Here is a 144,179-nt window from a genome sequence, read left to right on the forward strand (position 1 = left end):
ATTACAATGTTTAAAAGACATTTGGATAGATACATGAATAGGAAAAGTTGGAGGCACATGGATCAGGAACACGCAGGTGGGACCAGTTTAGTTTCGGCTTATGTTCAGCATGGACTGATTGGACCGAAGGGTCTGTTTCCGTGCTGTATGACTATATGACTGTATATTACATAGCCTTGACAGATAAGGATAATTTAAAGAGATTTGACATGTTCTTTAGGAGCAAAAGAGCAATTAGGGAGAGAATAAGGCCCCTTAAAGATCAACGAGGCCATCTCTATGTGGAACTACAGGAAATGGAAGAGCTACTAAATGAATATTTTGCATCAGTATTTACTGTGAAGTCTAAGGAACTCAGGGAAATAAATACAGATGTTTTGAAAGCAATCCACATAACAGAAGAGGAGTGTTGGAGGTCTTAAAAAAAATTAAATGGAGATAAATCTCAGGGATCTGAATGAATCATATCCCAAGACATTGTGGGAAGCTAGGGAAAAAACTCTGGGGCCCCTAGCAGAGATATTGTATCATCTACAGTCACAGGTGAGGTGCTGGAGAACTGGAGGGTGGCTAATGTTGTGCCAGAAAGGCTATAAGTAGAAACCGGGCAACTATAGAAGCCTGAGGCTGATATCAGTCTTGGGCAATCTGTTGGAGGGGATTTTGAGAAACAGGATCTACATGCCATTGGAGAGGCAAGGATTGATTAGGGATGGTTAGCATGGCTTTGCACATAGGAAATCCTGGGGGCTGCCGCATCCACACCTCCCCCTCACCTCCTTCTAAGGCCCCAAAGGAGCCTTTCACATCTGTCAGAGATTAACCTGCACTTCCACACATGTCATTTACTGTATCCATTGCTCCTGATGTGATCTCCTCTGTCACTGGGGAGACAGAGCACTACTTTTGGAACGCTTTGGAGAACATCTCCAAGACACACGCATGAAGCAGCCACTGCCCCGTGCTGAACGCTTTAACTCCCCTTCCCACTCCCTCAAGGACATGCAGCTCCTGGGCCTCCTCCATCGCCAAACCCTTACTGCCCACCATCTGGAGGAAGAAAACCTCATCTTCCTCATGGGGACCCTCCAACCACATGGGATCAATGTGGATTTCACCAGTTTCCTCATTTCCCCTCCCCCCACCTTATCACAGATTGAACCTTTCAACTTGACACCACCCTCTTGACCTATCCTACCTGTCCATCTTCCTTCCCACCTATCTGCTCCACCCTCCTCTCCGACCTATCACCATCACACCTTTATCTACCTATTGCACTCTTAGCTACCTTCCCCACAGCCCCACACCCATCCCATTTATCTCTCAGCCTTCTTGGCCCACAAGCCTCATCCCTGATGAAAGGCTCATACCCGAAATGTCGATTCTCCTGCTCCACAGATGTTGCCTGACCTGCTGTGCTTTTCCAGCGCTACGCTCTCGATGTGGGAAATCCTGCCACACAACTTGATTGAGTTTTTTGAGAATGTAATCAAAAAGATAGTTGAGGGCAGAGTTGTAGATGTTGTGTATATGAACTTTAGTAAAGTCTTTGACAAGATTCCGCATGTTAGACTGGTTAATAAAGTTAGGTCACATGGATTCTGGGTAATCCAAGATGGGAAAAACATCTGGCTGTAATAGCTGCTCCTTTTTTGAGGTATTTTAGGTGATTTCCTCAAATTCCAGGAGCAGCAACTACTGTTTTATATGCTGTTGCATTGTTTTGGAACTTTGGAAAAAGAAAGTCAAAACAACAACAGTTTTAAAAGGGAGAAGAACAGACAAAGGAAGCACATGGTGAGGTTGGTTCAGGAGGGAGGAAGGGAGAAAGAAACTGACACCACAGTGTACCTGCATAGTACTGCCTTTGCTGTTTGAATTCATGTATTGCTGGACATCGGAGTGCGTCTGGGAAAATTAACAAACAGTGAAATTCACAACTGATCTTGGAGAAACTGTTTGGGCGAAGTTCATAGCACAGAATCAGATAAGTTAATTGTTTTAAGTGGCCTACCGAAAGTCTGTAGTACTGAGTAGAGTGGGTTCTTTCTTGATTATATGTTTTTTGAGATATGTCTCTTGATTAAACTTAAAATATAAGCCATAACTAGTAATCTAACCTGGGGCAGTGTTTTGTAGAGGAATAAGACGGTGTTATTTTCTGGGTCTGTAGATTGTGAAGGAGCAAAAATACCTTTAGTAGGGTGATATGTGCTTCTTGTCAGATGTGGGAGTTTAAAGAGAGTTTAAGGGTTACTGCAGATTATATCTGCAATAAATGCTGTTGGTTGCAAATCTTATCAGATCGAATGGATCAGTAGGAGAGACAGAAGCAATGAGGAATTTGCAACAGCAACAGTATGTGATGGATGGCAGGTATAGGAAGGGGGAAAGTCTCAGATATAGTCACATAAGTGGGTTAACTCCAGGAAAGGTAAGAGAGGTAGGCACCTAGTGCAGGTGTGTTCTGTGGCTATACCCATTTCAAACAAGTAAGTTTGGAAAATGTAGGGGGTGATGGATACTCAGGGGAACGTAGCACAAACAGCCAAGTTTTGGGTATTGTGACTGGCCCTAATGCAATGAGGGATACGTCGGATTCCAAGAGATCAATTGTATTAGGGGATTCTCTAGTCCGAGTTACAGACAGATGATTCTGTGGCCAGCAGCGAAAAATCAGAATGGTGTGTTGCTTCCCTGGTGCCAGGATCAAGGATGTCTCAGAGAGGGTGCAGAATGTTCTCAAGGGGGAGAAGGGCCAGCAAGAGGTCATTGTCCACATTGGAACCAACGACATAGGAAGGGAAAAGGTTACAATTTTGAAGGGTGATTACAGAGAGTTAGGCAGGAATTTAAAAAGGAGGTCCTCGTGAGTAGTAATATCTGGAATGCTCCCAGTGCTACAAGCTAGTGAGGGCAGAAATAGGAAGATAGAGCAGGTGAATGCATGGCTGAAAAGCTGGTATATGGGAGAAGGATTCACATTTTTGGATTATTGGAATCTCTTTTGGGGTAGAAGTGACCTGGACAAGAGGGACGGTTTGCACCTAAATTGGAAGGGGACTAATATACTGGCAGGGAGATTTGCTAGAGCTGCTTGGGAGGATTTAAACTTGTAAGGTGGGGGGGGGGGGGGGGGGGGGGGCGGGTGAGGGGAAACGACCCAGGGAGACTGTGAGGACAGAGGTCAATTTGCGACTGGTACAGTTGAGAATAGAAGAGAGTCAAACAGTCAGGGCAGGCAGGGACAAGGTAGGACGAATAAATTAAACTGCATTTAATTCAATGCAAGGGGAGAAAGTGAGGTCTGCAGATGCTGGAGATCAGAGCTGAAAATGTGTTGCTGGAACAGCGCAGCAAGTCAGGCAGCATCCAGGGAACAGGAGAATCGACGTTTCGGGCATAAGCCTGAAGAAGGGCTTATGCCCGAAACGTCGATTCTCCTGTTCCCTGGATGCTGCCTGATTTGCTGCACTGTTCCAGCAACACATTCAATGCAAGGGGCCTAACAGGGAAGGCAGATGAACTCAGGGCATGGTTAGGAACATGGGACTGGGATATCAGAGCAATTACAGAAACATGGCTCAGGGATGGGGAGGATTGGCAGTTTAATGCTCCAGGATACAAATGCTACAGGAAGGATAGAAAGAGAGGCAAGAGAGGAGGGGGAGTAGCGTTTTTGATAAAGGATAGCATTACAGCAGTGCAGAGGGAGGATATTCCTGGAAATACATCCAGGGAAGTTATTTGAGTGGAACTGAGAAATAAGAAACGAACGATCACCTTATTGGGATTGTAATATACACCCCCTAATAGTCAGTGGGAAATTGAGAAACAAACTTGTAAGGAGATCTCAGCTATCTGTAAGAATAATAGGGTGGTTATGGTAAGGGATTTTAACTTTTCTGATTCAGTATGTGGATGTACCCACTAGAGAAGGTGCAAAACTTGACCTACTCTTGGGAAATAAGGCAGGGTAGGTGACTGAGGTGTCAGTGGCGGAGCACTTTGGGGCCAACAACCATAAATCTATTAGATTTAAAATAGTGATGGAAAAGGATAGACCAGATCTAAAAGTTGAAGTTCGAAATTGGAGAAAGGCCAAATTTGACGGTTATAGGCAAGAACTTTCAAAAGCTGATTGGGGGCAGATGTTCACAGGTAAAGGGATGGCTGGAAAATGGGAAGCCTTCAGGAATGAGATTATGAGAATCCAGAGAATGTATATTCCTGTTAGGGTGAAAGGAAAGGCTGGTAGGTATAGGGAATGCTGGTTGACTAAAGAAATTGAGGGTTTGGTTAAGAAAAAGAAGGAAGCATATGTCAGGAATAGAATCTAAGTGAATCCTTAGAAGAGTATAAAGGCAGTAGGAGTATACTTAAGAGGGAAATCAGAAGGGCAAAAAGGGGACATGAGATAGCTTTGGCAAATAGAATTTAGGAGAATCCAAAGGGTTTTTATAAATACATTAAGGACAAAAGGGTAACTAGGGAGAGAATAGGGCCCCTCAAAAATCAGCAAGGTGGCCTTTATGTGAAGCCGCAGAAAATGGGGGAGATACTAAATGAGTATTTTGCATCAGTATTTACTGTGGAAAAGGATATGGAAGATATAACTGTAAGGAAATAGATGGTGACGTCTTGCAAAATGTCTATATTACAGAGGAGGAAGTGCTGGATGTCTTGAAACAAATAAAGGTGGATAAATCCCCAGGACCTGATCAGGTTTACCCTAGAACTCTGTGGGAAGCTAGAGAAGTGATTGGTGGGCCCCTTGCTGAGATATTTGTATCATCAATAGTCACAGGTGAGGTGCCGGAAGACTGGAAGTTGGCTAACGTGGTGCCACTGTTTAAGAAGGGTGGTAAGGACAAGCCAGGAAACTATAGATCAGTGAGCCTGACGTCGGTGTTGGGCACGTTGTTGGAGGGAATCCTGAGGGACAGGATGTACATGTATTTGGAAAGGCAAGGTCTGCTTAGGGATAGTCAACATGACTTTGTGCTTGGAAAATCATGTCTCACAAACTTGATTGAGTTTTTTGAAGAAGTAACAAAGAGAATTGATGAGGGCAGAGCGGTAGATCTGATCTATATGGACTTCAGTAAGGTGTTCGACAAGGTTCCCCATGGGAGACTGATTAGCAAGGTTAGATCTCATGGAATAAAGGGAGAACTAGCCATTTAGATACAGAACTGGTTCAAAGGTAGAAGACAGAGAGTGGTGGTGGAGGGTTGTTTTTCAGACTAGAGGCCTGTGACCAGTGGAGTACCCTCTACTTTTTGTCATTTACATAAATGATTTGGATGCGAGCATAAGAGGTACAGTTAGTAAGTTTGCAGATTACACCAAAATTGGAGATGTAGTGGACAGCGAAGAAGGTTACCTCAGATTACAACAGGATCTTGACCAGATGGGCCAACGGGCTGAGAAGTGGCAGGTAGAGTTTAATTCAGATAAATGTGAGGTGCTGCATTTTGGGAAAGCAAATCTTAGCAGGACTTATATCCTAGGGACTGTTGCTGAACAAAGAGACCTTGGAGTGCAGGTTCATAGCTCTTTGAAAGTGGAGTCGCAGGTAGACAGGATAGTGAAGAAGGCATTTGGTATGATTTCCTTTATTGGTCAGAGTATTGAGTACAGGAGTTGGGAGGTCATGTTGCAGCTGTACAGGACATTGGTTAGGCCACTGTTGGAATATTGTGTGCAATCCTGGTCTTCTTCCTATCGGAAAGGTGTTGTGAAACCTGAAAGGGTTCAGAAAAGATTTACAAGGATGTTGCCAGGGTTGGAGGATTTTAGCCATAGGAAGAGGCTGACTAGGCTGTGGCTGTTTTCCCTGGAGCGAAGGTTGAGAGGTAACCTTATAGAGGTTTATAAAATCATGAAGGGCATGGATAGGATAAATAGACAAAGTCTTTTCCCTGTGCTGGGGGGAGTCCAGAACTAGAGGGCATAGATTTAGGGTGAGAGGGGAAAGATCTAAGAGACTTAAGGGACAACTTTTTCACAGAGGGTGGTATATGTGTATGGAATGAGCTGCCAGAGGAAGTGGTGGAGGCTGGTACAATTGTAACATTTAAAAGGCATTTGGATGAGTATATGATTAGGAAGGGTTTGGAGGGATATGGGCCAGGTGCTGGCAGGTAGGACTAGATTGGGTTGGGATATCTGGTCAGCATGGACGGGTTGGGCCGAAGGATCTGTTTCCATGTAGTACATGTCTATGACTCTATGATTCAGGGAAAGCTTGTCAATTGGATGCAAAAATGACTTGATGGTAGGAGACAGAAGATAGTGGGTGAGACTTGTTTTTCAGATTGCAGGCCACTGACCAGGAGTGTTCTGCAAGGATTGCCACTGGTCCACAGTTGTTTGTCATTTATGCAAATGACTTGAATAAGAACTTGGGAGGAATAGTTAATAAATTCACAGATGACACCAAAATTGGTGGTAGAGTAGACAGAAATGAATGTTATCTAAGATTACAACGTGATCTTGATTCATTTGACCAGTGAACTGAAAGTGGCAGATGGGGTTTAATTTGGATAAATTATATTTGTATTGGATATTAGGATTGCATTTTGGTAAGATGACAAGGGCAGGACTTATCCAGTTAATGCTTGGGCCCTGAGTAATGTTGTCGAACAGAGAGAGACCTAGGGGTTCAGGCATTTAGTTCCTTGAAGGTTGTGTCACAGGTAAACAGGATGATTAGCACACTTGCCTTCATTGCTCACACCATTAAGTAGAGGAGTTGGGACATCATGTTGAGTTGGTGAGGCCAATCCTAGAGCACCGCACACAGCTCCAACCACCCTGCCACAGGAAGGACACTGTCAAACTGGAGAGGATTCAGAAAAGACCCACAAAGGTGGTATTAAGACTGGAGGATTCAAGTTATACGGAGAAGCTGGATAGAACACAGAGCACAGAGAAGTACAGCACAGGAACAGGCCCTTTGGCCCTCCACACCTGTGCCAATCATCATGCCCCAACTAAACAAAAAAACAAATTTTCTGCCCTTAATAGTTATGTATCCCTCTATTCCCTCCCCATTCATGTAACCACTCAGATGCCTCTTAGATGTCACCAACTTGCCTGTTCCACCACCTCAGCTGGCAGTGCATTCCAAGTCCCTACCATTGTCTGCATAAAAAACTTCCCTTGCACATCTCCCTTAAACTTTTCCCCTCTCACCTTGAACCTGTGCTCCCTCATAATTGAAACTTCAACCCTGGGAAAAAGCCTCTGACTATCCACCCTATCCATGTCTCTCATAATTTTGTAGACTTCTATCAAGTCTCCTCTCGGCTGCCATCTTTCCAGTGAATACAATCCTAGTCTTTTTAACCTTTCCTCATAGCCAATACCCTCGAGACCAGGTAATATCCTGGTGAACCTCCTCTGCACTCTCTCCAAAGTTTCCATGTCCTTCTGGTAATGTGGCAACCAAAACGGTACACAATACTCCAAACACTCTCTCTGGGGACTCCAAGTTTGGGCCCATCCAAAATACCGGATTAACCTGAGTCCAGGTTCCATGACTTTTCTACCTCTGAGACAGGCTGTAGTCCCAGCGGTGGCCATCATCGGCTGATGGCACTCTAAGGTAGGACTACTTCCCATCTGGACATAAGGATCCCATTCTGAATCACTCAAAGCTACTCTCTGTGTAATATTGTTGCAGGCAGCCAACTTTTCAGTCAGTTCTTTGATCATTGAATTTCTAGTTGGTTGGTGGACCATGCAAGGAAACAATTTACATCTAAAATTTATCCTCTTTTCCCCTCAGGTGGATGTAAAAGATCCAGTGGCGCTATTTTGGCAAAGAGTAGCGAAGTTTTTCTGACACCCAGACATCATTTATTCATAAACTCAACATATGTCAACAAAAGTTTAGTTCCTCATTACTGCGTTGCTGCATACAAATCAACTTGTGAATGAACAGAAGAATGGGAGTCATTCGCAACCTAGAGACTGCCTGTACTAGGGCTAAAAGTTTAAGATCATAAAATAGGCTGTTATTCCCGTGACTACAGAAGATTAAGAGGAGAATTCTTTGATGTATTTAAGATGATTAATTGAGTTGGTATTGAAGATAGAAAGAAACTATTATTAGTGGTGAGAGAGTCCAGAATGAGTGGACATACGGATGGATAAAGTTACGATATGAATCAGCCATGAACTGTTTTAATGCCAGAATATGTTCAACGGGCTGAATAATTTACTCCTGATTCTATGATACCAGTTCAAAAATTACTTAATTGACTGAAAGATATCTTGGGACATATTGATGTCATAACTGAATTGAATTAGCTTAATCGTCACATACCGAAATGAGTACAGTGAAAGTGTGCAAGTTGCTGCTTATGGTGCTTATGGTACAGCTTTTTTCAGTACAGTTCATGGAAAAATAAAGAAGTTAAGACAAATGTCCAGCATTGCAGATTTAGGAATAAATTATAAAATAGATTTTAAAAAGTACAGAAAAATGGTCCTCCCACCCAGTTCATGTTGACATCTAGCCTTCCTGAGAGCCTACCCCACTAGCTACCTGACGAAGGAGCAGTGGTCTGAAAGCTAGTACTTCCAAACAAACCTGTTGGACTATAACCTGGTGTTACGTGATTTTTAAATATATTTAATACCACTGAAATAAAACAATGGACTTTTATTCATATAAACTTAATAATAACTGAAGCAATCCACTTGCTACCTAACCCGCCAGCAACCAGGCAGTTGGGATTAAATTCCTAACCATGTGAATGGTTCACAGACACCCGAAAGTATGCCATTTCCCAGATTCTCTGGGTTTTCATGTCAAGGGTGAAATCTCTACTTGTCATTTTGATCAAAAAATGCAATAAGGTGCATGCTGAGACTTCTCATTTCCTCATTCGATTGGGTACCTGCTATTGAATTGGATGCCAATATCCCAATTGAGATGGTACTCAATGGCATGTAGCTAGCTGGCATTTAGGAATGGCATGGTTTTCTGTCATGTCAAGTAAGAGTAGTGATTGCAGGATTTTTGTTTTAAAATTGTAATTTGATTCTCTTCCACAGAATGCTGATTGCATGGGAGTTTTGTTGGAGAGGGTGTTCATCAGGTGTTTGGGCAACCCAGTGTCATAGAGTCATAGAGTTATATAGCACAGAAACAGACCCTTCGGTTTAACTAGATATCCTAAACTGATCTTGTCCCATCCTTTCTATTCATGTAGCAGATGCCTTTTAAATATTGTAATTGTACTCACCTCCACCACCACCTCTGGTAGTCCATTCCACACAAGCACCACCTTCTGCATGAAAAACTGGCCCCTTAGATCCCCCTAAATCTCTCCCCACTCATCACAAACATCTGCCCTGTAGTTTAGGACTCCCCTACCCTGGGAAAAGTATCTTGGCTATTCACCCAATACATGCCTCTCATGATTTTTCAACCCCGACAAGGTCACTCCCTCCCCCTCCCCAGCCTCTGACACCCAAGCCCACCCACCCCTTCCCCACGGCCCAAACACTCAAAGCCCAGCAACGTCCCCACAAATCCTCTCTAAACGTCAAGTCCAACATCCTTCCCACAGCAAGGAGACCAGAACCGAACACAACACCCCAAAAGCAGCCTCACCAATGCTTTGCACAGCTGCAACACGATGTCCCAACTCTCACACTTAACGCACTGACCCCCAATGAAGGGAGCACCGGTCTGCTCCACTAATAGGACAGATGACATCACATGCATACCCAATGCCACATGCGGCCACCTCCTCCATGAAAACCAAAGAACAAACCTCTAGCCCAATAGGAACCCCCACATCCCAGGACACTCCAACCTGAAGTGCAGTCACTGCTACAATGCAGAAAACATGAAAGCAACCCTGCTCAAAGCAACAACAAGACAATCCCTCTCCCTACCGATGTTGGCCAAGGGATAAATATTTGCCTGGGTGTTTCACATATCGATTAACTAATGCTGGGGAGTGAGGTACAGACTGGAATCTAATTGAGGAGTTTGGGATGTTTATAAATAAAATCACAGATAGTCCCGAGGGCACAGCTTTAGAGTAAAAGGAAACTTTTTAGAATGGAGATAAGGAAAAACTTCTCCAGCCAGAGTAGTGAATTTATGGCATTCATTGCCACAGAAGGCTGTGGGTATATTGAAGACAGAGATAGGTAGATTCTTGAGTATCAAGGGGATCAAGGGTTATGGGGAGAAAGCAGGAGAATGGGGTTGAGAAACTTATTAGGCATGGTTGAATGGCTTGCAGGCTCTTTGGGATGAATGGTTTAATTTCTGCTCCTATGTCTTGTGGCCCAATTCAAAAATGAGCCTAACCACATGAGATTCAACTGCTGTGCATGGAGATTTACATTTGTTCTGAAAGATGGGAGAAACAGGCAGGCGCTCACATAGTGACCAACACTCAGGAAAGGACAGAAGGATATGTGGGAGAGAAACAGGCAGGCGCTCACATAGTGACCAACACTCAGGAAAGGACAGAAGGATATGTGGGAGAGAAACAGGCAGGCGCTCACATAGTGACCAACACTCAGGAAAGGACAGAAGGATATGTGGGAGAGAATTAGGCAAGCGCTCACGTAGAGACCAACACTCAGGAAAGGAACAGAAGGATATGTGGAGTTCCAAATGGCACCAGATCAAGGCAGTCTTAGATTTAAACAGAGACTCAGCAAAGATAGCTTGGAGAATAAAATGGAAAGAGGATAAATCACAGGAAGTTAACCTGCTCATTCAGGTAGCATTTAGGAGGACAAATGCTGAATTCCAGATTTTACCAAATTAAAAATCACACAACACCAGATTATAGTCCAACTGGTTTATTTGGAAGTGTTAGTTTTCAGAGTGCTCTTGTTGGACTATAACTTGGTGTTGTGTGATTTTTAACTTTGTCCACCCCAGTCCAACACTGGTACCTCCACATCACAGATTTTACTAGGTATTAATGTGGGATAGTGAGGAAAAGCTATCAGATTACTGAAAGTATGCACTGACAAGTTAAAACTGACCTGCAATTAATTTCTGTTTGCTCAATGCAATGCCAAACTTGTATAGTCCTTTATGATGAAGTCATAAACCGCACTACTTGAAGGACACTACCTGCAGACTTTGAACATTGTCCCCCTCTTGTTGTCCCCTTTCACTGAATATATAAATTTGAATAATTTGAACCCACAGTAGATCAGTGTGGAATTTGATAAACATCACATTTTAGCATGAGGCCTAGCCACACACATTCACATTGTGCAACAGATTTTGATTCTGAACAAAGCCTTGTGTTTACAGTATTCAAATCTTTCAGATGTTTGAAGCTTGCAAAGGTAAGGCATGATTTGGAGACGCCGGTGTTGGACTGGGGTGTACAAAGTTAAAAATCACACAATACCAGGTTATAGTCCAATAGGTTTATTTGGAAGCACTAGCTTTCAGTGCATTGCTCCTTCATCAGGTGGTTGTGGAGTATAAGATTGTATGACACAGAATTTATAGCAAAAGTTTACAGCGTGATGTAACTGAAATTATATATTGAAGAAGACCCAGATTGTTTGTTAAGTCTTTCATCTTTTAGAATGACCATGTTGGTTTCAGTTCTTACATATGTAAATCACAAAACCTTTTTTAAAAGTTACATTCTCAAGTGCACTTTAACAATTAGATATTGAAGGTGGTAGCTCCCTGTGAGGTTGTCTGTGTCACAATGGTCAGACTAATTCGAATCTAAAAAGCGGATTTACAGAATTGTACATGGATTTATGCAGTTTTTGGGCAAAGTAAAATGTAATTCTGTAAGTACAAATTCACCCCACAAACTTATATGTGCATGTATGCATGTGGGTGTGGGTGTGTGTGTGGGGGTGGGGTGGGTATGAGTGTCTGTGAGACAGTGTGTGTGGAAGTGTATGTATGAGTGTACGAGAAAGTATGTGTGTGTGTGTGTAGTTCAATGGGGTCACCTGTAGTGTGACATGAACCCAAGGTCCCAGTTGAGGCCATCCCTATGGGTACCGAACTTGGCTATCAGCCTCTGCTTGGCCACTTTTCATTGTTGCCTGTCATGAAGTCTGCCTTGGAGGACAGTCACCTGAAGGTCTGAGGCTGAAATCCTGGACCGCTGAAGTGTTCTCCGACTGGGAGGGAACCCTCCTGTCTGTCATTGTCCTGCGGTGTCCATTCATCCGTTGCTGTAGCCTCTGTTTGGTCTCGCCAATGTACCATGCCTCAGGGCATCCTTGCCTGCAGCATATGAGATGGATTACGTTGGCTGAGTCGTATGAGTACCTGCCACGTAGGAGGAAGCAAATGACCTACTCCTGTTTATATTCTTATGGTTTTTATGATCTTCTCACATCCATATGCAACTACACAAAACCCTCTTTTGACATGTTCGATCCTCTGTCTATCCCCTTTTCAGAGTCATTGTCATCTTCCACATTACGAATGTTTTGGTTTCTTTTCCTTCTTATTCGCCCTATTGATCGGTCTCTATGGCTTAGTCTTCAAATTTTGTTCAGCACATTTGGCATTTCACAAGATATTAAGTTTGATCCAACTTCGAGGCACTTCCTTCTGTCTGTGAACTCATATCCACACCTCTTGTATATCTTTCTCTCAAGCTGGTCTCCATCCTTTGGTTGCTGCTTCACTGCATCAATTCTGTGACTTTTCTCTTCACTTCAATGAAGGCGAGACACTTGGGTAGTTGGTGTCTTCATCTGTTGATAATGTGGCTTTGTATGCTATGTGATCTTGTGAGCTTATCCTTCTCAGTCAAATCCTTTATTCTTCAGAACATGCCCTGACTCAGATGAGCAAACCTATTATCCATTCATCTGTTTCTGTAATTTATATTTTCTGGCTGTCTTTTCTGATCAGTACACATGACATGGGTGAAGTAACTGCAGCCAGAACTGCCAAATTAATGATCCAGTTCAGCCTCCTCCTGGGTCCCCAGAATCTTAGCAGGACTTATACACTTAATGGTAAGATCCGAGGGTGTGTTGTAGAATAAAGAGATCTTGGAGTGCAGGTTTGTAGCTCCTTGAAAGTGGAGTCGCAGGTAGATAGGATAGTGAAGGAGGCGTTTGGTATGCTTTCCTTTATTGGTCAGACTATTGAGTACAGGAGTTGGGAAGTCATGTTGAGGCTGTACAGGACATTGGTTAGGCCACTGTTGGAATATTGAGTGCAATTCTGGTCTCCTTCCTATTGGAAAGATGTTGTGAAACTTGAAAGGGTTCAGAAAAGATTTACAAGGATGTTGCCAGGGTTGGAGGATTTGAGCTACAGGGACAGGTTGAATAGGTTAGGGCTGTTTTCCCTGGAGCGTCAGAGGCTGAGGGGTGACCTTATATAGGTTTACAAAATCATAAGGGGCATGGATAGGATAAATAGACAAAGTCTTTTCCCTGGGGTGGGGGAGTCCAGAACGAGAGGGCATTGGTTTAGGGTGAGAGGGGAAAGATATAAAAGAGACCAAAGAGGAAACTTTTTCACGCAGAGGGTGGTCCGTGTATGGAATGAGCTGCCAGAGGAAATGGTAGAGGCTGGTACAATTACAGCATTTAAAAAGCATCTGGATGGGTATATGAATAGGAAGGGTTTGGAGGGATATGGGCCAGGTGCCCATATCTGGTCAGCATGGATGGGTTGGACCAAAGGGTCTGTTTCCGTGCTGTACATCTCTATGACTCTATGACTAAATTCAAACAAATCCCATTGATAACAAAACAAGTGAAGGCACTGAAAAATTCAAAGAGCTAATGTGTCCGAGAAGAAGTAGGCCATTTAGCCTATTGGGCATGCCTTGCCTCACACCATCTCCACAATCCTGTACGCCATTGGTAGTCAGAAATCTAACCATCTCTTCCTTAAACATGCTCAAAGATTGAGCTTCCACAGCCATCTATGGCAGAGAATTCTGACAAAATGAATTCCTCATCTCAGTTCTAAGGACCATCCCAAGAATCTTTGGTGAACATTTTTTGCACTCCCTCATGGTAATAATATCTTTCCTGACTAAGGAGACCAAGTGTGCACACAGTATTCCAGGTACAGTCTGACCAAACTCCTATACGATTGAAGCAAGACTTCATTATTCCTGCACTCCAACTCTCTTCCAATAAAGGCTAATATTCCATTCGGCTTCCTAAAAGCTTGTTGCAACTGTATGTTAGCCTTCACTGATGTATCAGCAAGGATACCCAGACTCTTTTGTACATTGACACTTTCCAAACTCTTACTACTCATACTTCTGTTTCTCTGACTAAATTGGATAAATTCACATTTTTCAATGTTGTATTCATCTGCCATATTCTTGTCCGTTTACTAAGCCTGTTGAAATCTGAAACTTCTTTACATCTTCCTCACAACACACTCCCATTTAGTTTTGTACCATCTACAAATTTGGAAATACCGAATTTGGTCCAAATCATTGATATATATTGCGAACAGCTGCTACCCCATAATTGATCTGTGCAATACCCTACTAATCACAGTCTACCGATGCTAGAATAACTCATTTACTCCTACTCTGTTTTCTGTCTGTTAGACAACTATTGATCCATGCTAGTACATTACCTCCTACCACATGTGGTTTAACTGTTCTAACCAGCATCCTGTGGGCTGATTCTGAGGAAAGGTCACCGGACCCAAAACGTTAACTTTGATTTCTCTCCACAGATGCTGCCCGACCTGCTGAGCTTTTCCAGCAACTTTGTTTTTGTTTCTGATTTACAGTATTCACATTTCTTTGGATTAATGTTCTGGAGACCTGGGTTCAAATCACACCATGGTAGATGGTTGAATTTGAATTCAAAAAGAATCTGGAATAAAAGGTCTAGTGATGCCCATAAAGCCATTATTGACTATCATCAGGAAAAACCCATCTGGTTCACTAATGTCCTTTTAGACCTTTGATAAGGACTTGGTCTGACCTACATGTGACTCCAGACCCACAGCAAGTGGTGACCTTATAGAGGTTTATAAAATCATGAGGAGAATGGATAGGATAAATAGACAAAGTCTTTTCCCTGGGGTGGAAAAGTCCAGAACTACAGGGCATAGGTTTAGAGTGAGAGGGGAAAGATATAAAAGAGACCTAAGGGACGCAGAGGGTGGTATGTGTATGGAATGAGCTGCCAGAAGAAGTGGTAGGGGCTAGTACAATTGCAACATTTAAAAGGCATCAGGTTGGGTATATGAATAGGAAGGGTTTGGAGGGATATGGGCTAGGTGCTGGCAGGTGGGACTAGATTGGGTTGGGATATCTGGTCGGCATGGACAAGTTGGACTGAAGGGTCTGTTTCCATGCTGTACATCTCTATGATGCTATGACTCTATGCTCTCTGAGCAATTAAGGACTGACAATAAATGCTAGCCTGGCCAGAGACGCCAACATTCCATGACTAAATTAAAAACAAAATCAGGTAGGTAAAAACAATGACTGCAGATGCTGGAAAACAGATTTTGGATTAGTGGTGCTGGAAGAGCACAGCAGTTCAGGCAGCATCCGAGGAGCAGCAAAATCGACGTTTCGGGCAAAAGCCCTTCATCAGGAATAAAGGCAGAGAGCCTGAAGCGTGGAGAGATAAGCTAGAGGAGGGTGGGGGTGGGGAGAAAGTAGCATAGAGTACAATAGGTGAGTGGAGGAGGGGGTGAAGGTGATAGGTCAGGGAGGAGAGGGTGGAGTGGATAGGTGGAAAAGGAGATAGGCAGGTAGGACAAGTCCGGGCAAGTCATGGGGACAGTGCTGAGCTGGAAGTTTGGAACTAGGGTGAGGTGGGGGAAGGGGAAATGAGGAAACTGTTGAAGTCCACATTGATGCCCTGGGGTTGAAGTGTTCCGAGGCGGAAGATGAGGCGTTCTTCCTCCAGGGGTCTGGTGGTGAGGGAGCGGCAGTGAAGGAGGCCCAGGGCCTCCATGTCCTTGGGAGAGTGGGAGGGGGAGTTGAAATGTTGGGCCACGGGGCGGTGTGATTGATTGATGCGGGTGTCCCGGAAATGTTCCCTAAAGCGCACTGCTAGGAGGCGCCCAGTCTCCCCAATGTAGAGGACACCGCATCGGGAGCAATGATATTAGTGGATGTGCAGGTAAAACTTTGATGGATATAGAAGGCTCCTTTAGGGCCTTGGATAGAGGAATTCCACCACAGAACACACCAGATGGCCTCCTTCTTTAGAGACCGCAATTTCCCTTCCCACGTGGTTAAAGATGCCCTCCAACGCATCTCGTCCATATCCCGCACCTCCGCCCTCAGACCCCACCCCTCCAACCGTAACAAGGACAGAACGCCCCTGGTGCTCATCTTCCACCCTACCAACCTTCGCATAAACCAAATCATCCGCCGACATTTCCGCCACCTCCAAAAAGACCCCACCACCAGGGATATATTTCCCTCCCCACCCCTTTCCGCCTTCCACAAAGACCGTTCCCTCCGTGACTACCTGGTTAGGTCCACACCCCCCTACAACCCACCCTCCCATCCTGGCACCTTCCCCTGCCACCGCAGGAACTGTAAAACCTGCGCCCACACCTCCTCCCTCACCTCTATCCAAGGCCCTAAAGGAGCCTTCCACATCCATCAAAGTTTTACCTGCACATCCACTAATATCATTTATTGTATCCGTTGCTCCCGATGCAGTCCCCTTTACATTGGGGAGACTGAGCACCTCCTGATGAAGGGCTTTTGCCCGAAATGTCGATTTTGCTGCTCCTCGGATGCTGCCTGAACTGCTATGCTCTTCCAGCACCACTAATCCAAAATCTAAAAACAAAATCACCCTATCCATGCCCTTCATGATTTTATAAATCTCTCTAAGATCATCCCTCAGTCTCTTACACTCAAGGGAAAACAGCCCAGCCTATTCAGCCTCCCCTTATAGCTCTAACACTCCAATCCAAGCAACATCTTTGTAAACCTTATCTGCTCTCTTTCAAGTTTCACAACATCTAAACCAGGGAGACCAGAATTGCACACAATATTCCAAAAGTGGCTTATCCAATGTCTTTAACAGCTGTCACATGACCTCCCAACTCCTATATTCAATACACTGACCAATAAAGGCAAGTGTACCTAATGCCTTTTTTACTGCACTATCTACCTGCAACTCCACCTTCAAGAAAGTGTGAACCTGCACTCCAAGGTCTCTTTGTTCGACAACACTCCCCAGGACCTTACCATTAAGTGTATAATTCCTGCCCTGATTTGCCTTTCCAAAATGCAACATCTCACATTTATCTAAATTAAACTCCATTTGCCAGTCCTCGGTGCATCAGCCAATCTGATCAAATCTCATCGTACTCTGAGATAAGCTTCTTCACTGTCCACTATTTTGGTGTCATCTGCAAACTTACTAGGAATTCTAATTCTAATTCCTACTACACTCACATCCAAATCATTTATAAAAATGCTGAAAATCAATGAACCCAGCACTGATCCTTGTGGCACACAGCTAGTCACAGGTCTCCAGTCCATAAAACAACCCTGCACCGACATCTTCTGTCTCCTACCTTCAAACCAATTCAAGTCACCCATTTCCTCTCTGCCTACATGCTTCTAATCTGCAATATGACCATCTCCTTTTATAGGGTGTCCACACAGTCATCTGTCTTGTGAATGCACAACAGTGAGTGTTCAAGGTTGCGTAGCTGGCAACACTCCTGAAGATGTGTTTGTCTGGGACAGATGGCATGTCCATGACTCAAACGTACAGCAGGACATACACACCTTTTAGTCCTTCAAATCTTCTATCGCATAATTCGAAAACTATTTGTTACCCTTAGAATAAAAATGAACTTACTGTGAAAACTTAACAAGTTATTTCTTAGAAAAATAGAGAAAAAAAGACTGAGACTTAAAACAAGTTAAAAACCAACATTGAAAATACTGACCAAACTTACTCAGCAATCAACTCCTTTTACTGCTCTTGTGACATCAGGAACAGGGTTTGTGAGGTCTTAATCTAGTCTGCCAAAGCTAACTAATCAATAATTGGAAGTATGTGGTCAATGTTATCAGCTACAATACGAAAGAAGTAGAAAACCTTTATTTGTAATCAAATCAGGGAGAAAATGCCCCAGCATGATAGATGTGTGTTGTCCCCACAATAAACCAGTGCAATAATTCAGGGATCGGATCTTGAATTTCTTCTCTTCACTACATGTTATGTTCACGGTTTCCTGGGTGATCTTTCATTTTGACATCATTTATTCAACCTGTCTCATTACACATCACTAGGTCCAAACAGATTGATCCCTAACTGGATCCACAATATATTGTTCCAGGAAACTATCCCAAATACACTATGAATTCTTCCTCATGCTAATCTGACTATTCCAACCAACATGAAGATTAATGTACTACCTTTTTTAGTGCCCTCATTATCTACTGAAGAATTCTCCATCCTACTTAATGACTACTGTTAGAAGGTCTATAGATCACCCCTTCCTGTATCCTCCCCTCTTTTATTTCTTACTTCCAACCAGGTGGATTCTATATTTTCTGATCCAAGTTCATTTCTTGCGATCGTACTTATTCCTTCCTGCTTGTCCTTTTGAAAAGTCACATACCCATTCATATTTAGTTCTCAGCTTTGATCTCATTGCAACCATATCTCTGTAATGCCTATCACACCCAATAACCTCTACCTGTGCCACCAATTCATTTATTTTATTTGGAATACTATGTGCATTCAATGTGCGTAAGGTCTGCGTTTTTATCAGTTTTGCCCCATTTGACCCTATTTATTGTTGTTCTTCTATGTTTGCACAATCTATCCCCTGTGACGCAGTCTGGGTATCATAATCCAGAAAGCTGTCTGTAATACCATCTTCCTTTATAAGCCTATATTCCCCCTCTTCCAAAACCTTCCCTCTAAAGTAAGTTTAAATGCTGCCTTAGCCATGCCACCACATGCTATGAATGAATTGTTAAAAAATGGTTTTGGGGGAGGTATGCTCAATCAGGTCAGATACATTTAAGAGTGTGTTGATCAGTTAGCTTAGGTTAGGTGGACACTCCTATGGAATGGTTGGGCTGAATAGATTGTGTCTTTGTAGCAGATTTTATATTTGTTATTTAACCACTGTTGCCACCGAATCTATTTCTCTGAGGGCTTAGACAGTTAACAGCCATAATCACATGATATTTTCATTTTTGTTTGTATCACTTTGCTGTATTGAAAATGGTTATAATTGTTTATTATTAACGATGCCTTGGGGCACATGCTTTTGTAGCTCAAGTCCCTAATTGGAAACACTGGGGAATCTAATACCTGTACTCTTGAGGTACAGGAACATGTATTTAAACAGCAATTTTAATACAGTATAGTGAAATATCCTTAAGGCAATGTTGTCATTGCACCTCATAAACAATCAATGAGTCTCACAAGCAAAACCTTGAAGAAAAAGTTAGATTTTAAATGATGTTTTAAAGGAGGAAGAACAGATGGAGAAGCAGTGAGGTTTAGTGAGGGAATATTCCAAAGCTTATGGATGAGGCAGCCGATGGCATGATTGTCAATGTCAGGTATTCAAACCAAAGAATCAACATCAAATGCTCCAGAGAACAACATTAGTTAAACATTAAGACACAGACAGAGAGTTTTGGATGACTTCAAGTTTATGAACAATTGAAAGTGGCAGGCCAGACAGAATATTGTGGGAATAGGCAGGTATAGAGAAGACAAAGGAATAGATGAGTCAAGGGTGTGGTGCTGAAAAAGCACAGCAAGACAGGCAGCATCCGAGGAGCAGAAGAATCAACAATTCGGGCAAAAGTCCTTCATCAGGAATGAGGCTGGGAGCCTTGGGGTGGAGTGATAAATGGGACGGAGGTGGGGTTGGAGGCAATGTAGCTGGAGGTGGGGGTAACGGTGATAGGTCGGAGGGAAGGGTGGACTGGACAGGTAGGAAGGAAGATGGACAGGTAGAACAGGTCATGAGGGCGGTGTTTAGCTAGAAGGTGGGAACTGGAATAAGGTGGGATGGAGGAAACTGGTGAAATCCACATTGATGCCATGAGGTTGGAGGGGTTTTCAGCAGGGTTAGGGGTGAGTCTGTGAGAGCTGCTCTTCAAAGCACTGATGGGCTGAATGGCCTACTTCCACATCGTAGCAATCTTGGAGATGATATAAATATGTAGACACATATATTATATTTAGCATATCTTAATTCTAGGTGTTAGAAATACATTGTATATACTGTAGATTGTATTACTATTTAAACATTCTACAGTACAGTTTATTGTTTGTTCAAACCTGTGGAACCTTGTCGCTTTATTCTTTTAATAACTCGCTTGGATCTCACCTTTTGTTTACTTTAAAAATTAAGATTACTTAATCAGACTATTACATTCTTGGTCTGGATTTATAACAAGATAGAAATTATATGGGGAAGTGGAGAATTTCAGTGAAGGAATGGAGTTGATGGTGAGGGAGTGGAGTTTTTGATGACAAACTGGATGTTTTTGGTGAGGATGAGGAAATTGTGATGAGGGCTAGAGATTTTTGTGGTAGATTGGCTAGGCCACTTTTGGAATATCACGTGCAATTGGGTTTCCCTCTTATTGGAAGGATATTCTGAAACTTGAAAGGGTTCAGAAAAGACTTACGAGGATGTTGCCAGGGTTTGAGCTATAGGGAGAGGCTGAATAGTCTGGGGTTGTTTTCCCTGGAGAGTCAGAGGCTGAGGGGGAACCTTATAGAGGTTTATAAAATCATGAGTGGCATGGACAAGGTCTTTTCCCTGGGGTAGGGGAGTCCAGAAGTTTAGGGTGAGAGGGGCAAAAATTTAAAAGGGACCCACGGGCAATTTTCTCACGCAGAGGGTGGTACGTATATGGAATGCAAAATACATGGATATGGAATGAACTCCCAGAGGAAGTGGTGGAGGTTGGTACGATTACAGCATTTAAAAGGCACCTGAATGGGTGTATGAATAGGAAGCTTTTGGAGGGATATGGGCCAAGTGCTGTCAAATGGGACTAGATTAGGTTACAATATATGGTCAGCATGGGCGAATTGGACAGAAGGGTCTGTTTCCTGCTGTAATCTCAATGCCTCTAAGAGATTTTGGTAAGGGAATGGACGCTCTGGTGAAAGAGTGGGGTCGATTGCGAGGGAGAGAATATTTTGACAAAGGGGTGAAGGGGTGAGATTTGATGAGGGATGTAATTTTTGATGACGATATGGACATTTTGGTGACGGTGTGGATATTTTGGTGTGGTTGAAGCTTTTGATGAGGGAGTGGATTTTTTTGTGTTGGAGTGAAGATTTTGTCGAGGGGGTGACATTTTGATTATAGGGTGGACATTTCTGATGTGGGGATGGAGAATTTGCACAGTGAGCAAGGGATTTGCTGAGTGAGTTGAGGTTTTGCTGAGCTAAGTGGAGTTTTTGTTGAGGAAGTGTGCGTTTTAGACTCTGGTTTCCAGCATTTGCAGTCCTTGTTTTTACCTGGAGTGTGCGTTTTGTCGAGTGATGGATAGTTTTACAGAGCAAGAATGAGGGGTTTTCTTGGGGAGTGGAGCGTTTGCTAAGGGATTGGACAAGTGACTGAGAAAGCTGAGACTTTTGCAAGTGGTTTCCACGGCCCACACGACGTGAACTCACCGCTCCCTCCTGCTAGGGCAGAACTAGCGGCTGATGGACACCCGCTTAGCCAATCACTGCTCGCGATCGCAGCCAATCGATGTTAGGAACCAGGGACGGTAGGAGATAGACGTGGAAGACGCCCAATACTAACGAAAATCAGTGTCACGTGTACTGATTGACGTGCGGCGCAGCCAGTTACTATGCAAAGTCTTTCGCAACCCTCCGCCCCGTTCCAATGACGAGCGAGGAGGCGGTGCTTGAGGCGGGTCTCATGCAGTGGGCGGAGCGCGAGGGGAGAGCGGGTGCCGGGTGTTAACGGCCGGAGCGAGGCAAGGTAAGGGGCGGGGGGAAGCCGGGAAACCGGCAAGGTGGGGGGGAATTGGGGAGCCGGGAAACCGGCATGGCGAGGGCAGTGTTGTTTCCCGGGCTCTGTGGGCATGCTGCGGTCTCGGGGCCCAGGCTGTTGTTGGAAGGTGGATGCGAAACATCTGGAGCCCGGGGAGCCGAGGCCTGACCGAGAGAGAGTATCATTGCCCAGCCCCCCACTCCCTCCAAACCCCACATCATGCCCACCGAGTCTGTCCCCCTCACTCCGCCTCATCCCTGTTCCCCTAATTCCCCCCTCATCCCTGTCTTCCACCCCCCCCCCCCGCTGTATTCCCACTCATCCCTATCACCCCTGCTACTCCTACATCCCCCCCCCCCCCCCCGCAAACCCCCTCCACATCCCAGTCGAAAGATGTGCAGGTTAGGTGGATTGGCCCTTCTGTATTGCCTTGCAGTGTCCAGGCATGTGCCTGCAGGGGTTTAGAATGAGGGTCTAGGTCTGGTTGGGATGCCCTGTACATGATTGGGAGCACACTCGATGGGCCAAATGGGGATTCTGAGATTCCCTGCCCAATCCCCCTCTCTCCTCCTCTCTCTCTGCATTCAGTTTTGAAAATTTTAAAACTGACATTAACACTTGGCAGGTGCTCTGAATTCAGAAAGTCGATAAATTTAAATTGATTCATCATCCTCAGCAGTTTGTTTTCCAACTTTTCTGTTTTGCTCGAAGCTTGTGACTAGTTCGTACGACTGCCAGACTTGCAGAAGTTTTGTTGGCCGATTATAATAATTGTTTTGCCACTAAATGGGTAGAAATCTATGACCCGATCGAGCCAGAAGTCGTTCAAAACAGCAGTACAGAGGATTTTTTTAAAAATTGAGCATGTCACCAGATCTAGGTTAAATTAAATATTGGCACTTGCTTACAGTACTGTTTCTTTGATTTATTTAAAGAGTTTGGGTTGATTTATTTTAAAAGTTTGGTTTTATGGATTAATCATTTGGCGTTTAATTCCAGAACTAAAGCTTACAGTTTTAGGAAGTGAATTCCTTTTCAGTTAGGCAAGATTAAGAAATTATCTTGAATTTGCATTAATGGCTTTGGACGTCATTAAGGGAGATGCTGGAAAAAGGACATTTGCCATAACCTGGGAACCTCTTAGTGGAAGGGATTCGGTGATGAAATGTGTCATCATCTCCTGTGTGCCTGATCAATTGACTGGAACCAGGATCTCAAACCTAGGAATAAGATCTCATCTAGCCATTAAGTGGTTCTTGTATTTCACATAAGAAAGTGCAGTTATAAAGTCATAAAGATGTACTGCAAGGAAACAGACCCTTCAGTCCAACCCATCCATGCTAACCAGATATCTTAACCCAATCTAGCCCCACCTGCTAGCACTTGGCCCATATCCTTCTAAATCCTTCCTATTCATATACCCTCCACCACTTCCTCTGGCAGCTCATTCCATACTGCGTGAAAAAGTTTCCTCTTCGGTCTTTTTTTATATCTTTCCCCTCTCACCCTAAACCAATGCCCTATAGTTCTGGACTCCCCCACACTACGGAAAAGACTTTATCTATTTATCCTATCCATGCCCCTCATGATTTTGTAAACCTCTATAAGGTCACCCCTCAGCCTCTGACGCTCCAGGGAAAACAGCACCAGCCTATTCAACCTCCAAATCCTCCAACCCTGGCAACATCCTGTAAATCTTTTCTGAACACTTTCAACTTTCACAACATCTTTCCGATAGGAAGGAGACCTGAATTGCACGCAATATTCCAACAGTGGTCTAACCAATGTCCTGTACAGCCGCATCATGATCTCCCAACTCCTGTACTCAGTGCTCTGACTGATAAATGAAAGCATACCAAATGCCTTTTTCACTATCCAATCTACCTGTGACTCCACTTTCAAGGAGCTATGAACCTGCACTCTAAGGTCTCTTTGTTCAGCAACACTCCCTAGGACCTTACCATGAAGTGAATAAGTCCTGATAAGATTTGCTTTCCAAAAATGCAGGACCTCTCATTTATCTGAATTAAACTCCATCTGCCACTTCTCAGCCCATTGGCCCATCTGATCAAGATTCTGTTGTAATCTGAGGTAACCTTCTTCGCAGTCCACTACACCTCCAATTTTGGTGTCATCTGCAAACTTACTAACTATACCACTTATGCTCTCATCCAAATCATTTATGTAAATGACGAAAAGTAGTGGACCCAGCACCGATCCTTGTGGCACTCCACTGCTCACAGGCCTCCGGTCTGAAAAACAACCCTCCACCACCACCCTCTGTCTTCTACCTTTGAGCCAGTTCTGTATCCAAATGGCGAGTTCTCCCTGTATTCTGTGAGATCTAACCTTGCTAACCAGTCTCTCATGGGGAACCTTGTCGAACACCTTACTGATCACATCTATTGCTTTGCCCTCATCAATCCTCTTTGTTACTTCAAAAAACTCAATCAAGTTCGTGAGGCATGATTTACCATGCACAAAACCATGTTGACTATCCCTAATCAGTCCTTGCCTTTCCGAATATATGTACATCCGGCTACTCAGGATTCCCTCCAACAACTTGCCCACCACTGACGTCAGGCTCACTGGTCTGTAGTTCCCTGGCTTGTCCTAACCACTTTTCTTGAACAGTGGCACCACGTTAGCCATCCTCCAGTCTTCCGGCACCTCACCTGTGACTATCGATGATACAAATGTCTCAGCAAGAGGCCCAGCAATCAATTCTCTAGCTTCCTAAAGTGTTCTAGGGTACACCTGATCAGGTCCTGGGGATTTATCCACCTCTATGCGTTTCAAGACATCCAGCACTTCCTCCTCTGTAATATGGACATTTTTCAAGATGTCACCATCTATTTCCCTACATTCTATATCTTGCATGTCTTTTCCCACAGTAAATACTGATGCAAAATACTCATTTAGTATCTCCCCCATTTTCTGCGGCTCCATACAAAGGCCACCTTGCTGATTTTTGAGAGGCCCTATTCTCTCCCTAGTTACCCTTTTGTCCTTAATTATTTGTAAAAACCCTTTGAATTCTCCTTCATTCTATTTGCCAAAGCTATCTCATGTCCCCTTTTTGCCCTCCTGGTTTCCCTCTTAAGTATACTCCTACTTTCTTTATACTCTTCTAAGGATTCACTTGTTCTATCCTGTCCATACCTTACATATGCTTCCTTCTTTTTCTTAACCAAACCCTCAATTTCTTTAGTCATCTAGCATTCCTTATACCTAAGAGCCTTTCCTTTCACCCTTACAGGAATATACTTTCTCTGGATTCTCGTTATCTCATTTCTGAAGGCTTCCCATTTTCCAGCCGTCCCTTTACCTGCAAACGTCTGCCCCTAGTCAGCTTTTGAAAGCTCCTGCCTAATACCGTCAAAATTGGCCTTCAATTTAGAACCTCAACTTTTGGATCTGGTCTATCCTTTTCCATCACTATTTTAAATCTAATAGAATTATGATTGCTGGCACCAAAGTGCTCCCCCACTGACACCGCAGTCACCTGCCCTGCCTTATTTCCCAAGAGTAGGTCAAGTTTTGTACCTTCTCCAGTAGGTACATTCTAAAATTAGTTTTAAGTAACCTTCTCAGACCTCCATGACAGGTGGAACATGAGCCGGAACGTCTTGCCTGTGGATAGGGACACTGTGTCACAAGAAAATCTTAGTCATTAGTCTGAACGTGCAGCAGGCCAGCTAGTTGCAAATGGTTAATTTTTTTGTAGCAGCAAGTGCATAAACTGGATCATTGCACAAAAATTTAGATTTGTTAAGCTCCAGTGTCAGCCAGAGCTGAGTGACAATCCGCTGGTTCTGAATCAGAAGACCACAAGTTCCATTTGACCTCTTGGGTATGCATTAAAGATCCCGTGCCACTATTTTGAAGATCAGGTGAGTACTGGCTAGTATTTACCCCACCACACCAAAAGGTACGAGTTGCCATCATGTTGCTTAGAGGCATGGCATTCTAACTAGAACTCCATCAGTAAGTACATCGATTTAGACCCTATCTATCTTCTCTTGAAAAAAATGAACCAGAAATGACATTACCCACTTTAAGAAACCAATATCTAGAGAGGTGGACATACCACCAGCACTTCACCAGAGACTCTCGCTGATGATGTTACTTCGTATGGTGATGAAATATCTGAAAACAAATCTTCCAGCTCAGCTAACTTACATACTTAGCATCAACCTGAGCTACAAATAGCCAAATCTTCTCAAAAATCGCTAAATATAAAAATGTAGAGCTGCTATAGCAAATGGGATAGATGCCTTGTAAGAGTAAGCCATGTAAACCTAAGAGAGCAAGGAATCTAAGGATGTAAAGTAGAAAGAGGTTCACATGGGTCAAAACATGAGACTTATTGGCCTGACTGATTTGTTTCCCTTCTATGCACTCAATATTACTAATGATATAGTGGAAAAAAATCAAAGCAATGCTATCTGCTAACGCTTCACCTTTCTTCTAACAGATGCAGTTTATGCTGCTTTTTAGTCGTCAGGGGAAACTTCGATTGCAAAAATGGTATGTCCCCCTCTCAGACAAAGAGAAGAAAAAAATTACAAGAGAGCTTGTCCAGACTGTCCTGGCTCGCAAACCTAAGATGTGCAGCTTTCTGGAGTGGAGAGACCTGAAGATTGTATATAAAAGGTTGGCATTCAGGCATTAACCTTTAGCTCTGGATTGCATAGTCCATTATCAAATTAATGAGTTGCTGGGGGTTGGTTTGTGATACAGAGAGACACCAACAGTGTGGATCTTGGACTGACAGAAGTTTGTGTGAAGGATTCTTCTTCTGAGCCTCTCCCCTCACGGGACATGGAAGAGGTTCGAGTGGATTGGAAAAATGCTAATGTAACCCCACTTAATCAAAAAGGGAGTGAGACAATATGTAGGAAATTACAGACCAGTTTGATTAACATCTGTTGTTGGGAAAGTGTTAGATTCAATTATCAAGGAAGCAACATCAGGACAGTTGGAAAGTCAGAATGATATCCGTCAGAGTCCGCAAGGTTTTATGAAGGGCAAATCATATTTGACTAATTTGCGAGAATTCTTTGAAGATGTAACAAACAAAGTGGATAATAGGGTTTCCGTCAATGTAATATATCTGGACTTCTGGAAGACGTATGATAAGATGCTGCAGAAAAGAGTAATTCACAAGGTTGGATCATATGGGATTAGGGTAATTTATTAGCTTGGATGGGTGGTGGACAGAAGACAGAGAATCCAGATAAATGTTTTATTTTCTGAATGGCACAACGTAACCAGTGGTATGCCACAGGGTTAGGTCGTTGGACCCCAGCTATTTACATTCTGCATTAACAACTTGGATCCAAGGATAGAGGCTTGACAGCCAAATTTGTAGAGGACACAAAAATAGGCGGGTTGGTAAATTGCAATAAGGAAATAAGAACCTGATAAGGTTAGGTTAGGAGAGTGGGCCAAAATGTGGCAGATGGAGCTTTATGTGGATAAGCATAAAGGCATGCATTTTGTCTGAAAAATGTGAAGGTGACCTATTGCCTAATAGGGAGAGACTTCGAGGTGCTCTGGTGCAGAGGGATCTGGTTGTCCTTGTTCATGACTCGCAGAAAACTAGCTCACAGATAATAAAGAAAGTGAATGGAATATTGGCTTTTATAGCTAAAGGAATAGATTATAAAGGTAAGGAAATATTGTTGCAACTATACAAGGCATTGGTGAAACTGCACCTGGAGTCTGTTGCACAGTTTTGGTCCCCTTATTTGAGGAATGATGTAGTTGCATTGGAGGCAGTTCAGAGGAGCTTCACGAGATTGATCCCAGAGTTGAGGGGTTTACTATATGAAAAGAGATTGAACAATTTAGGCTTATACACTCTGGAATTTAGAAGAATGATAGGAGATCAAATTGAGGTATTCAAGATGATAAAAGGTATGGATAAAATAAATGTGGAGCGGATGCTTCCTTTTGTGGGGCATTCTAGGACGAGAGGTCATAGTCTTAGGATAAGGGGTAGCACATTTAAAACAGTTGAGGGGAAACTCATTTCTCCCAAAGGATTGTGAATCTGTAGAATTTGCTCCCCTTAAGTGCTGGGGCAATGAGAATATTTAAGGAGGAATCAGACAGATTTTTATTGGTACTGGGTTGAAGAGTTATGGGGAGAGAGCAGGAAAATGGTAAGGTGCATATCAGCCATGATCGAATGGTGGAACAGACTTGATGGGCTGAATGGCCTAATTCTGCTCCTATGTCTTATGAACCTATGAACATACAAACTCACCTGAGGCATGATGACCCTCTGGTTTTTTTATAAATATTTTTATTAAAAAAAATTTCAAATCTTTTACAAAGCAACTATATATTAAAAAAAGTACCAAAATACAGAAAGATAGAGGTAGTACAACGATATCATATCACAATACTATTAATAATAAACTGCATACTATTCTACCAGAACAAGTGTATCTACTTAACTTAAACTAAACTGCAATCAAATAAAAATTAAATTAAACTGAATTCAAATTAACTTAAACTGAATTATATCACATTACTTTGTTATATTTCATTCACCACACCTCCACTGAAGCTTCCACCCCAGGGAGCACCAGTCATTGTACCCGTATTTGTTTCTCCCCCCAACTTTCCCCTCCCCAGGCCCCACAGGCAGCCAAACTGATTCACACGGCTCTATCATGGCCCTAATTAATATTGCTGATATGCCTACATCAATATAATTTAGAATGGGTCGCCACGTCTTATAAAACTGCTCCGTTTTGTGGTGCACCATACTTGTAAGGTGGTCTTGGGGAGATGCTCCATCATTAGCCTGTGCCACCCCATAAGGCCTGGAGTTTTTCCAACATTCAGTTCATTAAAATGTTCTTCCTCGCACAGTGGGTTAGAATGTTACACAGTCTCATCTCATGTTCCCCCAGAGAGGGCAAATTTGGCAACCCCAGAAGAAGAAATACTGGGTCCACTTCAACTTCAATTCCCAGGATTTCCTTTGGCTACCTTACTGTGGCTCTCCAGATCTTGCAACATGACCAAAAGCAGCGTGTAAGAGTGCCTATACTTACTTTACATTTGAGACGCTCCTCTGTTGAACTTAGCTAGCCTCTCTGGTGCCATATGAGCCCTGTGTAAAATCTTCAATTGCATAGCCTGCGCCTTGTTACATATTGAGATTTTCTTTACATTTTCCCACATATCTTCTCATGTTTCTAATAAATATCCCGATTCCAAGTCCTACAGAGTCTCTCCACATCTCCTAAGGTCCATCCTTTCTGTAAATGATGCAAACTACTAATTGAAAGAGTGTCCGTGCACCAGAGCACTCTTCTTCACATCTGACTTGTAAGGCTGGGCCAGGAGCGTGGTCTTCCTCTGTATATAATCCCTTATCTGAAAGTACTGGAATAGGTCCATAACTCTCTGGTTTAATCACCACCAATTGTCTTTCTAATAAAAGAGCAATCCTATGGTCTGATACAGTGACTTTACCATACTTTTAATGAGATACTGCATCACTTCCTCAGTGCAAAGTATTCCTTTGTTGAACTTGCTTAATTTCACTTGTATTCCTATATGTCAGCATAATGGTGTGGGGGACGGAGGGGAGTGTTGCTGGGTGAGTGTGTAGGGAGAGGGTTGTCAGCAGAAGGGAGTGAATTGATGGTTTGCTTTCCTTGACGCTTTCCTCTTGTCAATTTCAAAGCCAGAAGTTTGCAGATGGTTTAATACAGATCATGAGAATCATAAAGATTTTTAATAGATTAGACAATGAATTTTCATTTGTGGGTGAGACTCAATCTATATGTCACATATATAAGATAATAAAACAATGGAACAAGATACGGAGAAGAATCTTTGTCCAAGGGTAATAAGAATGTGCATATTACTACCAAAGAAATTTTTTGAAATTAATAGTATTTGGGGCCGTGCGGTGGCTCGGTGGTTAGCACTGCTGCCTCACAGTGCCAGCGACCTGGGTTTGATTCCCACCTTGGGTGACTGTCTGAGTGGAGTTTGCACATTCTCCCTGTGTCTGCATGGGTTTCCTCCGGGTGCTCCGGTTTCCTCCCAAAATCCAAAAGATGTGCAAGTCAAGTGAATTGGCCATGCTAAATTGCCCATAGTGTTAGGTGCATTAGTCAGGGGTAAATATAGGGAAATAAGTCCAAGTGGGTTACTCTTCAGAGGGTCGGTGTGAACTTGTTGGGCAGAAGGGCCTGTTTCCACACTGTATGGAATCTCCAATCAATGTATTTAATGAGTGTTTGTGTATGTCTGCGAGAGAGAGAGGTTTTTTGCTAGTAAAGTTAGATATGGTAGTTTGAGAGGGGACATCAGTGGAGAATAAACAATGACGTGGACTGGCTGGGCCAAATAACTTGAATGTGTGTTGCTTATTCTATAGTGTCTCCATTTGTTCGTGTGGAGAGTGAATAGCAGCTATATTTGTTTGCAGGAAGTGAGATTTACTTGCATTTTGATGTCACTCTGATCACTATCAATGATCTAATAATATCAAAAGAATATTTTAGCCACTTGTGAACTGAGTCATTGTATGTCAGTACTTTTTTAATCTGCAGTCATAACTGAAGATGTGTTCATTTTGTCTTTTTTTAATAAATTGTTGCAGGACACCTGATGTTCATTCTGCTCCTTGTTACCTTGCCCTGAAGCAGTGATGGCCAATTTCTTAAGATATAGTGTACAAAATTAAATGAATAAAATGTACAAAAGATGAAGGATGGCTTGAAAATTGTATTGACGAATCTTTATTAGTTTTAAGCTTGTATTTTTCATTCTGTGCTTCATCCAGCTTTTAGCAAGAATATAATATGCCTTCATAAGATCACTTTTATTTTACCGTTACAGCAGGTTTCATTGTATATTCTTTCAGCCCTGACATTGCTGTGTAATTTCTGGGTAATTTGTAGCTCTATATTTTGGATGGTGTTATAGTACACCTAAACCAAAGCTGCTTGATAGAGGAGTTGTCTTTACTTGCAGCAAAACAATACATGGGCAACTGTTGCACAAAAAATGCTGCTTTTATAAAGCTTTTGAGATATTCCAAAAATGCTTAGTAAATGTGTTATGTAACTGTGATTTTGTTTTTATGTAGTTGGTGAATCAGCAACAATAGTTATGAGTTGAAATGCATGGCGCTGGAAAAGCATAGCAGGTCAGGCAGCCTCCGAGAAGTAGAGGAGTCAAAGTTTCGGGCATAAGCCCTTCATCAGCTTATGCCCGAAACATTGACTCCTCAGATGTTGCCTGACCTGCTGTGCTTTTCCAGTATCACACATTTTGACTCTGTCCAGCATCTGCAGTCCTCACTTTCACCTACCAATAGTCATGAGTTTAGTGTTAATTTGTTCATTAGTGTGATTTAATTTCAGTATCTAAAAATCCATATTAATATCTGATGCATGCACCACTTCAATTCAGCAACACTCAACATTTATCTTGAGGTTATCGTTTAGGAGTGTAAATTTGTATTTTTTTCTTTAAAGCTGTTTTAGTCCTCTGAACAATATATTTTAGGTAGATTTCAATGGTTTTAATAACTTGTGTCACTGAAACATTATGTTTGTGCAGGTATGCAAGTCTTTATTTCTGCTGTGCTATTGAAGACCAGGACAATGAACTCATAACCCTTGAGATTATTCATCGTTATGTTGAACTCCTAGACAAGTATTTTGGAAGTGTGAGTTTAAAAAGAAACTTTAATTCGTTGCACAAATAATACCAATTCTTGCATTTGGCAAAAGGGCTGACCTTAAAATTGGAAGTGTGATTCAAAGCTACATTATTGAGTTCATGTATTTTGCATTTCATACTTAATTGAATGATTATTCCCTTGCAAGTATGTTTTTTAAAATGCAGTTTATATTTGTATTATCTGCCAAATATGCAAAAAGGTTTAGAGAAAGTTTTAGAGCAGAAACCAAACTCCATCCAAATTGGGATGGACTAATGAACAGCCCATTTTAATTATGTTAATTTATTTCTTGCAGGTTGAATCTTGTTGTTGTTTTGTTTAATTTGGCGAGTTTTTTTTTCTTTTAGTTTGCTGATTTATGAACTCCCAAAACAAAATCCTTCTGAGTAGATACAGGCAGAAAACCATCTTCTGTTATATTCTCAATGAAAGCTGTTCCTTGTCATTTGGTCATTCTTGCTCTTTGCTAATGTTATCTCACATTGGGGCCTGAGTCCACAATGCTGACAGTCCAGTCAATCTCCATTAACGTGTGATCTAATGATTGCACGTGCACATTCTACGAGAAGTCGGCAATGGTAGCTAGGAGATGAAAACCTGACTGGTTTAATTTTCACATCTCTTTTGGTAACATTCAGAACTTCTAACTGGATGATTTCGAGCATTTATACACGTGTTTTGACCTGACCACCTGAATTATGTACATTCATTAATCTATCTTTGGAATAGTAAACTTAACTTCTTTAAGCAAAGATGGGATATATTTTTATTAGAAGCAGGTCACAGAAGGTTCACTCATCCGATTCCCGGGATGAAGAGGTTTGTCTTATGTGCTGGTTGGTCCGATACTCCAAGTTTAGACGAATGAAAGGTGATTTTACTCAATTCTGTGGAAGTTTTGCAGGATAGTATTGAGAGATTGTGTTCTCCTTTTGGGGGAAATTTAGAACTCTGGGGAGCAGTTTTCAAACTAAGGGGTTTTCCATTTAACGATATCCTCTGTTAGTCATTGGTCTCTCCAATTCTCTTCCATGTGGAGCAGTCATGCTCAGGGGGACAATGGTCTAGTGATGGTATCACTGGACAATTAATCTACTAAAATTTGTTAACTCAGGTAATGTTCTGGGGACCTGGATTCAATTACTGATGGTGAAATTTAAATTCACTTAAAAGAAAATCTGGAATTAAGAGCCAAATGCTGCCCATGAATCCATTGTCGATTATCAGAAAAGCACATCTGATTCACTCATGTCCTTTAGAGAGGGAAACTGCCAATCTTACCCGGTCTGGCCTGTACGTGACTTCAGACCCACAGTAATGTGGTTGATTCTTAACTGCTTTGTTGGGCAGCGCCAGCAACATCCTTATCCGATGTGTATTTTTTTGAAAAGTCATGGCTGGGTCATTGAACTATATTCAAGTCAGACTTTTGATATAGGAGGGAGTTGAAGATTTTGGGCAGGTAGGTAGAGTTAAGGCTGATCTTATTTTAGCCCTGATCTTGTTGAGTTGTAGATCAGGATGAAATCATCTGATGGCCTACTTGTGCATCTGATCCTTATGTCCCTTTGTGTGATCTTGAGCACATGATACAACTATTTGGGGGGGGAAAAAAGTCATAAACCAAAATTCTGTAAAATTTAAACCCTTTTACTTTTTACAAGATGACATGAAAAACTACAATTATTCTTGCCATTTGACACTCAACTTTTAATTTGGAACAGATGCGAATTATTGCAGTAATTGAATCTGAAATTGCATGGTATTGGGAATGGTAAAAGGGAGATGGATCAAATGCAACCTATAACACCTGTGGTATCTTGTTCCTGTATCTAATGTTGACCGGAACCTATCAGTGTAGCATCTTGTACAATTACTTAATGCTACACATATTTCTAAACTTGTGAAATTCCTTGACATGGTATATTTTATTGCACCAGCTGTCAGTATGGTGATCCATTGTACATACAAGTTCCGCTTGCTAAACTTAGCATCTGTTTGTGAAGTCAAATGACATGAAACTGCTCACTTCTGTTGGTTGAAATCGTGCATAATGTGCCAAATAAAATTCTAATCTGCAGATACATGTCTGAGAAGCTTGTAGTTATTCAAGTTATAAAGTATTGCCCCGTGGATATTTTTAAAGATCTAAACCAAGTGTAATGACCGTGTTTTTCTTAACCCCTCTCTTGAAGGTCTGCGAACTTGACATTATCTTCAATTTTGAGAAGGCTTATTTTATCCTGGATGAGTTCTTGTTAGGAGGGGAGGTGCAGGAGACTTCAAAGAAGAATGTCCTGAAAGCAATTGAACAAGCTGATCTGCTGCAGGAGGTATGAATTAAGAAGCGTACTTGCATGAGCATGTTATGTTGTGCCAGAAGGAATTACTTTCCTTGTACCAATCTTAACTGGGAAGTACGGCTTAGATTGCAAAGTTTGGACTTTTAAAATTTCCTTCAGTTTGTGTTTGTCATACATCATGTGTACTTTGCAATTGCATGTCTCTTGCCAAAACTGAAATGTATTGTTAACACTGCTTGCATTGATGTAAGTGTGTGTGTGTATGTCTTAAATAGTTTTTCTGGATTAAAGCCACAATATGGTTTTTTTCCTCGACATTTGCCTAGATGTGATCATTAAGGCAGCCATGATCCCTCAAATATATCCTTTCTTTTAATAAGCACATTCTCCAGTTTATCCTTTGTTCGACATTGTGCCACTGTCTCCCTCTTCTGTCATAAGTTATCCTTTGTTTTAAGAGCTTGGTTTCTCGTTGAGGTTTGACAGAAGTTTTAAATGACTTCCATCCCCTTTTACACATTTGTGCTTCTCTACTGCTCTATTTCTGAATCCCAGAAGCATAACTAATATCTGCGATGTTCTTCAGGTATATTACATAAAGGCACATGTACAATATGGTGCAAAACTTAATAGAGCTTTCAGCAGCAGAGAGAACTTGGTGGTTGACTATTATTGTGTATTTTTTTCAGAAAAGTGCATTACAGACTCTTCAGAACTGCTGTATCTCACTAAACCATAATTGTTAACTGGAAGTCTTTGCATGGAAATGTTAGATGAATTGATTAAAATCTCTTGTCGTTCCTCACTGTCTGCTTTCTTGGCTTGAATTTGATCTCTCTAATCCCCTCCCTGTCCTGTTTCAGCCTCGTCTGAGTTTTATACTCCATCTGTCATTACTTGTTCTATCTCTGCAACAATTTGTCTACCTTAGTACCATTGAAGCCTTAATAAATTATTTTGGATTTGATAATTTTTCTCTCCAATCTGTTTAATTGTTTCCTTGGTTCTGTCCTATGTAAAGTCCAACTTGTTCAAAGCTTCACATATGTTATTATAGAGTCATAGAGATGTACAGCATGGAAACAGACCCTTCGGTCCAACCTGTCCATACCTGATATCCCAACCCAATCTAGTCCCACCTGCCAGCACCTGGCCTATATCCCTCCAAACCCTTCCTATTCGTATACCCGTCCAAATGCCTCTTAAATGTTGCAATTGTACCAGCCTCCACCACTTCCTCTGGCAGCTCATTCCATACACGTACCACCTTCTGCGTGAAAAAGTTGCCCCTTAGGTCTCTCTTATATCTTTTCCCTCTCACCCTAAACCTCTAGTTCTCCCCCCACCCCAGGGAAAAGACTTTGTCTATTTATCCTATCCATGCCCTTCATAATTTTGTAAACCTCTATAAGGTCCACCCCTCAGCCTCTGACGCTCCAGGGAAAACAGCCCCAGCCTGTTCAGCCTCTCCCTATAGCTCAAATCCTCCAACCCTGGCAACATCCTTGTAAATCATTTCTGAACCCTTTCAAGTTTCACAACATCTTACCGATAGGAAGGAGACCAGAATTGCACGCAATATTCCACTGTGGCCTAACCAATGTCCTGTACAACTGCAACATGACCTCCCAGCTCCTGTACTCAATACTCTGACCAATAAAGGAAAGCATACCAGACGCCTTCTTCACTATCCTATCTACCTGCGACTCTACTTTCAAGGAGCTATGAACCTGCACTCCAAGGTCTCTGTTCAGCAACACTCCCTTACAACCTTACCTTTAAGTGTACAAGTCTGAATTAAACTCCATCTGCCACTTCTCAGCCCAATGGCCCATCTGGTCCAGATCCTGTTGTAATCTGAGGTAACCCTCTTCACTGTCCATCTGCCCTTTGTCCCTCATCCTTACTGATCCTGTCCTGTGACACTGTGCAAAATAACACAACTGAGGAGTCATGACATGCTTGCCACTTTTTAGCCCTCAACTCCCATTCCTTTACAATTAAAAAAAAATCCATTGGTGTCACATGGTGGTGTTTGTGGGATCCTGTTGTGCTTAAAGACTGTTTGTTTTGTTTGGCTACATCACATCAGTGGCTACACTTCAAATGAATTAGCTGGCACATGATTTAGGGTCCGAGAGTGTCCCGAGGATGTAAAAGGTCATAGAGAAATTCTTTTATTTGCATTATCTGAAGAGCGTAGTTTGTAAATTTTTATCAAAGGAATGACCTGCTTAGGAGGTAGTTAATCAAATAAGATAATTAACTACATGCCACTATCCCACCAGAGAAAACATGGCAAAGATTTCAGGAAACAACCATGATTGAGTACTGTTCCAGTACATTACACAAATTGTTATACATTTGTTGATTTGGCTTCAAAGCATGTAACATTCTTGTAACATTCTCAATCTCTTAATTCATAAATGGGAAATTTTACTACTAGCTGCCATCAAGATATTTCAAGCTATTATTAAGGTAATGAAATTGCTAAGAAGCTTGTTAAGCTGAACACCTGTTGGCAAGTGTTGACATGGATTCACAACTTTCTCTGAGCACACATGCTATCATGATAAGTTGATGTTCCTTATAACTGCAGCACCTTCTTGCTGGTGCCTGAGACAACTGATAACTTGGCTTTATTAACTTTACACATAATAATAACGATGTTGTTATCTCTGCCTGTGATGCACTTTCTAAACCTTATTCTCACAGGGGGGACTTGAGCAACAAATCTTGGCTTATATTTCCGATGTGATACCGATGCTGTATTGTTGGAAGTGCTACTTTTTTCAGATGCGGTATTAAACCAAGACCTTAACGATCCATAAAGCACCCCCATAGCACAACTTAGAAGAAGAGCAGAGGAATTGTCCAAGGTGTCAACCTCTTGACCAATGTAACTAGAAGATTAGATTAGATTAGATTAGATTATATTAGTGTGGAAACAGGCCCTTCGGCCCAACAAGTCCACACCGACCCGCCGAAGCGCAACCCACCCATACCCCTACATTTACCCCTTACCTAACACTATGGGCAATTTAGTATGGCCAATTCACCTGACCTGCACGTCTTTGGACTGTGGGAGGAAACCGGCGCACCCGGAGGAAACCCATGCAGACACAGGGAGAATGTGCAAACTCCACACAGTCAGTCGCCTGAGGCGGGAATTGAACCCGGGTCTCTGGCGCTGTGAGGCAGCAGTGCTAACCACTGGGCCACCGTGCCGCCCATCATTAGGTCAGCTGGTCACCATCACACAGGGAGCTTTCCATGCATAAGGTTGACTGTGATCTTTCCGACGTTGATTTCGGACGGTACTTAATTGGATTTAATGCTTTGGGTTGTTCTGAGATCATGCAACACATGATATCAATATATTTCAATGATATGAGATAGCTTTGGCAAACAGGGTTAAGGAGAATCCAAAGGGTTTTTATAAATACATTGAGGACAAAAGGGTAACAAGGAAGATAATAGGGCCCCTCAGAGATCAGAAAGGCAGCTTATGTGTGGAACCGCAGAAAACGGGGGAGATACTAAATGTGTACCTTGCATCAGTATTTACTGTGGAAAAGGATATGGAAGATATAACTGTTGGGAATTAGATGGTGACACCTTGCAAAATGTCAATATTACAGAGGAGGAAGCTGGATGTCTTGAAACGAATAAAGGTGGATGAATCCCCAGGACCTGATCAGGTTTACCTTAGAACTCTGTGGGAAGCTAGGGAAGTGATTGATAGGCCCCATGCTGAGATGTTTGTATCATCGATAATCACAGGTGAGGTACCGGAATACTGGAGGTTGGGTGACATGGTGCCACTGTTTAAGAAAGGTGGTAAGAAAAAGCCAGGGAGCAATAGACGAGTGAGCCTGACCTCCGTTGTGGGTAGTTTGTTGGAGGGAATCCTGAGGGACAGGATGTACATGTATTTGGAAAGGCAAGGACTGATTAGGGATAGTCAAATGGCTTTGTGAGTGGGAAATCATGCCTCACAAACTTGATCGGGTTTTTTGAAGAAGTAACAAAGAGGATTGATGAGGGTAGAATGACGAATGTGAATTATATGACCTTCAGTAAGGCGTTTGACAGGGTTCCCCATGGGAGACTAGTTAGCAAGGTTAGATCTCACGGAATACAGGGAGAACTAGCCATGTGGATGCAGAACTGGCTCGAAAGTAGAAGATGAAGGGTTGCTCTTCAGACTGGAGGCCTGTGAACAGTGGAGTGCCATAAGGATCAGTGCTGGATCCACTACCTTTCATCATTTATATAAATTATTTGGATGAGAACATAGGAGGTATACTTACTAAGTTCTCAGATGGCACACAATTGGAGATGTAGTGGACAGCAAAGGTTACCTCAGAGTACAATGGGATCTTGATCAGATGGGCCAATGGGCTGAGGAGTGGCAGATGGAGTTTAATTTAAATAAATTTGAGGAGCTGCATTTTGGAAAAGCAAATCTTAGCAGGACTTATACACTTAATGGGAAGGTCCTAAGGAGAGACCTTGGAGTGCAGCTTCATAGTTCCTTGAAAGTAGTCACAGGTAGATAGGATAGTGAAGAAGGTGTTTGGTATGCTTGCCTTTATTGGTCAGTACATTGAGTTTAGGAGTTGGAAAGTCATGTTGCAGTTGTACTGCTTATTTCGTTGGTTAGGCCACTTTTGGAATACTGCATTCATTTCTGGTCCCTCTGCTATGGGGAGGATGCTGTGAAACCTGACAGGGTTCAGAAAAGATTTACAAGGATGTTGCCAGGGTTGGAGGATTTGAGATACAGGGAGAGGCTGAATAGGCTGGGGCTGTTTTCCCTGGAGTATCAGAGGCTGGGGTGATCTTATCAAGGTTTATAAAATCATGGACATGGGTAGGATAAATAAACAAAGTCTTTTTCCCTGAAGTGTTGGAGTCCAGAACTAGAGGGAAAAGGTTAGGGTGAGAGGAGAAAGATGTAAAAGGGACCTAAGAGACAGTTTTTTCATACAGAGGGTGGTGCGTGTATGGAATGAGCTACCAGAGGAAGTGGTGGAGATTGGTACAATTACTGCATTTAAAAGGCATCTGGATGGGTATATGAATATGAAGTGTTTGGAGGGATATGGGCCAAGTGCTGGCCAATAGGGCTAGATTAGGTTAGGATATCTGGTCGGCATGGACAAGTTGTACCGAAGGGTCTGTTTCCATGCTGTACTTCTGTGTGACTCTGACAAAACTGTGTTGCTTGGTCTGCATTGAGATAACTGGTGACCAAGGTGACCATTATTTAAGAAAGGCTGTAAGGAAACGCTAAGGAACCATAGACTGGTTAGCCTTATATCAGTGATGGGTAAGTTGTTGGAAAGGATTCTGAGGATCAGGATTTACATGCATTTGGAATGCAAGAACTGATTAGCGATAGTCAGTGTGGTTTTGTGCATGGAACATCATTCTCACTAACTTAAGTATTTTTGAAGAGGTGACAAAGGAAATTGATGAAGGTAGAGTGATAGACATTGTCTATATGGACGTCAGCAAAGCATTTGACAAGGTTCCGCATAATAGACTGGTTAAAAAGCTTAGATCACATAAGATCCAGAGGGAATAGCCAATTGGATGCAAAATTGGCTTGAAGGTAGGGTGGTGGTGGAAGGTTGTTTTTTGGACTGGAGGCCTGTGACCAGTGGTGTGTCACAAAAATCACTGCTGGGTCCACTGCTTTTCATCTTCTGTATAATGATTTGGATATGTATGGAGGAGGAATGGTTAATAAGTTTGCAGCTGACACCAAAATAGGTGGTTTAGTGGACAGTGAAGAAGATTATCTCTGTAGAAAGCAACCTTGATCAGATGGGCCAATGGGCTGAGATGTGGCAGATGGAGTTTAATTTAGATAAATGTGAGGTGCTGCATTTTTGGTAAGGCAAACCGGGGCATGACTTATACACTTAATGATAAGGTCCTGGGGAGTGTTGCTGAACAAAGAGACCTAGTGGTGCAGGTGCATTGTTCTCTGAAAGTGGAGCCGCAGGTAGACAGGATGGTGAAGAAGGTGTTTGGCACATTTGCTTTCATTGGTCAGAGTATAGGCGTTCGGATGTCATGTTGCGGCTGTACAGGACATTGGTGAGGCAACGTTTGGAATACTGTGTACAATTCTGGTGACCCTTCTATATGAGAAATATTGCTAAACTTGAGAGGGTGCAGAAAAGACTTGCAAGGATGTGGCCAGGATTGGAAAGTTTGAGCTGTGGGGATAGGTTGAATAGGCTGGGACTATTTTCCCTGGAGTATCACAGGCTGACGAGTTACCTTTATAGAGGCTTATGAAATGATGAGGTTATTCAATGTAAGTAGCTAAGGTATTTTTGCTAGGGTAGGGGAGTCCAAAACTAGAGAGTATAGGTTTAAGGTGGAGGGGAAAGATTTTAAAAGGGACCTAAGGGGCAACATTTTCACACAGGGTGGTGTCTGTATGGAATGAGCTGCCAGAGAGTGTGGTAGAGGTTGCTACAATTATAGCATTTAAAAGGCTTTTGGATGGGTATATGAAGAGGAAAGATTTCCAGGGATTTGGCAAATGGGACTAGGTTAGTTTGGGACGGCTGGTCAGTACAGATGAGTTGGATTGAAGGATCTGTTTCGGTGCTCTGACTTTATGACTCTATAAAGTGGCTTGGAAATCTGACTGGCATCTGAATGGCAATCCTTGTATAAGGTGCTGAACCAGAGGGCATGAGGGATCGCACGATTAAAACAGATGTGATAGAATTTCTTGTCTCAGAGGGTAGTGACTCTGTGGAATTCTTTACTTCAGAGGGTTATCAAGGCTGGGTCATTAAGTATGTTCAAGGCTGAGATACAGATTTTTAATCAGTAAGGGAATGAAGGGAAAAGATAGAAAAAGTGGCGTTGAAGTTCACATTGAATGGTGGAGCAGACCTAATGGGCTGAATGGACTGTTTCTGCTCCTGCATCTTATGGTCTTGTATGCAATAAAGAATATTGTAATCTACTCCTGGATTTGTACATCCATTCATCCATTGTCTTTGTAGAACTAGTCTTTTGAGGGCAGTCCAGAGGCCAAATTGTGACACAATTGAAAGCATATGGTAAAGCAATCATTTGTCAACAGGACCTCATGTTGTTATGTTTGATTTAAACAACATAAAAGTAACAGAATACTGAACAAAAGCAAAACAGGATATCAAGCAAGAGTAGAAGCTGATGGCTAAAAGAACAATGATTCTAGATTATCTGCACAAAGTACCTTGAGTGGTCACTCATGCAACAAGTTGTGCCTAATAACAGAAACAAGATGAAGAGAAGACAAGTTGGATTGAAAGGTCTGTTTCTATGCTGTATGAGTTTGGATGCTGGAAATCAAAAACAGCAACAGAAATTGCTGGGAAAACTCAGCAGATCTGGCAGCATCTGTGGAGAGTAAGCTGAGTTAACATTTTGCATCCACTGACCATCCTGAAGAGAAGTTAAGTTGGTTTCTAGATCAAAATTATTGGTCACTTTAGAGGTTGAGGTGTTTAAGATAATTTAAAGATCCAGAGTAAGCAGAGATTAATTATTTCTTCTTGTGGGGAAAGTTCAGAACAAAGGGCTGCACCATTAAAGTTACAACTATGCCATGCATGTGTTAGGTTTGCCATCCTAAAAAGCTCCCCCCTTATCCTAACTTTGACTTCTATTAGGTAGCCAATCCTCTATCCAGACTGATACACTATCTGCAACACATGAGTTCTTATCTTATTATGTGGCCTAATGTGTGGCTGTATACAGATCAGCAGTGACATGCCTTCTACAAGGATTGTCATTCAGATGCCAGTCAGATTTCCAAGCCACCTTATAGAGTAATAACGTCAGAGCATGGAAACAGATCCTTCAATCCAACTCATCTTAGAAAGCACTTCTTTTTATACATGTTAAAGGAAATCTGCCTCTTATTCTCCTCAAATGCTGTTGAGGTAGTGGATCACTTGAAAGCTTTAAAACTTACAATGGAGACGTTTTGGGAAGACTATTAAGGGACTGATAAGTGGTGTTCTAATTGAATAGTGAAACACGATAGAGAGGGTGGGTAAGCCTCCTTTTGTAAAGATCACTGAGAAGAAAGTGAAATAACCCTCTGATGAATTTCAATGCCAGACTGCCACAGTTCAAGATGGTCCATCTGCACCTTCTCAACAGCAATTAGAGATGGACAAGATATATTAGCTTTGCCAGTAATACCCACATCCCCTGCATTTTTTTAATATTCAAGTCACTTTTATGGGTTTCTGTTGGTGCCTCAGCGATATCTATTACAGTACAGCTGCCTCTTGGCTTTCTTGACACATTCACACACTGCAGTTTGCTTCTGCAAAACTATTCTCGTGTATCTGGACTGCTTGGAACAGTCAATTTATCAGAAATTCATCTATTTTGTTTCTACTCAAATATTAATCTGAGTCTTCCATTTTGGTAACTTTTCTTGAGTGCTTTAAATGGAATTTATTCTGAATAGGAATTTGAGATTTCTAATGTTACATGTTATCTCTAATGTTACATGTCTTTTGTAATAGAATATTTTAATGTAAGTTTGGTGATTGCTCACTTCTGGAGAGTCTGATCTATGTGGAAAGCCATTAGTGTCTCTGCTGTCTATTTCTGTATGTTTGGCTAATGGGCAGTAAAAACAATCAAAAGTTATTTTTTGTGTCTTTGGATCAATGTTATAGTTCTCGGATCCCAATTTCTGCACCTGTCCTCCCCTATGCCATTACTGTTCAAGAAGTGAGGCAGGTGACCTGCATAGTGCCTCCAATCAGTGTGCTGGTGTGATAAAACTGGGTGTTGTCTAAGAATGACCTTGGCCTGTGTAGGGTTGCTTTCTTTGGCTTGGGCTATGTAAATGAGTTTATATGACTTTTCATATTGTGCACTGTGTGTATCTGTACAGTAGTGTGCTTGCCCCTGCTTTACCAAATGTCACTTTCACTTTGTATATTTTGACAATACTCTGGGCATTTTAATATTCATGTCTATTGCAAAGTACTTCATCCACACAGCCATTTATTTTCAGATTTCTGTTACAAGTTACATTTATGCAGGTTAGCAATAATTTATCAATTTGTGAGCTTCTTTAATTTAAGGCAGTTTTCAATAATGAATGAGGTACTGTATATGTATGAGCTTTCAATCTGATGTTAGTATTTATACAGATGGGGAAGAAAGTGCATGAGCACTCTGAATCTGATAATGCCATTAATGCTGTAGTATGTAAAAATTAAGATGTTTAGGCGATGGAGGTAAGTGTGAACTTATTTATGGGCATTTTGCACTTCAGATGTCCAGCAGTAGGCAATTTTAATATGTCTTTGTAGGATTTTTGACATAAAAAGTTGAGAGAATTCCTGTTTCAGGGAAGAGTTTGGGCAGTGAGATGAATATTGAAATTTATCTTTTGAGGTATCTTATCCTGTCGTCATTTGCTGATTTCATATTACTGGGCAAGGTCAGTGCATCTTGTGTAATCAATTTCTGAGTTTTAGCATCAATTATCTAACTAAGTATTACTTTAACATTTCAAAATGTTGGTCCCCTCTTCTAACAATTATCAAATTTAGTATGAAGTTTTGAATTTCTCACTCTCTGAAAATCATCATTCGCTTTCCCTAGAATAGATGAATAATCTATGCTTTTAATACAGATCTAACTGAATGTACTGTTCACTATGAATTTTAGGGCTCGAAAAAATGTAATCAGGGACCAATTTCAATGAATTAAAAATTTGTGCTGTGCACGTGACAAAATGAATTACTGCCATCTTGCAGTCTACCCTTGCATTGATAAAATTTAATGCTGGTTGGCTATCAATCAAAAGGATGAATTGTATTAGTTGAATAGCACCCACTGTGAATAATTCCAAGGACAGCTCAGAGGTGAAAGAAAATGAATGCTTAAAAAAACTCAATGTGTACTTTAAGAACAGCACAGTGGATTAACACATTTTCTGGTTTACAATGAGTGATCCACTCCGAAGGTCATAGGTTATGTTGCTGATTTCACTCAAATTCTTGCTTGAGCTCTTTGAAATGATAGCTCTGTGTCTTGGATGGTCATGCAATTTGATGGTCAGCACCTTTTCTAACTGTCTGTCTGGTTTCTGAACCAAATGTATTTCTCTGTTCACTTGAACTGGTTCAGTCAATAACCTTATGAAAGTCATTCTCCAAGCTATACTCTATTCAGATTGGTTCCTGATTATTTGTTTTTGAGATGAATAAATTGAGGTGGGCTTTCAGTTTTTATAATACCACACTTCTGTTAACTCAACCATGAGCACTTGAACAGTGCATGAATAGTTTCTAGGCTGTGGTTGAGAGGAGGTGAGAAAGGAAAGCAAGGGAATGCTTTAGTCTTGAATATGCTTAACGATGGAGCTTCCACAGCTTTCTAGGGTAGAAACTTGCCAAGATTGAGTCCAGTGTCTTTGTTTCCTCCTTCACAGTGTGAAGTTATCCACTTATTCACATTCTATCAGCCCTGTTCCTCCTCTCACACTCAGCCTGTCCAAATCTCTGAAAATTCTTTGTATCCTCCTTGCAACTCGAATTCTTCTCCAGTTTTGTCATCTGCATATTTGGAAATTATATTTGGTCCCCACACCCGGATCACTTCTACAAATATTGAACAGCTATGGCCCTAGCACTGATCCTTGCAGTACCTCACTAATCATAATAGGTCCTTTTATGCCTATTTTTTTTTTCCATCTGATAGCAAGTTCTCAATCCATATGAGTATATTGCCCCAGATATCAAGTGCTCTAACTTTGATTGCTAACCTGTGTGAGAAATTAACTCCTGCAAGGATTTTCAGAAGGCTTTTGTTGTGGGCTCTGTCAGCTTTGACCATAATTGCCTTGCTTCCTGTGAGCTACATGGTGACACTGGAACTTCTGTGCTTGGAACTCTTGGCTCTTTAATCTTCACAGGCTACCTATGCAGCACAGGCTGCTTTCTGGTTGGTTCAGTTACTTCAGTGAAACAGTGGCATTACTAGATTACTTAGTGTGGAAACAGGCCCTTCGGCCCAACAAGTCCATACCAACCCACCGAAGCGCAACCCACCCAGAACCATTACCCTACATTTACCCCTTCACCTAACACTACGGACAGTTTAGCGTGGCCAATTCACCTAACCTGCACATTTTTGGATTGTGGGAGGAAGCCGGAGCACCTGGAGGAAACCCACGCAGACGTGGGGAGAATGTGCAGACTCCACACAGAGTCACCTGAGGTGGGAATTGAACCCAGGTCTCTGGCGCTGTGAGGCAGCAGTGCTAACCACTGTGCCACCGTGCCGTATTCTTGATTCAATTAAGAAATAGCCCAAAAATATCAAAATTCTAGAAATGGAAATCTGCAGAAAGGCCTCACTGTTGCTCACAACAGCTCCATTAGCTATATTGGAGGAAGATAACATATACGTAGCAGCTGACAGGTGATGTGCCAGGCCAGCCTGCCAAGTCTATCAGGATAGGAGAGCTAAAGTTGTATTCACGATAATTGAGTCTTGGACAAATGTGAAGTAATTCCATTTTACCTTGGGTATAGATTTTTAACTTGAGGCTAGTTACAGTTTTTAATCTGATTTGAATCCAGTTGCTGCTCCAAAAAGATAAACTTTGCTATTTGCATAGTTGGCTAAATACAGAATGAAAATCTGAAGCTCTGTTTCAATGCAGAGCATTACTCCTGTTACTGAGTAAATTTTCCTACCTCCCACATTCACTTTGTGCAATCTCTAATTGAACCACCTATTTCATCACTCTGAGGTCTCTTTTGTTCTTAAAATTTGCAGTATTTTGTTATGGCTGTTGTTTCTTACTCAGTTTCTCAAAGAGTTGGAAGTTGTTATCATGGCGTGAGCTGGCTGAGACTGTTTCACATGTTCTAGCTTGAAATACTAGTTGCAAAAACTAGAACCAATACAGTTTGAAAACTGATGTTGTCTGGATGGCATTCTTCTCAATTCAAAATGGAGTGCCATTTTCCTTTTTTGTTAGATGTTCAAGATGATTAAACTGATATTTCTAATGATGTTTGATAGGTGCATGTAGTTCTTATGGGCATCTATTTGCATATTTTTCTTTTTCCCAACAGAATGAAATGTTCAAAACCAATAACATTAGTTTCTGGTGCTCGGCAAGATAATGCCATGATGCCATGATCTGTTTAGGTGAAGTATTTAGTAGCATGTATGGTAGCTCCAGCGTATTATGCCAGTTTCAGAGATGGGTCTGTATACTAATGGCAGAACTTTTTAGCTATAACTTGTACTTTCTGATTATGTGGTGATGACTACATAGGATCGAATTGATGAAAACAGACAATTTTAATCCTTTTATCTTTCTTTTCCTTACTTACTTTTCCAGCTTGCAGACTGTAAATAAATATGTGACTGTGGATCCTGTCCCAGTCATACCTTGATCATTTGTGCACTTCCTGTTGTCCACAAATAATTAATTGGAGTGTTTGCACTCAGAGCTGCCATGCATTTTTTTCGAGCCCAGACTTTAATTCAGACTTTTGCTATAACATATGCAGGTCATGAACTAAGAATCTGTCTTCTGCAAACTAACAGTTTTGAAGCACTTTGCACCAATTCAGAAAAAGTGCACTTTCAGCAGTAGTTTACAGTTGTGGGCCAATATTTTCATTTGAATAAAGCAATTGCTTAAAAGTTTTATATCGTAGAAGTTCAGCTGTTATTGTTGCATTCTTCAACTTACTTCATGTCCTGCTCTTACTTCCTTGCACTAATGTGAAATAATGTGGCTGCATGATATATAATTGTATGAGTTTGTTCTGTCATGTTAATAACTTTGCTTCTGTTCCGAAGGAATACGAGAAGAAAATCATTAATTCTCACATGCTGCTTAATTTTGTGTTTTAGAACCAAAATGAAGACTGGGGAAGTTTGTCAGCAGACGATATCTTATGATTGAGAGAAATCTTAGGCTATTGGCCTGTTTTGGCCCCCATCCAGATCATTGGTAACTATTTTCCCATTTGAGTGGCATGGGTATATAATTGGGAGCATAATGAATGATGCACGTTTGCAAAATTTCCGTGGCATTAATTGCTCAATTGCCTGATGTGGTAGGAACAGATTCAAAACAAAACCACACATACTTTGAAACAAAGTAGGTTGGTGATGGTGTTGGTCCTAACTGGAATCTGCATGATGGCAATGACTTGGTGCCTTGTCGCTGCTCTTGTTGTTTACAGCTAACGTTGTGAAAAGGCAGTGCTTAATTTGCAGCAGGCTTTTTTTTTAACAAGACTCTTCTGTTTAAGTTCTGATAAAATAACATTGCATTAATATTGAGGATCTGAAACAGCTACGCGCTACTCTAGATGGTTTTTGATCTCTTTGAATCTTGGTACTTCAAGGTGAAACTCCAGTTGTGATTTAAAATATGATTATAAACTTAATTGGTGTTTTGTCCAAGTTTTGAGGGGAGAAAATGCAACATTACATGAAGGGTTGGAGAGTGAGCTCCAACCCTGTGGATTTATGATATTGCAATGCTGATGATACAAGGCAAGTATTTTCTCAGATAATTATTTATTTTGTCAATTTCCTGTTTTACTTAAAAGTAATAGCTGCTGAGAAACATGTAGTTTTCCCTTTTTTAATTAGTGTACATAGGTTGAAAATATGAAACCAGTTACAACCATATTCCATAGTTAGCCTGCTATTTATATTGAAAAGGTGCATTTCTATTTAATGATTACGTTAAAGAGGATATACTGCAATTGATTTTGTTAATGAACTGGTCTACAGTTCCTCACCTTTATCCGAGCAAATAATCCATTTAATTTGCATTCAGCTGTAACATGATGGAACATTGACAGCATAAATCATAAAATAAACCCTATAAGGGCAAAGTCCAGTATTCTGAGCAGTAGTGCAGTTTCTGTCGTAGAACCCTCCTAGATCTTTGTTTTCCATCTTCTCCAGTTGTTCTATTTCCATTTTGTAATATTGAGATTAGAGCAGCCTGTGGTTATTCAAGCTTTACCCAAGATTATCTATTTGTTTAATTTAACTGCTCTGCTTCTCAATTCAATTCCTCCAGATGTTTACTATTCTTTCATAACTGCCTGTCCTTCTTAAATGGCACATACTCTTCAATATTTAGATTCCAATCTAGGTCATTCTGCACCCATGTCTCAGTAATGGCCACGAGGACATCAAACTTAACAGCGCAGTACAGGCCCTTCAGGCCTCAATGTTGCGCCAACCTGTGAACCAATCTGAAGCCCATCTAACGTACACTATTCCATTACCATCCATATGCCTATCCTATAACCATTTAAATGCCCTTAAAATTGCCGAGTCTACTACTGTTGCAGGCAGTGCATTCCATGCCCCTACTACTCTGAGTAAAGAAACTACCTCTGACATCTGTCCTATCACCCATCAATTTAAAGCTGTGTCCCCTAGTGCTAGCCATCGCCATCCAAGGAAAAAGGTTCTCACTATCCAAGCTATCTAACCCTCTGATTATCTTATATGTCTCAATTAAGTCACTTCTCAACCTTCTCTCTCACAAATAGTCTCAAATCCCTCAGTCTTTCCTCATAAGACCTTCCCTCCATACCAGGCAACATCCTAGTAAATCTCATCCGAACCTTTTCCAAAGCTTCCACATCCTTCCTATAATGCGGTGACCAGAGCTGTATGCAATACTCCAAGTGCGGCTGCACCAGAGCTTTGTACAGCTGCAGCACGATCTCGTGGTTCCGAAACTCAATCCCTCTACCAATAAGCGCTAAAACATGGTATGCCTTCTTTACAGCCCTATCAACCTGGATGGCAACTTTCAGGGATCTATGTATCTGGACACCAAGATCTCTCTGCTCATCTACACTACCAAGAATCTTACCATTAGCTCCATACTCTGCATTCCTGTTACCCCTTCCAAAGTGAACCAACTCACACTTTCCTGCATTAAACTCCATTTGCCACCTCTCAGCCCAGCTCTGCAGTTTATATATGTCCCTCTGTAACCTACAACATCTATCATCACTATCCACAACTTTACCGACCTTGGTGTCATCCACAAATTTACTAACCCATCCCTTTATACCCTCATCCAGATCATTTATATAAATGACAAACAACAGTGGATCAAAAACAGATCCTTGCAGTACTCCACTAGTAACTGAGCTCCAGAATGAATATTTCCCATCAACCACCACCATTCTTTCAGCTAGCCAATTTCTGATCCAAACCGCTAAATCACACTCAATCCCTTGCCCCCGTATTTTGTGCAAGAGCCTACCGTGGAGAACCTTATCAAACGTCTTACTGAAATCCATATATACCACATCCACCTGTTTGGTTACCATCTCAAAGAACTTAATAAAGTTTGTGAGGCACGACCTACCCTTTGTAAAACTATTTTGACTATCCCTAACCGGCTAGATTGCACCCACTTATCTCAATTTATGCAACTAGATGATCTGTTTTGTTTCAGATGCTATGTACATTCAAATATAATGCCTTCGGTTTTGTCCTTGTATTGGAACATGGAACATTATAATGCAGTACAGGCCCTTCGGCCCTTAATGTTGCGCCGACCTGTGAAACCAATCTGAAGCCCATCTAACCTATGCTATTCCATTTTCATCCATATATTTATCCAATGACCATTTAAATGCCCTTAAAGTTGGCGATGCTACTATTGATATTATTCTTATAACCTCCTAGTCTTATCTGCTGGTTTGCTCTTAAGTCTGAGTTCTCTGTCCATTCTTATCATTCTATTCATTATTTGCCACATTAATTCCCCTCTCTTTAATTTACTACATTCTGCCAAATTTGGGTCCTTGTCCTAATATTTAGTTTACATCTCATTAGTTCACAATGACATTACTTCCTGTATAGTTCAGGTGTAGACTTGTCAGAATGGTACAGATCCCACCAGCTGAAACAAAGATGGTGCCGGCACAGTAGGTAGTGTTTGGGCTCATTAGAGCGCATTTGCTCCAGGCTGATGGCATCGTTTTCTCCATGTTCTTTTCATCTTGTTTTCGTCTCTTTCTTTCTTCCTTCCTTCATCTTCAAGGCTGGAATAGTGTCGGTGGGGTAGTGGCTGCAGCTTCGATGATGTGGACCAGGACTCCTAGCAGCAGTTGTGGTGCCTGGTGTCTGGACTCATGGTGGTGGCGGTGAGGCACTGACTGCAGCAGAGTCCGGGTCCGCTGGGGTACCAGTTTCGTTGCTGTCTTTGGAGCCTGACTTCTTGAGGATTGGAACACCTTGCAGAAGTCCTAAACCCGTGTTTGAGACCCAAATTGCACAGAAGATGAATTCTTATTTAAGTGATCGCTTTTTATACTTATTGTAGCTTAAAATGGCACCAGATTGTGGCAACAGAACACTTTTCATTGCATCTTGAAGATATATGTGACAAATCTTTCACTTGCCCCAGTATCAGTGCTGGTATCCCATGAGCCAGAACCCACTTCTCTCATACCTGTCTTTCAGCCACATTTATCTCTCAACCTTGTCTACCTTATATCAATTTGCATAGGTTCAGGTAATAGTCAGAGATTATTACCTTTGAAGTTTCTGCTTATTTTGGTGCCGTGTTCCTCATACTAGCTATGCAGTACTCTTTGCTGGTTGTGCCTATTTCATCGGTGCCCTCAAGGACCATGACAACTGGATCCTCCACCTCCTACTGCAAGTTTTTCTCCAAGTCAGAGCAGGAATCCTGAACCTTGGCATCGAGTGTACTCTGGACTCGCACTCTTTGCAGAGTTCAATGTCAATCCCCCTCACTGTGGGCGGCACAGTGGTTAGCACTGCTGCCTCACAGCGCCAGAGTCCCGGGTTCAATTCCCGCTTCTGGCAACTGTCTGTGTGGAGTTTGCACATTTTCCCCATGTCTACGTGGGTTTCCTCTGGGTGCTCCGGTTTCCTCCCACAGTCCAAAGATGTGCAGGTTAGGTGAATTGGCCATGCTAAATTGCCGGTAGTGTTAGGTGAAGGGGTAAACGTAGGGGAATGGGTCTGGGTGGGTTGCTCTTCGGAGGGTCGGTGTGGACCTGTTGGGCCGAAAGGCCTGTTTCCACACTAAGTAATCTAATCTAATCTATAATGTCCCCTACCACCATTACATTCCTAGTGACTCCTGTATAGGCATACCATGGTTATTTTGCTCATCAATCCCACAGACCCTGCTGTCATCCTAACAATCTGAGAGAACTTCAAACCTGTTGGACAATTGTAGATGCTAACACTCCTGTCTTCTTAATCCCTTGCCTAGCTCACTTGCGATCACACCCTGCTGTGTGTGACACTAACATCCTATCGTCCTACAAGAGCACTCTATCTTAAGAGGTGTGACAGCCTCTTGATACAAAGAATTCAGGTAGCTTGCTCCATCGCTGATGTTTTGCAACATCTGGAGTTCAGCCTTCAGCTCAAGATCCGAGCTGAGGCTGCTACAACTTCAAAGAGTTACCGCAGATGTTTTTGCCTTGGATCACATTGATGTCCATGAGCTCCCATGTACTGCAGCTTTGAAACATCACCAATACTACCATTCTTAATGTGTTTTTGATTCATTAATTATATTCACTTGCACTTTATGGTATTACATTAACACGAATGTGTATACTCTGCCCAAACTTGAGATTAGAACGCACTGTAACCAATTAACAGATAACCAAACATCTGGCTTCTTTGCCTGCAGTGGAGCAAGAACCAGTTCCTATCAATCAGTTCTTTGCTTTGTGCTGACGTCACTCTCGTCGGTGTTTTTGAATTTTGGGGTAGTCGATGACTGTATTTGTCTCACGCGAGTGTGGCTGTCTTCACTCTCGGAAGGCCTTGTTATTCACAGAGGTGTGCCGTGGAGAAAAGAAGCCAGAGCTCACATTTGTCATTCAGGTATGGTTTGGAGCAGTTTTAGCAGCACTTGATAATGTGCGTTGATAACGTGAGGTGGGAGGGGACATGTATTGGTTATAATCAGGAACAGAGCACCGAAAGTGGAGCAGATCAAGAGCTGCAGAAGTTTAGAGAATGAGTGCCAAAGGCCCATGTACGTTTGGGACATTTGTGGTATTTGTGGAGAGATTTTGCTAAGTGAACGGACAGAAGTAGATGGGTTCATGAATAGGAAGGTCAAGAATAGATGGACAGCAAGCAAGAAAATTATCCAGATTATTTATAATTGGCACAACAGGAGTACTGCGGTTACGTGCCATGGCAAAAAACCAAACCTGAAATATCCCTCAAGCCACTCACTATCTGGATTTGGAATCTCAAAGCTTCCTTTCCTTCACTATCTCTGGGTCAAATTCCTGGAGATGTTTTCCCGACAGTGTTGTGGGTAGACCTGACATCTCGTGGACCTCAGCATTTCGAGAGGTTGGCTGACCACTACATTCTCCTGTGAGTGAATTAAAAAGAATACTTGGGAGGCATGTACAGAGAGAGATTACTTTTGAGAATTGAGAGGGGTCCAACAAGGTGAGGTGTGCAAAGGAGAAGAAAGTGCAGGAGGACTAAGCATCAGATCAGGGATAAGTATCTAGGTAGACGAAAGTGAGGATTGCAGATGCTGGAGATCAGAGTAGAGAGTGTGGTGCTAGAAAAGTACAGCAGGTCAGGCAGCATCTGAGGAGCAGGAGAATTGATGTTTTGGGCATAAGACTCATTCCTGATGAAGGGCTTATGTCCAAAACGTCAATTCTCCTGCTCCTCTGATGCTGCCTGACCACCTGTGCTTTTCCAGCACCACCCCAGGTAGGAGGCTTCTTCGAGTAGGAAGGTGTTATCAGTCCTGAGTTAGACGCTCATTAAAGCCCATAAATGTTGGTCTAGTCATCCAGAGTAAACTCACAATAGCAATCATCTTGCTCACAGTGCACAGATATTCTGGAGTGTGATGGGGAGAAGGGCAGTGAGAGCTGATCTGTTGACAGCTCTGTTGAACTGTTTAAATGAGGAAGAAGGTTGGTAAGACTTAGCGCTCAGCAGGTGCACTAGACGGGAAGGTCAATGAGACAGTGAGATTGAGCACTTGAAGTCCCTGACCATATGGCGACAGAGCCAAGTGCCTCAATGAGTCAGTTAGAAGGAAGCTGTGGACTTATATAAAAGCAAACCATGTATGACGTAGCTGGAAGAGAAGTATGAAGGGATGGAATGTGGAGAGCAAGGAAGAAGGGGCTTTGGTGACAGTCAACAGTGAAGTTGTAGCTTTCCATTTAAATTCTTTTTTTAAAGAATTTCTGGCTTCTCTCTTTCTTCTGTGAAAACTCGCCACTCCTCTTGCATTTTCGTGAAATTAATTTTCCATTTGCGCAAAAATCTGAGAGGTTAATATGTTCTTTTATTTTGTCAAAAATCTTTAGTATTTGTGTACTGCTTGATGCAGTGATGATGTTTTGAAGGCATGCCAACCAAAGCTGCAAAGCAGTATATCATATGTTACCTTATCAGAGAGCTGTCTGCAATTAAACAAAACTGGTGACTGCAGTTATCGGCCTGGCTTGAATCTTGATGTCTTAATCAAATTTGTTCGTAATATTTTCAAACTAACTCAAAGTCTTCTGTGAACACCTTCTAAACCCTGTTTCAGCAATAGCTTTGGCTTAAAGAATTCCAAGTTCACATCAAACTGGCAGCTCTGAAGAAGGGTCACTCGACCCAAAATGTTAACTCTGATTTCTCTCCAGAAATGCTGCCGGACCTGCTGAGACTTTCAAGCAATTTCTGTTTTTGTTTCTGATTTCCAGCATCTGCAGTTCTTTCACAGTTTTTTTTTATTGAAGCACAAAATTGGCGCAGACATAAGTAAACACCAATGACACGGAAAACAGTGAAACAAATTTCTATACATTTTGATACAAAGAGGAATATTGTATGTTTGTAAAATAATTGTCTTTTTAATAAGATTGCATCAATAATATTTTTAACCAAGCAATACGTACACATTGGAACCTCCTTAAGCCTATGTTTTTTGTCCAGCGGTTTATTTCAAATCACAAACTTGTGGAGCACTACTCCTTCGTGGGGTTAAGCCTGATGAAGGAAACTTCACCTGACAAAGGAGCGGCACTCTGAAAGCTTGAGAGTTGGAATAAACCTATCAAACTGTAAACTGTTTCTGTGTGATTTTGTCCACCCCAGTCCAACATGGGTATGTCCACATTGTGTAGCTTTTTCATTCCCACAAGTGTCTCTGCAACATTCACCCTCTGCTCTCCCAGCACCAAACCTATTCACCCTCTGCTTTCCCAGCGCCAAACCTATTCACCCTCTGCTCTCCTGGCGCCAAACCTATTCACTCTCTGCTCTCCTGGCGCCAAACCTATTCACTCTCTGCTCTCCCGGCGCCAAACCTAATCACTCTCTGCTCTCCCGGCGCCAAACCTATTCACCCTCTGCTCTCCCGGCGCCAAACCCATCAACCCAGCTGCTTTCTTACCACTGTCTTTGCTCCACCTTCATCTGCTCCTGCCTTTTTGAGCACCATCCCCTCTTTTGGACCACACCCTTCTGTTTCTGAGGGAGTGGTCTCTATCCCACTCTCTCAGGGGACTGGGGCGTACATTTTTATTTATGAAACCCAAATTTTCACATGCTTCGCTAGCTGTTCTCTCAATATGTTCTGCCATCTTCCAAAATTGATTCACAGGCGCTCTCAAGCCTTTCTGTCCCTGCAGTCTTTAAAACTGTGCCATTAAGTCTTTATTGCCTGCCCCATAATTTCTCATGGCAAATGCATCATCTCACATTTCTCTGTTGCTTGTCTGTCCATTCAGCTAGCCTGTCTATGTCCAGTTGCAATTGATTTGTTTTGTTCTTACTGTTTACAGCTTCTTCAAGCTTGTTACAATGAACAAATTTTAAAATATTGCTGATATCCAATATTCAAGCCATTTTTTATATATATCCCAAATACAAAATATGTAAAAAAACTGATGATCCTAATGTTGATCTTTGGGGAACATCGCTGCCTAACATCTTCCACTCAACATCCATGTGCCACGATGTTTTCAATCCTTGAGTATTTTTAGCTAAGCTCAGACTGACTCTCTCTTATTCCATGAGATTCCGTTAACCAGCTTATTTCTTGAGTCTTTGTCAGACACTTCCTTAAAATTCATATAAATAGCATCAATAGAAAAGAGTATATTGAGGGATGAAAATCTTGTTGGGAATTTTCATGTAAAGATTTCGTAGAATGTAATCATTAAATTTTGAAACAGATGAAAAGAAACTCCTCAGGATGAGTTGACAAGAGTGGGAGACTGCGCTATGGAGTAAAGAATGAGAAATATATAGACTTCAGAAAGTTCTATATATATTATATACACACATACTTTTGGTTAAAATTGTTACTGATGCAATGTGGGAAATGTATGTTTCAAAAATCTGTCCTGAATGCTAGAACTGACTTCTCAATTTTTAGCTGTAATTAAAGCTTCTTTATTTGAAGTTGGGTTTCATATGTATTTATCTGTTAGTTGCAATAGGACCAAAGTGTAAAAACAAGATTTGTATACACCTGCATTTTGTAGAGAGGTAAGATGGGGATAGTGTTTTTATTCATTGTACATTTCTCTTTGGATAATGATGTCTGTATGTTTTGTGTTTTCAGAGTGTTCCCTTTTGTGTGTCGGGAGAATAGATGGGGTAACGTGTTGACTTTAGAGAGATTCTGAGATCAGTACCTAATTTGTGTCTCCAGACATTCAATTGGAACAGCTTTCTGTCTGCTGTTTTATTAAGTTGATTTTTCTTTTCTCTGGGAAGTTAGCATTTAGTTTCTCCTTATCCTGCATTGACAAGTGGGTGGTAACTCAAATTGAGATGAAACTATTTACTACTGCCTTGCTATGGTGAAGGACATTAAGATATCGTTTCTCCTTTCTCCCCAGTCTTCCTTTTGCCATTCAAATACATTGTACGTTTTCATCAATGTTTTTGATATGTGAGTGTAGCCATTAACTGCTTAAACAATCCTATCTGCTGGTAATTTGCAACTCATTAACAAATGTAATCTGTGTCTGCAGAATATATTTTTAAGAAGTGTCTTAATTAAGCAGGGCCCTTGTTTTAGCATGCTGTTATTTGTCGCCTCCTTTAACCTGCTTTCTGATTTTAAATTATGGTGACAGGCTTTAGCATTTTGCATGGGCGGACCTGGAGTTTAACATCTGTTATTTTTTTTTATACAGACTCTGACTTTCACCCCACGGTTGTCAAAGTGTCAATATGATCTGCATGCTCTTTACACAAGACGATGTTGGCATTTTATTTCTTTTGTTCCCCTGTAGCCGCGCCACGAATATTTTAATGTTCCCGTGTACTAATGCCTTGGCTCATCTTGCGTGGTGGTGAATCAGAGGAGGTGACGATGGCTGCTTTGCTGTTGCTGGAATGCTGTCCTGGCCTGTGTGAAGCTGTTCATTTGAACGTAACCCAAATAACTAAACGTAACAAGAACATCAGTGCTTTGCTCTTTGTTGTGTCCTAGCAGTCTAGTATATGTAGGTTTATAAGGGTGCCATGTAAATGGCAGTTTGTTTTCACATACAAGCAATTTATGTCTGTACTGTGTTCATTTCAATCTTGTTCTTTGTAATCCTTGTTCTAATCATAAACCTACAGCATTAACTATGTTGAATTTACCACTACGGGACCTTTTTCATCTGGATTCACTGCATTTTAATATACATCAAGCAGGGTTGCTACCCCTGGTTTTGGCTGCTTTTGGAGATCATCTGAACTTTGGTAGATGTGATATCAATGGTTTTGTTACTCTGCATTTCTCAAGAAAAGGTGGTCATTAAAATGATTATAGATGATTCTTTCTGGCGAGAATATTTGCAGTGACCTCTATTGAAGTTTGCAGAAATTGGGCATCAAAAAAATCCAAATCCAGAATCTGATTCCATCCTAGGGTATGTAACAAATGGGTCAGACAGGATTAGAATTGTTTGATCTGGAGCACACACAAAGCTAGTTGCTGCTGTTTCTCTGTCAATAGAGGCCACATTGTTCAATCGATTATCCTGTGCCGTTTGAGGTTTTACTTAATTTACTAGTTGGACAAAATTAACTCTAATAATATACATTTAAATCCATATACTGACTAGTTACAGTAGGTGGAAACATTCAGGTTAATTGCAAATTACTGACTGACCTTCTTTCATGGCCATAAATAGTTTCTGGCCTCTATAATTATAGGGTTATATGTTGAAAGAAAACCTGCTGTCTCTCAATATGTACCTGGAGTGATTGCAGTCGCTATGTCTTTCATATTGCTTTGTGCCATGGCTCTTTTTTTCTCCCCCGTGGATGTCAAGTAACGTGTTCAGCAACTTTTGAGAGGGCTAGTGCATGTCACATTGAACTACTTCCTCTGGGTGGGGGTGTGGGTAGCAGGGAGAGGAATAACTCTTGCCACCCAAAGACACTCCCAGTTTTTATTCTGTGTTGCTGGAACCACTTTGTTTTCTGGTTCGGGCTCTTAGTGTTACCAAGGAGAGATTGTATTTACCTGAGATTCTTTCCTCTGCTGCCCAACATGTGCAGTTTAGCTTCAGACATTCTATGCCAATGCCACTTCTTTTTGAGTATTCCCGTATTGGTTATGATCCCAAATTGTGGTGTAATCAATTCTGGCAGTCTGATACTTTGCTTCCGTCAGACTCTTGAATGCCATTGTGTGTGTATATGTGTTAACTTTGATAGATAGTTCTTCAGAATTAAAGAAAACTGGAATTATGCATTTGCCCTGCTATAGCCAGCAGAGTTAATGGTGTAAGTATTTCAGGGCCTTGGGCCCTGAAATAATATCATTTGTGAAGGCTTTTTCAAGCCATGATGGACCCTATTATTCCAATAATATTACAATATAAGTCACATAACCTGATGCTGTGAGCTTACTTTTTATAATTACGGCCAATGTTATATCGTAACATGTATTAGGTGGGAAGAATAGAGTGTTTCATTCGTGTTACTTGGCCTTCATTCATGTTTGTCTCTTCCTGGTCTATTTGATATATAGTTTCTCCCCTTTACCTTCTCCAGTGTATCTTTACAATTAGCACTACAACTGAAGACTTTCCTGTGTGCAATCAAAATGGTACAGCATGCAATCAGTGAGTGGCTGTGAGGAGATTTGGTCATCAGGTGGTGTGAATGAAACATTAGTGGCGCAGAGAGATGAGCAAGCATAAAATACTGACATCTGATGCAGACCAGCCTGTTCGAAGCACAAAGGGGAGTGAGATCAGTGCCAAAGCTGCAATTAATAATGGGGACTGCTGCTAACATATTGATGTAGTTGTGACGGTCTCTTATTGTAAAGCCAAGGTCACACTGTATCTAGCCCAGTCTCTCAACAAAATTTGTTGTCAACATTTACCATTTCTCCTTGTGAAACAAGTTTGGATCTTGTTTGAAGCTATGCGTTAGAATGTACTTTCTTCCTCCTCCTCCTAAAGGTTTATGCAAAATCCCATTAAATTAGACTTGATCAGAAAAAATAGTATTTGTTGTAAAGTTTGCAGAAACAGGTTTCACTGTGTCCGAGCAATAGGTAACGTTACCATGACTTAATATCTGTTCCTATTTTAGAGCTTTATTAACTAATATCCTTGATATTCAACTGTATTTATTACAGCATTTATTTTTCTATTAACAATTTGTATTTGTATTGCTTTTGGAAGCTTTGTAGTAAAGTCATCTCAGTCTCATGCGAAGTACACTTAACCCTAACTGCACTACAAAAAGTTAGTGATATTTGAACAAGTCAAATCCATTTGTATTTGTATTAATGAATAGGAAAATTTCTGGTAACAATGTGCCTCAAGTTAATGAAGTCTGTTGCCAATTCGCGAGGTGTAGCTTTTTGTTTTGCCCTCCCAGTCCCCGTGTCCTGCAGAAGAAGACTGCTTCTGTTTTTAGTAAATAATTGATCTACAATCCTGTTATTCTCTGGCATGTGCAGCAATTGTCTGTGTGCCTTTCTCAGGCATTCGATCAGTGCCTGAAAGCTGTGAAGTCAAAAGCTAGTCCACTTTATAACCCCTTCAGATACGCTCAGTTCTCAGTTTCTTTGGCCATCCAGATGATTGCAGTTGAGCATACCACAGAGTTACCCAACACACGGGGGTGTCACGGTGGCACAGTGGTTAGCACTGCTGCCTCACGGCGCCAGAGACCCGGGTTCAATTCCCGCCTCAGGCGACTGACTGTGTGGAGTTTGCACGTTCTCCCCGTGTCTGCGTGGGTTTCCTCCGGGTGCTCCGGTTTCCTCCCACAGTCCAAAGATGTGCAGGTCAGGTGAATTGGCCATGCTAAATTGCCCGTAGTGTTAGGTAAGGGGTAAATGTAGGGGTATGGGTGAGTTGCGCTTCGGCGGGGCGGTGTGGACCTGTTGGGCCGAAGGGCCTGTTTCCACACTGTAAGTAATCTAATCTAATCTAATCTACTCCCAGTTCCATTTCAGTCAGTTTGCCCTTAACCTGAAGTTTAGATTTGTGAAGCAACCTCTTGACTTGCCTCCACTTGAAATCTGAGCAATGAAATGATTGTAGGAATTGTGGATTGTATCTCTTCAGTATACACTGACGGAAGATATAAGCCATGCTCCATAATGAGTTGGAGCAAGTCTTTTAATCGTCACAGACTAGCCAAAGGCTCTTTGAGTCATTTACTATGAGTATTATTATCATATATTTGTTTTTATTTCTAGTGGTACAGAAATTAATATTTAACATCTTGTTTTGGTATAATTGGATTATTGACATATTGAAAGCTTTACATAGGACTGCAGTAAAGTTCTGCAGTTTATGTGGAAGAGGTTAAGAAAAGGAAGTGCCATCCTAAACAAGGTGGTGGTACAGTCCCATGAATGAAAGTTGTATTTCAGGGATAATTTCTGATTTCACAGTTCAAACTTGCAACTTTCTTAAACGTATATATTTTACACTAACTGATGTTAGTTCTGAGATCTGCTGTGACTGAATTTTAGCATTTATTGCTGTGCGTTGAGTTGATGGAAACTGTTAATGGTTTTAGTGTTTGTAAGTAACAGCTTGCTTTAGCTTATGTTCTTATAAAGTGCACGCTTCTGGCATGTTATAAATAAAAACCTTGCTGCATGCATCAAATGCTGTTTTCTGTGGCTATGATTTCTATGCACTTTTGCTTCTAATTGCTGATCTGTTGTGTATTTAAGGTGTTTTAATTAGAAATGGTGACAATGCTGAATGACCATGGTCATGATGAACAGCAGCAGCACCTGCCTTCAAAGGTCTATGAATATAAAACCTTGTTACCTTGTTCTAACATGTCACTTATCGGTTTCCATAGTTTCTGCTCTCATCCTGCAAGTTCATGGCCATCCAAGGTTCGGCTTTAACGTTGGAGATTATTGTACATCACCACTCTGGTTGAACTAATCATTTGCATTAAGCTTCACTGGCCCGGGGGGTTGGATTGGTGTGTGTGGGGGGGGGGGAGCTTAAGAAATTCTGTTCAGTTTCTGCAAGCCACGTGGTCCTTAAGCTACTTTCTCACTGAAACAAATGAAGGATTATAAACTAAGAAGCAATTGCTGGATGTTTGCAAATAATGTTGGCTTTAAAGGCTGGTACCCAAATTAAAATAGTTATCAAGATGAATGAATAAAAACACAAAAATTGCTGGAAAAACTCAGCAGGTCTGGCAGCATCTGTGGAGAAAAAACATGTCCAGTGACTCTTCATTTAAAATGAATGATCCTATCTTCTATACCCTTTTGTCAGAAGGTGAATTGGCCTGAATCCTGTTTTATTAGCGATAAGACCCTGAGAGAGCTGTCCCTGGCTTTTACCCAGATTATTTTGAGAAGCTAGGGCAATCAGTGATAATCCCTTCCCAATCTATTTATTAATAAAATATTAAGCTCAGCTTGTTTTTATCAGCTGTCAGCCCACTTAAAATTATACCAAAGCCTTTTCATGGTAAGAATTATTCCTCTTGAGTGAGTTCCTATCATATGCCTTTCCTGAAGTTCAACTTCATGTACAGCTCCATGCAGGAAAGTGGCAAGTCTCTTGTCCAGTGTACCTGCTTTTCTTCATTTGGTTGAGGGATGTGGGCATTGCTAGGCTAACATTTATTGTCTATCCCTAATTGAGATGGTGGCGATGAGCTACCTTAAAATGCAGTATCTGTGTTGTGTGGGGAGACTGTTTTTCGAAAGAGGGTTACAGGATGTTGACCCACCAACAATGAAGGAACAGTGCTAAGTTCCAAGCCCAGCTGGTGAGTTTGACTTGATGGGGAGAGTGCAGGTGCTGGCGCCCTCTTGTTTGTGCTGCTGAATTCCCTCTTAAGTGGTTGAGGCTACAAGTTTGGAAGGTGCTGTCAAAGACAGTAAATTTATGGCTTGTGCAGGCATTCTACATGCTTATTTCTTCAGCCTACTTTACAAAAGACAATTCTTGTAAATTCAATCAGAGTAGCTCCGAAGTTGTCTGGTCAAATGCACTTTTCGCTCACCAGTTCAAAGCATTTGATAATTCGGCACTAATCATCAATTTTATTTTGGAAAGATTCTGCTTCCCAAGTTGAATCCAAAATTATTGAACTATAATAGAAAATTGTGTGCAAGCTTTCTGATTCATTACACTGTTTTGACTCTTGTTGAGCTAAGCAAGGCAGTACATAAATAAATTCAGACCCTGACACAAAATGGTTCCAGTTGCATGGCCACGTTAAGAGGAGAGTGCTGTGACATAACTGACATTTCCTCATCATTTTTTTGGAACTGATTAGTAACACTTGGAAGATGAACTAATTTGGACTAATTCGTAATGTGCTGTGCCCCCTGGCAGGGGCTCAAATGGAATTAAGCAGAAGTTAGGCACTAGACATAGAGATGAAAAAAAACTCATGCCAGTGTAAATTCTGCATCAGATTAAAGCCCTAGCAACTGCTGGCTGGGTTTGTATCTCAGAATTACTTGATTTAATTAACTGCTCAAAATAAACAAAAGGACATTTAAATGACTTGCAAAACAGATTTCTGTGATAAACTATTGTTGCTATTGAATAATTTGTTCACTTTAAACTCAAGCATCCTTGAAAATGTTAAGGAGGTTTATATCCGATTTGATCATCCCTGTGGATTTGGTCAAGCTTTAAATATTTGTGGTGCCTTTCATTTAGAGTAGTGCCCAGCATTGGATGTCCCTTGAACTACTTAGCACTTCAGATTTTATTTGCAGTTCCATCACTCCCATCTTTCAATTTAACTTTGTTTTCATATTCGTGCCCATCTGTGTCACCGCAGAAAAGAATGAGCCAACTTAAAGGTAAAGGAAGTGACCATTGAAGTAAAGTAGTAAAATGTTCTCAGTTCAACAACAGCTAGGTAAATCAGTGGTTTAATACAAGACAAAACTTTCAACTTGGAGACGTGTGAGAGCAACCAGTGGTGACTCTTCCCTCTGCAGCAGGTACTTAGTAGCTGCTTGATGCTTCACCACAGGCAACCCAGTTGCAATTGGGCACTCTTAATGGACCACCATCTGTAACCATATACTCTACCCCCCGCATTATGACGACACGCTTGACGTGACTATCCTGCCTGCCTCAGACTGCTGATGTTTTCAGTACATGCAGAAACACTTGCAGTGTTCTGTTGGAAAATTTTTAATTAGACATTTTGCTAAACATAAAATAGAAGGTATTTATATTTGTTATTCACTCTCATTTAGCATCACTTCTGAAAGATTCCTTCAGGTTATTTAAAAAAGGATTACTGTAGAAGTTCTCCATAATTATAAATTTCTAAAGTAATTTAAATTTCTGCATCTTTTTCAAATTTATTAGAGGAGTGCAGGATTTCTTTGTTATCAAAACTATAATACCATGTGAAGTGCAGAATTACTTTTGTGACGCAACACTCTCCACACCTGACCCTTCCTTTATCTTCCTGCCTTCAAATTACGGGCATGAAGTGCTATAGATAACTGAATAAAAATGCTTTCCATCTAACTTCAGCATGCTTATATATTTTCTTTCTTGTCCTTTTGCCATGCCCCTAATTAGGATGCAAAAGTAAGTTGTAATTGTGCATTGCCTGTGAATTCCAAGCGTGTTAACCTCTTCTCAATAATACCCCTTCATTCTCTTTGTAAAGTATGTACTGCTTTTGGAAACCGATGGTCTCTTCTCCCTTCATTGGCACTGGTGTCCTGTTATCTGGGTTAGAACTCTCAGTTCTCTAGGCAGGATTGCTCTTGGGTTAGTTTATCAATGGGGCGAATGCGAAGCAACAACCTGATTTTTGTCTCAGTGGAGGGAAGTATAAGCAAAACCTGTTACCAATTCCAGCATTGCACTAAAGATGGGCTGGAAGAAAGTAACTTTGAAATTGAAACAGAAAAGCATTTTGTTAATTTTAGATATGGCATTCTCAAACATACCATCTTGTTTTAGTGATTTTTCTTTGTTTTCACATTTTTACATTTTTTTCCCCTTTTTGTCCTCACAACATTTGACTCCAACACTCGTTCTTTGTGTTTAAATTTGATTACCAAGATGTTTAATTTTGCCTCCACAGGAAGCTGAAACTCCTCGTAGCGTGCTGGAAGAAATTGGACTCACTTAAATGTCTCGTTAAACTGAATGTTCCCACAAAATTCTGATCTAGATTCCACTGCTTTAATTGTGATGTATGGCTACTATTGCAGGAAACTGTCTCTTGTTTTGTTTGTTTTGGTTAGCAAAAGTTGAACTTGCAAGCATTTTTCATTATGTTAAGGTAAAAAGGGAAACAATATATTTTTGAAATCAGTATTTGAGTTTGGAGTATTTGGAGGCTTGGCTCAAATTCAATGGTTTGACAAATGAAGACTTTTAATTAAATGACTATTTAAGCAGTGCGGCCACTGGCAATATGTGACCTGAGCTGCACATTAGCGGGTCTATTTAAAACTTCAACATTGTTCCTGTTTCATTGGCTCGAGAAATTGGACATAGCTGATTTTTATCAGTTTCTGTGAAATGCCAAGTTTACCCTCCTTTTTTGCTAAAGTCAATATTCATCTTTGGATTTGTGAGTGCCACGTGATTTTGTTCCTCACATATTCAATCTCGTATATGCTCAAAATCAAAAAGTTCAGAATATACCAAAGCAACCAGTGTTGACAACTATTTTTTGTGTTTTGTTAAGCAATTTTTAAAATACAATTGTCCTGCCTCCATCTGTGGGCTTGATCTAGTTTGTATTTTTAATAATTTCAATCGGATTTGCCTTTAAGGGTCACTTATTATCAGTTTAGCATGAGACAATGTAAGGGAGAGGAGGAAAGGGATTATAGTATACCACTGAACTAAATCATGTGAAATGGAAATTCAGTTTTCGTTGTGCTGGGATAACTTTTGATGTAGGTCTGTTAGCTGCAGCTGTTAGGTCTGATAGCCTCACTTCTGTTATCTGGCATTACTGCCTCTCATCAGAAGTATAAGGTTTCAGCTGTACTGATGTTTACGTTTTTTTAAAAACTATATACGGTGTTCAGTACAGATGCATAATTTTGCTATTCTGAATATGTAAAAAAAAAGGAAGTATTTCCAGTTTACAAAACCAGTAACAAGTAGTTTTCAATGGTGGTGAATAATTTAGACTTTTTTTTTCAAATCATGTTTGCATTTTTAACTGAACTTGGTCTTGTGATGATTTATTTGATGTTTTTCATTTTCAAACAAACTTGTCCTTCAAGCCAAATCAAGCTGTTCAACTGGTGTTAAAACAGGTGTCTCAATTTTTAATTTTGGTTGACTACTCAATAGCTTAACTGATTTGTGTTCTGCAAAAAAAAAGTAGCAGTTTTAGCTGTTTAAATGCTGCTGACGAGCCAGTGCTGGTGTAAAGCTCGGTGGTTGTCCAGTGGTTTAATGCCTTCATTTTCCATGAGTACAGGAGTGAAAGTATTCCATCATCAATGTACAAGACTGAAAAATAAATGTCCGCACTAACATGAAAGAAATCTGGTGTACGTTTAAACTTGGGGACATCCGCTGAATTGTGGTTGAAATATACTTCGCAGTACATATAGAAATCACATTTTACATTAAACTGGCTCAGTGATTTTACAGTCTGCCTGTGATGTACAGTTATTGATGCTAGTTGCATAGTTTGTAAATTTTCAGCTAATTACTAATCTTTGGAGGAATGGGTTCAAAGACATTGTTGTGGCAAATCTTGGCTACTTCCTCAATTACTTTTAACCCAAGTGAGCACAGACAAGAATTTTATTTTAACACAAAGAAAATAAATTGAATTTATCAGCAGGAGGTAGGCACCCAAAGTGATGGTTCTGTATCTGTAGGCCCCCTACTTTGACCAGGTGATTGTGTCCCAAACTAATGTTGGAAGAATATCACTTTTCATTAAAATGTGCAGTATGGAATGGCTGGATATTATGTAGCTATAGCTCATTAGTTATAATAGCAGTTGATGCATTCCGAGCATAGAACTAGCTGTAAAAATGTCTACACTCAAAATGACAAATTAAAGAAGAAGCACTGTACGTTTTGTTTTTGAAGCATTTCTAATCAACCTATTCAGGCATGCCCTAATATGCCTTTTTGACAAGCGGTGTGTGAAGATGGAGTCATAGAGCATGGAAACAGACCCTTCGGTCCAAACCAGTCCATGTCGAACATAATTGCAAACTAAACTAGTCCCAACTGCCTGCTCCTGGTCCATATGTCTCCAACAAAATCACATGTGCTTCTCCAAATGTCTTTCAAACGTTGTAATTGTACCCACAATCACCACTTCCTCAGGAAGTTCATTCCACATATGAACAACTTGCTTTTTAAAAATAAATGTTCCTCATGTCTTTTATAAATCTCTCTCCTCTTACTTTAAAAAAAGTCTTGAAATCGTTAATCCTAGGGGAAAGATAACTACCATTAACTCTATCTATACTTATTATTTCATAAACTTCTATAAAGTCATACCTCAATTGCCTAAGCTCCAATGAAAGAAGTCCCAGCCTATCCAACCTTTCTGTACAACTCTAACCTTCCATTATGGCAACGTCCTGGTAAATCTTTTCTGAACCCTCTCCAGCTTAATAATAGCCTTCCTATAACTGGTTGACCCGAATGGGACAATATTCCAGAAGAGGCCTCACCAATGTCCAGTACAACCTCAACATGATTCCCCAATTCCTATACTGAAAGGACTGAGCAATGAAGACAAGCATGCCAAGTGCATTTTTAATCACCTTGTCTCTATATGTGACATAGCCTTCAAAGAATTATGCACCTGAACCCCTCGGCCCATCTGTTCTATATCGGTATCATTAATTGTGCAAGCTCTACTCTAGTTTATTGTATGAAAATGCAAGAGCTCTCATTTATCTAGATTGAGCTCCCATCTGCCATTTTTCAGCCCATCTGAGAAAACCTTTACTGTCCACTATGCCACCAATTTTGGTGTCATCTACAAACTTAGTAGCCATGCCTTCTGTACTCTCATCCAAATCCTTTATGTAAATGACAAACAGAAGAGGACCATCCCTGTGACAGGCCTCTAGGCCGGAGTTCAAAACTCTGTAACCTACGTGCAACCACTTAAGAAAAACTCTGCACGAAGTCCATCGTCCTCTGCCTCATGACATCTGCTTAGGTTTAAATGTACTGCTACTACCACTCAACATCTGCCCTTGTACAGCAAACATTTGAGGGAACATTAGTAGAGACACTATAATCACCACAAAAGCTACCCATTTGCTTTGTGTTGCTACAGTGATCTGTTCACTTCCTGGATAACTTACATCATTCATAGAGAGCTTCTGTGCCCCAGTTGGGTTTGCTGGAGACCTTTGAGCACCTTAGCAAAGACAGGAGATGTAGGATTTTCCAATGGTGTCTGGGCTCTGAGCCGGTGATTGTCCAGTCTCTGGAGTGCCATTTTCCAAACCACAATGTACAAGTGGCAAAGGGTTTTTTTTCCATTGGAGGGTTATGTGGCTCACTGATTTCAAAGGTAAGGGGATAAACTAGGGGCTTATAGGTAGGTTACAACATCTGTCATCTGCTCAATTATAGACTCCAGTAATTCGCTTAGGGTTACTGAACATAATTGGAATGTTTGTTGATCAAGTCAGTGTGGATTTGTAATAGGTAGGTATTGTAATAGAAACATTTAAAAGAACTGATGAAAGTAGACAATGGAGGAATATGTGGGGCCAGAAGCTAAGAACAGGCCCTTTGGCCATTGATAATGTGCCAACCTTTTATCCTACTCTAAGATCAAACTAACCTACGTACCCTATATTTTATTATCATCCATGTGCCTATACAAGAGTCTCTTAAATGTCCCTAATGTGTCTGACTCTACTGTCATGACTGGTAGTGCATTCCACACACCCTATTTCTGACATCGCTCCTAAACCTTCCTCCAATCATCTTAAATTATGCCCCCTCACGATAGCCATTTCTGCCTTGGGAAAAATGTCTCTGGCTATCCACACTATTGCCTCTCATCATCTTGTACACCTCTATCAAGTCACCTCTCATCCTCATTCGCTCCAATGAGAAAACCCCTAGTTACCTCAACCTTCATAAGACATGCCCTCCAGTCCAGGCAGCATCCTGGTAAATCTCCTCTGCACCCTCTCTAAAGCTTCCACGACCTTCCTACAATGAAGTGACCAATATTCCAGTTGTGGTCTAACCAGGGCTTCATAGAGCTGCATCATAACCTTACAGCTCTTAAACTCAATCCCCTGCTAATGAAAGCCAACACACAATACGCCTTCTTCACAATTTACAACCCTATCAACTTGGGGGGCAATTTTGATGGACGTGTTCCTCCACACTACTAAGAATTCTGCCTTTAACTCTCTAATCTATTCAAATCAACCTTACAAAATGAATCACTTCAGTTTTCCAGGTTGAACTCCACCTGCCACCTCACAGCCCAGCTCTGCATCCTGTCGCAATGTCCCATTGCAACTGACAACAGCCTCCACACTATCCACAACTCCTCCAACTTTCATGTCATTGGCAAACTTAGTAACCCACCCTTCCACTTACTCATCCAAGTAATTTGCCTACCACCAACGTAAAACTGACTGGAATTTCAAGGGTTATCCCCTATTCCCTTTCTTGAACAAGAGATTGCCACCCTCTAATCCGCTGGTACTAGTGGACAGTGAGGATGCAAAGATCTTCACCAAAGGCGCAGCAATCTCTTCCCGTATGGCCCAGGGGACTTTTCTATCTTAATGTTTTTCAAAATTCACACAATCCTCACAAACAATAGGTCCTCTCACTAGTGAATACTGAAGCATAGTATTCACTAATGAACTCTCACATCTCCTCTGACTTCAGGCACAAGTTCTCCCCACTATCCCTGATTGGCTGTACTCTCACTCCGGTGTATTGTGGCCCAGTGGTTAGTACTGCTCCCTCACAGCACAAGGGACCCAGGTTCAACTCCACCCTCCGGCAGTAGTGTGGAGTTTGCATATTGTCCCCATGTCTGTGCAGGTTTCGTCCCACAGTCCAAAAACGTGTATATTAGGTGTATTGGCTATGCTAAATCACGCATTGTGCAGAGTCTGGGTGGGATACTGTTTGGATGGTCGGTGTGGACTTGATGGGCTGAATGTTCTGCTTCCAAAAGATAGGAATTCTGTGTTAAAAAAAATGTAATAGAATGCATTTCACTTTCCCATAAGTTCAACTCTGATGTTCAAGAAGTTCAGCCTTGCTTAGCACAGGGCCATCAGTCTTGAAGATTCACGCCACCTCATGAAATGTGCCATCTACAAAATGTAGTCTCACTGACTGATTATGAAAAATGAGGAGTGCAGAGGCTGAGCTTCAAGCTGCACCAGATGTATCTGAAAATATCATTGTGGTAAAAGCACAACATACTGCTTCTACTGTTTGACACACAAGTCATCAAAGATATGTACTACTGCCAATGGATCAGATTGAAACTCTGCATGAATGGTCTGGTTGCACACCAAAGCTTGTTCAACAGCACTTTCCAAACCTTTGTCGATCAGCTAAATGGATGGCAGCAGATACATGAGACCACCACCACCTATTGATCTGACTTGCTCTTGTAGCTGCTATAAGTAGTCCAGTTTCAATGCAATGGTAACCCCCCCAGGATGTTGGCAATGGGGGAATTCAGCAATGTTAATGTAATTAAATGGGATGATGGTTAGGTTCGGTTTTACTGGAGACAGTCATTGACTGGCATGTGTGGCACAAATATTACTTCCCACACTTCATAAAGGTATACCATATATACTCAAATAATCACATTTTTTTGACTTTTTAAGGTTAAATTTATGGGGTTGACTATTTCATGGTTTCTACTTTGAGAGACTGAAATTCATGTCTGTCAAAATTCATACCATATCATTTGCAGAAGCCTAACTGATCTTAAAATGAATAAAGAAAATAAGTTTGGTAATTCTTAAGACTACAACAGCCAGTGGACTGGAAGACCTGGAACAGAGCAAGACCATCAGCAGACTGACTCATAAATGTAGATCTGTTATCTGTGAACAACTAGGGTTGACCTTTACATGAGACAGATGGAAATTTCCCAACTTTTTGGCCATAATTAGTGGGTCAACTTTTACATAAGATTGACTATTACTTGAGTATAACAGGACAGCACTTCGTCTGTCAGCTCATTCCATATAAGAACCAGTGTCTGAGGAAGAAGTTGCCTCTCAGGTCCCTTTTAAATCTTTCCCCACACTTATGCCCTCTAGGACTCCCCTACCCTTAGGAAAAGACCTTGGCTATTCACTTTATCTGTGCCTCTAGCTTTACAAACCCCTCAGTCTCATAAGCTGCAGGGAAAAAAGGCCCAGTCTATCTAGCCTCTCATTATAACTGAAACCTTCCAGACTCAATAACACCCTTGTAAATCTTTTTTGCACTCTTTCCAGTTTAATAACATCCTTCCTAGAAAAAGGCAACCAAAATTGTATTCAATACTCCAAATGTGGCCTTACCAATATCTTGTACTGATTCGGAGATGCCGGTGTTGGACTGGGGTGTACAAAGTTAAAAATCACACAACACCAGGTTATAGTCCAACAGGTTTAATTGGAAGCACACTAGCTTTCGGAGCGACAATCACCTGATGAAGGAGCGTCGCTCCGAAAGCTAGTGTGCTTCCAATTAAACCTGTTGGACTATAACCTGGTGTTGTGTGATTTTTAACTTTCAACATCTTGTACAGTAGTAACATGGCATCCCAACTCCTATATTCAATGCTCTAATGAATGACTTCTTCACCATCCTGTCTACCTGTGACACCATTTTCAAGAAACTACATACCTGCACCCCTAGGTCTTTCTGTTTTACTCCCGAGGACCATTCCATTAACTGTGTAAGTTCTGCCCAATTTGTCTTACCAAAATGCAACACTTCACATTTACCTTCATTAAACGTCATCTAATGGTGGAGGGAAGGTCATTGATGAAGCAACTGAAGATGGCTTGGGCTAGGACCAGACCTGACAGGTTAAATGTGGAGAGGTTTCCCCCCTAGGAGAGGCTAGGATCTGATCTCAGAGTCACCCTTTTAAAATAGCGATGAGGATGGACTTTCTTCTCCCAAAGAGTAGTGAATCTGTAGAATTTCTTTCCACAGAGGGCTGTCAATGCTGAGATAAGGTTTTTAATCCATGAGGGAATCAAATGTTATGGGATAAAGTGGACGTGAGGATCATCAGATCAAACTCAATGGGTTGAATAGCCTGTTAGTCGACATGAACAGCAACTTCTCCTTGTTCCTCAGCTCTTTCATCCCAGGGTGGCCTTGCTGGAATTTGAAAACTTCACAAAATACTTACAAAAGAAAAATTCTCAAATCCTGTATTCTGCTTTTACAAAATATCACAATATATATGTACACAATAAAGCTCATTAACAAAGGTCTCATGTTGGACAGAATGTTTAACACAGATACTGTAATCTGTAGTTGGCCTGATTATTTTGCAGTCAACATGAAAAATAACAATTTGACTGCATCAGACATAGATCACTACCATGCCACAATTAACTTTAAACCAGCACTTTAAGTGCATAGACTGGTGACAGTTTAATAGTTATCAAAATAAATACAAAACAAAACGTGTAAACAGATGATTAAGAACTATTATAATGGAGTTCGTGTGTTGTCCCTTGTGTAGTCTTCCTCAATTTTGTAGATGATCAATGCAGTTTCACATTTCACAAACCTCTAGGTTGGGTCCAGTCTCAATTCTGAAATAGATAAATTCAAAAGTGATCTTTCAACCACACTTTCCTTCACCGTGGAGGATACAATGAATGTCCCAGAAATAACTGTGAATCAGGAACTGAAAGAAAGCAAGAATTTGAAAACAATTACAATCACCAGGCAAGAGATTACTGAGAAAACATTTGAACTAATAGCAGGCAAGTCCCCTTGGCTCTGATGGACATCATCCTAGGGTGTTTAAAGAAGTGGCGGCTGACATTGTACATGCATTGGGTTTAATTTTCCTGACACTGTGCAAGGATCCCATCAAATTGGAAAATAGCAAATGTGACTATGTTCAAGAAAGGAAGGAGATGGAAAACAGGAAACTACAGGTCATTTAAGGTAACATCTGTCTTGGGACAAATGATGGAATCTACCACATATACTTGAGTAACAGTCGACCCCCTATTTTTGGCCAGAAAATCTGGAATTTTCCAAATATATCATGTAAAAGATGACCCTAGTTCTTCACAGATAACAGATCAACATTTATGAGTCAGTCTGCCGGTCATCCTGCTCTGCCCCAGGACTTCAGAATTACCGTAATTTGTTTAGAGATCAATTGGGCTTCTGCTAATGATACAGTATGAATTCTGACGGGCATGAATTTCAGTCCCTCCATATTAGTATTTATGTAATAGTTGACCCCATAAATTTAACCTTAAAAAGTAGTCAAAAGAATTTAATTATTACTCCAAAATATATGGCATTAATGAGCTAATTGCAGGATACCTAGAAAGTCTTAACGCAATCAGTTGGGTGAACATGCTTTTGAGAAAGAATAATAATGAGAAAGAATAATAATGTTTGTCTGATATTTTTAAATAATTCTTTGAAGGAGTAAAAAACAGCATAATGAGGAACCTATAAATGTAGCTAGAGTTCATGAAAGTGTTTGACAAAGTGCCTCAAAAGGTTACTATACAAAACATGCGTTCATGGTGGGGTCTACCAACACATAACAGAGGGAAAGTATCATTGGCAAATGGGAAGCAGAGAATGGCACAGATGGATCATTTTGGGTTTGGCAGGATTTGATAGGGGTGCATGCCAAAGTGATCAAGATCAAGGTATTAATTATTTACAATTAAATAAACAAGGGGGAGTTATGGATAGTGTAGAAGTTTGACAAAGGATATAGATCAGTTGCAGACATGGGTGCAAAAATGGCAGATGGAGTTTAATTTGGATAAATGTGAAGTGTTGCACTTTGGGAGATTGTATGTTAAGGAAAGTATACGGTTAATGGCAGGACCCTTAACAGCGTTGAGGTGCAGAGGGATCTTGGGTCCTAGTCCATAGCACACTGGAAGTCATAGGATAGGATGATAAAGGAGGTGTATGGCATACTTGCTTTTATTGGTCAGGACATTGGTACAAGAGTCAGGAAGTGATATTGCAGCTTAATAAAAATTTGGGTAGGTCGCATTTAAGAGTATTGTATTCAATTCTGGTTGCTACAATACAGGAAAGATGTGGAAGCTTTGGAGAGGGTATGGAGGAGGTTAACCAGGATGCTGCCTCGATTAGAGGGTGGGAGTTATAACAAAAGGCTGGACAAACTCAGGTTGTTTTCTCTGGAGCAGCACAGGCTGAGAGGAGACTTAATAGAAGTTTATAAAATTATCGGAGGCATAAATAGGGTTGACAGAATCTTTTTTCCCCAGGAAGGTCGTGGAAGCTTTAGAGAGGGTGCAGAGGAGATTTACCAGGATGCTGCCTGGACTGGAGGGCATGTCTTATGAAGGTTGAGTTAACTAGGGGTTTTCTCATTGGAGCGAATGAGGATGAGAGGTGACTTGATAGAGGTGTACAAGATGATTAGATTTCCTAACGGTGTGGAAACAGGCCATTTGGCCCAACGAGTCCACACCAACCCTCTGAAGAGTAACCCACCCAGACCCATCTCCCTCTGACTAATGCACTTAACACTATGGTAGAGTAAGATTCAGGGGCTGAAGGGTCTCATCCTTTTCCTATTTGATACGTACAAGCTCAATTTCATTTCCCCCAAAGGTACCAAGATTTGACATGATCGCTTTCTCTTCAGAAGCACTTACAAATTTGCACACATTAAGTCTGAAATGCAACAAAACTTTACGAAGGAAGCAATGTTTAACTTGGTATCACAAAGCAATTAGTCATCGAGAGTATGGTGCTGAAAAAGCACAGGTCAGGCAGCATCCGAGGAGCAGGAGAATCGACGTAAGTTATAACGAAAGGCTGGACAAACTCAGGTTGTTTTCTCTGAAGCAGCACAGGCTGAGAGGAGACTTGATAGAAGTTTATAAAATTATGGGAGGCATAGATAGGGTTGACAGTTAGAATCTCTTTTCTCCAGAGTTGAAATGATTCCGGTATAAGCCCTTCATCAGGAATCCAATCAGGAACATAGATTCTCCTGTTCCTCGGATGCTGCCTGACCTGCTGTGTTTTTCCAGCACCAAACTCTCGACTCTGATCTCCAGCATCTGCAGTCCACACTTTCTCCTATCATTAAGCAATTCACTTTTCTTGCAAAATTGAAAAGCTATTTACAGTCAACAGGAGGTGGTCTGTTGATCCATTGAAAGAGCAGTTGAGCTTCATTGTGGAAGCCATACCTTCCACACCATTAAGTACCATCCAATTCTGTTTTACATGCATTTATGGCATAAGCTTTTTGGGATTCATTTTTTAACCATTCATTTCAATGAGAAACCTGGTTCTTGCATTCTTGTTATACACCCACTCAGTGGTAACAGTTTTTCACTATTAGTTGACATGTTCCCAAGGTCACTCTTCACTGACTGCTCCCCTCTGTCACTCCCACACACCATTTCTGCCAATGTGTACCCCACCATCCAACACAATGCCGCTTCACTCACTGAGTCTGTCAGTCCCACTGAAGCCTGTAACCCCTTCAGTGATGTTCAAATCCCATCGATATTATCACCCGATCTCCATATCGGTGTAAACCCCATGTTTCCTGAACCTCCTTGCACCCTCTGCCAGATCCCAATTGCCTCAATATGAACAGCAACAGAGCATTTTACCCAACACCTGTAAGGAGAGACATGAAAGCCTTTTCTGTTCCACTCAATAGGACAGAGCAAAAACACCAAAATATCTGGCCTGCTGAGTGCAAGACAAAAAAGCTCCAGCCATATTCTCTTCTCACAGATACTAGAGGTCTTTATTACTAAGCAACTACATACCTGTTTTAAAAAAAAGTTACCTTCACTGATTTACAGGTTCTGTTTCCACAGTCTCTTCTAGTTTGGCAGGCACTGTGAAATCACTTGCTGAGCTCTTCACACTTGGAGAAGTGGAGAGGCCTCGTGCTTCAGGACTGTGTGCTGGGACTTGTGCATCCTTCTCTACTGGACTAACTGGAGAGTTCCTGTGCTCGTCATCCTGCCTCTTTGCTTTGGAGCCTTTCGATTTACCATCAGCCTTGCTCTTGGCTTTCTTTTCTTTCTTTGCTCTCTTTTTGCTTTTTTTGTCCTTGTTTTCAGACTCCCTCTTCCTTTTCCTATTCCATCCAAGAGGGCTTCTACTCCTGGATCGTGAGCGCTCTGTCCCCAAGCCCCTGCTGCCAGACCGGTCTCTGCTTCTCCTTTTACTTCGACTTCTGGATCTAGATTTACTCCTGCTCAGTGATCGTTCTTCACTTCTGCTCCTTGACCTGCACCTACTTCCATCTCTGCTTCTTGACCTCCTCTTCTCTTCACTCCTGCTTCGAGACCTCTGTGATTTACGTCTTTCTTTACTCTGGCTTCTGCGGTACCTCTCTCTGCTTCGTGACCTTTTTCTGTCCTGACTCTTACTCCTGGACCTCTGCAAGCGTCGCCTCTCTCTGCTCCTGCTTCGCTTTCGTTTCCTTTCTGACTCTCCAGACCTTCTATGTGTCTTGTCTGGACTACAGCTGTACCGCCTCCTGGATCGACCGTGGTAATCGTGACGATAGCTCATTCTTTCACGCCTCTCAAAGTATTTACTAGAATAGGATTTAGTTCTATCTGGTGATATGTAAAGGTCTCTGTCAGCCTCCCAAAACTCGTTGTTAGGATTCCTGAACACATGAAGAAAATTGCAGTGTTTTCCTCTGGGACATTTGCGTCTTTCGTAGAGTCCTGTTAACATAGTTAATAAAACCTTTACAAAAGGTTACTGGCTCCCAATGCCATTCAGCTAGCAACAAACTGATTCCATATTGTGAAATTGAAATCTCTTACAAACAGACTAGAGACTTATGTCCATTAACTCAAGTGGGCCAGAGAGATAAGCAGATTCAATGAAGCTAATTTGGATTATAGATTTATAAAATGAAGCAAATTTTGGATTATAGCCATTCAAGCTGTCTAGTCTATGCCAACTCTCTGAGAACAACTCATTTTCAGACCTTTTTCCTGGACCCTGCCAACATCACATCCTCAGGTAATGCATCCCAGATCCTATCCACTCATTCTATTAAAAACACTTTTCCTCATATCTCCTTTGATGAAAGAACCAACCACCTTTAGTCTGTATCCTCTAGTTCTCTATTCTTGCACTGATAGGAACAGTTTCTCACCATCTGTTCTATCCTAAACCTTCCTAATTTTGAACAATAGACAATAGGTGCAGGAGTAGGCCATTCTGCCCTTCGAGCCTGCACCACCATTCATTATGATCATGGCTGATCATCCTCAATCAGTCCTCATTCCTGAAGAAAGGCTTATGCCCGAAACGTCGATTCTCCTGTTCATTGGATGCTGCCTGACCTGCTGTGCTTTTCCAGCAACACATTTTCAGCATCCTCAATCAATATCCTGTTCCTGCCTTATCTCCATAACCCTTGATTCCACTATCCTTGAGAGCTCTATAATAGACAATAGAATACTTGAATCAACAGTTTGGGAAGGACAGGAACAAAGGAAAGGGTATTAGTACACGATGGAATAAGAACGATAGCAAGAAATAATCTTGGATCAGAAGATGTAGAATCTTCTGCATGGAGGTTATAAAGAAAAAAGGGAAGACGGCACTGGTAAAAGTACAGAAGCCCCCTAACATTAGCTATCCGGTGGGACAGAATAAATCAGGAGACAGGTCATGTCAAAATGATAGTACATTATCATGGGAGACTTTAATCTTCATGTAGATTGGGATAGTCAGATTGGCGAATGCATAGAATTCGTAGTGTATTTGCGACAACTCCCAAGAACAAGATATTGCGGATCCGAGCAGAGATCTGGCGATGCATAATGAAACAGGTTTAAGAAATGATGTCAAAATAAAAGATCCCATAGCAAACAGTGAGCATATGCAAGGATGTTGACTGGCAAGGCAGATGAACTTAAAGCACTGGTCAGAATACGCTGATAATAATATGATATTGCTGTAATCACTGAGACATAGTTGAAGGAAAGGCAAGTCTAGCAGCTCACCTTTCCAGGCTAAAGAAGTTTCAGGCACAATGGATGAAAGAAACATGGGGGCATTGCATTTTTGATAAAAGGAAACCATCACGGCAGTAATGAGGGATGATGTTCTAGAAGGATCCTCAAATGAGGCCATCTAGGTTGAGCTTGGAAATAAAAGAGGGGTGATTACTTGGCCAGTATTCTACTACAGGCTTCCCAACAGTCAGAGAGAGGTAGAACAGCAGGTATGTGGGCAAATTACAGAAAATGTAAGACAATAGGACTGGGTGGAATTTTTAAAGTGCATCCCAGAGAGCTTTATGTACCAGTTTGTAGGTAGTCCTACTGGAGTTAGAGCAGCGCTAGTCCTAACCCTAGGGAATGAAGCTGCTCAAATGTTGACACTTCTGTGAACGAGCATTTTGTGGGTAGTGACCACAACTAAGTAAGTTTCAAATTCATTATGCAAAGGGATAAGATAGTGTTGAAACCGAGGGAAAGCTAATTTCAATATCTTTGACAAATGGGATCAAGGAAAACGCCAAGGCTTTTTAAAAGTATATTACGAATAAGAGGATTACCAGGTAAAGTGTGCGACTATTAGAGACAAAAGAGGCAACCTGTGCGTAGAACCAGAGGATGTGGCTAGGGTCATAAATGAATATTTCTTATCTGTGTTCAGAGGAGAAAAGCATTGTAGAGTAGAGGGGTGATTTCAGTTGGCATGGTGACGTTCTAGAACATGTTAAAATTAATAAGGAAGGAGGTGTTAGATGTTTTAGTGTGCATAACTTCCCAGGATCTGATGAGATGTATTCCAGGCTGCTATGGGAGGCAAGGGAGAAGATTGCTGAGGCTTGGCAAAGATATTTAATACTTCGCTTGCCACAGGTGAAGTGCCAGATGACTGGAGGACAGCAAATGTAATTCCTTGGTTCAAGAAGGGCAGTAGGGATAAGCCAGTAATTACACAGCAGATAGTCTGACAGCAGTGGGAGGCAAAGTATTAGGGAAAAAAATAATATCTAAGGAACAGTATTAATTAAAACGTGAAAAGGTATCAGGGATAGTCAGCACAGATGTGTTAGAGGGAGATCCTGTCTGTTTAATTGAGTTTTTTGAAAAGGTGACTAAATTCATTGATGAGGCTATAGAATCCCTACAGTGTGGAAGTAGGCCATTTGGCCCATCAAGTCCACACCAACCCCTGAACAGCATCCCACCTAGACCCAGCCCTATACTCTAACCATGTAACCCTGCATTTCCTATGACTAACCCACCTAGCCTGCACATCCTTGGACACGACGGCCAATTTAGCACTGCCAATCCATTTAAACTGCACATCTTTCGACTGTGGGAGTAAACCGGAGCACCCGGAGGAAATCCATGCAGAAACGGGGAGAACGTACAAACTCCACAGAGAGGGTGGAATTGAACCCTTGCATTGTGAGGCAGCAGTGCTAACCACTGAGCCACTGTCTTGCCCCAATTGATGATGTTTAAATGGACTTCAGTAAGGTATTTGACAAGGCTTCAAATGGAAGAATGGTCCAAACAGTAAAAGCCCATGGAATCCAAGGCAAGTTGACAAACGGGACCTCAAATTGACTTGCAAACAGAAGACAAAGGGTGATGGAGGAGAGTTGTTTTTGTGTTTGGAAGCCTGTGGCCACAGGTGTACCACAGGGATCTGTGCAGGGACCCTTGCTATCTGCTATTTACATGAACAACTTGGATATGAATGTAGAAGTGTAATTAGTAAGTTTGCAAATGACACAAAAATTGGTGGGTGTTGTTGATTCTGAGGAGTATGGTCTCCGGCTACAATCTGATATTGGTCAACTGGTAATTTGGATACAGCAATGGCTGATGGAATTTGACCCTTACAAGTGCAATGTGATGCACTGTGGGAGGTATGTTAAGGGAAGGATATACACATTGAGGGCACCTCGGTGTACAAGTCCATGGATCCCTGATGGTGTCAGCACAGGTAGTGAAGAAGGCATATGGGATGTTTACCTTCATTAGCTGAGGTGTAGAATAAATGAGCAGGAAAGCCTTTTCACAACTTTATAAAACACTGGTTGGGCCACTGTGTGCGGTTCTGGTCACTGCACTATTGGAAGGACTTAGTTGCACTGGAGACGCTGCAGGGGAGATTCACCAGGATGTTGTCTGGATGTTTAAGGAGAGACGTAAGTGATTTTGATGAGATTTGAGGGTGGTAGAAATATGGAACATGTTGCTTGAGGGTGGAATTGAACCTGGGTCCCTGGCATTGTGAGGTGGCAGTGCTAACCACTTTTCCACCCAGAGGGTGGTAGAAATATGGAACATGCTGTCTGAGGCAGTGGTGGAGACAAGTACTCTCACAACATTTAAGAAACATCTGGATAAATATTTAAAATGCCAGGTCAGAGTAGACTATGGCCTGAATGCAGCCAAATTGGATTAGTGTTGTTTGGTGTTTGTTGGCTGGCACAGACACGGTGGGCCGAAGGGCCAGTTTCTGTGCTGTATGACTCTTAATGTGGTAGAGTTCAGCATTCAGCTTGAGTGGGAAGAAATTTGGTCAGAACAACTGTGTTAAGCTTAAATAAGGACAGAATAAGGGCAGACTTAGATGGAGTGGACTCAGTCGTAAAGACAATTGAGGAACAATTACAGACATTTAAGAAATTTGCTCATGGCTTTCCAAGAAAGATATACCCCAGCAAGAAAGAAGAATTCTAAGAAGCCAACCTTGGTTAACCCAGAGAAGTTAAGGACATCATTAAGTTGAAAGAGAAACATGGAGAAGATAAATTGTGAAGATAAACTTGTAAATTGTCAAGACAGACACAAAAGCTTCTTTCAAATATATAAATAGGAAGAGACAGGCCAAAGTTAACACAGGAAATGAGGCGGGGGAATTGGTAATGGTGAACCAGGTAATGGCAGAGTATTTATTGCAGTTGAAAATTAACCACATTGCTATGGGTGTGGAATCAAGTGTAGGCCAGGCTCAGATTTCCTTCCCTGGAAGATATTAGTACAGATTGGCTTGTACGACACCATTTAATTCCAGATTTTTACTGAATTTAAATAGCACCATCTGCCATGGTGGCATGAGCCCTTTGTCCAGAGCACTAGCCTGGGGTTCTGGATTACTCATCCAGTGATATTACCATTACATTACTGCCTCCTTTGTAACAGAGAAGGGAAATGGTACAGACTATGAAAATAGGAAGGTCTTGCTAAAACAGTACAATCCATTAGTCAGACCACAGCTAAAATAATGTGAACAGTTTAGTTCCCTTATTCTAAGGGAGAACGGTTACACCCGAAATGTCGACTTCTGCACCTCATGATGCTGCCTGGCTTGCTGTGTACTTCCAACCTCCTGCCTGTCTATATTGGCATTGGAGACAGTCCAGAGAAGGTTCACTTGGCTGATCCCAGGTATGGAGGGATTGGCTTATGAACAGAGGTTGAGTAGGTTGGCTCTGTATTCACTGAGTCTACAGAATGAGAGGCAACCTTATTGAAATGTACAAGATTCTTAGGGACTGGACACGGAAGGTGTGGAAAGATTTTCCCCTTGTAGGAAAATCTAGGACCAGAGGGCATAATTTCAGAACAAAGGTCGGTCACCCATTTAAGACAGAGATATGGAATTATTTGTCTCAGAGGGGAGTGAATCCATGGAATTTTTTACTGCAGGGAATGTAGAATCTTGGTCATTAGGTATGTCAAGGCTGAGAGAGACATTTTTAATCAGTAAGAGAATCAAGGATTATGGGGAAAAGGTAGGAAAGTGGAGGTGAGGAATATCAGATCAGCCAGGATCATACCAAATGGCAGTACAGACTCCATTGTATAAATGGCCCATTTCTGCTCCTACATTTTACTGCCCTAAGTCACCTCACAACCTTCTCTAGTCTTCCAATCTAACAGACAATGCACATCCTTCCAAAACTGTGGTGCTTAGAATTGGTTGCAATGCTACAACTGAGGCTCAACCATGGAATTGTATAGGTTTAACATTACTTTATTGCTTTGATCATTATGAAACTATTTATGAGGCCAAGGACCTTGCGTGCTGACTTAAACATTCACTCAACCTTGAATGGTTTGTGCATATATACCCACAATCTTTTCAGAATTGGACTTTTATTTTGTATTGTCCCTCTTACCAGGATGACCAACCATCCCGGACTTCCCATGACCATCCTGCAATGTGATCTTTAATCCTGCGTCCCAGGATTGGGCTACCTCAGAGGCATGTTCTGGATTTCTTTGGTTGGTGCAGGCTTTATTCTTGCACTTGCAAGTTTGCAGTGTATTTCTAGGGCAAGATGCACTGACAGGGACCAGCCAGTGACCGTCCCTTTACCCTCTTCTCTCCCTCCAACATACTAATTATTTTCTTAATCAATATTGCTATCTTATACCCTTTTTCTCATGGATAACTTCAAACAGCAGTAGACTCAATGGGCTTCAGATTGGTTCCACAGGTCAGTGCAACATTGAGGGCCGAAGGGCCTGTACTGCTCTGTAATGTTATAAACTTGGAACTTGCTTTAAACCTGGGACATTTAGTACTCAGTTCTGTTCCTTTCTGAACCAAATCCCCATTACTGTGCAACATCATAATACCATTACTGCTCATAAATACAGCACATCCATCTTACTTCCCACAGTGCATTTATATCCATACTCTGAACCTGAATTAGACCTGGGAGCAGCAGAGGAAGTGACGGCAAGCAGAGGGGCAGCTGAGACCCGGAAGCAGTTAGTGTAAACTTAGCTGGGTAGGTTTTTTCACCCTTTAAAAGCGTGAAGGAGAGAAACCCGAGGCACTACACGGGTAGTGCCTCCCACCCGCCCTCCTCCTCTAACCTAATAATAACATCTGTTGTGGCAAGTAGGTAAGTGCTGAATTTTGCTTGTTATTTAGACAGTTTTTTTTAAATAGTTAGCTTTAGAGGGATGGCAGTGAAGGCAGTGCAATGTTCCTCCTGCAACATGTATGAGGTGAGGGATGCCATCGACGTCCCTGCCGATTACACTTGCAGGAAGTGCACCCATCTCCAGCTCCTCCAAGACCGTGTTAGGGAACTGGAGCTGGAGTTGGATGAACTTCGGATCATTCGGGAGGCAGAGGGGGTCATAGATCAGAGTTATAGGGAAGTAGTAACTCCAAAGATGGCAGATAGATGGGTTACAGTGAGGGGGACTGGGAGGAAGCAGCCAGTGCAGGGACCTCCTGCGGCCATTCCCCTCAAGAACAAGTATACCGTTTTGGATACTTGTGGGGGGGATGACTTACCAGGGGTAAGTAACGGGGCTCAGGTCTCTGGCACGGAGCCTGTCCCCGTTACTCAGAAGGGAGGGGTGAAGAAGAGCAGAGCAGTAGTAATTGGGGACTCGATAGTTAGGGGCACAGATAGGCGGTTTTGTGGGAACGAGAGAGACTCACGTTTGGTATGTTGCCTCCCAGGTGCAAGGGTACGTGATGTCTCTGATCGTGTTTTCCGGGTCCTGGAGGGGGAGGGGGAGCAACCCGAAGTCGTGGTCCACATTGGCACCAACGACATAGGTAGGAGGAGTGCTGAGGATGTTAGACAGGCTTTCAGGGAGCTAGGTTGGAAGCTCGGAGTTAGAACAAACAGAGTTGTTGTCTCTGGTTTGTTACCCGTGCCACGTGATAGAGATTCGAGGAATAGGGAGAGAGAACACTTAAATGCGTGGCTTCAGGGATGGTGCAGGAGGGAGGGGTTCCAGTTTTTGGATAACTGGGGTTCTTTCTGGGGACGGTGGGACCTCTATAAACAGGATGGTCTACACCTGAACCTGAGGGGAACCAGTATCCTTGGGGGGAGGTTTGCTAGTGCTCTTGGGGGGGGTTTAAACTAACTCGGCAGGGGCATGGGAACCCAGATTGTAGCTTCAGGGTGCAGGGCCTGGAGTGTAGGGAGGTGAGGAACATGGCATCAATTTCCAAGGAGGGTGCCTGTAAACAGGGAAGTGGCTTGAAGTGTGTATACTTCAATGCAAGAAGTATACGAAATAAGGTAGGTGAACTTGCAGCGTGGGTTGGTACCTGGGACTTCGATGTTGTGGCTATTACGGAGACATGGCTAGAACAGGGACAGGATTGGCTGTTGCAGGTTCCGGGATTTAAATGTTTTAGTAGGGTCAGAGGTGGGGGTAAAAGAGGGGGAGGTGTGGCATTGCTTGTCAAAGATAGTATTACAGCGGTGGAAAGGACGATGGATGAGGACTTGCCATCTGAGGTAGTTTGGGCTGAGGTTAGGAATAGGAAAGGTGAGGTCACCCTGTTGGGAGTCTTTTACAGGCCTCCTAATAGTCCTAGAATCATTGAAGAAAGGATTGGGAAGGTGATTCAGGAGATGAGTGACAGTAATAGGGTGGTTGTTATGGGGGACTTTAACTTTCCTGATATTGATTGGGAAAGCTATAGCTCAAGTTCGTTAGATGGGTCAGTGTTTGTTCAATGTGTGCAGGAGAGTTTCCTGACACAATATGTAGACAGGCCAACAAGAGGTGAGGCCATACTGGATTTGGTTCTGGGTAACGAACCAGGCCAGGTGTTAGAATTAAAGGTAGATGAGCACTTTGGGGATAGTGACCATAATTCGGTGATTTTTACACTCGTGATGGAGAGGGATAAGTGTGTACTACAGGGCAAGAGTTATAGTTGGGGTAAGGGAAATTATGATGCGGTGAGGCATGACTTAGGATGTGTGGCTTGGAAAAGTAGACTCCAAGGCAAGAGTGTAAAGGATATGTGGAACTTGTTCAAGGGGCAACTATTGAGTGTCCTTGATAATTATGTACCTGTCAGGCAGGAAGGAAAGGGTCGTGCGAGGGAGCCGTGGTTTAATAAGGAATTGGAATCCCTTGTTAAATGGAAGAGGGCGGCCTATCTCAAGATGAGACGTGAAGGTTCAATTGGGGCGATTGAGAGTTATAGGGTAGCCAGGAAGGACCTGAAGAGAGAGCTAAAAGCAGCAAGGAGGGGACATGAAAGGTCCTTAGTCGATAGGATTAGGGAAAACCCTAAGGCTTTCTATAGGTATGTTAGGAATAAAAGAATGACTAGGGTAGGAATAGGTCCAGTCAAGGATAGTAGTGGGAAGTTGCGTGTGGAGGCGGAAGAGATTGGGGAGACACTGAATGAATACTTTTCTTCAGTATTTACTCAGGAACAGGGCATTGTTGTAGATGAGAATACTGTGTCACAAATAAGTAGAATGGATGGCTTTGAGGTATGTAGAGAAGAGGTGTTGGAAATCCTGGAAAAGGTGAAAATTGATAAGTCCCCTGGGCCTGATGGCATTTATCCTAGGATTCTCTGGGAAGCAAGGGAGGAGATTGCAGAGCCATTGGCCTTGATTTTTATGTCCTCTTTGTCTACAGGAGTAGTCCCAGAAGACTGGAGGATAGCAAATGTGGTTCCCTTGTTCAAAAAGGGGAGTAGGGATAGCCCTAGTAACTATAGGCCGGTGAGTCTCACTTCTGTTGTGGGCAAAGTCTTAGAGAGAATTGTAAGGGATAGGATTTATGCACATCTGGATAGGAATAATGTGATCAAGGATAGTCAGCATGGTTTTGTGAAGGGCAAGTCGTGCCTCACAAACCTTATTGAATTCTTTGAAAAGGTGACGAAGGAGGTTGATGAGGGGAAAGCGGTAGATGTGGTATATATGGATTTTAGTAAGGCGTTTGATAAGGTTCCCCATGGTAGGTTACTGCAGAAAATACGGAGATATGGCATTGAGGGTGAATTGGAGGTTTGGATTAGGAATTGGCTGGATGGAAGAAGACAGAGGGTAGTAGTTGATGGCAAAGTTTCTTCATGGAGTGCTGTCACTAGCGGTGTTCCGCAAGGATCTGTTTTGGGACCATTGCTGTTTGTCATTTTTATAAATGACCTGGAAGAGGGGTTAGAAGGTTGGGTGAGCAAGTTTGCGGATGATGCGAAAGTCGGAGGAGTTGTTGACAGTGAGGAAGCATGTGGCAGGTTACAGCAGGATATAGAGAAGCTGCAGAGCTGGGCAGAAAGGTGGCAGATGGAATTCAATGTAGCTAAGTGCGAGGTGATTCACTTTGGGAAGAATAACAAAAAGATGGGGTACTGGGCTAATGGTCGGATACTTGGTAGTGTGGATGAACAGAGGGATCTTGGTGTCCATGTACACAGATCTCTGAAAGTTGCCACCCAGGTAAATAGTGCGGTGAGGAAGGCATATGGCGTACTGGCTTTTATTGGTAGAGGAATTGAGTTCCGGAGTCCTGAGGTCATGATGCAGTTGTATAAGACTCTGGTACGGCCGCATCTGGAATATTGTGTGCAGTTTTGGTCGCCATACTATAGGAAGGATGTGGAGGCATTGGAACGGGTGCAGAGGAGGTTTACCAGGATGTTGCCTGGTATGGAAGGAAAATCGTATGAGGAAAGACTGAGGCACTTGGGGCTGTTTTCACTAGAGAAAAGAAGGTTTAGGGGTGACTTGATTGAGGTGTACAAGATGATTAGGGGGTTAGATAGGGTAGACAGTATGAACCTTTTCCCGCGTATGGAGTCGGGTATTACAAGGGGGCATAGCTTTAAATTAAGGGGGGGTAGATATAGGACTGATGTTAGGGGTAGGTTCTTCACTCAGCGAGTCGTTAGTTCATGGAATGCCCTGCCAGTAACAGTGGTGGACTCTCCCTCTTTATGGGCATTTAAGAGGGCATTGGATAGGTATATGGAGGATAGTGGGTTAGTGTAGTTTAGGTGGGCTTGGATCGGCGCAACATCGAGGGCCCAAGGGCCTGTACTGCGCTGTATTCTTCTATGTTCTATGTTCTATGTTCTTACTGTATTTCCTTATCTGAAAACACCGAATATTTCATAATGTCTTACTGCAGTGACATCTTGTTTACATCCTCATACAGTCATATTGCATAGAAACAGACCTTTAGATCCAACCAATCCATGCCAATATCCCTCCAAACCTTCCTCTTCATGTACTTATCTAAGTATCTTTTAAGCATTGTAACTGTACTCCATTCCACCAGTTCCTCAGGAACCACACTGTGTGAAAGAATTGCCTCTCATGTCTTTTTTAAATCTCTGTCCTCTCACCTTAAAAATACGCCCCCTAGTCTTGAAATTCTCATCCTGATTCCTATCTTACTTTCAAGTTATTTTAAACCTTATTCAAGATCTCTAGCAAGCTGCTCTCCGAGGACACTGCAGTATATTAGTACAAGGCAGAGTTAAAGGAAAGCCAGATAGCAAAAAGCATAATATTTTTCATTAATCTTTTACTAACCATTACAAATGTGCAATTATCAAACATGCAAATGAGCTACACTAAGAAATACGTCGAAATTAAATGACCAAATTTAAAATATATTGAGAACAAACCGCATATTGCTGTTTTCCATCGACTGACAGGTGAAAATTCACACTGCAACTGTTTCCCTGCATACCAACGCCCATTGAAAAGTACAAAAGCCTGCTGGCATTCCTCCTCTCTGCAATAAACCACAAGCAATCGGCTGTTAGCAACAAAGCAGCAGCAAAGAATGAGCAGTTTTCTTAGGGATCTACACATAGTTCACAGTAATTCAATCAATAGAGGACACAGAAGAGGCACAGAATATAAAGCTTCATCTCCCATTGCCAACCTGCTGTCTTATGGTGGGATGGAAGTTTGGGGGGGAGTGGGCCAGCTTGGTGCAAACTCTCCATGTAGGGAGGGAACAGTGAGATTCGCAGTGGTGGATGCAGCTCTATCACTGAGAAGTACTGAAAAGGATTGGGGTGGAATGAGTGAAACAGAGAAGTGTGACATGACCACAAGAAAGGGATAACATATAGACAATTCAAAGAATTTAAAAACATTTTGAGAAAAGCCTTTCTGAGCTGTAGTTTCTCAACCTGGCTCCCACCACAGTTCAGAAACTCAAGGGTTTAAAGCCCCAAATCAGATATCATTGGACCAAACCTGATTGGACTCCTAGTACTGTAATAAGCAACTGCTGCATGATCTGAGGTGAGATGGTTTGGACAAGCAAGGTCCCATCTGCTTGTATACATAGATGTAAAAGATCCTACAGCACTATTTGTAAAATCTTCCAGAACCCATCCCTCAACCAATCAATGACTTCTCAGTTTTGTCGATGGGCCTTTGCTAGAAGGAAATTGCTTACCTGCTATTGATTACACTGCAAAATAAGATTACTGGTTGTGAAATGTCTTGGGATGTTTTTGATGATATAAAAGACACTAAATAAATCCCAAAGTCTAATCTTAATGTGAAACAACATAGAAATTGACTTACTTTTGGTACTGGACATATACATTTCCTCTCAGGTGTGGCTCATAGTTGCAACTAACCTGGAAAATGAATAAGATTGATAGTTAATATTAAAACCTGGCATTATTTGATCCAGGTGTATAACTCCAAATGGCAAAAGAAGTCTGTGTTATGAAGCTGGACTTTCTGAGAGGGTTGTGTTTTAAAATATCAAGTGAAACTGAGAACTCTGGAAACACCCCTGCTCTGAGAGATCTGGTTGGAAGAGAAAATCTGGTCAGGCAGCATCCGAGGAACAGGAGACTCGACGTTTCAAGCATAAGCTCTTCGTTACCTTATGCTCGAAACGTCGACTCTCCTGCTCCTCGGATGCAGCCTGACCAGCTGTGCTTTTCCAGCACCACACTTTTTGACTCTGACCTCCAGCATCTGCAATCCTCACTTTCTCCCTGTTAGAGTTAACAACCAAACAGGATGCTTGGGCAAATTCGGTTGGGACAGAGTGACCCTACTGGTAAAAACTGGAGCTGAAGACTTTGGGAGGTGCTGAGTGGAATGACTTTCAAAAGGTTCTGGTTGTTTTGACCTGAGGTGTTAAGGAGAAATGAGAGGTGAGAATCCTGGAGGATCTGCTCCTGTATTGCTTTTTATTTGTAAGGAAAAGAGTGGTAATCTGCATATTGATTGTATTAGTTAATGTAGCTTTCCTTTAGTTTGGTGTATTAGTTGCCTGTTAAGTAAAATGTGGACCTTTGGTTACTACCATTAGTTACTGGTAAATACATTTCATTTTGAAAGTTATTAGACTCCAAAGGGATTGTGACAGAAGTTTACATAGAGTCACAGAGTCATAGAGATGTACAGCATGGAAACAGACCCTTCGGTCCAACCCGTCCATGCCAACCAGATATCCCAACCCAATCTAATCCCACCTGCCAGCACCTGGCCCTCCAAACCCTTCCTATTCATATACCCATCCAAATGCCTCTTAAATGTTGCAATTGTACAAGTCTCTACCACTTCCTCTGGTAGCTCATTCTGGCACCTCTGTGTGAAAAAGTTGCCCCTTAGGTCTCTTTTATTTCTTTCCCCTCTCACCCTAAACCTATGTCCTCTAGTTCTGGACTCTTACATATGGGTAGAATACTTACAAACATATAGCTTGTTACAGCAAATAAGAGTTGCCGAAACACACTATAATTTAATGTGAAAGACAATTGCATTAGCACTGGGATTACACATTCATAGCACTGGGATTACACATTCATTACACTGGGATTGCACATTCAATTTGTGTCGAATCCATCACAGATTAGCCTGGTAACTGTCTCTCTTCAGTTGTACAAAACGTTGAATTTGAGCAGGTTAGGCATAGAATGATGTTTCCAAAGGGGTGGGGATCTGAAATTAGGGGCCATAAAAGTAAGATGGTGACTAATAAAACCAATAAAATTCTGGCAGAATATTTTTGACTCAGAATGGTGTTAAACTAACTGAAGGAAGTAGCAACAATATACTTGAAGGGGAAGGGAAATAAATGTTTAGGGGAGAAAAAACTGGAAGATATGCTGATATGACAAAATAAAACAGCTTATTCTAAGCAGAAATATCCGGATATTTCCAACTGTAAATTCTTTATAATATGTATCATAAATGAATTTATAAAGTACCTTAAATTGTATCACTTTCCCAATGCTCTTAAATTCAGGTAGTACATCCTCATAGAATTCCACAAACTGCTGGTAAATGTCCTCTTCACTGTGCTCCAGCCCAGAATCTGTGTCATAGTCATCACGCCTACTCTCCTCCATACCGAAGGTAATGAACATGGCTCGGATAAGAAGGGTCTGACTTGATGCTGGGTAGACATGTTTACGGGAACATCTGTACGAAATAAATCCACAGTTGTTCTGTTATACAAAGACAGTTAAGGATAATAGCGAGAATTACCAAAGAATTTCCAGTTCCAAACTAGTGGTGTCTGACCCAGCTATCTGCTACTTTAAAATGACAGTTAGCACTACATGATGAATTGGTCTGTGTCATCATTAGACAAGTGAACCCCAGTAGGCATGTTATTTTTATGGTTGGTACGGCAATTTAGATTACAGAATACATGCAAATATACCTAGCAACAGGTGGAGTTCATTCAGGCCCTCAAGACTGTCACAATGATCTGTATTTGACCCCATTTGTACTTGAGCCCTTGTTCCATCTCCCTCATTTTCCTTACCTAATAATCTGTTGATTTTACTCCTGAAAGCTTTGAATGATCCCAGAGTCCACATTCCATTAGGAAAGAGTTCTAGATTTCCACTCTCTTCCATGAGAGAGAGAATGGTGATTTTATTCCTCAATGGATTGGCTATCCTTTGAAGTTTGTGCCCCAATGATCTGGATTCCCTGTTCCAGAAAAAAAGTCTCACTGGATTCACACTCTCAATCTTTTATTTTGTTTCCCCTTTGAAGCAAAGGTGACCATATTCATCACCTGGGTGCTGGGTATGGCTCCAGTGGGTAGATAAGTGACTGAACTGTTCCCAAAAAAATCCAGATTCTGCTGCAACTAAGACCGGAAGTTGCAGACGATGGAGTTTTGGAAGGGTAGCCGGCTTGGGATTTCCTCAACTGGTTTTCTCTCTGCCTCCGATAAGCACTTATTTTTAAAGAAGGCTGCATCATTTTTTTAATTGCTTAGCTTCTCCCAAGGCTCAAAATTGATATAAAAACTTCCAAGATTGTAGTTCAAAGAGATACCGGACACTTGGCTGAATCAGAACGTACTTAGATTCTGTGATGCTCTACAACCAGTTCATCATCAATCCTTGGTGCAGCCAGGTCATCACTACTTACAGAAAAAGCCCCAGTTCTAGAATGAGAGACGAGCACTTTGACCAACTCCTCAATCAGCCTTGACCCATTCGTGAAGAAGTAACTTACAGGCTGCCACAGTTCACTGTCAACAGCCTTCTGGTATTCCATATAGAAGATGTGTCCAGCTTGCTAGTGAGTTAAGCTAGACATGTATGACAAATTGCAACATCTTTTCAGGCAACATATACTGTGGATAAAGGGAAACCAGTAATATATTGTACATAGGTGGTACAGTGGCTCAGTGGGCGACTGTCTGTATGGAGTTTGCAAATTCTCCCCGTGGTCTGTGCAGGTTTCCTCTGGGTGCTCCAGTTTCCTCCCACAGTCCAAAGGTGTGCTGGTTGGGTGGATTGGCCAAGCTACATTGCCCCATACTGCATGCTAGATGGGTTAGTACATGGGAAATGTGGAATTATGGGGATATGGTTGGTGGGCGGGGTGGTAAAAGTGAGGTCTGCAGATGCTGGAGATCAGAGATGGAAATGTGTTGCTGGAAAAGCGCAGCAGGTCAGGCAGCATCTAGGGAACAGGAGAATCGACGTTTCGGGCATTAGCCCTTCTTCAGGAATTCCTGAACATGGTGTCCAGGAATGTGCATGCTAGGTGGATTAGCGATGGGATTGCAGGGTTATAGGGTAGGCAGGAAAGTCGGGTGGGATGCTCTTTGGAGAGTCGGTGTTGACTCAATGGGCTGAATGTCCTGATGGCACACTGTAGGGATTCTGTGATTCTATATAAAATTGAGGTAGCAGCATTGAGGCATGCCACTAATTACATATTGGCAAGCTGGAAAAGATTCATTTATGCCTGATGCCTGTTCCTTGTTAGCCAACTAGTCTTCTATCCATGCCAGTATAGAATCATAGAATCCCTACAGTGCAGATAGAGGCTGTTTGATCCATCTAGTCTTCGCCAACCCCCGAAGAGCATTCCACCCAGACACAGAACCACCCCCCCCCGAAAAACAACCCTCCACCACCACCCTCTGTATTCTACCTTTGAGCCAGTTCTGTATCCAAATGGCTAGTTCTCCCTGTATTCCATGAGATATAGAGCTGAAAATGTGTTGCTGGAATTCAGTAAGGCGTTCGACAGGGTTCCCCATGGGAGACTGATTAGCAAGGTTATATCTCATGGAAGGAGAAAGTGAGGTCTGTAGATGCTGGAGATCAGAGCTGAAAATGTGTTGCTGGAACAGCGCAGCAGGTCAGGCAGCATCCAGGGAACAGGAGAATCGACGTTTCGGGCATAAGCCCTTCTTCAGGAATTCCTGAAGAAGGGCTAATGCCCGAAACGTCGATTCTCCTGTTCGCTGGATGCTGCCTGACCTGCTGCGCTTTTCCAGCAACACATTTTCAGCTCTATATCTCATGGAATACAGGGAGAACTAGCCATTTGGATACAGAACTGGCTCAAAGGTAGAATACAGAGGGTGGTGGTGGAGGGTTGTTTTTCAGACTGTGACCAGTGGAGTGCCACAAGGATCGGTGCTGGGCCCTCTATTTTTTGTCATTTACATAAATGATTTGGATGCGAGCATAAGAGGTACAGTTAGTAAGTTTGCAGATGACACCAAAATTGGAGGTGTAGTGGACAGCGAAGAGGGTTACCTCAGATTACAACAGGATCTGGACCAGATGGGCCAATGGGCTGAGAAGTGGCAGATGGAGTTTAATTCAGATAAATGCGAGGTGCTGCATTTTGGGAAAGCAAATCTTAGCAGGACTTATACACTTAATGGTAAGGTGTTAGGGAGTGTTGCTGAACAAAGGGACCTTGGAGTCCAGGTTCATAACTCCTTGAAAGTGGAGTCCCAGGTAGATACGATAATGAAGAAGGCGTTTGATATGCTTTCCTTTACTGGTCAGAGTATTGAGTACAGGAGCTGGGAGGTCATGTTGCAGTTGTACAGGACATTGGTTAGGCCACTGTTGGAATATTACATGCAATGCTGGTCTCCTTCCTATCGGAAAGATGTTGTGAAACTTGAAAGGGTTCAGAAAAGATTTACAAGGATGTTGCCAGGGTTGGAGGATCTGAGCTACAGGGAGAGGCTGAACAGGCTGGGCCTGTTTCCCTCGAGCATTGGTGACCTTATAGAGGTTTACAAAATTATGAGGGGCATGGATAGGATAAATACACAAAGTCTTTTCCCTGGGGTTGGGGAGTCCAGAACTAGAGGACATAGGTTTAGGGTGAGAGTGGAAAGATATGAAAGAGACCTAAGGGGCAACTTTTTCACGCAGAGAGTGGTACGTGTATGGAATGAGCTGCCAGAGGATGTGGTGGAGGCTGGTACAATTCCAACATTTAAGAGGCATTTGGATGGGTATATGAATAGGAAGGGTTTGGAGGGATATGGGTCAGATGCTGGCAGGTGGGACTAGATTGGGTTGGGATATCTGGTCAGCATGGACGGGTTTGGACCGAAGGGTCTGTTTCCATGCTGTACATCTCTATGACTCTATGACCATTGGTAAAGACAACACCAGTGAGAGATACAGCACATACAATAATCAGTGTTCCTATCATAGTACATCAGATTGATCCAAACCTCTGGATGAAAACAAACAATGTCATTTCAGGAATCGTGCCTTTCAGGTCCATTGGGCGCAGGACTCAGGTCCAGGAGTATGGCATTTGACCAGCCAACAAGACCATTGCAGACCTGGTTGTGGTCTCAACTCACTTTCCCCTCTGCCCCTAGACTTCCTTGTCAATCAAAAACCTGACTCAGCCTTGAGACATCTCAACTGCTTCTGGGAGGAGAATTCTACAGTCTAACCTCTCTCAAAAATATTCTCCTTCCATATATTTTAAAATCTGTTTTAATCTGAAGCTGTCTCTCCTAGATCTGGCCTTCCCCACGAAAAGAATCATCTTCATGATGTCAGGTCCCTTCAGAATCTTTTGTAATGATCACAACCCAATTGTTAAACCTTTTCTCAAAGGTTAAGCCATTCATCCTAGGAATGCTTCAAGAGAACCTTTTCTAATCTGCAGACATCACTGGAATGGCCGTGAAAGGAAAGCAAATCTTCACCTGGGTGGCAAATTGTATATTTAACAGGCAGTAAGCGTGCTTTGAACAAAGAGATAGATACTCTGGAAGCCTAGATACATTCAGATTTCAATACTTTTCTCACCTATCACCAAATCTGCAGGATCCAGTCTTCAGAAAGAATGGGCAATATGATTTATCCTTTTCAGTCCCATAATCCTCTGGTGCTTCTGGATTATGCCAAGTGCCACCATTCTCGATCTGTTGACAACATGAGTCACAATTATAAAGCGTTACAGATTTAGAATACAACAAAAGTCAGATTGAAATGTAATATGACCAGATGAACACGAAAACTTATAAAGGATATAAATCAATGTATGATAAAGGAAATTTCTCAGAATTAAGAGGCACGGTGTGAGAGTGAGTGCTTATTCATTAGAAGCTGAACTGCTGGAATATCCTGAACTACTCATATACACAAGTGAAGCCCCCCGGGTTCTGTTTCACATTTCACACATATTCGTGACTGAGAGATATACAGCATCATTTCAGAACCTATAGGTGATAACAAATTTGAAAGTATAGCAAAAACCAAGAAAGACCATAATAGACTGTGAAAACATGTTGGCGGACTGATGAGAAGGGTGGGTACATGACAGACAAAATTCAGTGTGAGATGGATACATTTTGGCAGGAAGTATCAGACAAAATGTACTAACCGGAAAGTTTTAGAATGAATACAACACAAAGAGAGACAGCATACAAAGTTTTGAAAGGTTAATAAATCAGTCAGTTGAATGGAGTACATCAGCTCCCAGACTTTATAAATAACAAACAGAATACAAAGGTCAGGAATAAGTTAACCCAGTATAAACACACGAGCTCCACTCAAGGAGGAACACTATGACCAATTCTGATCACCAGACGAATGGAAAGCCTTTGGTAAAGCTTCAAAGAAGACTTAAAAACATAGCTCCACAGTTAATGTGGAGAGACTAGAGAAGCTCAGGTTGCCCTGCTTAGAAAGGAAGTCAAGAGGAGGTTTAATACAATAAGGGTTTTAGACAATATATAGGCTGTTCTGCTGTAACATGACAGTTGCCTCCCTCAGCAACCTCGTGCTACGGAAAATCACCCTGCAGAAGAATGCAACAGAATATCGCAATGCCCGTTCAGTAGAAAGTTTGTATTATCCAAACAACATCCATTATTCGTCAATCGTGTTATAGACAAATAGTGTTAACAAAACACACATTATACCAGAATGACCTGTAGAAATTATTTCAAATGCTTAAATCAGTAAAACAAAAGAGACAGATTTAAAGTGATGGGGAAAAAGGCAAGAAGCGACATAAGTGAATTTGTAATGCACTGTCTGGGTGCCCAGTGGAAACAGATTCAAACAGCAGTGATATGGGAAAAGAACAATGCAGGGGGTCTCTTCCAAAAAGTGGTCCAGACTTAATTGGCTGAATTCCTGTGCTTTAATATTTCATGGTTTCAAGATCCAGGGTTGTGGGAAATAATTGCAAAATTTGCTAATACTGTAACAAATTTGAATGTCAAATGGTGGCATAACTGTGAAACTCTGACGGGAACATAAGTTGGCAGGTAGGTGGCTGATCCACATACTGTGAAGTAATTATTTTGGAAGCACAGGGAAACAATACATTTTTTTAATAGTTTAGATGAATAGAAAGCAAATGAGTTTTGTATTTCTAAACTGTACATAAATCTTCAAGGGCTTGTAGAATCAGAGAGACTGGAAGGTGTATTTGCACAAATCACAATTGCAGGTGATAGGCAAGTTGAGAAAGCAGTTAATGAAATAGAGCAGATCTTCAGCTTTATAAATAGGCCTTACAGTATAAAAGCAACAAGTTACCATAAACCAGTTATAAGTTACCAGTTTAAGGGGAGACAGTGGTAACCCAGAAGCCCAGGCTAATGTCCCAGGGTTCAAATCCAGTCAAGGCAGCTGGTGAAATGTAAATTTTGAAAAATGTTTTTGAAAGCATGTCTCTGTAAGTGATGACCATGATAATCATCATCAATTTTCATTTAAAAAAACATTGGAAAATGACCTTTAGGGACGGTGTTCTTACTCTGTCTGACCTATATATGCCCATGATGATCTATCTCAGCTGTAAAGTTCTACCACTGAGTTAGGCAACTAAGAAGTGACTTGAACAGCGTTTTGAAATTATAAACATGAAATTGTTTTGTTTATCAAAACAAACGTAGAGAAGATGATTTTACTTTCAAAGAAGACCAGAATCCGGGGTCACAAACACAAAACAGTCACGAAATAAATTCATTAAAATATGTGGAAAGACAGGTTGTGAAAGGGATACAAACAATTTACAGTGAGATATTGATAGGTTAAATGGGCAAATAGAGTATAATGTGGGAAAATATGAAGTTATTCATTGTAGAACGGAATACTACTTAAAAGGAGAAAAACTGCAGAAAGCTGCAACACAAGGGACTTGAGGGTACTAACGCATAAAACACAGAAAGCTAGCACAGAGGCTCAACCAGAAGACTAATGGATTATTGGTCTTTATTTCAAGGGTAAAAACAATGACTGCAGATGCTGGAAACCAGATTCTAGATCAGAGTGGTGCTGGAAAAGCACAGCAGTTCAGGCAGCATCCAAGGAGCAAGAAAATCAAAATTTTGGGCAAAAGTCCTTCATTCCTGAACGTCGACTTTCCTGCTCCTTGGATGCTGCCTGAACTGCTGTGCTTTTCCAGGACCACTCTAATCTAGAACCCTATTTCAAGGGGCTTTGAATATAAGAATAGGAAGTCTTACTGCAATTGTACAACGTGCTGGTTGACAATCTGGAGCACTGTGACCAGTTTTTGACTCCTTATTTAAGGAAAGATATTATTTCATGGGAAACAATTGAGAGAAGATTGACTAGAATGATCCCTGGTATGGAGGGATTGTCTCATAAGCAAGTGCTAAACAGGTTGGACTTTACTCACTGGAGTAAAGAATGAGAGGTTATCTCATTGAACTGCAAAGGATTCTAAAGGGGCTTGAAAGGTTAAATGCTGAAAGAATATTTCCCCTCGTAGGAGAGTCTTAGAATAATTTATGACTGAGATGAGGAGAAATGTAGTCTCGCAGTGGATTGGAACACCTTGCCACAGAGAACCGTAGGAGCAGAGTCCTTGTGTATATTTAAGCCTGAGATAGATAGATTCTTGATCAGTCGGGAAATCAAGGAAGGGGGTAGGAGAGTGGACATGAGGAATGCCAGATCAGCCATGATACCATTGAATGACGGAGCAGGGTCGAGAAGCTGAATGGTCTACTCCTGTTCCTATTTCCTATGGTTTTATTATGTGGAGGTCCCGGTGGACAAGGTCAGAAGTAACACAACACCTGATTATAGTCCAACAGGTTTATCTGAAATCACAAGCTTTTGGAGCGCTGTTCCTTCATCAGGAACTTTGATGAAGTGACCAGGAAGCTTGATGAGGGCATGTCGCCTGTATGGATTTAAGTAAGGGTTTTGACAAGCTTCCACATGGTAAGCTGCTCTGGAAGGTTAGATCGCAAGGCATCCAGGGAGAGCTAGTAAATTGGATACACAGTAGGCTTGATGATAGGAAGCAGGAGGTAATAGGTCTTTTTTTTAAGATTCCCTACAGTGTGGAAACAGTCCCTTCAGCCCAACAAGTCCACACTGACCCTCTGAAGAGTAACCCACCCAGACCCATTTCCCTCTGACTAATGCACCTAACTCTATGGACAATTTAGCATGGCCAATTCACCTGCCCTGCACATCTTTAGACTCTGGGAGGAAACCCACGCAGACATGGGGAGAATGTGCAAACTCCACAGTAACCAGAGGCTGGAATTGAACCTGGGACCCTGGTGCTGTGAGGCAGTAGTGCTAACCACTGAACCACTGTGCTGCCCCTAATGGAAGGATACTTGTCAGACTGGAGGCCCTGACTTAATGGAGTGCCTCAGGGGTCGGTGCTGGGCCCATTACTGTTTGTTATCTATCTCAGTGATTTGGATGAGAATGTACAAGGCATGATTAGTAAATTTGCAGATGACACTAAAATAGGTGGTAACGTGGACAGTGAGGAAGATGATCAGAAATTGCAGCAAGACCTTGATCAGCTGGGGAAGTGGGTGGAGAAATGGCAAATGGAGTTTAAAATAGATAAGTGTGAGGGCGTGCATTTTGTAAAGTCAAATCAAGATAGAGGTTTCATGGTGAATAGTAGGGTCTTAAGGAGTGTAGTGGAACAGAGCGATCTTGGAGTTCAAGTTCACAGTCCTCTGAAAGTGGAGTCATAGGTAGACAGGGCTGTGAAGAAGGCTTTTGGCACACTGGCCTTCATCAGTCAAGGCACTGAGCATAGAAGTGTGTTGTAGTTGTACAGGATTTTGCTGAAGCAGCACTTGGAGTACTACGTTCAGTTTTGGTCACCTTGCTATGGGAAGGATGTTATTAAACTGGAAATAGTGCATAAGAAATTTACAAGGATGTTGCCTGGACTCAATGGTCAATGGCTGGACAAGCCTCGACTTTTTTCTTTAGAGCGTGGGAGATTCCCCTACAGTATGAAAACAGGCCCTTTGGCCCAACAAGTCCACACTGACTCTCTGAAGAGTAACCCACCCAGACCCACTTCCCTCTGACTAATGCACCTAACACCGTGGGCAATTTAGCATGGCCAATTCACCTGACCTGCACATCTTTGGACTGTGGGAGGAAACTGGAGCACCCAGAGGAAACCTACACAGACACAGGGAGAATGTGCAAACTCAACACAGACAGTCGCCCAAGTCTGGAATCGAACCCAGGTCTCTGGTGCTGTGAGGCAGCAGTGCTAACCACTAAGCCACCGTGCCACCCTAAACAACAATAATTTATAATTATACAGTACTTCAGGTTTGTTTGGTCAAAAAAACAGAATCTAAGCCAAAAAGGCAGAAACCTCATGAGAAAGTTTTAGGACTGCAGGTCAAAGATAAGCAGGAGCCAGAGCCATGAAAAGATGGTGACAATTCTCAGTTAATAGAATCATGCACTAAAAGTTGAAGTAGACCAGGGAGGACAGAGATGATGGCAAGTAGGAGTTAGTATAAATTAGGAAGTGGGCACTGGATTTCTCTACCAAATTCTCATCTTTCCCATTAAGGACATGCATGGAGATCACAGTCATAGGTGTACCTCAATTAGTGAAATAAGTTAAGTTTGTTTGGATTCTGAGCTGCTTAAAATTACATTATTCGTCGTTATGGAAGAATTATTATTGAAGAATTAAACACAATTAATAAAATCAACATTCTTCTAAACAAACATTTGTGGATACCTGTAAACTTCTCTGAAGTAACCCCTAGCCCTCACTTGTACTTTTTTTCCAAATGACAAGCAACTCAAAGTGTATCAATGGAAGATAGGAAAGTGGAGTTGAGGCCAGAATCAGATTAGTCATGATCTTACAAAATGGTAAACAGAATCAAGTAGGCCTAATCTGATCCTAATTCATAAATTGATATGGATATCATACAATATTCTTCAGGGAAGAGAGGACAGATCAAATAGCCAAATGGTATGTTGGGTTTTCCTCCCTCCTTATTGCACAATAGTTAGAGTCGACTAGAATTAGTGTCTTGATGAAGGGCTTTTGCCCGAACCGTCGATTCTCCTGATCCTCGGATGCTGCCTGACCAGCCGGGTGCTTTTCTCGACCACAGTCTCGACCCTGATCTCCAGTATCTGCAGTCCTCACTTTCGCTAAAATTATAGCATGTCTTGGTATTTTGTTGAGCTGACAGCTTTATGTTTATTCAACTGAGAACAAAGTTTTGCAAATATTCTCCATTAAGCCTAACACAATTTAACTTGTATAATTCAAAAAATTCAAAGAACATACAATACCTGATTTTCCACCTGATCCAGCATTTTCTGAACAGCTTCCTACAAATGGTGTAAACATAGGACTGGTAAAAAACAACGTGCAGTACATATCTGGTACACATCTGATGCTACTTGTTAAGAATGAGTGTCTTATAAAGTGGATTCATCACAGGAATTAAAATTTTTTAATACATTATTTAAAGGCAATTAAACTCAAAACCAAATGTCTAAGCCACAACATCAATTCTATCATGAAAAATGTGAAATAGACAAATTATTTAGACAAATTTTGATTATTTATCAGAAAAATATTATAATTCAGCCTTCATAGTGGCAAGTATTTTATGACTGCTGCAAATTGAAATAATGCTGATTCATTTGGGCTCAAGATAGAATTCACTCTTCCCTGTGCTCCCAGTTCTTACAAACTTTCCGAACATTCAGCAACATATTAGCTGTCAGTCAACCCAAGGGCAATAATTATTAACTTTTTAAATGATAAATTCTGTATAGCCACAATAGAACATGACTAGCTCAGTCCCTAAATGCTGGATATCCAAGATACAAATACATTTACAAGGTAGCAGAATACACAGAACAGGCAGGAGCTTGCTGAAAAGGCACCGGGTCAGTTTACACAGCGGCTTCTAAACTGCTTGCGAGACTGGCGTGACAGGACCTGAATAACTGTTCACAATTAAACGTTTTAGGAGGTTTAATAGCAAAAGGCTATAAGACAAAGCTGAATTTTCTAGTAAATCTTTATATCTTACACAGGATGAAGGGATATCAAGCTACAAGACTCATAATTCAAATCATGTTTGTTAAGTATCATGAAAAAGATACATCTTGATGTATTAGTCAGTAAGGACGAGCGGTGGGAACTCTTTAGTGCAGGGCTGTTAAGGAATATCACTTGTGTAGGTTCAGATAATTTTCATGAACACATTAAATATTGTTACAGTACAAGGCATCATAAAGGTCAGAAAGAATGTATCAAAATAAGTCCTTTATAATTCCTCAAGTTTGTAAGGTTAATTGCTGGCTGAATTCTCTTTGTCTAAGTTTAAGCTAACTTAATCTGGATAACCTCACTTTATATATTATTGGTTTGTTTGTAACCTTCAACATATACTCAAATAATCTACAGGGCTGTACCCAAGCAAAACATTAATCAAATAGACTTTCTTCCCACAATCAAGCACATAACTGTCTGAGCAAAGCTTCAAGATAAGGCAGTTCAACTGATCATACTTAGGTTTTAAAGAACAAGTTTTACCTGATTAAGAGTTTAAACTTGCTCTCAGAATATTATCAATCACCCACTTGAGAAAAAATAATGAGCTATTCAGTGAGGAAACAGCAATTCAACAGATTTAATTATACTCTATTCTGAATAAACCATTTGATTTGAAATTTGAACATTATGAACCAATAATAGAGAAAAGTCTTTTGTAACAATCTATATATTGCCTTATTACATCTGAGGCTGATGCCCAAATCAAGACATAAAATTAAATCAAATAAAAAAAACTATCACTCCATGGGCTTTACCCCTATATGCAAGTGGCCGGGTCGCTACGATCAATAACCATTGCTGATTTAAATCATATTTCTACCATTGCTGCCCCATGAAGTGATCAAGTTCAACAGCTTGGCTAGCTGCAAGTTCCTTTAGTATGTTTTAATAATGAATGTGTTTAACAGTTAACCTGTTAACAGTTTAACAGTTAAAAGGCCTTTATGAAAGCACTATATGGTAACATTCCAAAAATCAGTACATGTCTTTTAGTAAAGGGGACATTAATTGAAATGCTTCTTAAAGGAAGATACTTCTCTTAGCTCCATCCAAATTAACCTTAGATGGTTGGCAAGTTACCGTACGTCTGCAAACTCATGATACAAAACTACTCCTCGTCTGGCAATCTCAATCAGATAAGGGTCAAGATGAGATGTGGAAAACTGACACCCTGCTGCATGCTTTTACAGATTCACTTTGCTTGCATATGTGCTAAAACTGACCAGCAAGTACTTGATGCTGACTTTCGATGCCTGCAGTAGACAGCATTCCATTCCCAAGACTCAACTTGATAAATGAACAGAAAAGTAATACCAAATCTTTTGCATTTAATACCATTATTCTTTCAGGCTAAGTTCTCCAAACAACCGCCCTACTTCAAGCAAAAATGCTGAATTAAGATATGAAATGCTTTTTAAAGAGGATATATGCTGTGAATTTATCCTCCTAGAGCTGGAATCACCTCTCGTTCTCTCCGCTCCTGCTGTTTGTGTTCCACTTCCTCTTTTTCCTTCATCTGCTGCTGCTCCCATTCTTCACGGATTCTTCTCTGGGAACACCAAAAAAACAGGATCACAAAACAGTCAATGCTCATTTCACAGACCTATTTTAACGTCAGAATATCTCTTATTTAAAGAATGATCTCACTGTTTAGATTTTAGTTCTGAAGTTAAAATCCAGGAATTTTCAGCATAACTGGAGGCTGTCCCAAACAACATTCTAGTCTACAATGAAGTAAACAATTTCTGAAATATTGGCATCATTTGTGCTCAATTCAAACCATTCCAAAAGACTCTCACCTACAAAGTGAGCAATCTCTTGGAATGACATTCCACAGGGAACAAAGGGCGCAGTCAGACCCAACAGAATTTAAATGATTTACGTCCAAGAAGGAAAACTCTTCTCCTGCTTTAATGCATGCTGCATTTCCTTGCTACACAGCTTAACATTGCAACATCATGTACATTTCATAAGATTTTATCTCCTCCCACAGAAACATGTTGTCTTGTGAGCTTCAGAACCTCCAAGTGAAAGTCATTGTTTTGTGAAGCACTAAATCAGACTTGAGGTGCCAAGTTTATTTAAAGCCATTACAATGGTGCAGCTTTTCACTGCTTTAGAACAGCTGATACGAACTGAGATAATTTTTTTGCATCATCTTTCACACTATTAGTTTCTTACAATCTAAGACCTCTGAATAAAAATATCCAAGCAATACGTCTAAGTGTTTATTATAGCTTGGTTAGCACAACTGCAAACCACAGATCAAAATGTCTTTCCCAGAATCACCATCTAATGAAAGATACAATTTGGTCATCTTAGCTTCATTATAATTCTCACGACACAATGCAAAATTATAAAGCAAATGATATTTCAGTTGTTGAGTATACCTCTTAATTTATAGTCTCAGCAGCTCCTCAGATCAGCTGGAGAGAACACGGGCTAAATGGGTCACTATTCTCTATCTCATTGCTCTGTGTGATTGAAGGAATAGAAGGATTAGAGAACGAGTGTTTACCTCCTCCTCTTCCTGTTTTTTCCGTGCTGCTTCTTCCTTTTCCTTTTTCAGTCGGAATTCCTCTTGGGCTTGCTGCTCTTTTGCCAGCCATTCGACATGTAGGCGCTGCCTAACACGTGAAAGAGGGACAAGGGTGGAGAGAATTACTGCAACCCTTTCTTATAGAGTTATACAGCATGGAAACAGACCTTTCAGTCCAACGAGACATCCCAATCTGATTTAGCCCCATCAACCAGCATTTGACCCATATCCCTCTAAACCTTTCCGATTCATTTATCTGTCCAGATACCATTTAAATGTTATAATTGTACCCATCTCTACCACTTCATCTGGCAGCTCGTTCCCAACTTGCACTATCCTCTGCGTGAAAGTTACCCCCATGACCTTTCAAATCTTTTGACTCTCACTTTAAACCAATGTTCTCTAGTTTTGGACTCCTCTACCCTGGGAAAAAGACCTTAGCTGGACAGCCTATCCATGCCTTTCATGATTTTATGAACCTCTGTAAGATCACTCCCCTGTCTCTGACACTTCAGGGAAAAAAAGCCCCAGGCTATTTAGCCTCTCCCTTTACCTCAAACCCTCTAGTCCTGGAAACATCCTTGTAAACCTTTTTTTGCACCCTCTCAAGTTTAACAACATTCTTGCTTTGGAAGGGCGACCAGAATTATATGTAGTATTGGCAAAAATGGCTCCACCAATGTCCTGTATAGCCATAACATGAAATCCCAACTCCTACACTCAATGTTATAACCAATGAAGACAACTTCACTACCCTGTCCAGAGGACACTATTTACCACTTCCGCCTCACAGCACAGTGACCCAGGTTCAAATCTACCTTTGGACAACTGTCTGTGTGGAGATTGCACATTGTCCCTGTGCCTGTGTGGGTTTCCTCCAGGTGCTCCGGTTTCCTCCCACACTCCAAAGATGTGCAGCTTAGGTGAATTAGCCATGCTGAATGACCTATAGATGCACAGACTAGATGGCTTAGCCACGGTTAATGTAGGGTTACAGGGATAGGGTTGGGGGCTGGGTCTGCATGGGATGCTCGTCGGAGGGTCATTGTGGACTCAAAGGGCTGTTGTGGACTTGAAGAGCCTGCTTCCATTCTGTAGGGATTCTATGATACCTGCGACTCCACTTTCAAGGAACTATATACCTCCATACCTAGGTCTCTTTGTTCAGTCACACTCCCTATGGCCCTACTATTAACTGCATAAGTCCTGCCCTGGTTTGCCTCGTCAAACCTCATATTTATCTAAATTAATCTCCATCTTCCACTGGCCCATCTAATCAAGATCCCCTTGTACTGTGAGATAGTCTTCTTCGCTGTCCACTACACCACCTATTCTGGTGTTTTCTGCAAACCTACTAACTATTTCTCCTACATTCACATCCAAATCATTTATATAAATGACGAAAAGCAGTGGACCCAGCACTGATCCTTGTGGCACACCACTAGTCACAGGCCTCAACCCCAAAAAACAATCCTCCATTCCCATCCTCTTCTCTATCTTTGAGCCAATTTTGTATCCAATTGGCTAATTCCCTTGGATCCCATGTGATCTAACCTTACTAACCAGTCTACTATGCAGAACCTTGTCGAATGTTTTGAAATCCATATGGATGTGTTCATTAATTTCTTTGTCACCTTTTCAAAAAAAACCCAGTCAGCAACACAAATCAGGAGTGCTAACAGCTGAAGATTAATAGATGAGATATGTATCCAGGTTTGGTCACTATATCAAAAATGTCACATGCACATTGGAAAAGGGACACAGATATTAACATTACAATTTATTCAAAGCCAAATCAACCAACTAAATTTACTGACTCATCAGTCATAGCAATCCATATCACTGACAGTTCAATCATTTTGATTTGACTTGATTTAAGAGACGGAACCGACCACTTTAAAATAACACAGGTTTCGACAAACACTTTAAATCAGTTGTTGTTGACAATCTCCACTTAAATACAGGATTTGTGACCTTTTTCTTTTCTTTTTGTAAAATTAAAGGCTCATAGATCTCAAAGGTCACTGACCTTTCAGCTTCCAACACACTCTCTTCTTCCTCAAGGTTTTCTACCTCTTCTACATCCTCTTCATTAGCCAATTCTGAAAGAGAATTAAAATAATACTTCATTGCACAAAAAGAAAGTGCACAAAATCTGAGTATGAGAATTCATCACCTTTAGTGCGTTATATATTAAAGAACTGCCAATACATTTTTCAAATGAACTATTATCTTTCCTCTAACCTTCACATCAAGACCAGTCTCAACATGGTTACTGAAAAACCTACAATTTCAGCGAAGAGGAGGGAGGAGGGAAAAGAGAGAGCGTAGAGGACGAGAACACAGGCAGCACGGTGGCTGAGTGGTTAGCACTGCTGCCTCACAGCGCCAGGGATCCGGGTTCGATTTCAGCCTCGGGCAATTGTCTGTGTGGAGTCTGCACATTCTCCCCGTGTCTGCATGGGTTTCCTCCGGGTGCTCTGGTTTCCTCCCACAGTCCAAAGATATGCAGGTTAGGTGAATTGGCCAAGCTAAAATTGTCTATTGTGTTCAGGGATGTGTAGGTTAGGTGCATTAATCAAGGGTTTGGGTGGGATACTCTTCGGAGGGTCGGTGTGGACTTGTTGGACTTGGGTTTATTCCCACACTGTAGGGATTCTAAGAACATAAATAGGAACTATATAGTCCAATAGTTATAGGGAAAGTATTGGAATCTCTTACAAAATTAGTCTTAATAATGCATGTTAGATATTTTTCTTAGATTTACTATCTCCTTTTGGAAAGCATTAAAAGTTTTTGCCTGATCTGCTTTCTGTGGCAGAAAATTCCACAGGCGTCTCCAAGTGAAGACATTTCTCATCCCCTCCGGCCTAAATGGCCAACCCCACATCCTTAGATTGTGACCTCTGGTTCTGGATTCCTCAGGCATCAGGAACATTTTTCCTGCATTTACGCTGTCTAGTCCTGTAAGAACTTTATCTGTCCCTATGGGATCCCACCCCCCTCATTCTTCTAAACACCACTGAATAAAGTCCGAGCCAATCCAGTCTCTCTTCATAAGTCAGACTTGTCATCCCAAGAATCCAGCAAGAGGCTGGGAGAACACAGCAAGCCAGGCAGCATCAGGTGTTGAAGAAGTCAACACTTCTTCAGGACCAGGGGTGGGGGTAGGGGGAGTTGCAGATAAAGGGCAGGTGGGGGGAGGGTTATGGGTGGGGACAGGGGCAAAGTGGTGAGGTGGTGATAGGTGAATACAGGTGGTAGGTATGACCTGGTTGGTCGATAGGAGGAATAAATCCAGTTGGTAGCTGGAAGGAGAGGTCGGTTGGAGGGATGGAAGGGAGGAGGCGGGGCTGAAAAGGGAGTTGGGGGATGTGTGGGAAGGATATTTGAAATTGGAGAATTCAATGTTGAGTCCTCCGAGCTGTAGGCTGCCAGGCGGAAGGTGAGGTGCTGGCCAGGACTTACACTGTTCATGGCAGGGCCCTGGGGAGTGTTGTTGAATAGAGATCCCTTGGGGTTCACACACACAGTTCCTTGAAAATGGCAGCACAGGTCGACATGGTGGTGAAGGTGGTGTTTGGCACACTTGCCCTTATTGATCAGTGTATTGAGTATAGGGATAGAGATATCATATCGCAGCTATACAAGATATTGGTGAGGCCACTTTTGGAACACTGCATATATTTCTGGTCACCCTTCTATGGGAAGAATATTATTAAATTCAAAAAGGTATGGAAAAGATTTACAAGGATGTTACCAGGATTGGTGGTTTGAGTTATAAGGAGAGACTGGAAAGACTGGGATTTTTTTTTCCCTGTGTAGGAAGCTGAAGAGTGACCATATAGATTTTTATAAAATCATGAGGGGCATAGTTAAGGTGAATACCAAAGGTCTTTTCCATGGGGTAGAGGATTTCAAAACTAGAGGGCATAGGTTGAAGGTGAGAAGTGAAAGATTTAAAAAGAACCCAAGGGTCAACCTTTTCAAAGAGCATGGTTCTTATATGGAATGAACTGCCAGAGGAGTGGTAGATGCAGGAACAGTTATAGCATTTACAAGATATTTGGACAGGTACATGAATAAAAAACATTTAGAGGGATGTTGGGCAAATGTAACCAATAATTCATAAAAGTGATAACAGAAGTTCAGATTTGATTTGTGATTCATTCAGTGACTAGGGTGAGGGCTGTGGGATGGAGTGGTAAAAGAAGGATCAACATACTACAAATTAGCCCACAAATACTAAGAGAATACACATGAGGCTTCATATTTGAATAAGCACAAATAATACATTAATAGCACAAGTTTAATCCTGAACAAAGCCAGATAAACTGGAAGGCCCCCGATAGGTTACCTAAACGGGCACTGTCTATGTTATACATCATGGGGGAGCTTGATCTGATGGTTATCTGATATCTGTGGGTGTACTTAATCATTTTCTGGAAGTATATCACTTTCTAGTGATATCTTGGCTGATTACTTTCCCTCTCATATCTATGTCTGTAACACCCATCTTTTTTTTTTGTTTATGACATTGTTCACTGATTTTCTCCTCTCTCATCCCTTTCTTTTGAATGCACTAATTCATTCCTCAATTAACTCCACAAGTTAGCTTCCATGTATGATGTTGGACAGTTCCTGTTGTAAGACTATTAGACAAACGACAAAACAAATGGAGAGTGGGTGACGTTTTTATCGACTGGACTGACTTTCTACTCTGTGCAGCTTCATGATGCACTTAGACTCTATATTTTAACAGGAATGATGCTGTGAAACTTGAAAAGGTTCAGAAAAGAATTACAAGGATGTTGTCAGGGTTGGAGGATTTGAGCTACAGGGAGAGGCTGAATAGGCTGGGGTTGTTTTTGCTGGAGCATCGGAGGCTGAGGGGTGGCCTTACTGAGGTTTATAAATCATGAGGGGCATGGATAGGGTAAATAGACAAGGTATTTTACCTGGGGTGGGGAAGACCAGAACTACAGGGCATAAGTTTAGATTGAGAGGGGAAGAGTTTACAAGGGACCTAAGGAGTAAAGTTTTCACACAGAGGGTGATGCGGGCATGAAATGCGCTGCCGGAGGAAGTGGTGGAGGCTGGGACAATTGCAACATTTAAAAGGCATCTGGATGGGTACATGAATAGGAAGGGTTTGGAGGGATATGGGCCAAGTGCTGGCAAATGGGATTAGATTAATTTCAGATATCTGGTCAACATGGACAAGTTGGACCAAAGGTCTGTTTCTGTGCTGTACTTTTCTATGACTCTAAGACCAGAGGGTGTGAGTTAAAAGGAGAGGCTAAATAGGCTGGGATTCTTTTTCCCTGGAGTGCAGCATGTTGAGGGGTGGCCTTATGGAGGTTTATAAAATCACGAGGGGCTCAGATGAGGTGGATCTTTACCCCAGGGTAGGGGAGTCCGAAACTAGGGCATTAGGTTTAAAGTGAGAGGGGAAAGATTTAAAAGGGACTTGACAGTTAACTTTTTCTCACGGGGGGGTGGTTCATATGTGGAATGCCAGAAGAAATTATAGATGCAGGTACAGTTACAACAGTTAAAAGACATTCAGACAGGTACATGAATAGAAAAGGTTTCGAGGGTTATGTGCCAAATGCAGGCAAATGGGACTAGTTCAGTTGGGGAAACCTGGTCGGAAAGGATAAGTTGGACCGAAGGGTCTATTTCTGTGTTGTATGACTCTATCGCTGCACCCACCTCACTGTCCACCCTTGTACAGAGCTTTGAATTGCCTGCAATTTAGTTATCTAAATTATGAATATATATTGTGAACAACGGGAATCAAGCTCTGATCTCTGCGGTATCCCACTAGTCACTGCCGGTCACTGAGAAAATGACCTGTATATTCCTACTCTTTGTTGCTTGTCTGCCAGTTAGTTCACTATCCATCTCAGTAGCTGAAAATGTGTTGCTGGAAAAGCGCAGCAGGTCAGGCAGCATCCAGGGAACAGGAGAATCGACGTTTCGGGCATAAGCCCTTCTTCAGGAATACAGGAGAAACGTCGATTCTCCTGTTCCCTGGATGCTGCCTGACCTGCTGCGCTTTTCCAGCAACACATTTTCAGCTCTGATCTCCAGCATCTGCAGACCTCACTTTCTCCTATCCATCTCAGTACACCACCCTAATCCCATGTGCTTTAATTGGACATGTTAATCTCTTATATGGGTGGGTGGCACAGTGGTTAGCACTGTTGCCTCACAGCGCCAGAGACCCGGGTTCAATTCCCACTTCAGGCGACTGACTGTGTGGAGTTTGCACGTTCTCCCCGTGTCTGCGTGGGTTTCCTCCGGGTGCTCCGGTTTCCTCCCACAATCCAAAAATGCGCAGGTTAGGTAAATTGGCCGTGCTAAATTGTCCGTAGTGTTAGGTGAAGGGGTAAATCTAGAGAAATGGGTCTGGGTGGGTTGCGCTTTGGCGGGTCGGTGTGGACTTGTTGGGCTGAAGGGCCTGTTTCCACGCTATAAGTAATCTAATCTAATCTAATCTAAAAAAATGGGACCTTATAAAACCCTTCTGAAAGTCCAAGTAAACCTCATCCACTGGGTTTCTCATTAACTCTACTAGTTACATCCTAGAAAATGACAGTAGATATGTCAAGCATGGTTTCCCATTTCGTCAATCTAGCTGACTCTATCCAATCCTGTCCACTGTTTTCCAAGTGCACGCTATTAAATCCTTTAGAAAAGATCCTAGCATTTTCCCTACTAATTGGTTAACAGGTAAATCACATCTGTCATTCTATTTGCGTGTTTTGTTTAGGAATGTAACCAGGTTGGGTAGAGGGAGAACTAGCATATGCAGTTATTAGATTAGATTAGATTCCCTATGGCATGGAAACAGGCCCTTCAGCCCAACACCGACCTTCTGAAGAGTAACCCACCCAGACCCATTCCCCTACCCTACATTTACCCCAACTAATGCACCTAAATACTATGGTCAGTGTACTTGGATTTCCAAAAAGCACCAAAAAAAGGTGCCACACAAAAAAATGAGTACACAAGATAAAAGGTCCTAGATGTTTGGGATCATTATCATATTTAATCAACCAGTTCAGACACGTTATAGATACACTGACACATCAGCAAGGTAGGTGCAACTTGGGCTTAGAATTTCTAGCCCAGAGCTAAGGACACTACCATTGAGAGACAAGACTGCTTTGAGCTGGGGTAACATATGTAAGACACTGAAGCAGGAAGTATGGATAAATAGGATATTTTTAATTTGGAAGTTTACCTAGGGACTTCCACAAAGATCAAATCTGAGGTGTCAGCTATTCACAATCTATATTAATTATTCAAAGATGCAGAGATTAATGTAGATACATCAAGTTTGCTAATGATATAACATTCAATGGGAATGTAAGCTATAAGGCAGATGCAAAGAACAAAGAAACTTTACAGCCCAGGTACAGGCCCTTGGGCCCTCCAAGCCTGTGCCGATCCAAATCCACTGTCTAAACCTATCACTCAATTCCTTAGGATTTGTATCTCTTTGCTCCCCACCTACTCATGCATCTGTCCAGATGCACCTTAAATGAATCTACTGTGTCTACCTCTACTAGCAACACGTTCCAAGCACTTACCATCCTTTGTGTAAAGTATTTTCCACGTGTATCCCCCTTAAACTTTCCACCTCTCACCTTGAATGCGTGACCACTCGTTATTGAATCCCTCACCCTGGGTAAAAGCTTATCTCTATCCACCCTGTCTAGACCCTTCATGATTTTGTAAACCTCAATCAGGTCCCCCCTCAATCTCCTTTTTTCTAATGAAAACAATCCTAACCTCCTCAACCTCTCTTCATAGCTAGCACCTTCCATACCAGGCAACATCCTCGAAAACATTCTCTGCACCCTCTCTAAAGCGTCCACATCCTTTGGGTAATGTGGCGACCAGAACGGTACACAGTATTCTAAATGTGGCTGAACCAAAGTCCTGTACAATTTTAACATGGCCTGCCAGCTCTTATACTCAATACCCCATCCAATGAAGGCAAGCATACCAAATGCCTTCTTGACCACTCTATCCATCAGTTCTGCAACCGTAAGGGTACAATGGACCTAAATTCCCAGTTCTCTGCTAATCAACTTTTCCCAAGGCTGGGCTGTTTTCCCTGGAGCATTGCAGGCTGAGGGGGGACCTTATCGAGGTTTATAAAATCATGAAGATGCATGGATAGGATAAATAGACAAAGTCTTTTCCTGGAGTGGGGGAGTCCAGAACTAGAGGGCATAGGTTTAGGGTGAGAGGAGAAAAATATTCAAGAGACCTAAGGGGCAACTTTTTCACACAGAGGGTGGTACGTGTATGGAATGAGCTGCCAGAGGAAGTGGTGGAGGCTAGTACAATTGCAACATTTAAAAGGCATTTAGTTGGGTATATGAATAGGAAGGGTTTAGAATTATATGGGCCAAGTGTGACTAGATTGGGTTAGGATATCTACTTGGACTGAAGGGAGTGTTTCCATGTTGGACATCTCTACGACGCTATGACTCTATGCACTGAAAAACGGCAAGTGACATCTGCAGATACAAGCAGCAAGCAATGACCGTCTTTAGTGAGAGAATCTAACCATTGTCCCAGGACATTCAATTGCTTTACATAATTGAATCTGCCGAACCTGCTATGATTAATATCTTGGGTGAGGGAGGGGCCATTAACCATGCTAGTGAACTGCACTAGCCTTTACGAATGTTGTGGCTACAAAAGTATGTCAGGCTAGGACAGGAATCTGCATGGAATGTAATGGAGTATTCTGCAGTTAACTGGATGAAGGTAGCTCCAGTGATACTCCATAAGCTCGATAACATGGTGAAGTTGGATCGAAGGATCTGTTTCCGTGCTGTACATCACTATGACTCTGTGACAGAGGAAAGATCACTGATGAAATAGGTGGGCCTGAGAAACTACCCTGAGGGACTGGGCTCTATGGCACAGTAGGAGGGTCCCTACCTCTAAGAGCTGGGTTTAAATCCCACCTGCTCCAAAAGGTGTGAAACAATACCTCTGAATCAATTGATCAGAAAATATCTACCGACCCAGAGTAACTCCTGCAGTGATATCTTGGGGGGCTGGGATGAGTGGTCTCCAAAAGCCACAATCCTTTGTGCAAAGTATGAGTCTGACCAGCAGAGTTTATCCAAATTCCCATTGACTACAGTTTTTCTGGAGCTGCTTAATGCCACACTGGGTCAAATGCTGCCTTAACATCAAGCACAGTCACCCTCACTATCCCGATTTCAGGTTTGTTTTGTAAATTTGGGCTTAGGGCACTCACCTGAGGAACTCTGACAGTGATGAGCCTGAGGCTGAGCTGATTTTAAATTCAACCACCACAACCATCTTCCTTCAAACTAAGTCTGACTGCAACTGGGTGATAACCACTTCACGCCTTCACACCCGCAATTCCCCCTCCCCTCCAATCGCTGAATCCCTAATCAAAATGTGGGCCTACCATTGACCAGAAAGTGTACCAGATCAGCCATATAAATACTGTAAAGTACACGCAGTCAGGAACTAGGATTCTGTAACCAAAAGAGAAAATGCTGGAAAATCTCAGCAGGTCTGGCAGCATCTGTAAGGAGAAAAAAGAGCTGACGTTTCGAGTCTAACTGACCCTTTGTCAAAGCTTTTATTTTAGCTAGGATTCTGTAGTGATTAACACATGTTCTGACTCGCTAATATCTGTCACCTCTCTATAAGAATGAGATGGAATATTGACCACTTGCATTGATGGGTGCAGCTTCAATAACATTCAAGAAGCTCAACACCATCAGGACAACTGGCAGCACCCCACCCACCACCTTCAATGTACAATTCCCTTCCCCATCAATGGCCAGTAGCAGCATTGTGTGCAATCTACCAGATGCAATGCACTGATACACCAAGGTTCCTTAGCACCTGCATGCTCCCCTCCAAGCCACTCATCGTCTTGAGTCTGAAATATATCGTCGTTCCTTCAGTGTCACTGGGTCACTTGGAATTCTCTCCCTAATAACACTTTGGGTGTGCCAACATCCTATGGTCTGCAGCAGTTCAAGGCAGCAGCTCAACAGCACCCTCTCCAGGGCAATTCGGAATGTGCACTAAATGTTGGCCGAGCCTTGATGTCCATATTCCATTAACAAATAAGAACAAATTCACTAACAGCACTCAATCCTTAAAGGAAAAGCTGATATATATGTATTCCACCATCCAGTCCCCCTAGCATTCTCACTCAATGTCCCAGAACAAATGGTCCATACTCACCACATCCTGGTCTCTTTGATCCCCTCCAAGAGCCCAGCAACCTCTCCCAGTCCCACTAAGTCGCCTCTCAGATACCTCTACTTGACACCCACTGCATCTTTCCAGACTATCTCACCCCTGTTGGACCCCTGCCAAGGTCCACCATCACCTCCAGGACTCCAACACACTGTCCCTGCTCTGGTTCCAGGAATCACCCAACCCCACCACCCCTCGACGTCACCCTCCATTCCCTTTCTTCCTTTCTGGTCCCAGGTCACCCTCTCCCACTTTGTCCTTGGTCACTCACAGGTCCCACTCTCCCAGGTTTCACCATAGCACACCCAACCCCCAGGACAGCTAGGCACCCCACTCCCAAACTCCACCTCTGTGTGCCAGCCCCACACCCTGGTTACCCCGTTCCCCACCACCACCCTCCACTCCTTGTTTCATCCAAACCCCATCCATGCCCACCCCTCCTGTCCTCAGAGCCTCTGATCTTTCCTGGGTCTCCGTTCTCCACCCCTACTGCCACAGATTCTCACTGGCTGTTCCCTCCGGCCAGGCTCCTACCTGCCTGACGCTGTTTGGCCTCCTCCTGCCGCCTCCTCCTCCGCTTCTCCTTCTTCAGCAACGCCCGCGCCTTCCTGTGACTGCGGAGATAGAGATCGACAGTGAGACAGAACGCGAGAGAGAGAGCACGAGTGAAAAAGTGAGATGAAGTGAGAGCTTGAGAACAAGTCAATGAGCTGCAGAGTGATTGAGGGTGAGTGAGAATGAAAGAGCAAGTCAGAAAGTGAAAGACTGAGTGAGAGCAAGCGAGAGAGAGAGAGGATGAGTGTGGAAGAGCACGAGAGTCAGAGCGCGTGAGAGGGAGCGTGAGCGAGACAGTGCAAGAAAGCGAGTGTGACATTGAGAGCGAGCGGGAGAGCACAAGAGTGAGAGCAAGCGCAAGAGTGAGAGTGAGCGGGAGAGAGTGAGAGCGAGCGGGAGAGCGCGAGAGTGAGAGCGAGCGGGAGTGAGACGAGCGGGAGCGGGAGCGAGAGAGAGTGAGAGCAAGAGCGAGCGGGAGTGAGAGAGAGAGATCGCGAGCGCGAGTGAGTGAGAGCGAGCGGGAGCGGGAGTGAGAGTGAGCAGGAGCGCGCAAGAGTGAGAGTGAGCAGGAGCGCGCAAGAGTGAGAGAGAGCGGGAGTGAGAGACAGCAGGAGAGCACAAGCGAGCAGGAGAACGTGGGAGTGAGAGAGAGCGCGAGTGTGAGAGAGAGCGGGAGTGAGAGAGAACAGGAGCGTGCGAGAGTGAGAGAGCGGGAGAGGGCGAGAGTGAGAGCGAGCGGGAGTGAGAGAGTGCGGGAGAGAGTGAGACCGAATGAGAGTGACAGCAAGCGGGAGCGCGCAAGTGTGAGAGCGAGTGGGAGTGAGAGCGAGTGCGAGAGAGAGCGGGAGTGAGACAGTGAGAGCGAGCAAGAGAGCGCGAGAGTGAGAGCGAGCGGGAGTGAGAGCAAGCAGGAGAGCGCGAGAGTGCAAGAGTGAGAGCTAGCAGGAGAGCGCGAGAGTGAGAGAGAGCGGGAGTGAGAGAGTGCAGGAGTGCGCGAGAGTGAGAGAGAGCGGGAGAGCGTGAGAGTGAGAGCGAGAGTGAGCAGAACGCGAGAGTGAGCGGGAGTAAGAGAGCGAGAACGCACGAAAGTGAGAGCGAGTAAGAGTGAGAGCGAGCGAGAATGCGCGAGAGTGAGAGCGAGCCACAGACAGAGAGCACGCGGGACAGCGTACCCATATCCAGTGTTTCTTTCTCAGTCTCTCTCCCTCACACAGAGTGTGTATTTATCACTCACAAACAAAACATGTTCGTCTGTCTCACAAGCAGTGTATGCGTTTCTCTCTCTCATATGCAGCTTGTATGTTTCTCTCATAGGCGCATACATGTTTCTCTCAAACACATGCACAGCGTGTACGGTTTCTCTCTCTTGCGCACACAGCGCGCGCACGTTTCTTTCTGTGTAATTTTTTCGCTGTGTGCGTTTCTCATATACAGACTGTATACGTTTCTCACAGGCTGTGTAACATTTCTCACACAGAGCGTGTAACACTTCTCTCACAACGTATATGTTTCTCACTCAGTGTGGTTATATTTCTCTCACACAGTACATTTCTCACTGTGCACATTTCTCTCGCACAGATCGTGCATGTTTCTCTCACACAGAGCGTGCACGTTTCCCACAGTGTGTAGATTTTTCAGTGTACGTTTCTCACACACAGTGCATGCACGTTTCTCAGTATATGTTTCTCACAGTGCGTGCACGTTTCTCACAGACAGAGCATGTACATTTCTCTCAGTGCGTGCACGTTTCTCTCACACAGAGCGTGTATATTCTCACTGTATGCACATTTGTCTCAGAGCATGCACGTTTCTCTCGCAGAGCAAGTGCATTTTCAGAGCATGCACGTTTCTCTCACACAGAGCGTGCACGTTTCTCTATCAGAGCAAGCATGTTTCTCTCAGAGTGCACGTTTCTCACACAGAGCGTGCACATTTCTCACACACAGAGCGTGAACGTTTCTGTATGTATCTCTCACACAGAGCGTGCACGTTACTCAGAGCATACACGTTTCTCTCACACAGAGCGTGCACGTTTCTCAGTGTACATTTCTCACACACAGAACATGTATGTTTCTCACACATAGAGCGTGTACGTCTCTCTCACAGGGCGTGTATGTTTCTCACTGTACGCACGTTTGTCTCAGAGTGTGCACGTTTTTCTCGCAGAGTATGCAAGTGTCTCAGTGTATGCACATTTCTTTCAGAGCTTGCATGCTTCTCACAGAGCGTGCATGTTCCTCTCACACAGAGATTGCAAGATCCTCACACAGGGCGTGTACGTTTCTCTCAGTGTGTGTACGTTTCTCTCACACAGAGCGTGTACGTTTCTCTCACAGAGCGTGCAAGATCCACACACAGGGCGTGTACGTTTCTCTGTGTGTGTGTACGTTTCTCTCACTGTGTGTACGTTTCTCTCACACAGAGCGTGCACGTTTCTCTCACAGAGCGTGCACATTTCTCTCACAGAGCGTGCAAGATCCTCACACAGAGCGTGCACGTTTCTCTCAGTGTGTATGTTTCTCTCACACAGAGCGTGTGTACATTTCTCTCAGTGTGTATGTTTCTCTCACTGTGTGTACGTTTCTCTCACACAGAGCATGCATGTTTCTTACACACAGAGTGCAAGATCCTCACACAGAGAATGCATGTTTCTCTCACACAGAGCGTGCACGTTTCTCTCAGTGTGTACGTTTCTCTCACTGTGTGTACGTTTCTCTCACACAGAGTGTGCTCGTTTCTCACACACAGAGTGCAAGATCCTCACACAGAGCGTGCATGTTTCTCTCACATAGCGTGCACGTTTCTCTCACAGAGAGTGCAAGATCCACACACAGGACGTGTACGTTTCTCTCAGTGTGTACGTTTCTCTCAGTGTGTACGTTTCTCTCACTGTGTGTACGTTTCTCTCAGTGTGTACGTTTCTCTCACTGTGTGTACGTTTCTCTCACTGTGTGTACGTTTCTCTCACACAGAGCGTGCATGTTTCTCTCACAAAGAGCGTGTACGTTTCTCTCACACAGAGCGTGAACGTTTCTCTGTGTATACGTTTCTCTCAGTGTGTACGTTTCTCTCACTGTGTGTACGTTTCTCTCACACAGAGCGTGCATGTTTCTCTCACAAAGAGCGTGTACGTTTCTCTCACACAGAGCGTGAACGTTTCTCTGTGTGTACGTTTCTCTGTGTGTACGTTTCTCTCACACAGAGCGTGCACGTTTCTCACACACAGAGTGCAAGATCCTCACACAGAGCATGCATGTTTCTCTCACACAGAGCGTGCACGTTTCTCTCTGTGTGTACGTTTCTCTCACACAGAGCGTGCACGTTTCTCTCAGTGTGTACGTTTCTCTCACACAGAGCGTGCACGTTTCTCTCAGTGTGTACGTTTCTCTCACACAGAGCGTGCACGTTTCTCTCAGTGTGTACGTTTCTCTCACACAGAGCGTGCACGTTTCTCTCAGTGTGTACGTTTCTCTCACAGTGTGCATGTTTCTCACAGAGTGTGCACGTTTCCCATAGTCTGCGCACGTCTCTCTCACCCACAGTGTGTATGTTTCTCAGTGTGTGTACAATCCTCTCACACCCACATCCACAGCATTTTATACATTTCTCTGATCGACACTGAGCTGACCCTTGGGGGCTCCCACCTGATTGTGGGGGACAGGGACAGGGACACACACCCTCCCCTCCCTCCCGCCTCACTGACACACACTCTCTCACACACACACAGTATATACCTGTTTCTTTCGCTGACATAGTGTTTTATATATATTTATATAAAACAGTTTAATCTCTCATCAGGCACTGACCTGATGCCTGGGCCGGGGGATACACCGTCAGTCCCCCCGCCCCCCTCTCTCTCTCTCTGGCGGTGTGTGTATATATATATATATTGATTGATTGATTTCTCTCTCAGACACTGACCTGATCCTCGAACACTCCGCCAACATCGCCATCTTGCCATGGAGGAGGGGGTCACGTGGGCGCTCTGCGCCTGCGCTCTGTCACGGCTGGCTGGGATGCAGAGCTGCATTTGGATAGTGCCTTTCACAACCTGGGGCTGCCCGCTGCCTGACCCAGTCTGGTCGCCCCAGCAATGGGCAGCCAGCTCGCCTCCCTTCCTGTATAGGAGCGGGTTATATTTGCTCCTTTCCAGTCAGGTAGAAAGTTTGCAGAATCCAGTGAACTTGTGGAAAATTCCCACTCATGCACTATTCCGTTACTAGCCAGTTCTTTAACGGCCACAGGACCCTGAGACTCATCAACCACAGTTCAAATCAGTTAGTTCAGTACTGCATCCCTCAAGATAATAATTTCATCACTCTTTCTTCAACCTCCTGATTGACAGATATGACTGGGATGCTTTTTTGTATCCCTGAACTGCAGACGAAGCAAATTACTTATTCATTATTTCTGTCATTTCTATATGATCTACTATTAATACTCCACTTTGCACCCTTTAGAAAACCACCTTCACTTGTTTATTTTTTAGATACCTATAGAATATCATTTTTTTTTACATTTCTAGCTAGCTTCTTCTTATGCTGCAATTTAATAGTCCAAATTAAACTTGCAGTCATTATTTCTTGCTCTTTGTATTCTAAGTCACCTGAACTTCCAGTCACCTTTAACAATTGAATGTCTGTTCCTTAAGATTAATGCTCTTCTTAACCTCTTTAATTAATCACAGATGGTGGGTCCTCCCTTTGGAGTATTTGTTTTGAGTATTCTGAAGTGCCTTGTTAAATGTTTGTCACTGCTTTTCTGTTGATCTATCTCCGAGTCTAATATCCCTGTTCACCTCAGCTAGCGCTCAGATTTTATGCCTAAGTAGTTGCTGTTTATTTAAGTTTAAAATACTCATCTCACTTATTACTGAATGTAAAGTTCAATCATGTTGCAACTGCTGGTCACTGAGTCATAGAGATCTGCATTGCCTTTGTCCCATCTGGTCTGTGCTGATCAAAAGCAACCATCTAACTATTCTAATCCCATTTTCCTGCACTTGACCCATAGCATTGTACACCTTGGCATTGCAAGTAAATCTAAATATTTCTTCAATGTTATCAGAGTTCCTGCCTCTTACCACCCTTACAGGCAGTGAGTTCCAGATTCCCACTACCCTTTGGGTGAAATAATTTTTCCTCACATCTTCTCTAAACCTTCCACCCTTAACAAATCTATGGCACCTTGTCCATCAAGGGAAAAAGTTTCTTCCAGTCTACTCGATCTATGTCCTTCATAATTTTACATATATCATTCATGTTCCCTCTCAATCTCCTCTGCTCTGATGAAAATAACCCCAGTCTGTTCAATCTCACTTCATAATTGAAACTCTTCAGCTCAGGCAACATTGTGGTCAATCCTCTCTATTCCCTCTCCTGTTCTATCACAGGTTTACTGGTGCTTGGGTTTAGGCACGATGTCCTGCAGAGTTCGCCAGGTTTGCAATATGTATTGGTCAATACATCTTCCAGCTCAGGGAAGGTCATAGAATCATATAATCCATAGAATCCCTACAGTGTGGAAAGAAGCCCTTTGGCCCAACAACTCCAGACTGACCCTCCAAAAAGTAACCCACCCAGACCCATTCCCATTACCCTATATTTACCCTTAATGCACCTAACCTACATTTCCCTGAACACTATGGAGAATTTAGCGTGGTCAATTCATCTAATGTTTGGAGTGTGGAAGAAACCGGAGCACCTGGAGGAAACCCATGCAGATATGGGGAGAATGTGCAAAGTCTGAAAGTCTGAAGCTATGTGGCACAGTAGATGTGGGTGGCACGGTAGCTCAATGGTTAGCACTGCTGCCTCACAGCGCCATGGACCTCGGTTTGATTTCACCCCCGGGTGACTGTCTGTATGCAGTTTGCACGTTCTCCCTGTGTCTGCGTGGACTGGCCATACTAAATAGCCCATAGTATCCAGGAGTGTGCAATTTAGGTAGATTAGTCATGGGAAATGCAGTTTTACAGGATAGGGTAGAGGTGCAGATCTGAGATGGATGCTCATCAGAGACGTGGTGTGGACTTGATGGGCTGAATGGTCTACTTCCATGCTGTAGGGATTTTATGATTAATTTTATGTAATCTACATAAAGAAACCTCCAGGACAGGTTTGCAAGTACAAGTGTACAAGTTAAATGGAGTGGTTGTCTATTTGTCTTTTTCCTCCAGGCACCAGTCTTGTCATCAATATGTACACTGAACCAACTGTCCCATACTAACAGTCTTATGGTGTCAGTAGCCCAGGGAGGGAGAACTTTTGATATTTTGTCAAATTCACCAATATCTCTTGGAAGGGGCAAGTTGAGAAAAACATCATGAGTTGAGCACAAGGCTTCATGAGCATAGTGTTATTAAGTTTGCACAGGAATGCTAGATTAAGGAAGCGATGTTGCAGTTTTATAAAACTTTGGCTAGGCCAGACGTAGAGTATTGTGTTCAGTTCTGTTTGCCACATTCCAGGGAGGATGTGGAAGCTTTGAAGAGAATACAAAAGATGGTTTACCAGGATGTTGCCTGGATTAGAGCGTATAAGGTAGAAGGAGAGGCTGGACAAACCAGGATTATTTTCTCTGCCGTAGTGGAGGCTGAATGGAGACCTGATAGAAGTTTATAAAATTACGAGAAGCATCCAAATAGCGAAATTCCAAATTCCAATAGCAAATATCCAAATTACAAAAATCCAAATAGCTCACTAATGTGCTTCAGGAAAAGGGACTAACCTGCTATACTTAATCTGGCCCATTGTTGACGATGTGTTTGGCAATTAGCATCGGGAAAGCATACCTGATCGTCCTGGGCCACGATAAATTTTTTAAAAAGTGGGCGGCACGGTGGCACAGTGGTTAGCACTGCTGCCTCACAGTGCCAGAGACCTGGGTTCAATTCCCAGGCGACTGACTGTGTGGAGTTTGCACATTCTCCCCATATCTGCGTGGGTTTCCTCCGGGTGCTCTGGTTTCCTCCCACAGTCCAAAAATGTGCAGGTTAGGTCAATTGGCCATGCTAAATTGCCCATAGTGTTAGGTGCAGGGGTAAATGTAGGGGAATGGGTCTGGGTGGGTGCACTTCGGCAGGTCGGTGTGGACTTGTTGGGCCGAAGGACCTGTTTCCACATTGTAAGTAATCTAATCATAGATAGGGTTGACATTCAGAGTCTTTTTCCCAGACTTGAAATGTCTAATGTTAGAGGGCATATGTTTAAGATGAAAGGGGAAAGTTCAAAGGAGATGTGAGGGGCAAGTTTTTTTCATAGAATGGTAGATGACTGAAACGTGGTGTTGTGGAGGCAGGTACAAAAGGGGCATTTAAGGGACTTAATAGACACGCACATTAATATACAAGGAATATGGACCATGATTGAACACAAGGGATTAGTTTAATTTGGCATCATGTTCAACACAACATTGTAGGTCAAAGGGCCAGTTCTTATGCTGTACTTCTCTATGTTCTGTTTTCTAGGAATTGCTTCTTACTGGTTCATTCAATGGGTACTGCTCCTGTTCATTGGGCGGCACGGTGGCACAGTGGTTAGCACTGCTGCCTCACAGCGCCAGAGACCCGGGTTCAATTCCCGACTCAGGCGACTGACTGTGTGGAGTTTGCACGTTCTCCCCGTGTCTGCGTGGGTTTCCTCCGGGTGCTCCGGTTTCCTCCCACAATCCAAAAAATGTGCGGGTCAGGTGAATTGGCCATGCTAAATTGCCCGTAGTGTTAGGTTAAAGGGGTAAATGTAGGGGTATGGGTGGGTTGCGCTTCGGCAGGTCGGTGTGGACTTGTTGGGCCGAAGGGCCTGTTTCCACACTGTAAGTAATCTAATCTAATCTAATTATTATTGTGATTACATATTGGAAATATCCCAGTCAGTCTCTTCCCATCTCAATCCATGCATCTCCTAATGCCCTTCTTAATCTCGGTTTCAAGTTTCCTGGCCCTGCCTTCTGCAATGTGGACATCAAATCACTGTTCCACCATCAGGATGGTGTGACATGTTGTCTATCGTTTTCCTTTTTAACAAAGTTTCAACTTGCCCCAGTGCATCATGGTAAATTGCTCCTGCCTATTTGGACTTGCTCTCCATACACTCGGAATAGTGATTAGATTCCCTACAGTATGGAAACAGGCCCTTTGGCCCAACAAGTCCATACCGACCCTCCAAAGTGTAACCCACCCAGACCCTTTCTCCTACCCCTGACTAATGCACCTAAAACTATGGGCAATTTAGCATGGCCAATTCACCTGACCTACACATCTTTGGATTGTGGGAGGAAACTGGAGCACCCGGAGGAAACCCACACAGACAGCCACCCGAGGTTGGAATTGAACCCAAGTTTCTGATGCTGTGAGCCACCGTGCTGCCCTAAAGACTGAAAGTAGGGATATTGTCAATGAAAATGGGGAAATGGCAGACATGTTGATTAATTACATTACTTCAGTATTTACAACAGAAAAGGAAGATAGCTTGCCTAAAGTACCGAGCAAATTAATAATGGATTGGGATCAAGGACTGAATAAAATGAAGGTAAGTAAAACATTGGTAATGAGGAAGTTAGTGGAATTGACTAGTGACAAATCCCTCAGTCCTGACAGTTTCCTCCAAGGGTATTAAAAGAAGTAGGGGAGCACATTGTCGATACCCTAACTATAATCTTTCAGAGTTTCACAAATATAGGAGCTGTTGTTCTGGATTGGAATATTGCACATTGAGAATTACACCTCTCCCCCTCTAAGTCCTGGGACGTAGGCCCAATCTTTTTCCTGTAGCCTCTCTTGGGGCATTTTCTCACCAGGTCAGTTACTCCGATTCTGCCTCGGACTGTAGCCTGAGTCTTGCACTCGGGGGGGGAGGGGGGGGGGTTCGTGGGCTCTGCGCGGACGGTCGCCTGGGGCTGGGATCGAACCTTGGTCCCTGGCGCTGGGAGGCAACAGTGCTAACCACTAAGCCATGCATCTCTCTCCTGCTCTTTTTTCAGGGCCCTATGTGCCACCTCATTGATACTTAATAGAGTCATAGAGCACGGAAACAAACCCTTTGGTCCAGCCTGTCTGTGCATGACATCCCAATCTGACCAGGTCCCATTTGCCAGCCTTTGTTCCATATCCTATTGGGAGACAGTGATGACTGCAGATGCTGGAGATCAGAGCTGAAGGGTGTGTTACTGGAGAGACACAGCGGGTCGGGCAGCCTCCAAGGAGCGGGAGAGTCGATGTTTCGGGCATAAGCCCTTCTTCAGGAATTCCTGAAGAAGGGCTTGTGCCCCAAACATCGATTCTCCTGCTCCTTGGATGCTGCCTGACCTGCTGCGCTTTTCCAGGAAAACATTTTCAGCTATGGAGTCTTCTCCCCTTTAATAACTCTGCCGAAGCTGTCCCTATAATTGCGTGAGGAGTGATTCTATAATCAAACAGGAACCGGGGCACTTTGGTATCGAGTGAAGCTGTAGGCTATTACTTTAGCCTGCTGTCAAAGTTTAGACTGCTCTTTCCACCAGACCATTAAATGATGGATGGTGTGGAGTTGCCCTTATATGCCAAATGCTATTTGACTTTAGGAAATATTTAAATTCCTGGCTGGTAAATGATGGCCTGTTGTCTGTGTCAGGAAATCCGTGTATTGCAAAAGTTGCTTGCAACTTTTCAATTGTCGCCCTCATGTTTGACAAATGAACTCTAAGCATGTGTCCAGCCACTTTGAGTGGGCATCCACAATGACTAAAAACATTGAGCCTGTGAAAGGATCAGCATTGTCGACACGTAACTGAGTCCAGGGTTTATCTGACCATTCCCACGAATGTGGAGAGATGCTGATGGTAATTTCTGTCCTTGTTGGCACTCTGGGCACTGCCCAACAACACAACTACGTGTATCAAATCCTGGCCACCAGGCATAACCCCTGGCCGACATTTCATTTTTGAAACCCCTGGACGACCCTCGCCAGTATATGGTGGTGACCTTTGCTTGGGACAATCAGTCTTGCTCCCATAATAATATGCCATCCTCTGTGGTGATCTGGTCCTGTGGGGTCCCCAAAGGTTTCAATTCTGGTTATGATGGCTGTTTTACCTCCTCCGTCACCACCAGTTGTTTTCGTTTACCATGTGGAATCTTTTTGTGTCCATAATCAGATATTGTCAGTGGTGACCAGACAGGTGTCCAGAAAGTTTAAAACCAGACAGACTGCTTCAGTGGCAGCACCAGCAATGGTGTATCTGCCAGTGGGAGGCAACTCCTCCCACTTGGCCTCTTGGACATTCAACTTGTAATTGTACGAACTGAGAATAAGAGCCCACTGCTGAATTTGACCCGAAGCTATGATGGCACGGCCCTGTCCTCTTTGAGTAGCACTAGCAGGAGTTTCTAGTCCGTTTCTATTACTAATTTACGTCCATAAAGTGGAACATTCCCACATCAAAGATGACTGCCAAATTTTCTTTCTCTAACTGGGCATACCTCCATCCAGCATCAGCCAAAGTTCAGGAAGCTTATGCTATCAGGGCATTCCTCTTTGCTGGGCCACTGGTGAGCTAACACTACCCCGGTACCTTTCACGGAGGCATCACAGGTCAACACCACATCTCGCTTGGGATTGTACTGTGCCAACACCTTTGATAGTGATAGCTGCTTCTTCACTTCCCTAAAGGTTATATTTTGGCCAAGAGACCATTTCCAAGGCTGGCCCCTTTTCAATAGCAGATGTAAGGATGGAGGCCAGGTTATGGATGAACTTTTCATAATAATTCACCAACCAACGAAATACCTAAACTCTGATATAGATTTGGGAGCCAGGACATCTCTGATTTCCCTTATTTATCTTCCAATGGGTGTAACCCGGTCTTGTCAACTCTGTAGTCCAAGTAGGTCACTTGGGGTGCCTGGAACACACATTTTTCCCTTCTAAGGCTTACGCCCACCTGGGAGAAACATTTAAGCACTATGTTCAAGATCTCTAAATGTTCTTTATTGGTCTTCTCAGTTATTAGTATGTTATCACATAAATGAAAACCTCGGGTAGAACTTATAAAACGTTCTCCATCTTCTGCTGGAAAATGACACAAGCTGATGATACCCCAAGTGGCAGTCTTATATACTGGTACTAATTGTAGCATGCTTCAGGAAATCTTCAACCAACCACAATTGCAGATATGCATGGCTCATGCCAACTTCATGAAGGACCATCCAGTTTCGTGTATAAGTCCTCTATGTGAGGGATTTGTACTTAGCCAGCTCTGAAGAGCAATTTACCATTTGTTTGAAATCCCCATAAAGGTGAACTGATCAGTCTGGCTTCAAAATCTGTATGACAGATGCTACCCATTCTGCAGACTAGACTGGTTTGATGATTCCTTCACTCTCCAGCCTCCTGATTTCTGCTTCTACTTTTACATGAAAGCTAAATAGTACTGGGCAGACCTTGCAGAATCGTGGAATTGTTTTTTGGTCAATAAGTACGGTGGCCTTGCCACTTTGATAGTCCCTAGATCTTTCTGAAAAACCTCCAGGTATTTAATTAGGACTTCACTTGGCAGCCATTTTCTGATCGAAAAATGTTGAACCAATCAAGTTGAATCTTTCTCAATCAATTTTGTCCCATCAAGCTTGGGCCTGAGATTTTTACAACAATCAGTGGTAACTGAACCAGCTGCCTTTCATAAGAGACTGGAAACAAAATTGTATCCTTAATCTGTAGGGGTTTCAGCCCGGCAGAGGTCTTACAAACCTAAGGGTTCGAGTCCAGAATGAATTTTGATCAAGTCTGGTTCCACAATCACTGATATAGGCTCAGTGGTATCAACTTTCTTTAGAACCGGGTGACCATTTAACCAGGCGTTTATTTTGGTTGGTTCTGGTTTGAATGTTGTAGAACAATTTAAGTGTTCCCAACCAAATGTAGGTGGAATTTCCAGGATGTGCGCTCTCCTGGATACAGCCTATGAGTTCTCTTACTTAATTCAGGCCTCCTGGGACTCTTGCTATGGTGTGTCTGCATTCTGGCAGCAGCAATTACAGTGGCCTGCCAGCCTGGATCCTTGAGAAAATTTTACCCGTTTGGTCGAGACTTGGCTTTGTTTTGGGGTTTTGCTGTCGGCTTACCTAGAGTCCCTCTGTTCAGGATATATCCTGAGTGAGGCTGTGCAAGTGCAGTCACTCAAATGGTGTTACCCAAATTGAGTCAGTGTGGCGAATGTGTCCACTTCCACTGGCATACCCTTTAACACATATGTTCCACTTGCCACATGTTCTAATGACAAAGCCTGTTTGACTTCCCACTGGGCTTCAGCAAGTAGACGCTTTTTCAAGGTTACATCATTAATCCCACGTACCAAACGATCTCTCAGGATCTCACTTCGGGTTAAACCAAAAACTGTCTGTTGCCTCTGCCAGTCATCTTAACCTTGTCAAAAATCCCATTACGGATTCCCCTGGTTCTCAAACTGCCAAGTAAAACTGATAGTGTTTCAGAATTAGAGGAGGCTTGGGGTAATACTCCTTAGCTAAATCCGTCAACTCTTGAAAAAATTTAGTATTTGGTGCCTCAGGGAAAGGTGGGCTTCTAATAACCGAAAAAGTTGCGGGTCCAGAAGCTGTCAAGAGAATTACTCATTGCTTTTCATCTGCCCCAATGTCATTTGCCTGGAAAGCATAATACAGTCTTTGACGGCAGGATCAAATGAGTCAAGCCTCCCAAATAGCGGCATGATGGCGGAAATGTTTACCTCAACTGAAAGCCGAGTGAATCTCTTCAGGGCATATTTTTCTTTCGTCACCACTGAAATAACTCCACGATGGCCGATATCCCTTCACCAAATCATCCTTTATTGACATATGCATGTCTATATGGCACTGACCCAGCTAGTTTAAAGCTGACTCTTGGAGTAAACAGAACCCCTGGTACTCCTGTTTATATCTGTTAGCCAGGGCTCCCTGATTGCACCAGGTTAACAGCCCCAATCAGGGAACTCGTATTCAATGAGTTCCACCTGGCTGACCTTGTTCCAATCAGTACAGGAGTAATTGAAAAGCTTAGAAATTGTCAGTATTTCACTGCATGGATTCGTGACAGGTTGACCATGCCTGACAAACCTCATTGAATCTTTTCTGAGGAGGTGACTAAGATAGTGGATAGGGGAATGACTATGGATGTTGTTTATATGGACTTCCACAAGGCAATTGATAAGGTCCCACATAAGAGACTGTTAGCATCTGAGGGAATTGAGGGAAAATTACTGACATGGCTGGGAAATTGGTTGAGTGATGGGCAACAGAGTCATACAGTGGTAGTGGCCAGGTCTCATAGAGTCATACAGCATGGAAACCATTTCTTCAGTCCATGCTGAGTATAATCCCAAACTAAACTAGCCCCACCTGCCTGCTCCTGGCCCATGTCCCTCCCAACATTTCTTATTCATGTACTTATCTGAATGCCTTTTAAGCATTGTAACTGTACCCACATCTACCACTTCCTCTGGAAGTTCATTGCCCCTCATGTCTTTTTAAAATCTTCCTCCTCTCACCTTAAAAAGTGCCCCGTGGTATTGAAATACCCCACCCTGCCATTCACCTTATCTATACCCCTCATGATTTTATAAAACTCTATCACGTCATCTCTCAATCTCCCACGCTACAGTGAAAGAAGTCCCGATAAGGGTACTTTCTAGATGGTAGGAAGTCAAATACAGTGGATGTTTAAAAGAGACTTGGTGATTCATGTTCATAGACATTTTTTATTCATTCATGGGGTGAGGACATTCATTGCTAGCCAGCATTTGTTGCTCATCCGTAATTGTCCAGAGGGCGGTTAACAGTCAACCACATTGCTGTAGGTTTCGAGTCACATGTAGTCTAGACCAGGTAAAGTTAAAAATCACACAACACCAGATTATATTCCAACAGGTTTAATTGGAAACACACTAGCTTTCGGAGCGACGCTCCTTCATCAGGTGGTAGTGGAGGGCTCAATCCTAACACACAGAATTTATAGCAAAAATTTACAGTGTGATGTAACTGAAATTATACATTGAAAAATTGATTGTCTGTTAAGCCTTTCATCTGTTAGAATACCGTGATAGTTTCACTTCTTTCATGTGTAAATCACAAAACCTTTTTTTTAAAAGTTGCATTCTCGGGTTAGCTGTTAACAATGGTGATAGCTAAACAATATGTTGAAGGTGTTGGCCCCCTGTGTTCTCTGTCTATGACATGATGTTTAGATTGATTCTAATCTAAAACGTGAGATAATGGAGTTTTACATGAATTCATGCAGTTTTTGAGCTCAGAGTTCTACATGAATACATGCAGTTTTTGAGCAAAGTACAATGTAACTATGCAAGTACAAATTCACCCCACAAAATATATGTGTGCTTATGGGTCTTTGTTTGTCTGTGTTTGTGTGTCAGTCTGGGTTGGGGGTTGTGAGTGTGAGAAAGTGTATGTGTGTGTGTAGTGAGTGCAGAGTGTCTTAAATCTGTGAGGGGATGCGTGTGTGAGTGTGGGAGTGTGTGTGTCTGTAAGGGTGTGTGTGAGTGTCTGTGTGCACGTCTGTGTATACGTGTGTTCGTGTGTATGTGTGTATAGGAGTGCTTGTGTGTGTGAGAGAGTGTGTGTGTGTAGGAGTATCTGCGTGTGTATAGTGCAATGGTGGTCACCTGTAATGTGACATGAACCCAAGGTCCCGGTTGAGGCCCTCCCTATGGGTGCTGAACTTAGCTATCAGCCTCTGCTCGGCCATTTTTCTCTGCTGCCTGTCCCGAAGTCCGCCTTGGAGGATGGTCACCCGAAGGTCCGAGGTCGAATGTCCTGGACCACTGAAGTATTCCCCAACTGGGAGGGAACCCTCCTGTCTGTTGTTTTGTGTGGTGCCCATTCATTCGTTGTCGTAGCCTTTGCTCGGTTTCCCTAATGTACTATGCCTCCGGGCATCCTTGCCTGCAACGTATAAGATAGACAACGTTGGCTGAGTCGCACGAGTACCTGCCATGTACAAGGTGGGAGGTGTCCCCACGTGTAATAGTGGTATCAATGTCCACACTCTGACACGTGCTGCCTCTATACCCTTTTCACAACCTGTGATTACATTCAACCAATGAACAACATACAAAGTATTTACTAGATTTTGATTTTGATTTTCATTGGCTCCTCTAAACTGAGAAAATCCCCAGGATCTATATTCCAATGTTCAACAAAAATAGCTCTAGGGTGCTGCTGCTGATTTTTCAAAATTCCCTACAATCTGGGAATGTCATAGAGTCATAGAGATGTACAGCATGGAAACAGATCCTTCAGTCCAACTTGACCATGCCGACCAGATATCCCAATCCAATCTAGTCCCACCTGTCAGCACCCGGCCCATATCCCTCCAAACCCTTCCTATTCATTAGATTACTTACAATGTGGAAACAGGCCCTTCGGCCCAACAAGTCCACACCGACCCGCCGAAGCGCAACCCACCCATACCCCTACATTTACCCCTTTAACCTAACACTACGGGCAATTTAGCATGGCCAATTCACCTGACCCGCACATCTTTGGACTGTGGGAGGAAACCGGAGCACCCGGAGGAAACCCACGCAGACACGGGGAGAATGTGCAAACTCCACACAGTCAGTCGCCTGAGTCGGGAATTGAACCCGGGTCTACAGGCGCTGTGAGGCAGCAGTGCTAACCACTGGGCCACCGTGCCGCCATATACCCATCCAAATGACTTTTAAATGTTGCAATTGTACCAGCCTCCACCACATCCTCTGGCAGCTCATTCCATACACGTACCACCATCTGCGTGAAAAAGTTGCCTCTTAGGTGTCTTTTATATCTTTCCCCTCTCACCCTAAACCTATTCCCTCTAGTTCTGGACTTCCCCATCCTGGGAAAGAGACTTTGTCTATTTATCCTATCCATCCCCCTCATGATTTTATAAACCTCTATAAGGTCACCCCTCAGCCTCCAACGCTCCAGGGAAAACAGCCCTCGCCTATTCAGCCTCTCCCTATAGCTTAAATCCTCCAACTGTGACAACATCCTTGTAAGTCTTTTCTGAACCCTTTCAGGTTTCACAACATCTTTCCGAAAGGAAGGAGACCAGAATTGCACCCAATACTCCAAAAGTGGCCTAACTAATATCCTGTACAGCCGCAACATGTCCTCCCAACTCCTGTACTCAATACTCTGACCAATAAAGGAAAGCATACCAAATGCCTTCTTCACTATCCTATCTCCGTGCGACTCCACTTTCAAGGAGCTATGAACCTGCACTTCAAGGTCTCTCTGTTCAGTAACACTCCCTAGGACCTTACAATTAAGTGTATAAGTCCTGCTAAGATTTGCTGTCCCAAAATGCAGCACCTCACATTTATCTAAATTAAACTTCAACTCCCACTTCTCAGCCCATTGGCTCATCTGATCAAGATCCTGTTGCAATCTGAGGTAACCCTCTTCGCTGTCCACTACACCTCCAATTTTGGTGTCATCTGCAAACATTCTAACTGTGCTATGTCCGAACAGTTTCGAAATTTACTAATGTAATACCAATGTTCACCAAAAGAGGGCGAGGGTGGAAGCAGGAACACAAGTCCCCTGCCTTGAATTTCTGTAATCTGTTATTAAAGGAGACTTCCACTGAGCATTGGATCATCAGCAAACTTAGAGACGCTATTCACTGTTCCATGATTAAATTCATTAAACTTGGATTGAAAAGATTTGAGGGCCAAAACTGATCTCTGTGACATTCCACTAGCTACAGCTGGACATTGTAAAAATGCCCCCTTTTTACCTACTATTTTCTAGCTTGAGTTAACAAACTGTGTATTTTTCTGAATAAGCTAAATGTTTATCCACTAGTTTGATATCAGCATATTCATTTTCTCTGTGACATGTGCTGGATGTGGTGACTCAGCTGAACAACAACTCAAACCATCAAGATCTGCCACAACAAATAGGCGGCACTGCTGCCTCACAGCGTCAGAGACCTGGGTTCAATTCCCGCCTCAGGCAACTGACTGTGTGGAGTTTGCACGTTCTCCCCGTGTCTGCGTGGGTTTCCTCCGGGTGATCCAGTTTCCTCCCACAGTCCAAAGATGTGCTGGTCAGGTGAATTGGCCATGCTAAATTGCCCGTAGTGTTAGGTAAAGGGGTGAATGTAGGGGAATGGGTGGGTTGCGCTTTGGCGGGTCGGTGTGGACTTGTTGGGCAGATGGCCTGTTTCCACACTGTAAGTAACCTAATCTAAAAAAAAATCATTCCATCACAACTTGCCTTCGGAGACCTATTCCTGTCCTCAGGATATCCATGGCACTTCCTCACCTATCCAGATCAACATGAAAACACTCCAGAGATAAGTGGTGCGTTATTTGGACAATGTTGGCAGCAATACATTTCCCATTGCCTCCTGGCAGCTCACTGATTGGATAAACCTGATGCGAACCTGTCCATTTTGTCTCTGCACAGGAAGGGATTGGAAGATTGATCCATATTGCCTAAGCAACAGTGCATTCAAACTGGGTAGAGGCCACTCACCTGCTTCCTAGGTTTAGGGTGAGAGGAGAAAGATATAAAAGAGACCTAAGGGACAACTTTTTCACGCAGAGGGTGGTGCGTGTATGGAGTGAGCTGCCAGAGGAAGTGGTGGAGGCTGGTACAATTGCAACATTTAAGAAGCAACCGGAGGGGTGTATGAATAGGAAGGATTTGGAGGGATATGGGCCAGGTGCTGGCAGGTGGGACTAGATTGGGTTGGGATATCTGGTCGGCATGGACGAGTTGAACTGAAGGGTCAGTTTCCATGCTGTACATCTCTATGACTCTAAGCCGCCTCTAAAACTTCTCTCGAATGAAAACAGCCTCAAGTCCCTCAGTCTTTCCTTGTAAGACCTTCCCTCCATAGCAGGCAACATCCTAGAAAATCTCCTCTGAACCCTTCCCAAAGCTTCCACGTCCTTTCAATAACGCGGTGACCAGAACTGTACACAATACTCCAAATGTGGCTGCACCAGCGTTTTCTATAACTGCAACATGACCTCATGGTTCCAAAACACCATCCCTCTACCAATAAAAGCAGTAAGGTTGAATTTGAATGCAGAATGCAGGGTTAAAGGCAGGATTCTTGGCAGGGGTGTGGAGGAACAGGGGGATCTTGGGGTCCACATTAAGATCCCTCAAAGTTGCCACCCAGGGTTGATAGACTTGTTAAGAAGGCGTATGGTGTTTTGGTTTTCATTAGCAGGGGGATTGAGTTTAAGAACTGCGGGGTTATGCTGCAGCTCTATAAAGCCCTGGTTAGACCACACTTGGAATATTGTCTTCAGTTCTGATTATAGGAAGGAAGTGGAAGCTTTCGAGAGGGTGCAGAGGAGATTTACCAGGATGCATGCAATTCTGGTCTTCTTCCTATTGGAAAGATGTTGTGAAACTTGAAAGGGTTCAGAAAAGATTTACAAGGATGTTGCCAGGGTTGGAGGATTTGAGCTGTAGAGAGAGGTTGAATAGGCTAGGGCTGTTTTCCCTGGAGCATCGGAGGCTGATTATAGATGTTTATAAAATTATGAGTGGCATAGATAGAATAAATAGACAAAGTCTTTCCCCTGGGGTGGGAGGGGAGTCCAAAACGAGAGAGCATTGGTTTAGGGTGAGGGAGAAAGACACAAAAGAGACCTAAGGGGCAATGTTTTTCACACAGAGGGTGGTATGTGTATGCAATGAACTGCCAGAGGAAGTGTTGGAGGCTGGTACCATTCATTCATCTGGTTTGCTGGTGCCCATCATTGTTCTCACTGATGATAAAGGGCTCAAGCGACCAGAGAGAGAGCTAAGAACACAGTGAGATAGAAAGAGTGACAGAGAGGCCCAGAGTCACTGGGAAGTTGGAGAGAGAGGTAAGAGTGCGGTGTGGCTAGAAGAAGTGACAGAGAGTGGCACAGAGTCTATGGTAGATGGTTGAGAAAGTTGAGAACACCATGGTCATTAAAGAACCATTTGAGAAAGCAGAACACCAGAAGGCCTCCAAAGAAAAATCAAAGCGTGAAGTCACTGGAAAAATGATACGTGACACTTTGGTGACTATTTCCCCATTTCTATTGAAACCTGAGTCCTCATTTCAGATTATCAGCTGGAAAATTGAAGAATGTCTATCCAGTTAACATAATAAGACATTAATTAGTAGGGTTATAAGTGTCAAATATACCGAGAGGTATCAATTGAAATTGGTTCAGTGGTTAATGGGGGCAGGGGGAGCGGGGTTAGTTTTGTTAGCAACATGGGGGATATCTGTGACTAGTGCCAGGTGGAAATCTTCAGAATGCTCCTTGGGTCCTGGTTGGCACACATGTACAAAGTCTCCAGCATCTTAAATGCCAACTCAAGCTTCCAAGTCTGAAAGAGAGGCACTGCCAAGTATCTGGGAGGATGGGAGTTTCCTGCATCACATGACTGAGGAGTAGGGCACTTCAAAGCCACTGGGAGGCCAGGGCAGAAGCTGGGTACCACCAGGAAGGGTAGAAAGAAACAAGAAGAACTGGGGTCATCAGGATGTGCCATTCTCAAACAGATACTCAGCTTTGAAGACTGCTAGGAGTGAGGATCACTTGAACTAACAGAATCCATATGACTGTACAGGTGGAAATAATAAATTGTTATTATAGTATTATCAGCAATTGTTATTGGAGATTCCATTGTCAGAGAATCTCTCCTCACTGTTTCCCCAAAACAAGGACCACTGTCCTGCTCTCTATCCCAAAGTATATAGTCCAACTCGGGAAGGGGCCATACTGGACCTGGTGTTGGGGAATGAACCCGGCCAGGTGGTTGAAGTTTCAGTAGGGGATTACTTTGTGAATAGTGATCACGATTCCATAAGTTTTACAATACTCCTGGACAAAGACAAGAGTGGTCCTAAAGGAAGAGAGCTAAATTGGGAGAAGGCCAATCATATCAAAATTCGGCAGGAGCTGGGGAATGTAGATTGGGAGCAGCTGTTTGAAGGTAAATCCATATTTGATATGTGGGAGGTTTTAAAGAGAGGTTGATTAGAGTGCTGGAGAGAGAGGTAAGAGTGCGGTGTGGCTAGAAGAAGTGACAAAGAGTGGCACAGAGTCTCTGGTAGATGGTTGAGAAAGTTGAGAACACCATGGTCATTAAAGAACCATTTGAGAAAGCAGAACACCAGGAGGCCTCCAAAGAATAATCAAAGCGTGAAGTTACCGGAAAAATGAAACATGACATGTTGGTGACTATTTCCCCATTTCTATTGAAACCTCATTTCAGATTATCAGCTGGAAAATTGAAGAATGTCTATCCAGTTAACATAGTAAGACATTAATTAGTAGGGTTATAAGTGTCAAATATACTGAGAGGTATCAATTGAAATTGGTACCTGGCAAGATTGGGGAATCATGGCTGACAGGTGAAATTGTGAGACTAGCGAAGAGAAAAAAGGAATATCGGGAATGTAGGATCAATCTGAAATGCAGAATTAAGAGGGCGAAAAGGGGTCATGAAATATCTTTAGCAAACAGGGTTAAGGAAAATCCCAAAACTCTTTATTTGTATATAAGGAGCAAGAGGGTAACTAGAGAAAGGGTTGGCCCACTCAAGGACAAAGGAGGAAAGTTATGCGTGGAGTCAGAGAAAATGGGTGAGATTCTTAATGAGTAATTTGCATCGGTATTCACCAAGGAGAAGGACATGATGGATGTTGAGGTTAGGGATAGATGTTTGATATTCTAGGGCAAGTCGGCATAAGGAGGGAGGAACTGTTGGGTAATCTAAAAGGCATTAAGGTGGACAAGTCCCCAGATCTGGATGAGACCTATCCCAAGTTACTGAGGGAAGTGAGAGGAGAAATAGCTGGGGCCTTAACAGATATCTTTGCAGCATCCTTGAACACGGGGGAGGTCCCGGAGGACTGGAGAATTGCTAATGTTGTCCCCTTGTTTAAGCAGGGATAATCCAGGTAATTATAGACCGGTGAGCCTGACATCAGTGGTAGGGAAGTTGCTGGAGAAGATACTAAGGGATGGAATCTATTCCCATTTGGAAGAAAATGGGCTTATCAGTGATAGGCAGCATGGTTTTGTGCAGGGAAGGTCATGTCTTACAAACCTAATAGAATTCTTTGAGGAAGTGACAAAGTTGATTGGTGAGGGAAGGGCTGTAGATATCATAAACATGGACTTTCGTAATGCGTTTGATAAGATTCCCTGTGGTAGGCTGTTGGAGAAAGTGAGGTTGCATGGGGTCCAGGGTGTACTAACTAGATGGATAGAGAACTGGCTGGGCAACAGGAGACAGAGTAATAGTGAGGGAGTTTCTCAAAATGGAGAACTGTGGCTAGTGGTGTTCCACAGGGATCCGTGCTGGGACCACTTGTTGTTTGTGATACATATAAATGATCTGGAGGAAGGTATAGGTGGTCTGACTAGCAAGTTTGCAGTTGACACTAAGATTGGTGGAATACTAGATAGTGAAGGGGACTGTCAGAGAATACATCAGAATATAGATAGATTGGCTAGAGAAATGGCAGGTGGACTTCAATCCGTACAAATGTAAGGTGATGTATTTTGAAAGATCCAATTCAAGACAAACTATACAGTAAATGGAAAAGTCCTGTGGAAAATTGATGTACAGAGAGATCTGGATATTCAGGTCCATTGCACCCTGAAGGTGGCAACACAGTTGAGTGGTCAAGAAGACATGCTTTCCTTCATCAGACAGGATATTGAGTACAAGAGTTGGCAGGCCACGTTAGAGTTGTACAAGAGTTTGGTTCGGTCACATTTGGAATACTGTATACAGTTCTGGTCACCACATTACCAAAAGGATGTGGATGCTTTGGAGAGGGTGCTGAGGAGGTTCACTAGGATGTTGCCTGGTATGGAGGTGCTAGCTATGAAGAGAGGCTGATAAGATTAGGATTATTTTGAATAGAAAGACGGAGATTGAGAGGGGACCTAATTGAGGTCTACAAGATCATTAGAGGTGTAGATAGAAGATTTTTGCCAGATTGGGTGACTTAATTACTAGGGGTCATGAGTTCAAGGTGAGAGTGGAAAAGTTTAGGGGAGATATGTGTAGAAAGTTCATTACGCAGAGGGTGATGGGTGTCTGGAATGTGTTGCCAGTGGAGGTGGTAGAGGCAAGCACAATAGCATCATTCAAGGTGTATCTAGACAGATACATGAATAGACAGGGGGCAGAGGGATACTGATCCTTAGAAAATAGGCAGCAGGTTTAAACAGAGGATATGGATCGGTACAAGCTTGGAGGGCCGAAGGGCCTGTACCTGTGCTGTAATTTTCTTTGTTCTTTGTTCCTGGGGATGGGAGTGACTCAAATATGACAGAGTGAGATTTGACCCTGCACCTCAATCAGGAACAAGAATTTGTATTCAATCCCTTTGATCAGTGACACAGTCATTAACCATTACTCCAGCTGTATTGGGCACTGAATAACAACACAGGGACAGAAACAAAGTCGGTCAAATTAGTCTGATGAAGAGTCACCAGACGTTGAAACATTCACTCTACTTTCTTCCTACAGGTGCTGCCAGACCTGCTGAGTTTCACCAGCAATTTCTGTTCTTGCTTCTGATCTCTAGTCCACTGTTTTAGTTTCAGTCAAGTGGACCATTCAGTTGGCTTTACCAGATACTAAGACCATGGAGGATTATTGGGCTCAACATCATTATCCCACCGAGCCCTTCAGCACTTGTTTTGAAGAACAAAGAACAAAGTAAATTTACAGCCCAGGAGCAGGCCCTTCGGCTCTCCAAGCCTGAGCCGTTCCAAATGTACTGTCTAAACCTGTTGGTCAATTCCTAGGCATTTGTATCCCTCTGCTCCCCACCTACTAATGCATCTGTCCAGATGCATTTTAAATGAATCTACCGTGCCTACCTCTACCACCTCTGCTGGCAACGCGTTCCAAACGCCTACCAACCTCTGTGTGAAGTACTTGCCGCGTGTTTCCCCCTTAAACTTTTCTCCTCTCACCTTGAAAGCATGACCTCTCGTTATTGGATCCTCCACACTGGGAAAAAACTTTTCTCTATCCACCCTGTCTATACCCTTCATGAGTTTGTAAACCCCAGTAAGGTCCCCCCTCAATCTCCTTTTTTCTAGTGAAAATAGACCTAACTACTCAACCTCTCTTCATAGCTAGCACCTTCCATACCAGGCAACATCCTCGTAAACCTTCTCTGCACCCTCTCCAAAGCATCCACATCCTTTTGGTAATGTGGCGACCAGAACTGTACACAGTATTCTAAATGTGGCCGAACCAATGTCTTGTACAATTTTAACATGACTTCCCAGCTCTTATACTCAATACCCCGTCCAATGAAGGCAAGCATACTATATGCCTTCTTGACCACTCTATCCACCTGTGCAGCGACCTTCAGGGTACAATGGACCTGCACTCCCAGATCTCTCTGCCCATCAACTTTTCCCAAAGCTCTTCCATTCATTGTATAATTCGCTCTAGAATTAGACTTGCCTAAATGCATCACCTCACATTTGTCAGGATTGAAAACCATCTGCCACTTTTCTGCCCAACTCTTCAGTCTATCTATATCCTCCTGTATTCTCTGACAGCCCCTTATGCTTTCTGCTACTCCACCAATCTTCGTGTCATCTGCAAACTTGCTGATCATACCAACAGTGCCCTCTTCTAGATCACTTATGTATATCACAAACAACAGTGGCCCCAGCACTGACCCCTGGGGAACACCGCTGGTCACTTTTCTGCATTTTGAGAAACTCCTTCAACTACTACTCTCTGTCTCCAGTCTCAACCAGTTTTTTACCCACCTAGCTAGAACACCCTGCACACCATGTGACTTCACTTTCTCCATTAGTCTACAATGGGGAACCTTATCAAATGCTTTACTAAAGTCCATGTATATGACATCAACAGCCCTTCCTTCATCTAACAACTTGGTCACTTCCTCGAAAAACTCTATTAAGTTGGTAAGGCACAATCTCCCCTGCACAAAACCATGTTGCCTATCACTGATAAGCTCATTCTTCTCTAAATATAAATAGATCCTATCCCTCAGTACCTTCTCCAGCAACTTTCCTACCACCGATGTCAGACTCACTGGTCTGTAGTTACCTGGAATATCTCTACTACCCTTCTTGTACAGGGGGACAACATGAGCAACTTTCCAGTCCTCCTGCACCTCACCTGTATTTAAGGATGCCACAAAGATATCTGTCAGGGCCCCAGCTATTTCTTCTCTCGGCTCCCTCAGCAACCTGGAATAGATCCCATCCAGTCCTGGGGATTTGTCCACCTTAATAACCTCTGGCATACCCAACCCATCTTCCCTACTTATGCCAATGTGATCCAGACTAATCAAACTTCTATCTCTAATCTCAAGATTCACCACGTCCCTGTCCTCAGTGAACACTGATGCAAAGTAATCATTCAGAATCTCACCCATTCTCTCAGGTTCGGCACACAGCCTTCCTTCATTATCTTTTAGTGGACCAATCCTTTCTCTAGTTACCCACTTGCTTCTTATATAAGAATAAAATGCTTTGGGATTTTCCTTAATCCTGCTTGCTAAAGCTACTTCATGACTCATTTTAACCCGTTTGATTCCTCATTTAAGACTTGTCCTACTCTTCCGATATTCTTCCAGGGCCTGTTCTGTTCTTAGCTGCCTAGACCTTATGTACACTTCCCTTTTCCTCTTGGCTAGTCGTACAATTTCTCCAGTCATCCACGGTTCATGAACCTTGCCCTACCTATCCTTTGCCTTCAACGGGACATGCCTATCTTGCACTACTGTTAACCTATGTTTGAAAGCCTCCCACATCTCAAATGTGGACTTCCCTTCAAATAGATGTGTCCAATCCACATTTCCCAGCTCCTGCCTAATTTTGATATAATTGGCCTTGGCCCAGTTTAGTACTCTTCCCTTCTGACCACTCTCATCTTTATCTATGAGTATTTTAAATCTTACTGAATTGTGGTCAATGTTCCCAAAGAAATCCCCCACCAGAACTTTTACCACTTTCCTGGCTCATTCTCCAGTACCAGGTCCAATATGGCCCCTTCCTTCATCAGACTATTGACATACTGCTCTAGAAAACTCTCCTGGACACTTCGTACAAATTCTACCCCATCCAGACGTCTGACGCTAAGTGTATCCCAGTCAATGTTGGGAAAATTAAAATCTCCCATCACCACTACCCTATTGCTTTTACATCTATTCATAATCTGTTTACCTACTTGTTCCTCTACCTCATGCTCACTGTTGGGAGGTCTGTAATACAGCCTCAACAATGTAACTGCACCCTTCTTATTTCTCAGCACCACGCATAATGCCTCACTACCCAAGACCGCCATAGTGTCCTCCTTTAGCACAGCTGTGATATCATCCCTGACCAGCAATGCAACTCCACCCCCTCTTTTCCTTCAAACTCCAGCGATCAACTCTTTTTAAACACAAATATACCCATTGACTGAGCATCTGCAGGAAGCTACGATTGAAAAGTTTGAAAAATCAAAATGCTCCAACTGAAGAATCATCTTGTCCTCTCTGTTTTGATTCTAAGATGTCTGATCCTGAGACCCCAGCTCATGAAGCAACATTTCAGCATGTCCTCTCCCCAGTTAATACATGATCTCAGAACTTATCATAAGATCACCTGTTAGTCTTTTGAACACCAGCAAATACAGATCCCTCTTACCCAATCTCCTGAAAGACTAGCTGCCTTGTATCAATCTAATGATGCGTTGCTGTTCTCAGACAGCAAGTCAAGGGATGGAGAAGAGAGGAAAAGAGGAAATATACTTGTATGAAGAGAGAGAGAGAGACACACAGACACACAGACACACACACAGACACACACACACATACAGACACACACACACACATACACACACACACATACACAGACACACAGACACACACAGACACACACACACATACACACACACACACACACAGAGTGTAAGAGACAAGGGCAGATATATATATATATATATATATATATGGGTAATGGAAGACAGATAGGGAAGCACAGAGGTTAAGTAAGCAATGGAAGGAGGAGGTGCACTGAATCATTTTATATGATTACTCATTGAGATTCATTGACAAAAAGATAGATTTATGAATGGACAGGACAATGGGTCTGTTTTTGGCAGCAGTTTCCACAGCTGTATGAGCTGCAGGGAGAGTGGAGGGTGAAATTATTGATTTTTTTTAGCACCACCATGACCTGCCCGTTGCTGCTACATCTCCCTCACCGCTCATAGCGATCAGTGCTTTTTCTAGCCACCTCCAATATTCGGAAATGTGAGCATCTCTGTACAACAAGGTGGTCAGTGATACTGTTGGCAGAAACAGTAGGTCCACACTTATGATCCACGTTGGACCCCATTCCCATCCTCCTTCAAGACCTTCAGAAGTATTGGGCAGCTCATGATATTTTTCAATGTGTGATCAAACTGTGAGTACCTGGCAAACAAAAGGCATGCCTCAGCTTGAAATTCATGGCAGTGAAGTAAGATTCCCACTTAGAAGAAGCCTTATTCCATGGAGATGCCTTCTTAACTAGCTCCTGTAGTTCTGTCACCCACAGGAGGATGTGTCTCCAGGTAGCCACTTTATTCCAATCCCCTCAGGATCTTATATGTCTCAATATGATCACCTCTCACTCTTCTAAATTCCAACACATCCTTTGAGAAGGTGACCAAACAGGTGGATGAGGGTAAAGTGGTTGATGGATTTCAGTAAGGCATTTGATAGGGTGCCCCATGATAGGCTTTTGCACAAAATACGGAAGGTTTGTGAAGGTTTGTAGCTCAGATTGAGGTTTAGGGTGTAGGTTTGCTCGCTGAGCTGTAGGTTTGATATCCAGATGGAAATGTGTTGCTGGAGAAGCGCAGCAGGTCAGGCAGCATCTAGGGAACAGGAGAATCGACGTTTCGGGCATTAGCCCTTCTTCAGGAATGAGGAAAGTTTGTCCAGCAGGCTAAGATAAAAGATAGGGAGGAGGGACTTGGGGGAGGGGCGTCGGAAATGTGATAGGTGGAAAAAGGTCAAGGTGAGGGTGATAGGACAGATTGGGGTGGGGGCGGAGAGGTCGGGAAGAAGATTGCAGGTTAGGATTTCACCAGTTTCCTCATTTCCACTCCCCCCAGCCTGTCTCAGTCAAATCCATCAAATTCAGCACCGCCTCCCTAACCTGCAATCTTCTTCCCGACCTCTCCGCCCCCACCCCAATCTGTCCTATCACCCTCACCTTGACCTTTTTCCACCTATCACATTTCCGACGCCCCTCCCCCAAGTCCCTCCTCCCTATCTTTTATCTTAGCCTGCTGGACAAACTTTCCTCATTCCTGAAGAAGGGCTAATGCCCGAAACGTCGATTCTCCTGTTCCCTAGATGCTGCCTGACCTGCTGCGCTTCTCCAGCAACACATTTCCATCTCTGATCTCCAGCATCTGCAGACCTCATTTTCTCTTCATTGATATCCAGATGTTTCATTACCTGGCTAGGTAACATCATCAGTGGCGACCTCCAAGTGAAGCGAAGCTGTTGTCTCCTGCTTTCTATTTATATGTTTCTCCCGAATGGGGTTCCTGGGGTTTGTGGTGATGTCATTTCCTATTCGTTTTCTGAGGGGTTGATAGACGGCATCTAGATCTATGTGCTTGTTTATGGCATTGTGGTTGGAGTGCCAGGCCTCTAGGAATTCTCTGGCATGTCTTTGCTTAGCCTGTCCCAGGATAGATGTGTTGTCCCAGTCGAAACGGTGGTTTTTTTCATCCGTGTGTAGGGCTACGAGGGAGAGAGGGTCGTGTCTTTTTGTGGCTAGCTGGTGTTCGTGTATCCTGGTGGCTAACTTTTTTATCTGTGTTTGTCGTTGTTTGGTGTAAAAAAAAAGAAAAATCGGGACCTGAAGAAAAAACTTGACAAACTCACAAAAAAAGACAAAACCGATAACACAGGGGCATGGATAAAGAACTTATCAGACCGGACCCTATCAGACACAGAAGAAGCGGTACTAGTCAAAGGATTAAATTTAAATTACCGAGACGCTGACAAGAAGGATTTCCTAGCGGCATTAGAAACCACACTGAAGGACAACAATCTCACGGAAGAAACACAATAAACTATCAGACAGACAGTTGTACCTATTCTGAGCCAAAAAAGCGAAGGAAATAAACTGAACACGCAAGAAAAGAAAGCCCTAGAAAACCTCAAAAAAGACAAAAACATTGTTATATTACCTGCAGACAAAGGTCGACTCACAGTCATCCTGAACAGAAGGGACTACATGAAGGCATAAAAGGATGATTTACGGATTACGCTAAGTTCGGTGGAGTTGTGGACTGTGCTGAATGACGTTGCAGTTTACAGAGGGACATAGATAAGCTGCAGAGCTGGGCTGAGGTGGCAAATGGAGTTTAATGCAGAAAAGTGTGAGGTGATTCACTTTGGAAGGAGTAACAGGAGCACAGATTACTGGGATAATGGTAAGATTCTTAGTGGTGTAGATGAATAGAGAGATCTCGGTGTCCAAGTACATAGATCCCTGAAAGTTGCCATCCAGCTTGATAAGGTTGTTAGAAGGCATTATGGTGAGTTAGCTTTTATTAGTACAGGGATTGAGTTTCAGAGCCATGACATCATGCTGCAGTTGTACAAAACTCTGGCGCGGCCACACTTGGAGTATTGCATACTGTTCTGGTCACCACATTATAGGAAGGATGTGGAAACTTTGGAAATTTACCAGGATGTTGCCTGGTATGGAGGGAAGGTCTTATGAGAAAAGGTTGAGGGACTTGAGGCTGTTTTCGTTCGAAGAAGGTTGAGAGGTGACTTTATTGAGATATACAAGATAATCAGAGGGTTAGATAGTGAGAGCCAATTTCCTCGGATGGTGATGGCTAGCACGAGGGGACACAGCCTTAAATTGAGGAGTAATGGATATAGAAGAGATGTCAGATGTAGTTTCTTTACTCAGAGAGCAATAGGGGTGTGGAATACACTATCTGCAACTGTAATAGACTCGCCGACTTTAAGGGTATTTAAATGGTCATTGGATAAACATATGGATAAAAATGGAATAGGGTAGGCTAGATGGGCTTCGGATTGGTTCCACAGTTTGGCGCAACATCAAGGGCTAAAGGGCCTATACTGTGCTGTAATGTTCTATGTTTTACTTTCTATAGGTGTAGGCCTAACATGTTCAACCTTTCTTCATGAGATAAACCCTTCATTCCAGGATTGAGTTGTGTGAACCTGCTTAAAATTACTTCTAAAGCAATTATTTTATATCACCAAAACTGTACACAACACTCCAGATGTACCTCATCAATTCTTTGTCCTGCTACAGTAAAACTTACCTCCTGTTTTATTCCATTTCCCTTGTAATAAAGGCCTTCCTCATAACTTGCTGTCTCTGCCTATTAACTTTCTATGTTTCATATCCCAGGAACCAAGATGTTTCTTTACCACTAAGTCCTGCAATCTCTCTTTCCATTTAATAATTTATTGTTTTTCCATTGTTCTTTCCAGAATGGACAAATATACATTTACCCAGAATACCCCAACATGTTTAGAATACTGTGTACAATTCTGGTCTCCCTGCTACAGGAACGATGTAGTTAAACTTGAAAGGGTGCAGAAAGGGTTTACAAGGATGTTGCCAGAATTGAAGAATTTGAGATATAGGGAGTGGCTAAATAGGCTGGGGCATTTTTGCCCGGAGCGTTGGAGGCTGAGAGGCTAAACCTTATAGAGGTTTACAAAATAGTGAGGGGCATAGATAGGGTGAACAACCAGGGTCTTTTTTTCCCAGGTTAGGGGAATCCAACATTAGAAGGTATTGAAATCACTCCACAGAGGCCGGTATCCCATCACCAAATCACTCTTGATTTACAATTGGAAAGTCCCTGACACTGATCCAGCCTCCTCAAAGCCAGCTCTCAGAGTGTACAGAATGTGTGATACTCCTGTTCTTATCTGTCAGCCAGGGTTCCCTTACTGGACCAGATAACCAGCCCCAATCAGCGAACCCATATTCTGTAAGGTCCACCTCGTTGACCTCATTACAAGCACTACAGGTATAGGTTTAAGGTGAGAGGGAAAAGATTTAAAAAGGACCCGCGTGGTAACTTTTTCACACAGTAGGTGGTGCATGTATGGAACAAGCTGCCAGAGAAAGTGTTGGATACAATTACAACATTTAAAATGCATCTGGAAAGGTATATGAATAGGTAATGTTTAGAGGGATATGGGCCAAATGCTGGCAAATGGGACTAAATCAGATTGGGATATCTGGTTGGCACAGATGACTTGGACCAAAGAGTCTGTTTCGGTGATGACTCACTGACCCTCTGTGATTTTATGAATCTATGTGTTTGTTAGCGTGGATGAAATGAATCAGTCCAAGCCCAGAGTGCAGTTCAACAATCGGTAACGTTTATTACTGCAGTAACGCCGGCGGAGACCAACTGAGGTCCGAATCTCGGCTGCTCTGCTGTTCCCGCGCGCAGCTTCATATTATATACTTTTAGTAGTCAGGATGTGTGGGATTTGAGGATGAATGGGATGATAGTTCCCCATCATCACTGGAGTAGGTGCGAATAGGCTGTTTCCTGCCATCCCAGGAGAGTTGCAGGGCACGCACAATAGGGTGCTAATTGGTTTATGTAAAACGGGTCCGGGTATTATCTGCTTGTCTCTCTCTGTGAGGGCAGGGGCTAGCACCCCACTTTGTTCCCTTGGGGTGTTGGTGTGTATTGGTCTGTCCGTACCTGTCTGGTGGATGCCTGTCCTTTGTGTCAGAATGGCTCCGTATCGATGGGTATGTGTGTGTTTCAGTCAGTCTCTTGATGTGATTAGGAGATGGGTTTCCATATTTAATTAATTCCGGAGTTTTGGCCCATGAGTCATGGGTAATGTTGGTCTAGTGTGGATTCTATCTGTCCTCTGTCTCCTATCTCCCAGTCACGTGGGCAGACCAGCAGCTGCTGAGTTTTTGTGGGTTTTAAAGCTGCGACTGCTGTTTAAAACACAAAAATGAATTCTTATCGATTCCTGATGTAGGCATTGTCCCGTGGCAAATGTGGGGCGGCTCTGATGCCCGCTTGCAGTCCCCCCTTTCGGCAAGGGGTTGGACATGTCCACACCCCCGATGCCGATATTTTAAAAGTCGGTTCCT

At 42.6% G+C, this 144,179-nt stretch overlaps 2 protein-coding genes across 6 annotated transcripts; one reads left to right on the plus strand and one right to left on the minus strand.

Annotated features, from left to right (window-relative positions):
* The first annotated feature begins 21,875 nt into the window (after window positions 1-21,875).
* On the plus strand, window positions 21,876-65,171 carry LOC122551886 (AP-1 complex subunit sigma-2). 3 transcript variants are annotated; one of them, XR_006312227.2, is made up of 6 exons: window positions 21,876-21,949; window positions 26,439-26,617; window positions 31,565-31,673; window positions 33,884-34,021; window positions 46,928-47,027; window positions 63,635-65,171. XR_006312227.2 is itself a non-coding variant. In XM_043694457.2 (5 exons), exons 2-5 carry the CDS (start codon window positions 26,439-26,441, stop codon window positions 63,680-63,682), a joined length of 474 nt encoding a protein of 157 aa, XP_043550392.1. In that variant the 5' UTR covers window positions 21,876-21,949; the 3' UTR covers window positions 63,683-65,171. The 3 variants fall into 3 exon arrangements, 2 of the variants coding, with proteins under 2 accessions (XP_043550392.1, XP_043550393.1); XM_043694457.2 differs by lacking the exon at window positions 46,928-47,027; XM_043694458.2 differs by lacking the exons at window positions 46,928-47,027; window positions 63,635-65,171 and adding an exon at window positions 56,347-60,514.
* Window positions 65,172-70,925: 5,754 nt separating this feature from the next.
* Window positions 70,926-116,968, minus strand: zrsr2 (zinc finger (CCCH type), RNA-binding motif and serine/arginine rich 2). 3 transcript variants are annotated; one of them, XM_043694460.2, is made up of 12 exons: window positions 116,928-116,968; window positions 112,986-113,065; window positions 104,200-104,272; window positions 102,150-102,258; window positions 101,094-101,180; window positions 98,854-98,892; window positions 93,079-93,194; window positions 88,729-88,942; window positions 87,083-87,138; window positions 86,164-86,273; window positions 74,570-75,467; window positions 70,926-71,333 (listed from the first exon to the last, which is right to left on the minus strand). In XM_043694460.2, exons 1-11 carry the CDS (start codon window positions 116,957-116,959, stop codon window positions 74,572-74,574), a joined length of 1,812 nt encoding a protein of 603 aa, XP_043550395.1. In that variant the 5' UTR covers window positions 116,960-116,968; the 3' UTR covers window positions 70,926-71,333; window positions 74,570-74,571. The 3 variants fall into 3 exon arrangements, with proteins under 3 accessions (XP_043550395.1, XP_087849289.1, XP_087849290.1); XM_087993163.1 differs by having other exon boundaries at window positions 74,550-75,467; XM_087993164.1 differs by lacking the exon at window positions 74,570-75,467.
* Between the last annotated feature and the right edge of the window lie 27,211 nt (window positions 116,969-144,179).

This window comes from Chiloscyllium plagiosum, unplaced genomic scaffold, assembly GCF_037043375.1.
Source record: "Chiloscyllium plagiosum isolate Xiang-an unplaced genomic scaffold, Cpla_swu_hap1 HiC_scaffold_12, whole genome shotgun sequence".
In the NCBI taxonomy this organism is placed as follows: domain Eukaryota; kingdom Metazoa; phylum Chordata; class Chondrichthyes; order Orectolobiformes; family Hemiscylliidae; genus Chiloscyllium; species Chiloscyllium plagiosum.

Coding starts and splice junctions, on each gene's coding strand:
- zrsr2 (XM_043694460.2), bottom strand. CDS start 116,959: ATGGCGATGTTGGCGGAGTGTTCGAGGATCAG. Junction 98,893..101,093: donor AGGAGCGGAGAGAACGAGAG/GTGATTCCAGCT, acceptor CACCATTTGTAG/GAAGCTGTTCAGAAAATGCT. Junction 86,274..87,082: donor GTATATGTCCAGTACCAAAA/GTAAGTCAATTT, acceptor GGTTTATTGCAG/AGAGGAGGAATGCCAGCAGG.
- LOC122551886 (XM_043694457.2), top strand. CDS start 26,439: ATGCAGTTTATGCTGCTTTTTAGTCGTCAGGGGAAACTTCGATTGCAA. Junction 26,618..31,564: donor CTGAAGATTGTATATAAAAG/GTTGGCATTCAG, acceptor ATGTTTGTGCAG/GTATGCAAGTCTTTATTTCT. Junction 34,022..63,634: donor AAGCTGATCTGCTGCAGGAG/GTATGAATTAAG, acceptor TTGCCTCCACAG/GAAGCTGAAACTCCTCGTAG.